The 141353-nt window shown below is 40.3% G+C and overlaps 5 protein-coding genes across 16 annotated transcripts; 2 read left to right on the top strand and 3 right to left on the bottom strand.

The window, feature by feature from the left end:
• Positions 1-3502: 3502 nt before the first annotated feature.
• LOC117777776 (casein kinase I-like) lies at positions 3503-23897 on the top strand. Of its 4 annotated transcripts, none has more exons than XM_034612732.1 (12): positions 3503-3649; positions 9466-10554; positions 10803-10872; positions 11274-11422; positions 11760-11994; positions 13708-13793; positions 14341-14425; positions 14625-14773; positions 16369-16449; positions 18048-18149; positions 18853-18959; positions 22756-23897. In XM_034612732.1, the coding sequence occupies exons 2-12, from the start codon at positions 10291-10293 to the stop codon at positions 22808-22810; spliced, it is 1383 nt and encodes a 460-aa protein (XP_034468623.1). In that variant the 5' UTR covers positions 3503-3649; positions 9466-10290; the 3' UTR covers positions 22811-23897. The 4 variants fall into 4 exon arrangements, with proteins under 4 accessions (XP_034468623.1, XP_034468624.1, XP_034468625.1 ...); XM_034612733.1 differs by having other exon boundaries at positions 14628-14773; XM_034612734.1 differs by lacking the exon at positions 18048-18149.
• A 1771-nt stretch (positions 23898-25668) lies between these two features.
• On the top strand, positions 25669-40499 carry mfsd12a (major facilitator superfamily domain containing 12a). Of its 2 annotated transcripts, XM_034612728.1 has the most exons (11): positions 25678-26323; positions 26460-26579; positions 31153-31363; positions 31443-31572; positions 34060-34290; positions 34509-34601; positions 34696-34788; positions 35961-36131; positions 36277-36371; positions 38871-39001; positions 39154-40499. In XM_034612728.1, the coding sequence occupies exons 1-11, from the start codon at positions 26176-26178 to the stop codon at positions 39210-39212; spliced, it is 1482 nt and encodes a 493-aa protein (XP_034468619.1). In that variant the 5' UTR covers positions 25678-26175; the 3' UTR covers positions 39213-40499. The 2 variants fall into 2 exon arrangements, with proteins under 2 accessions (XP_034468620.1, XP_034468619.1); XM_034612729.1 differs by lacking the exons at positions 38871-39001; positions 39154-40499 and adding an exon at positions 36438-37835 and having other exon boundaries at positions 25669-26323; positions 36277-36377.
• Positions 40500-44434: 3935 nt separating this feature from the next.
• depdc5 (DEP domain containing 5, GATOR1 subcomplex subunit) lies at positions 44435-72619 on the bottom strand. Of its 8 annotated transcripts, none has more exons than XM_034612664.1 (43): positions 72539-72619; positions 71913-71980; positions 71725-71812; positions 71575-71621; positions 71082-71167; positions 70917-71000; positions 70788-70837; positions 70262-70331; positions 69596-69674; positions 69401-69462; positions 67933-68002; positions 67770-67842; positions 67564-67667; positions 67394-67468; positions 67009-67143; positions 66841-66902; positions 66684-66757; positions 66528-66597; positions 66411-66447; positions 66202-66322; positions 65882-66105; positions 65554-65754; positions 62659-62794; positions 62470-62558; positions 62219-62278; positions 61028-61211; positions 60353-60513; positions 59407-59527; positions 59066-59233; positions 57998-58220; positions 57015-57148; positions 56830-56929; positions 56507-56569; positions 54633-54745; positions 54297-54377; positions 53114-53246; positions 52526-52625; positions 51350-51589; positions 48119-48288; positions 46761-46932; positions 46612-46672; positions 44972-45054; positions 44435-44889 (listed from the first exon to the last, which is right to left on the bottom strand). In XM_034612664.1, the coding sequence occupies exons 2-43, from the start codon at positions 71968-71970 to the stop codon at positions 44591-44593; spliced, it is 4761 nt and encodes a 1586-aa protein (XP_034468555.1). In that variant the 5' UTR covers positions 71971-71980; positions 72539-72619; the 3' UTR covers positions 44435-44590. The 8 variants fall into 8 exon arrangements, 7 of the variants coding, with proteins under 7 accessions (XP_034468555.1, XP_034468556.1, XP_034468553.1 ...); XM_034612665.1 differs by having other exon boundaries at positions 61028-61184; positions 65882-66123; XM_034612662.1 differs by having other exon boundaries at positions 65882-66123.
• A 1260-nt stretch (positions 72620-73879) lies between these two features.
• rab36 (RAB36, member RAS oncogene family) lies at positions 73880-78593 on the bottom strand. Its single transcript, XM_034612765.1, has 10 exons — positions 77803-78593; positions 76248-76339; positions 76084-76158; positions 75809-75910; positions 75646-75710; positions 75505-75556; positions 74786-74867; positions 74616-74706; positions 74393-74506; positions 73880-74297 (listed from the first exon to the last, which is right to left on the bottom strand). Exons 1-10 carry the CDS (start codon positions 77878-77880, stop codon positions 74236-74238), a joined length of 813 nt encoding a protein of 270 aa, XP_034468656.1. The 5' UTR covers positions 77881-78593; the 3' UTR covers positions 73880-74235.
• Positions 78594-80721: 2128 nt separating this feature from the next.
• slc44a5a (solute carrier family 44 member 5a) lies at positions 80722-117759 on the bottom strand. The gene is made up of 22 exons (XM_034612704.1): positions 117543-117759; positions 99805-99853; positions 97899-97972; positions 93623-93707; positions 91767-91851; positions 91414-91542; positions 91065-91125; positions 90628-90751; positions 90446-90529; positions 89904-90016; positions 89590-89721; positions 88249-88348; positions 88048-88140; positions 87794-87881; positions 86893-87161; positions 86661-86755; positions 86262-86365; positions 86057-86130; positions 84912-84982; positions 84446-84534; positions 84023-84107; positions 80722-82110 (listed from the first exon to the last, which is right to left on the bottom strand). The coding sequence occupies exons 1-22, from the start codon at positions 117622-117624 to the stop codon at positions 82013-82015; spliced, it is 2184 nt and encodes a 727-aa protein (XP_034468595.1). The 5' UTR covers positions 117625-117759; the 3' UTR covers positions 80722-82012.
• Positions 117760-141353: the final 23594 nt, after the last annotated feature.

Here is a 141353-nt window from a genome sequence, read left to right on the forward strand (position 1 = left end):
TTTTTTGAATGACCATATTAACAATGAGGGTCTCCTGTGAGAATATATGTGTCCTTAAACCTTCAGGGTTGTCTTTCAATTCTACAAAAAGATCACATTGTTAGAGGTGTTTATTTTGTAATTTTTTGGCAAGTTTCCCCTACCACTGTGCGATACATTTCTTGAGTTTTGGTGGAGTGATTTACTGAGACATTCTTCTGAATTTTGTTAATGCACTGTAACATTTAGGGACCAAAAATCATAGTAATTTGACCTGTTTTCGTCTCTGAATCTCCTGACTAAGGAGGCCACTGAGAACCCGCTTAAATTGAGTTGCACATATTGTCCTGCTTCCCTCATAGTCATGCCATGAACCAGACCATGATCTATTATCATTGCTCTAATTTCATCTGAAATTGCCGCTCTTGTTCTGGGTCTTCCTCATCCTCTTCCTCTTCCTCCTTGTCCCTCCTAGAACTTCATTGTTGAAATTACAAACCAATTCACACATGCCACTTGTATTTGACCTGGCTTATGTCCTGTTTACTGATTGGGCACACATCTCTGATTGAACATGTGTGTATTAAATTTTGAGTGTTAATGATGACAAATGGTAAATGGTCTGTATTTATATAGAGCTTTTCTAGTCTTGATGAATACTAAAAGAACTTTACAGTACAATTTTGCCATCCACACATTCATGTATGTGCATCTATGTGCAGCACTCTTTCTAATGCACATCACTCATACATGCCAGAACAGCCGTCAGGGGCCAATCGGGTTCAGTATCTTGCACAAGGATGCTTAGGCATGTTGAATAGGGGAGATGGAGATCAACCCACCGATTTCCTGGTTAGTGGACGTCCTGAGCCACAGATAATTAGCCTTTGAGGCCTATTTGTGTACCACACTGCTAAATGTATTTATTGAATGAAAATGTGTTAAGAGTTTGCAAAATGGGTGGTCTAGATTAGCAAATTGTGTCTAACCAGATCAACAGTGTTTAAAGTTTTGCCAACAGTGTGATTGATTTGTTTTGCCAACTGAAAGTTTTGTTTAGATAATATGGTTTAGTGTTTTCGCAATTCAGAAAAAATATATGATCATATAATGATAATAAATAAAAATACAGAATTCACTTTTATAAAGTATGATGTAATAATTCCTATTTTGATTATAACAGTTTAATAGGAGTTCATATTTTTCATAATTTCATAAACCTTTTTGTCTCTTTTAATTTACTGCTATTTTTGAGAGCCAGTTTATTAAGTCATAATGTTGTCATTAAATAAAGGCGGCATGTGAAATAAAACTATTATAATACCAAATAGACAGTCATAGTCATAGTCATTTATTATGTAAAGTAGTTTACACAATTTATTCACAGGACTTTTTTACTTTTCTGTAAAGTATATTGAACACTGTAATAGAAGCTTAAGTGTTTAACTTTAATTTGGCCAAGTGTTGTTCCTTAGTGGAATATGGTATGATTATATTTCGAGTTATACTTCTGCAACTACAAACACTTCATCCATAATTCATTACCATAAAACAAATGTGCAGTAAATGCTACATTTGTCTTTCACTGAAATATATTAATGCAATTGACACTTTATCAGCAAATAGGGTCAGGGTCAGGGTTAGGGGTTGGAGGTAATATTGATGAAGGACACTCCATCCTGAAGCAGCTAAATGGAATTCAGCCATCATTCATTTTACTTTTCAAACCTGTAGAAGTAGTACAAAGTAGTACAAGTAGAACCCATGTGTTTAAAACCTTTTATTTAACATATTATTGTCAGTGCTTAAAATGCATTTAAATGCTTTTTAATACTATTTATATGAATCGACTTTTATCATTATCAAATTGATTGATACTATAAATTAATACATTAATACAAATTTATAATTAAAGTACTAATATAAATAACTGTAAATATTTGCTATTAGTATATTTTAAGGTTTATGTTTTAATAGAAAATCTGAGAGGAAAAAAGAGGGTTAGTACAATATACACCGTAATGAACACATAATAACACAAAGTGTTATTACTACATACAATACTGAACATTTGTACTTTACAATGACTACAAAACTCACCTTCAGCTTGCGTCCAGTACAGCAAAGTGAGCACCAGAACCAGCACGTCGAATTATTCTCTCTTACGTTCTGTGCATCTGCCAGACTCCATATATATGACCCTGGTTGCAGTGCATTTCAGAATGGGTACTACTGCTGACACCAGCACAATAGCAATAAACCTTTGTTGTAATCCATTCAGACTTAAAAGACAACTTTATAACAGGGCTAGGCCTAGCAAGGTGATAATATTAACAATTCATTTTGACTGCGGCAATGAGTTGGTGAACATCAGAATTAAAAACATCCACAGCCAGTATCCAGCTGACGTGTTTGTCATTTAAAAATGGTGAATTTTAAGATTAATTGTGCAAAAGAAACATAATGTTAGCTGACAAAATTTCAGAATAATAAATATTAGCTTAAACGTTATAGTTGTGTTGTGGGCCAATATATATTATAATGTAGCTCATGTTGGTTCTGATTTAGATATTACTTAAAAATGTAATCCATAAACAGACATATTTTAATTGTTTTTGTCTTATTTATATCTGAAATTAAAAAGTAAAATACGAATTTACTATCTGTCATGTGTCCACAATCCCTTCCAAACAGCTGTCTCAAGTTTAGGGATGGCAGAAATAAACTGGTGTTAATATGCTGGGAGACAATCTGCTTTGTTTGTGCACCAGCAAATTGATTAAACATCAAGAATATAAACCATTAAAGCCAAATATGGAGACAAGTTTTAAAACTATAGTTGATTTTGACACAGGGTCCCTCAACAAGACAATGCCACCGGATTAGGATAATGCACGACACGTCTTAGTTGCTTTAGAGGTGCTAATTTCTCAATTGCCACATCCTCGTCTTTTGGGACACCTGGGTGTCGGAGGTCCTGGAGCAGGTCCCCGCTTTGCCTGGTTGGTAATCCAGTGCTGGTTTATTCGTATACATAATAGGTGGGGGAAGTGTTTGCCTCACCAACTTCCAAATGGGCATGTGATTCCCTTGTTGTAAACTGAGGACAAAAAGGCCCTGAGACAAGCGAAACCTGACGCCTGCATTGCAGGCGTCAGAGTATCAGCAGGGAGGATATCATGTTTCTGCTCATATCTGTGGCTCACAGGCCTCATTCAATAAAGCAATCTGAACCTAAATAGACATGTAGTGACTTTATTTAATTTTTGTAGCAACTAAGATGACATGTAAAGTATTGAATTCACAAGCATCTATAGTATGTATACTTTAATAATACACAAAATAAAAATGCACATATTTTGAATTGAACAAGTGGTAATGAAAGTAAAAACTAATTTTTCCCCAAGTGTGCGTGACCCCCTCTAACACTTTTACGCGCACAAAAGATTTCCTGTCGATATTCTTGAAAGCACTTTACGCCCGCTCTTTGCGTTTCCAAAGCCTTTCTTGTCCCCACTTACGCACATTGCGTAATGGTCACTGTCGAGGCTTCTCAGCTGGTTTGCCAAACATCCACAGAAAAAAAGAGATGAGCAGGAAAACGAGACGAAGGAAACGACAACAATTAATTTTAAGCAGAGACATAGCGACACATCTACAATCTGTTTAGGTATGTAAGCTCCTTTTTGAACTTTGCACACACCTGTTAGTTACATTAGCTGTGTTTGTGAATGACTGTATGTATGGGCATAGATTTAGCGTTAGCCAACATTGGCTAGTTAGCTGGCTGGCTAACATGCTAGCCAACGTTAGCCTCTACCAGGAGGCGTCCAGCTGCGACCACAGAGGCTCGAAAACGCTAGCGATGTAGCTAGCTGTTTAAATGACACGCTAGCTCGCCTCTTTATTGCTACCCGTTAAAATTGTCGATGTATTCTCCAACACATTACGTGGCTTCATTTGCTGCCACAGTTTCCTCACTTCAAACTTGTTTCAATGAAGCTAACGTTGTCAAGCTACATTGAGGCCAAACACTCAAACTACTGTGGCCTAAACATAACTTCCTGTGCTACCTAGCTTGATTAATAATTTGACGTACATATTACACCGTACTAGAAGATGTTCCAAAATAGAATACCAGGAAACATCAGCATCAATCGCAGACGAAGTTGTCAGAGTGAACATTAGCTACTCCTCGGCTGCGAGATCTACTGCAGTCGCACCAGAGCAGCTCACGGTTAGCTCGTTAGCTCCTGTAGCCATTCAGCTCATCACCTCAGCAGCTCTGTTCCACAATCTGAAATGGGGACAGTTTGCGAGGATCTCGAACAAAGCTGTAGTCTACAGTTCCTTAAGATGGCTGTTACGTGTTCACTTCTTACAAAAGTCATATTCTGAAACGAGTAAAAGGGGGTGCAGCCAAGTTAATCATTTGAGTGTAGGTGGTGAGTCGAGGCCATGTTGATACCGTTACATTATGCCGCATTTCCCAAATCTCATCAAGTACACACTGACTATTTAGAAAAGCTTGACTCTCTTTCTCTCCAAATTATTGGGATAAAAATTACCTTGACATAATGCCTCTGGTTCTGAATCCACTCTTTAGTTGGTTACATTGAAGGGTGTCAAAGATACACGAATAATGTACCTTTAACATCAGAGATATATAGTAATGTATATGTTGTTTATATAATATCTACCTTCAGTGTAGGACATGGTGGACTGGCAATGTAGAGAAAGCAGTGGTAGTGTCAAATGAAAACAGAGTATCACATTTAACTAGAGTAAAAATATACTGTGATCCTACATTGATATGTATTGGAAAGCCATTCTAAAGTAGGCTACTTCGATTTGGATCAGCACTGTTAAGAACATGTAAGGGTGAACATGATAATAACTGATGTGAAGCAATGCCTTTTGTTCCTGGTTCATCTGTCAGGAAATGCGCAGAGGAAGTTTTGTATTTGTAAACAGTGCCGATATATTGTTGTCAGGTGTCTGAAGGGGATGTTCAGACTTTCATGAGGCATTGATTCATCAGGTTTCACACACATGAAGCTGGTAATGGCAAACATGAATTGTCAAGTTATTTTTTATTTAGCTGTAAGTTTTATAAATGTATGTTATTGTACAGCATAAATCTGTCAATGCAAGGCTTCCATGCTGGGATATATACAATATTGCTTATTAAAGGCATTGCATTTTTTCCCTTTTTTCTTGAAAATATGGTTTCATGATCATTTTATCACTGATTTCAAATAAACAGGCTACTGATTGTAACACAATGCATATTGTGTAAGTCTCTGGACAGATGAAAAATATTAGATAATTGGTGTCTAGATAGGCATACCTAAGAATTTTGTCCTCTGTATCAGTGAACAAGCTGCTCAATCTGTTTTCTCTGATTCAGAGTAAATAAATAACTTAGAGTGAAGAGTCTGCTTCCTCCTCACTCCCCCTCTCCCCCACTTTACACTTTAACAATAAACACCATCATTGATCCCAAGTTATTAGGACACGTACAGGACTGACGTTTAGTTTCTGTTTGTTTGAGTTGCTCTAGACTAGTTTATGAGACACATGTTTAAACCTGCAACACAACACAAGATGTAACGTGACGCGCACAGTCAGGACATCAGTGTTAAAGTCACCGGAATGATCCGGAGTCATGATCGACATTGATTAATAACTAAATGCATGTGATTATCAGATCGTTGTGAATCGAATCGTTGACTGCTGTATCATAATCGTATCGTGAGGCTAGTGAAGATGCACACCTCTATGTATGAGTGAACTCAAATGTCTGAGTGAGAGCCTCCAGAGTTTCTGCAGGACCTTTTCTGTCTGAGATCCCCTTCAGAATTCACCACAAAAGGTTGGTAGTGGGGGTTGATGACGCTTCTAACATGCGACAGCCACAAAAAACTAAAAACTAAAACATATATCTTCTGATTAAAATGCGGACACACGTAGAAGACACAGATGAAGATGTCAAGAGAATTTGTGGCGATAAGAGTATTGGTGTCGAAGTGATGTAAACAAAAACACGTGATCTCTTCAGTGGTTATAATTCATTACGACCTGCCTCTGCACCTCGCCCCTCCCCTTAATCCTGGTGAGAATTTGAAGCTGCTGAGAACGCGTCTGAGCAGAGAACCTCCTGCTGTGATGTTCATGTGTGAAAGGAAAACTGCAGAGATAGTCCGGACCCACATCTCCGGATTTCCTCCGCAGGTCATGTTTGAAAACAGCTAATGACTAGTTTTGGTTGAAGAAGTAGATTTTTACCAGAGACAGCAAACTCAGTCCTGTGCTTGAGCAGATGCCTCAGTCTTTTAGATTGTACTTATGTAAGAGTTGCAAACTCTTCACTTAGCAGAGGTCAAAGACAGTGTGTGGGAGTGTATGTCCATCTCACTTTGTGTAGGCCTAACTAGGGTTGGGTATCGTTTAAATTTGATCGATTCCGGTTCTTATCGATACCCCATTTAGATTCTAAAATGGTAAAAAAAGGAGGTCAAATGTTTAGATAACAAAAATATCTTTATTGGACTGAACGATGCACAGTAGCTGTGCTTCATGTTTATCCGGGGCAGCAGTAGTAGCCTTGTGGTAGACAGGCAGCAATACAAAAGAAAACCCACACAACTCATCTCAGACCGTTATCAGACATGCTCAATGTCTTGAACCCAACTGTGTAAATTAGCAGTAACTGAGATAGAGGCAATGTTGAAACTGTTTGCCTTGAAAGTACTGGTGTTTAAATTAACCAATCAACACATTATTTGTGGATAATTAGTAGAAGAAAATGTTCTAATTGTCCCTGTAAACTAATGTTACATCAATAATTGTCAACTTTAAGATCTGTGATGAATATTAATCTCTCATATATTCCATAACAACACAGTGGAAATCAGTAGCAGTTGAACCATTTGTGGATAATAACGTTTTTGCCTGCTTTTGTGCATCCTATTTATAGGACACCTACTGACATAATTCATATGAGTCATGTTAGTCAGCTTTACCTTGAATGCCAGCGAGAACGGTGTGTCGCTGCCATCGCAGCTCGCTCTCCCTAGCTCTACTGGAGGTGATAGTGAGGTGCTACAAGCGCTAGCTGAAGATGACACACTCGGGCTCAGAGACTGCAGGACATTAAACGCTGTACAGTCTTAAAGATTGATGTTGTGTTGCCTTAAATGTTTGGTGAGCTTCCCACATGCATTACACTTTGCCCTGTCGTCGTTGTCTTTTTAAAGTGAAGCCACACTTCTGATCGTTTGTCGTGGATCATCTTAGCCCTGTTAGCCATGTATGCTAGGTGGCGTCTAAACAAATGGACAGGCTGTTGCGTAGTGCGTGACGTAGTCAGGTAGGCAGGTTCTGGCAGATACATACGACGTCCTTGCAGTTTAGGAACCGATAAGCAGAACCAAAATTCAATTTTTTTTTATGGATACCCGGTACTTGGCATTTTGGATTCGGTTCTAATTTGGAACCGAGTTTCGGTTCCCAAACCTAGATCTACAGTGACACTACGTCCTTAAGAATCCCACTTCATAGGTTGGTATTAGCATCAGGGTTTTATAACCGGCACTTATCATGTGGCACCGGTGTTATAAGTGCTCTGATTGTTTGTATGAATACAGTGATACTATGTGACATTTGTAGCACAGCAAATATAATAAAAAAAACACATTCTGAGTCCACATGTTATCCTGTCCAACAAGGTGCTTAGAGATCATGTTATTCCTTTTAATAAAAATCAGAGGATATGTCTCAACATATTCAGCATCGTCCACTATCACAGACATTTCCTTCCCCTCACTGGTATCCTTCTCCCTGTGTCCGCACACTTAACAACTGAAATGCTCGTGTAAATTAATCAGTTATTGTGAATTTTACTTTTAATTCTACAGATGTATAATATTTAAATGACCATACTGTTTTATAATTTGTATCTTAAAAAGGCACAACTTTCAGTCCAAATTATATATTTTTTAAACACATGGAAATGTGGAAGAGGATATTTAATTACAAGAATAGTCACCCATTTTTAGGCTTTACACACTAGTGTTAACATATTAAATGTGTCACACGTTCCATAGTTCTACTGCGTTTAGTTCAAATGTTCCGTCCAAGTGTAGCCTGTTAATTCTGAAAAACAGTCTAAATTAATTTTTTTTGAGAGGAGAGATGGGCCAGGAGATGCAAGTGCACCACAGGGGTGTGCATCACACACAGGTCTATGGATGCAGTGCATCCTTTGTGCACACCACACACAGAGCAGGACCTAAACCCAAATATTATTCAAAACATTTAGTCTGACTGGTCCCGATGGGTCCCGTCAGGCTCAGGTCGAGTATCCACAGATGCTCGGAAGAGGGTTAACATGCAGTGCTCTGTTTCCAGTGATGTGCTGCTCCCGCTCAGATAACTCTGTCCACCTTCCTTTACCCCCCCTTCCCTTCTCTCTCTTTGACAATATTTATTTTTACTTAAAATCTGAGATCTATTATTTGACTTCAATTATGAGACATTTTGGCTCCGTATCAGTTTTAATTCTCTTTTATACCAACACACCTGAAAACACATCATGACTCATGTACACATTTGCCTGCTGGTTTTTACAGATTGCTCAAATAAGAGCAGAATTTAACCATACAGCAGCTTTAGCAAAGACAACAGGGTCAGCACTGCTTGTAATTGATGATCCATGTTGCATTCTACACGTTATTTTCTTTTAAGGGGGTGATAGGAGCTTGAGGAATCAGAGAAGGCTACGTCGTGACCGAAAACACCCAATCAGCAAGTGGTTGTTAGTTTCTATGTCAGCTTTTCCAACCAGCTGTTTTTGTACGTCCAGATTAAAATGCTGTGCCCGACTTTTCAAACTAAAACAGGGCCAACAGTGTTTACAAACTTCTCAGTTTTAGCGGTTCTAAAACTCCGGAGTAGTGTGGAAGGCACCTCGCTATCAGCTCCAGTAGAGCTAGGGAGAGCGAGCCACGATGGCAGCGACACACCGTTCTCGCTGGCATTCAAGGGAAAGCTGACTAACAAAACCGTATTATCCACAAATGGTTAAACTGCTACTGATTTCCACTGTGTTGTTATGGAATATATGAGACATTAATATTCATCACAGATCTTAAGCTCAGCTGCAATCAACACACTGAAAATTCCTAGTTTTGACAAATATTTGTGAGAGGAAATTAATTCAAGTTTTCCGCTTCGTTCATTGTTTTTAGCGGTGTTCCTCAGCTGAATTATTGTAACCCCCGTTGCTTCAGAGAGACGCATATTTAAGGTCCGGTCATCCTGTACCGTGTCGGAGTCTCCTGTCATCTTCAAGATTGGTCAGATTGATCACAATATAAAACCGTCAGATCACCCAGTAGCTACATATTAAATGTAAAAATGGTTGAAATCTTATGAAAAGCAAATCATGTAAATGTCATTTATTTTTTTTCCTCACTCTTTCAGGTGTTCCATTTCCTGGGGGCCAACACTTGACTTGCTATTCCATTGGACCAAGCAGTTATGTGACAGATTTAGAAGCATCTATATGACAGTGGACATGTAAAGAGGTCTAGTAGCAGCTCTGAAACCAATTAGCTTACACCTATGGCAACAAATCACACAACAAAAGCATTTGGTCATAACCGAATATCAGATATACACAAGAGAAACTTCTGAAGTTCTCTGTTATAAACTAATTCCTGCTGTCAAAGTCTTCACTGAGTTTGGGTGTATGGATATTGTGCTGACAACAGGCTATTGTCATGGTGGCCTGGTATGTCTGAGCTAGTGTGGTGTCTCCGTTTCTAATAGAATGTTAGCATATGGCTAGCTACGTATGATGACAGTTGATGCCATTATTCTCTTCCTTTTGATCTCTGGCCCCTACAAGGGGGTATAAACTTGTTTGCAGTGGTACTCCCTTACCCCATCATCTTTTCATTTCTCTTTCATTCAGTCATCCATCCACCCACCCAACAATCACCAGGTTTTATTTTTGCTCCATCATTCACTCGCTTCAGTCCTCATCACTTTTGTACGGCACCAAGCACTCTAGCTCAGCCTAACTAAGCTCTGGGCCTTTATGTGATCCAATTTTATCCTTTGAATTCATCTCACATCTGTCCCATTTCATTGCCACAGCCCTGTCTTGGCCAACCCCACTCACAGTCTGGCCCAGCGAAGACCATCCTAAAGTCTCATAGTGAAGCCACTAGGCAGTTGTTTTGGTGGTTGTTTTGGTTGCATGGAATCGGCTTAACCGTGGAGAGGCCAGGCTACCACAAACTGATGGACTTTGACAAGCGAGGAGTTGGGGGAGGAGGGGGCGGTGGAGGAGGCGGCGGAGGGAAGGTGGAAACAGAGGAGGGGAAGAGGATGTCTGTGAAGACAGGGAGTCGATCAGGGCACGGTGGCCGAGGTGCTGGCTCCAACTCTGGAGTTCTGATGGTCGGCCCAAACTTCCGGGTAGGAAAGAAGATTGGCTGTGGGAACTTTGGAGAGCTTCGACTTGGAAAGAACCTATACACCAATGAATATGTGGCTATCAAACTGGTAAAAATCTTTTCTCTGTATATTGTAGAGCAGCACTTATTATTGATATGATGGTTACTAATCCATATTTCATAATATAATAACTGAATTGAACTTAAAAGTGACATCTAATTAGATATTATATATCATTATTTAGATATTTGCTCTTGACTACCCTGAATATAGCAGTGTTGTCACAAGAAAAGCTTACTATTACTAATTTTACTGCCTCCATTATGTGATTAAACATTTTGAATCCTCATTTGTAGGAACCCATCAAGTCCAGGGCGCCACAGCTGCACCTAGAATATCGCTTCTACAAACAGCTGGGAAGTTCAGGTGAGAACCACAGTCTCTTCTGTTTCCTTTTCTACTGTGAGAGTGAATCATGTTATAATTAACCAAACATTAGCATACTGCATACAAGAATGAAAGCAACAATACAAACGTATCCAAGTGATCTCTTGTGCATCTTAATGCACTTTTAACATAAATAAAGTGTTTTTGTAAAAATCTAAAAGTTGTTTCTCTCTCTCTCTCTCTCTCTCTTTCTCTTTCTCTCTCTCAATGACCAGCTGTCTTTTCCACATTTTTTGACCTAATGACGTATTTTTTATTATTTATTTGCATTAGGACCTTTATTGTTACCTACAGATTGTAACAATGAAAAATATGTAAATAAAGTGTTTTTGTAAAAATCTAAAAAATATGTATTTCCATCTCTCTATCTGTCCATCCAGAGGGTGTACCCCAGGTGTTTTACTTTGGACCATGTGGTAAATATAATGCTATGGTTCTGGAGCTACTGGGACCCAGCTTAGAGGACTTGTTTGACCTCTGTGATAGGACCTTCTCTCTGAAGACTGTACTCATGATAGCCATACAACTGGTAAGGCACATGCGCACACACACACATTGACTTCCGTTGTTTACCTGCAGACTTAGCCTAACCTTAACTATAGTTACTACTTGCCTAAACCTAACCTTAACCTAAAGTAAACCTTAAGCTTAAAACGTGTCTTATAAATGTTGTCCCCATAAGAAAGACAAGTCCCCATACTGTGCCTCTGTAAGCAGATTTAGCTCCCCACAACATGAGCAATACCCGGACCACACATACTCAAGAAAAGCTGTTTTCCCCCAAATTTCATTGGATTTACCTAGATTCGATGTTTAAAGGAACCAATTTTTGCATTGTTTTTACTGTACTCTGTCCTGTCCTTTAGATAACACGTATGGAGTTTGTCCACACCAGAAGCCTGATCTATCGAGATGTGAAGCCCGAGAACTTCCTGGTGGGCCGACCTGGCTCCAAACGGCAGCACACCATCCACATCATTGACTTTGGCCTGGCTAAAGAATACATAGACCCAGAGACCAAAAAACACATCCCATACAGAGAACACAAGAGCCTCACTGGAACTGCCAGATACATGAGCATCAATACACATCTGGGGAAAGGTGAGCTGCTCACTCAGGTCACATATGCATATACAGTATGTACCAACTAAACCAAAGATATTTAAGGTCTAGTAAGAGCTGGTTGAAACGTGTGTCTAAGAAGTGTCTCAGGAATATCATGAGACATTTAAACTAGAAATAAAAAGAAGTGAAATAGTATGCGGAATGGCTATATTATTTACATAGCACATTTCATTCAAAGAAACCCAATGTGCTTCACATTATGATAATACATTAAAACAAAATACAGATATGTACAGAAACAGATGTAAGGGTGGATCCTAAAATAAAACATACAAGAATATATCAAATTAATAAAAACTCAAACAGGCTTAATTGATATGCCATTGATATTTAGTTGGTGGATGTGGCTGAGGGGTAGAGCGGTCCTCCTTCAACCAGAAGGTTGGCAGTTTGATCCCAGTCTTCCCGATCTGCTGAACCCTGAATTGCCCCTCATATAAAAAAAAATGCTTCGAATAGATGCACTGTATGAATGTGTGGGTGAATGGCAAACTGTACTGTAAAGCGCTTTGAGTGGTCATCAAGACTAGAAAAGCCCTTTATAAATACAGACCATTTACCGTTTACCATAATACACAATTACACAGCAGCTGAACAGGAAACATGCATCACAAATGGAGAGACTAGATACAGAAAATCAGGGAAAGGCCAGAGAGAACAGAACTTTTTTTTGTTTGCTTTTGAAAGTTGACATTGTTGAGGCAGATCTCAGGTCAGCAGGCAGCTTGTTCCAGAGAACAGGGCCATAGTAACTGCATGCGCCTCTTGTTCGCAACTCTTGCTTTCTGCAATAAGTAACCATCATCTGGTTCCAGACATCTGCACTGCTGCCCACATTTTTAGGTGTGATGATGTTCTCATTAATGCTGTTTCTATCATGCCATTCAGAACTTTGTAGGCAGCATTCACAACTGCCCTGTTCTTTGAGGCATGTAATCAAAAAATAATGTGCACCAACAGCATTGTAAATCGCTTGGCATCTTCGACTGTGTCTTCTATGTTTACGTCACCGCTTTTTCACCAGGAGATACTTAATTTCTTTTTGCTTTATTCATTTTTGTGTCGTTCGTGTGTTAGAAGCATCATCAACCCCCCCACTCGCTTGCGATGAATCCAGCAGATGATCCCCTTCTGTGTTCACACATCAAATTCTCCTGAATTTCTACCGACTTTAGACTTTTAGTTCTGTGCATGTCTGAAAGAAGCTTTAGTAGATCCACACTGCATTTTGGCCATGATTTCAGTTGTTTGTCTCATGTGATACTAACAGAGCCGATACACTTGTTTTGATAAATCCAGATGTGTACACAGGCTTACAAAGTTTACCATGACATCTCCACAGCTGCTGTTTGACTGCAAACAAATTCAATAAAATCAGATCACTTCTGAACAGGACAGTGTGTAATCAGTGCATTGAAGAAGTTCCTGTAATATCTCAGTTGCCAATCAGATGCCAAAAGTATTGAAGTAAAGGTTGTCTGCATTTTACCTTTTTTAAAATATCACCATACTTGTGGTTAAGTACCACAAATGCATACGACTATAATGAATATAACGGGCCCCTTACTCGCAGCAGTAGTATTGTAAGCACCAGAATGGGTGTACAAGAGTGTGTCAGAGGTGATGCACTTTACACTTCTAATAGAGTCCAACCAGTGAAGCCTTTGGTTGTTCTTTGTGTTTTTTCAGAGCAAAGCAGGCGAGATGATCTGGAGGCTCTAGGCCATATGTTCATGTACTTCCTGCGAGGCAGTTTACCTTGGCAGGGACTCAAGGTGAGGAGATAGATGACCACATAATGTGTTCACTGTATGGCTGCACGATATATTGAAAATTTATCGTCATTGCGATATCAACATGCACGGCTTGAACTGCGATAAATGGTGTTCCATGCGCCATTGCATTCACACCCTGCATGTCAATATAGTATTTGGCTAATGATAGAGACACAGAGAGGAGCAGTAAATTACTGACAAAGCCTGTAATAACTGTGAAAAAAATAACTTTCACGGTACACACATGTATGTTAGTGGACATAGTGGAGCACTGCCCCGTACCTGAAGGCGCTGTGGCTGGACTGTGCGCCCTCCCCCTCAGGCCGTGGAGCTGTCCGTGGTCCCTGCGTCCGTAGCCAGGGACTGTTTATGTTTATTTATCGCAAGTCATATCTACATCGCAATATTCAACACGATTATTGCATATCGCATGTTTTCCTAATATCGTGCAGCCCTAGTTCACTGGTTCAATCATCTGTGACTTTCATGTGCGGACCTTTCTTTACTTTTCTTTGAATAAACTCATCCCTGTCTCTCTCCTCATTAGGCTGACACTCTGAAAGAACGTTATCAGAAGATAGGAGACACGAAGAGAGATACACCAATAGAGATCCTTTGTGAGAACTTCCCAGGTTTGTATACACGCATTTTTACAAAAAAGCTGTTTCTGTGCAGCTGTGGTATATAGGCTACAGCTTTCTGAGGCTAGCATATGTTGATCAAATTTTTGTCTGTGTGTATGAATCTGTGCATGTATGGATTGGGGTTTGGGTGCTTGTGTCTGCCTGTGTATGTGTGAATTGTGTTTGTGTCCCTGTGTTTATGTAACAGAAGAGTTGGCCACCTACCTGCGGTACGTGCGTCGGCTGGACTTCTTCGAGAAACCGGACTACGACTATCTGAGGAAACTCTTCACAGACCTCTTTGACAGAAATGGATACATCTTTGACTACCAGTATGACTGGACTGGAAAGCCACTGGTTAGTGCGGACTGGGTCTTTTGTACAGCACACACACAGCGAGCTGTTTGGGCTGAACCTACAGATGAGTTTGAGGCAGGATCCACATCTCTGTGGCGACCATTTGTGATCAGACCTCACTTTCTTGCTCTATTTGCAAATAAACATAAACATAATTTCTGTTACAGACCAAATTATGTTGATTTAAGTCAATGTGACGGTACAGCTGTGCCCATGGCCACAGCAGTGTTTACAGCTAATAAGGAGGCCTATGGGTAAGGGATGTGATATTTTTGACACATGCTCTAAGTGGTTGATAAATCACAAAATTTAGGTTTTTGGGGAGTTCAAATGGAGCATTTTAGACAAAGGGTGAAAAGAGGCACTGCAGCAGTGAAGGCTATTAGACAAATAATACAATTTTTACCTGTTCTAATGATCAGTTTAAAACTTGTGGATGTCAGTAAAAACTAGAGCTTCAACGATTCTCGACCTAAAACCGAAACCACAATCCAGACATCCACGGTTTCGGTCTGTGAAATGCAATACGGGACCGCGACACGTCTCCCTGTACAACCCTACACAGAAGTGTTGCTTCAGAGCAATGAGCGTGGAGGTCAGAGAGGATAGTAGGATTTTACCTTTAAAAAAGTATGTTGTAAAGTCTGCATGTTGTCGTTGCTCTGGAGTAGACGCCTCGTCTCAGGAGGAAATCAGGTGCCAGAGTCAGGAGGACTGTTTATTCCTTATGGAGTTTCCCTGGAACTCCCAGCCAGCTTATGCCTGACTGGCTGATCTACTTGAGTGCCCTGTACATAATGTATATAGGAATGCTGTTGTTATTTATGTAACAAGGACGTTTCTCTTTCTGTTTACTTTCCTGAGCTGTTGGTTTATGAAGATCTGCAGTAAAACCCGGAATGGATTGTTTTTGTTGGATTGTTTTTCGTTGTTTGAACTGGATTGAGCTGAGCTGTGAGGGAGACTGAAACTGACTTTATATATATATATACGGATTGAACTCTGGAAGTTGAGATTGCTGGAGAAACACACACCCTTACCTTGTTCCTGTTCTTTGGTTATTTTGTTTAGGTAGGTTCATGCAAAGTCAAGTCCAACATTTTCCCCCTCCAAAAAAGGTGGAAAAAATGAAGTATGAGCCGAACCGTGGCTCAAAAACCAAGGTCCGAACCGAACCGTGGTTTCGGTGTATTGTTACTGCCCTAGTAAAAAATCAGTGTTCATCTCTGATACTCAGTGAGGAAACATTTAAAATACCAAGAATTTGACACGTTTATTACTGGTATGGGAAGCCGGTTCAGTGAGTGGGACAATGTATTCAGAGCATCCGTCAAGTTCTCTCTAAATAGATTGACTCAGTGGTAATAAGTTGAACAGTGCACAATGCTGCACAAGTTACTGTCACATGATGCTTTCAAGTGTCTACATTTGTTGTAAATATCTTTTTTAATAACACAAGACTTAATTGTACAGGACTTCTAGTATAAAGTATAAATGTGTTATCAATAACATAAATTATAGGTTATCAAGGCCACATAAGAAATGTATATTTCCTTTCTCTGATCCCATGTTGATCTCACTTCCTGTATGTTTAGCCCACTCCTATTGGTCCAGTGGCCAGTGAGACTCCACTTCAGACGAGCAACCGAGAGAAGGCACCACAGACCAAAAACCAGGTACACAAACTCGTTCTGGACAAACATGCAAGATAATCATGTCAGCTTAGGTAGGTAGGGTCTGAATATTTGGAACAGACTGAGTTAATTGTCAAACACACACAGAGCTGGCCACATGAGGCTGTCCTGCCTTGCACTGCGGCTCCCTCAGCTTTAGTCATTTCTTGTTTGCTTCATCTGAGAGTAGAGAAAGGCAGCCTTTTTACAGGGATAGCTTGCTTGGTTTCTGTCAGTCAAAACTGAAAATAGCAGCATGGTCACAAGCATACTGAAGCAATCCAAACTAAGGCCAAATGTTAAAAACACTTGAATTCTAAAAGTAGTAGAAACCCTCATTGTTGGGGTTAGGGATTTCATTACCTCAATGCCACTATTACCTGTCAAGCTATAGTATAACCTGTGTAAAATATTTGTACTGTTTTACCAAATTGACTATCAGTGGATGGAAGATGTTTTGAGACCCTTATCAAAATATAGATTAGCTTGTGTACTCAGTACATTCTCCGTGATCTCCTGTAGGCCCAATGTTTTTGTTTGTGCCTCTCCACGGAGGATGTCAGTAGTACTTGCACTGGATCCAGGACAATGATGTACTGGGTGTATAGCCACCTCTGGGCAGGGGGAGTTATACCGCAATACCGAAAGATGTGCATCACAGCTCAGATCGTGAAACCTGAGGTCAAACCTGTTACAGTCTTAATGTGTTCTGTGGTGTAAATTGTAAACAAGAAAATTTTGTTTCCCGACTTCTCTGTTGCTTTTGACACAATGTCTCCTTTTAGATGACATATTGTAAGTATTCCCATCAATCAACAACAAAATGTTGGGAAGAATGGATGAGTGTAGGTAAAATGTCTAGCTAATTAAGCATATACTACTACAAATATGCAGCAAACACACCAAGGCCCTTTATTAAACTTTGTAAACAAATTTGATGAAAATCCCACTACTGAGAATTGCAGGCATTAGTGTTGATTAGCTTTGGAGGAAGTATTTACATCCTTTACTGCTGTATTGAAGTATTCTGTTACACAACAAGTCCCTGAACTTCTAGAGTCCACCGGACACCCACCACTGCAACACTGACACTGTCAAATAACATGAGAGGAGATAAAAATGGGGATAACACAAATCATTGTGCTCTCTTTAGACCTTAATCCAACAAAACGTGTATTAGGGAAGCGAGGTAGAGGGAACAGAAACTCTGAAAATGGATAATCTCCTGCCCCCTTTGGCATGGGGCCACCACGTGTGCACTGTCACTGCACTGCACACTGAAGTGCTCACCCTCCTTTTGCTCCTCCACCCAAAAACTGACTATAAACTCACTGTTTCTGTTTTCTTTTTCCTTTTTACCTCATTCTGTTCTCTCCTTGCGGTTCTGCTCCTTACCCCACCACTCCTCTTCTCCACCTGCTTATCTTTTAACTTCTCCCTTGGGTTTCTGCTTTCCTTTTTCTCTATTTCCTTCTGCTATTCCACCCTATCTCGTCAACTTTCCAATATAAATTTCTTCCATTTCACCTGTCCTCTCACCTTTTCCCTCCACCTCCTATCCCTTGTCGTTTCTCCTGCAATTGGCTTCCCATCTCCTCTAGTCTCCAGAGGGGAAAGGCAGTGAGTCCCAGCCCACTCCAGTGACCAATCGAGAGCTGCTGGGCTCCCATCTCACTGCTGATAGGCTGGGCGGGTCTGTCCAGGTACTGAGAGGAAGGGTTAGCTCTGCTGGCTTCCTGTCTGTCTGCCTACCTGTCTATGCGTCCGCCTGCATGACCCTCTCTGTCTCTGCAGCAGGGCTGACCTCTGTTTCTTCACAACCTCAGCTGTTCACTAACTTGGGAATATTTTATAGAAATTCCAAATTTCGTTGCCCTTGTGTGGACTTGATGGATATCTTTAAAAATTTGTCCCAATTAGGCTACGTCCATACTAACATGTTTTAGTTTTGAAAACATGGCATCCACACTGCTGGCCCCATTTTAGTATGAAAACTCACGGACACAAACGGAGACTTTTGGAAACAATGACTCACCCATTCTCTTCCTGATCAGTCATGACTTACCTACCAGTGGTAAATGCAAAGCATTAATAACACTGTCTGTAACAGTTTCACCTTGTCTCTGGTCCAAGAAAAGAAATCCCTGCTCTTATTTTTCACCATTGCTGTTTTTTTTTTATAGTATTTTCTGTAACTAAGCAACCAACTGCAGCGTAGACAATCTGCTTCCTGTTTACAACGGCACACGCATGATCAGTGTATGTGACGGGAAATGCGATATGTGTTTTTAGGTGTGTCAGCCCAGATGGAGATTGTTTTAAAAGGAAAACGTATTAGTGTGGATGTAGCCTTAGATGTCGTTTGAACACTCTATGCTCATTCTTCATTTCATGTCTCACCTTCAGGTAATGAGCTCAACCAATGGGGAGCTAAATACAGATGACCCCACTGCAGGACACTCAAACGCACCAATCACAGCCAATGCAGAGGTGGAAGTGGCTGATGATACCAAGTAAGGACACACACACACACACACACTGAAAAGCACTGCTTCATCAGATTTGTATTTGATTTCCTAAGCAGTAGGGCTGTAACAATCCTGAAACAGAGACCAAAAAACATGATACAAATGTCCACAATCTTTTGTCTGTTGAGATTCTCAGTCATCCAGGTTATGGTATATCCAAGTGCTAAAAACAGGTCAACTGGACTTGGTTGAGTTGAGTTGAGTTGACTTCAGTTCTACCTGACTGCTGCAAGGCCCAGGTATTTAACTTGTAGGGTAGTTAGGAATCAATGAGGTTACCTGAGAGGTAACTCTGGTGGGTCCAGCCTATATCCTACTATATCACTATATCCGTGATCTCTATAAGGGGGTGGGGGGGAGTAAACCCACAACTGGCCTAGCCAGTGGAAACAAATCAGGTGAAGCTTGAAATATCTCTTTCTATATCTTATCTCTCTGGGTGATAAGTTCTTGGTGGCACTCTGTCCGAATCTGCCCCAGTGTGTAGACGTCTGTGGTGTGTAGCTGTGAGATTCAGTGTAGCTTCCAGTCTTATTGGAAGTGTGGCACACAGGTCGGTGAGCTCCTGGCTGTGGAAGGATGGATCCATGTCATATGTCCCGCTTCAATCAGCTGTAAACACAATCAGCACAGTTCAATGACAAAATACACCTACAAATGTAACTGAAAAATGATTCCCTCTCTGTCAAATCCGGGCTGAACATTTCAATGCTGCTGCAAGAGCTGCAAGGATGTACTGGAAGTTCCTTCATACTGTCTCATAGTACGTCTTACATGCAGCTGGAAAACGACATGAGTAACATGAGTATATTATTAATAAATGAAAATAGCCTCGCTAATTCACCGTAAGAAGATCCACATTAAAAAACATAATTACTACAAAGTTACTTACAGACAATGGCTTCATTTTGCACACTGCAAATCCGGACTTGCAGCGAGAGCCTCGGCCAAATGTGCAGTGACTGCCTCGTTGTGAGGGGATCTCAGAATGTGAAAAGAAAATGATGAAATAGATCAGATAAAGTAAACGTAGATAACGCATTTTATATAGCACGTGTCTCTTTTTTAATCTTACCCTTGTTCGTGGCGCCCGCCATTTGCCTCAGAGGTGTGAAGACGACGGACAGTTTCCTTTAAAATATAACGGTACAAAAAAGTCAACCTAACAACAAATTCTTAAGTTTAATCAATTTGTAAATATTTAAACGTACACTAGTTCTGCTCAAGCACTCATTGCTCTCTTCTTCTTTTACCAGCTTTCTTGCTAATCCCACAGTTCTTAACACACTATTCAGACATGCCTTTTACTTAGCTTAGCAGTTAGCAATGGCTTCTCTCTATAGTTTAGCTCTTACCGCAATTTTGGGATTGTGGGCCCGTCTTTTCCGCTTCTAATCCTCCACACCTCCACGCAGTTGTCCTCTCCTCCAGGGAAAACAGTGTGGTGTTCACTTCAGCCAGTTTTTTACACCGAAAACAGAGTCATTCATTGACCCACTCTAAACAACAGCCTTGAGTTTCTTGTTTGCGGGAGACAGACGCTTCATTCACGAGGCTGTGATTGGACGTTATGACGTTGATGACTGACGTGGCATCTTCAGGATTGGACGTATTCACGTGCTGAGTGTGATGTTTTTAGAGTAAACCTTTTCATTTTTGAAGCAACGGTTACAGAAGTTTTTAAATTGTACTTTACATTTATATAGGTAGAGTATGTGACTATTGACCAGTTTATTCTTTCTGGTGTTAAGTTAATGTACTTACATGATTCTTGCTGTTCTGAGTTTGCACCCTCATAGTTGAATGCACTTATTGTAAGTTGCTTTGGATAAAAGCCTTGGCTTAATGAAATGTAAAATGGTGTTTTTCATTTGAACATTTTTAATGAAATACTGGGAAAGTTTAATAAAAGTTTTGTAGTTTTGTAGTTTTTCCTTACTCTTGTTGAGGGTTAAGGGCAGAGGATGTCACGCCTTGTTAAAGCCCTATGAGACAAATTGTGAATATGGGCTATACAAATAAAATTTGATTGTTTCATTGAATAACAACAATAGGAGAATTAAAGTCCAAATTATGAGGCAATTTCAGCAGAGTCAACAGCTTAGTATGCCATGGACATGTGAATATGGAGTTTTTTCCTGAAATTTGGGAGGACAAATGTTTGGGACTTTGTCACGCAATGATACAGCTGATATGCTTTATGTGAAGCACAGTGTTTTGGTGTCAGCAGAAAGACTTCTCTTAGAAAACTGTAGAGTGGTGCCACTGTCTCCATTCCAACAGATCTTGACAGACATGTAATGTTAACAATGTATCATCAGATGTACCCTGAAAAGGGTATCACTGATTACACTCATTATAGAATACTTACTTATATAAGGCAAATCTATTCAAGCTACAATTTATGATTCTATAATTATACTAAGCCTGATGTATTTATACGAGAGATTTTCTTAAAGGGAGTTAGTTCCTTTTAGAAAAAGGTGTAGCTCTGCATCACTGAGTCAAACTATCCTGATTTGCATTTGTAAAGATCACAGTTTTGTCATTTACATGTGAAAGCCTCCCCTAGACCTAAGAATTGAGGGGTCAACTGCCAAGCTTCTCAGGCTTGTAAAACTGCCAGAAACTGGAGCTACACGTAAATTGGCAGTTTCTGGCAGTTTTCTGTTCTGCCTGCAGATTCCTGTGAACAGTCGTGAACCTGAACTTCCACAGAAGTTTACAGTGCCCTTTACTGACGAAAATCCCACTTTTCATGCATTGCAATGCACTTGCATATTGCTCATTTAGACCATGTTAAAATAGTAATTGTGACAATGCTAAAGATAAAGAGCAGGTTTATGAAATCAATCCGCACCAAGAGTACTCAGAAGTTATTAGGGCCTGTTCAATACTTGAAGGGATTACTTTATGTCCGACATTTGGTGCACACTCAGTTCACCTACCACAAACAACATGAGACTAGACATGAAGAGACTGATTATCATTTTGTTTGTGAAGAGTTGAACACAAACACACACACACACTCTTGCAGTCAGGAGAGAATCCCCCCCACCCCCCCGCAGATTATGACACAACAGTGTTCTTTCGAACTTTATGGTTGCAGAAGAATCGATGGCCCGCTTATCCAGAAACATAAATAGTGGTTCAGAAGGTAATTATAAAGATCAGCTCTATGTGTGATTTGTTTAGAAAAGAGCAGCTGAGCAGAATCGCTTGTTGACCTTTGACGACAAATGCAGTGGTGCTGCCAAGGAGCGGCTAGCCTGATAGAGTAAAGGCTATAATGTTATGTTTTTAAAAGTAATAATTCTGAGTTTTCCCCGAGATCTCAAGGCATAGGTGCAGCACACAAGAATAAACTGACCTATTGTGAAATCAATGTGGAGAGCATCAAAATAACTGAATCACGATAGTGGTCAAAGGTCAAGTTCACGGTAGCCTCACAATACATGATATTTGGCTCTTGAACATGATATCTCAAGTCTGCATTCAGGGAATTCATTTTGATCAGTTGTCACTTGGACTCAAAGATAATCTGATTAGATTTCTGTGGTTAAAAGTCACGTTGAAAAAATGTATATAGACAAACTGGACTAGTTGACAGAGGCATAGAACCGCACGGTTGTTTTAAACTTAGTACTTAATCCATCAATATTAGAAGACACCAATAAATCCCAGAAAACTTGGTTTCTGATGTCACTGCATGAAATATTTGAGGCTTAATGTGTACAAGTCTAAGTTGGTAAAAAATAAAATAATCTTCTGTGCGTTGCAGGTGCTGCTGTTTCTTCAAGAGGAGGAAGAGGAAAGCTCTCCAGAGACACAAATGAAAACAAGAGAGGAGAGAGAAACACCTACTCTCTTTTTCACTATTTCTTTCTCTTCCTCTCGTTCTGTCATCCTCTTCATATAACCTTCTCTCTCTCTCTCTCCCCCCTGTCACTCCCCTTCTACGCCTCCTCCTCTGCTAATGGGGGTCCTATAGTCTGCCGTGAGTCATCATAGACTGGCTGGATCAGCAGGCAGCAGAAGATTCTAAGCTGACCTCCTGGTATCTGCTAATCTAAACTGACCAGACACAGTAACATGACTATGCTGTTCCACCCGGGACTTTAAATGTGGACTAAACTGAACCAGAGGTGGACTCTTCTTGTATTTATGGTCACAAACTGAACTAAAACTGGATCAACACATACTGCTGTGACCACAAATGAACAGTTGACAGACTTTGAAAGGCATGGCAATTGGCTGACAGTGAGGATTCAGCTTGTTTCCTTGGAGACTGGCTGACTAGTTTTTTGTTTTTGTTTTTTCTTCCTTGCTGACTGGTTCAGAGGAGAGAGACGTGTATTTCTGAGGAGATACAGACGAGAAGACAACAAAAGGATGTGATGCAAGTAGACTGTCAGACCACACACACACAAACAAAACACATGCACACACGTAGAAATACACTGCACACTGTATTGAGCTCATCGTGAAGAGACTCCATAGACAAAAGGTTGCAGCTCTCGCACATTGTCGATAAAAATGTTATTCCCTGGGGTAAAAGGAAGTACACAGTGTTAAATTTCCTGCAACAGATTGGGCTCAGTGTACTTGACAGATGCATTCACCCCTCAGAGGAAAACCTCACACCAACCAGAGTCAAAAGTTTAAAAGAGATGTTTATGTAAAAACTATGCTTTTTTCTGTTTTAATTTGTAACTAAAAAGTCTGTCTGCAATTTGAATCCTGTGTTTTTTCTGTCATTTTGAGTTGTTCAGAAAGTTTGTTTAGTAGCTTTTAGTGTGTTCCTCAAAATGTAATTTTTTATTGACTTGTATTTTAAATTTTCTGATGTTAATTTTTTCCTCTTTGGGTTTGAGGATGGAAAGTCAGATAACTACATTAAAAAACAACCAAACAAAATAAAAACTGATCATTATTTAAAGGAATCATTAACAATATCTTGTGTTTTAGGAGAGAGATTTTTTTGCCCATATAGGTGTGTGTGTATATATATATTGTATCTGCAGTGATAGCAAGGTGAATACATACATGTGTATTCACCTTGCTATCACTGCAGATACAGTATGGTCATACAGGCAGATCAGGACTGTGGTCTGGAAACAGCATTATTCTTAAGCATTAACATTTTCACTAAATGTGTAAATGTCTTGAGATTACAGAAAAGGACCAATCCAACAAAATATAGCGCAGACCATCTTTATGAGAAGGTGCAGTCATAAAGAAAACTACATTTTATGATGGACAAAACATTATCCTCATCAGTCATAGCCTGATTTCAAACCTGTAAATTACCACCCACAACTCCATTTTGACCAATTCGGTATTTCATGATTGATTAATCTGTGGATTATTTTCTCAGTTAATCGATTTGTCGTGTCGGAGCCCAGTGTATTGTCTTCAAATGTCTTGTTTTGCCTGATCTGTCGGAAGCCAAAAATATTCAGTCTGAAATGAGATAACACGGCTAAACATAAAATCCTCTGACTAGAGAAGCAGGATAAATAACTATTCTAAATGGCAGTTGATTTATCTCGAGATTAATTAATCAATTAGAAGAAACAGTGTATTTTTCTAGTGGTATACTCTATGGAAGAGGGTTGGAGATTAGATTTTTTTTTCTCTTAGGATTCTGACAATAATAGAATAGTTCACCCAAAAATGATAATTCACTCATTATCTACTCACCCCATGCTGATAGAGAGGTGGGTGAAGTGTTTGAATCCACAAAACACTGCTGGAGTTTCAGGAGTAAACAGTGTAGCAGCCAGGTAGCAGTTGAATCCAATACAAATGAAGATATTAGGGGCTTACCTTCAGATGTAAAAAAGCGACAGAAAAAAAACATAACATGCCTCCGTACTGCTCCTGTGGTGTCATCCAAGTCTCCACTAGCCCCGACATTCATATTCAACTCGAAGCAAGGTCATTTAAACCGTGTTTTAAAGCATTAATGTCCACTAACTTAGCCACTTCTGGTGGACTTTTAGGCATAAAACATGGTGTAAATTACCTCGTTTCGAATCAAATATGAATGTCGGGGCTAGTGGAGACTTGGATGACACCACAGGAGCAGTACGGAGGCATGTTATGTTTTTTTTCTGTTGTCTTTTTACATCTGAAGGTAAGCCCCTAATATCTTCAGTTGTATTGGATTCAACTGCTACCTGGCTGCTACACTGTTTACTCCTGAAACTCCAGCAGTGTTTTGTGGACAAACACTTCACCCACCTCTCTATCAGCATGGGGTGAGTAGACAATGAGTGAATTATCATTTTTTGGGTGAACTATTCCTTTACTGATGATACATGGCCCTAATCCCCTTGCATAGTATTTGAGAGTGTCGTCTAACTACAGTTAATATTGGGACTCGTTGACACATTGGGTGGCCTGCTTACACATGTCTGCAAATAACTACACTTCCTCCCAGCATTACTCATATGACCAAGTGCCTGAGAGTGAGGAAGCTGGTGCTTCACTTCTGGAACACACAGTGTTATCCTGCTTTATAGGCTGAATTCTGCTCTGATATATTTAATAATAATATTACTGTGTGACAGAAAGTTAACATGACATTTGTTTTTCGATCCTCTCGACTAGAAGCTTTTAATTTGTCATATATTTGTTTTATTGCGAAACAGAATTTAGTTTGACGTGTCGCCCATCTCTCTCTCACACACACGATCTTTGGCTGGTCATGTGAGGAAGTGGAGCCGGTGAGCCTTCCGCTATTGGCTGATAGGATCAACAAGAGTTGTCATTGGTCCGTGTCTCTGACTTATGCTTACATCAGCACAGGGGTGCCCATGGTTATTGTTTACGTGTGTTAATCTCAGATGTACTTTACTTGTTTTAAAAGTGGATTCTTTTCCTATCGCCCGCTGATTGTGTGTTATGATCGTACTGTGGGGGCGGTGTGAACCACTCTGTGTCCCCGCGGCTCTCAGTGACTTTGACTCTGCTTTCTGTCATCACCTGATGGCTACAGGGCAATTACAGTGATACTGAGGTGGAGGGGACATGTCTCTGTCCCCCCAGACACAAACCACGATACGTCCTCTTAGCGCTGTGAAGAAGGGGAAGTGAAACCAGGTTTCTCGCTATCCAGCTCTCTCCACCTCCTCTGTAAGAGCAAACTAGCACACAGCTCTGTTTTAGCAAATGAAGAGTGTCCTGTGGTCTGACGATGCCGGACACGGAGAGGCCCCTGTCTGCTGCCGGAAAGCTCAGCTATGCGCTGGGACACGTCCTGAACGACCTGTGTGCGTCTATGTGGTTCACTTACCTGCTGGTCTTCTACCACTCGGTGCTGGGCTTCAGGAACACTAACGCGGGTCAGTTTCCGGCATCTGTGATGCAGCGCCGCTTCTAATGGTTTTGTATTTATATCGAGACACCAGCAGAGGGGAGCTCATACACCCCCTGGTGCTCTGTGTCAACGAGACTGACGTGAATGTGTCTGTGCTGTAGGTGTGTTGCTGCTGGTGGGCCAGGTGGCTGATGCTCTCTCTACACCTCTCATCGGCTACGAGTCTGACAGAAACCCCGGCTGTGGAAACTACGGCAGGAGGAAGACATGGCACTTAGTGGGTAAGTCAGTCAGACAGATGCAGAAGATGTAAGGATGGAGGAACAGACAGACACCGAGTAGGCCGTCAACGGGCAAGCAGGGCTCCAGACTGCGACCAAATATTTTGGAGGCAGCGCGAGTAAACTTTTTTGTTAAAATTATCATTGCTCTCACATGAAATACCAGGAGCAAGCGAACCATTTTGTGTGTGTGCTCTTCTTCAGACTGAGGGCGGGGTGGAGTCTACACACCCACACACACATACAGGCCCCAGGGCCCCGCCCCCACTCACTCATACACAATGATCAGAGCAGAAGCAGCTGTCGGTTTGTACCGAGCTGGAGTTTCTGTGTCCTCCTGACCTGCTCTCACTTGAACTAATAAACACTAACACTCAACACTAGTTATTAGGACCTGATCAGTACTTCGAGTTAACGTAGTGTTTGTTTTGATTCGTTCCAGTACAACACCCCAGACTCGGTGTTAAAGTGACCGGAGCGACACTGATTCATGATCCGACACCATCGATTAATAACTAAATATATGATCATACGTTTGTCATCTCAATCATAACCATCCCATCCTGTTTACTGAGCTGGTTACATAAACCAAGAGCCAAATGTTTAATATTTATTCAAGAGCAATCTTTGTTAACAGAGCCAGAGTCCATTTTATTTATTGTTTTGGTTATGTGTGTGGTTTATTTATTGAGGATATTATAATTTTTTTAATTCTAACTCAAATGTCAGACTGAATATTCTTAAGATTGAAAGTTCATTACTCTTTGAGAAGGGTGTACCTGCAGGATTTTTCTCTAATATTATTCTTTTTTTGAGGTATGAAATTTCAAAATGGTGACAATAATATTATTCATTACAATAATTTCTGGAACAATATATCATCCAACAACATTTGTTATCATGACAGGCCTACCTTTCAATAATGCACCAAGTTAGAGGTTTGCTTTCACATTTTAAATTTTAAGTTCTCTGAGAATTTCTTTCATATCCAAACAAAATTGGTATTGCAGACTGACATATCCCTAACTAAATCGATATTGAATCGAAACCTTGTGAATCTGAATCAAATCTACTTGGGAAATTAGTGGCGATACCCAGCCCTAATCAGCATGTACTTAAAGTAACAAAAATAAAAGTGAAGAATAGCAAATTTCAGAATAATATACAGTGCCTTGCATAAGTATTCACCCCCCTTGGACTTTTTCCCATTATGTACTGTTACTAACTGGAATTCAAATAGACTTAAATAAACTTTTTCCCGTTTGATCAACAAAACATGCATAGTACTTTGGAGGTGCAAAATACATTTTATTGTGACACAAACAATAATGAGAACAAAAAAGTTGACATCTGTTGGGTGCATAAGTATTCACCCCCCTGTGTCAATACTTGGTAGAACCCCCTTTCGCTGCAATTACAGCTGCAAGTCTTTTGGGGTATGTCTCTACCAGCTTTGCACATCTAGAGATGGAAAGGTTTGTCCATTCTTCTTGGCAAAAAAGATGAAGCTCAGTCAGATTGGATGGAGACCGTCTGTGAACCGCAATCTTCAAGTCTTGCCATAGATTCTCTATTGGATTGAGGTCTGGGCTTTGACTGGGCCATTTTAAGACATTAACATTCTTTAATCCAAACCATTCCTTTGTAGCTCTGGCTGTATGTTTAGGGTCATTGTCCTGCTGGAAGATGAACCTCCGCCCCAGTCTCAAGTCTTTTGCAGACTGCATCAGATTTTCTTCAAGGATTTCCCTGTATTTGGCTCCATCCATCTTTCCCTCTATTCTGACCAGTTTCCCTGTACCTGCTGAAGAGAAGCATCCCCACAGCATGATGCTACCACCACCATATTTCACTGTTGGGATGGTGTGCTCAGGGTGATGGGCAGTGTTGGGTTTTCGCCACACATAGCGTTTTGCATTGAGGCCAAAAAGTTCAATTTTGGTCTCATCTGACCAGAGCACCTTCTTCCACATGTTTGCTGTGTCTCCCACATGGCTTCTGGCAAACTCCAAACGGGATTTTTTATGGATCCCTTTCAACAATGGCTTTCTTCTTGCCACTCTTCCATAAAGGCCAGATTTGTGGAGTAGACGACTAATAGTTGTCCTGTGGACAGATTCTCCCACCTCAGCTGTGGATCTCTGCAACTCCTCCAGAGTAACCATGGGCCTCCTGGTTGCTTCTCTGATTAATTTTCTCCTTGTCCGACTCTTCAGTTTGGGTGGACGGCCTCCTCTTGGTAGGTTTGCGGTTGTGCCATATTCTTTCCATTTTCTTATGATGGATTTTATGGTGCTCAGAGAGATGTTCAAAGCTCTGGATATTTTTTTATAACCTAACCCTGCTTCATATTTCTCCACAACTTTATCCCTGACCTGTTTGGTGAGCTCCTTGGTCTTCATGATGCTGTTTGTTCAGTAATGATCTCCAACAAACTCTGAGTCCGTCACAGAACAGGTGTATTTATACTGAGATTAAATTGCAGACAGGTGGACCCTATTTACTAATTATGTGACTTGCAAATGTGACTTGTGAATGCAATTGGTCGCACCAGATCTTTGTTAGGGGTTTCACAGTAAAGGGGGTGAATACATATGCACTCAACACTTTTCAGATTTTTATTTGTAAATAATTGTGAAATCCATGTAATATGTCCCCCCACTTCCAAATGATGCACTATTTTGTGTTGGTCCATTACATAAACTCACGATGAAATAAATTTTAATCTGTGGTTATACCATGAGAAAATGTAGAAAAGTCCAAAGGGGGTGAATACTTATGCAAGGCACTGTATGACAGGATTCTCAGCACAAAAGGGACATTTGATGTCAGAGGGGGATGTGCTCTAAAGGGAGGGGAAGGAGAGGCCTTCTGTAAGAATCAAGTTCCGTTTACTTGTTTTGTTGTGGTTGTTATTTAGTAAATTTTCTATTTATTACCAAAACATTCATCAGTAAAACAGTTAAGATGGGAAACAAGATGAATGTGTTGCGCTGCATGTCGTTGTAAGTGGTGCGCCAACATTTTGTGCTGGTGCCCCTAACACCCGTGCTACAAGTGGAAAAAGTTAGTCTGGAGCCCTGACATAATAATTTCTGTAGGTTGTCTATTTATGAGGAAAAATGTGAATAAGTGCATTGCAGGTCGATTTAAGGTGTGCCCCTAAATTTTCTGCTTGCACTTGTAAAATTTTAAGTAAGGGGCTACAGTGCTCCTAGTTAAAAAAAGTTAGTCTGGATCCCTGGCAAGGCATTTTTATTAAGAAAGCCCCTTTCATACACAGACATATATTCAAGGTGCTATACAGGGGCATTCAAAAACAGCACAGAGACAAATTTAAAAGATAAAGTATTTAAACGTGAAATTGGGTATCACCAAAAGTGTTTTCTGTTTATTTGTATTGCTATATAAAATGACATGTACGGGTTGTTTTTGTCGGTCAGCTGTTGTGCAGATGCTGCAAATCGGGGTATTGATGTTACAAGAGTCTTCTGTTTGGACTTTGCTCTCATGCTAAACGCTTCCATATTTTATTGAGTAGGTCACATGATGCTCTTCACGACTGTGTAAGTACAGCTAATAGAAGTTTATACAATGTGGTCCAGAGGTGATCCTTCCTTTAGTTGTTAAATGACTCCAGTGGTTAAAGTAGCCCAGTGACAAAAATACAGGCTCACAGGGAGAGCTAGATCGTTAAAAGTCTACAAAGTCCATATGTTGTTAGTTTTTATATACCTGTTAGTTTTACAGTGGCCAGACAGTGCTCTGTAGTATGGCTAAGTCTGTGAGCTGAGACAACTACAAAAAAGACAGAGAAGCATCCTAGTAGATCTCAGAATGTATCAGTGATATATATCATCTGTAGATTAGATACATTTGTGTTGTACCTAGGCCATAAAACCATAAATATATACCGTTGATTGTAAATCTAACTGCTAAACTAATTCCAGTGGTCTAGGTCTATTCACCATAACAAAATGAACACAATACAGCTCTACTACATCTTCAGAAATGATCATACTACATCTGAACCATCACCCCCTTCAAAATATTCTCAACAAAAACTGAACATTCTAACTGTGACTAAGGATTAATGCAGGACAATTTTATTAGACTGCATTAGTTTTAACTAAGTGATCCTAATAAACTGACTAGTTTGTGAGTATGGTGACTCTTTGCATCTTCATATAATTACACATTCAGAGGGGAAGTTCAAAATGCAGTGATTGAAGAGTGACTTCAGTGGATTTGTTAGCCAATCTAATTGAATTTTATTTGTATTGTGCCAAATCACAACATATATTATCTCAAAGGTCGATACATAGTAAACATAAATTACTACTATATTGTGCAGAAGGTTAGATGTTGTGAAACAGTTCATCATTCATTGGTGTTTTGGAGCAAACATGGTGAACTCTGCTTGATGACGTTTCTGTTTGTTACTGTCATGTGTGTGGAGATGACTCAGCTCATCTGAAACTAGTTAATTTGAGTATATATGAAAAGAATGATGTATTTGTCATCGTAGTATACCACCACACTCAAAATGTCTTTGTCTGTGTGTGTTTTCCAGGCACAGTGTGTGTGGTGCTGTCCTTTGCCTTCATCTTCAACCAGTGTCTGGGCTGCAACTCCCTTACCCCTCAGTGGGTCAGCTTGACCTACTTCATCCCGTTCATCATCGTCTTTCAGTTTGGCTGGGCGGCCACACAGATCTCCCACCTCTCTCTCATTCCAGAGCTGGTCACCTGTGAGCATGCTAAAGTAGAGCTCACTGCATACAGGTAGGTTTTTTTACCCAGCTAACCCAGCAGGGTAATCTGCTTGTCCTGACTCCACTGTCTCTCCCTGTGTGTTTTGAAGATACGCATTCACAGTGATTGCCAACATCACAGTGTACGCTGTGGCCTACCTGCTGTTCCACATGCAAGCCAGTGAGGGTGGCGACCCGCTCAGCGATGCACTTGGACCAGTAGACATCCCCATCTTTAGGGTGAGTAGCATCACCTGACATTTAATAACGTTCAATAGCAGTGGGTAGAGCTACTTAAAATTACAACTGAACTCTGACAGACATTTACAGTACTTGACTTGTTAAGTCAATTAGGTTTACAGAACTGTAAGTATGATAAGATAAGATAAAACGTTAGTGATCCACACACTGGGGAAATTCACTTGTTACAGCAGCAGACAAGTCGGAATGATGTAGACAATACAAATATAAAGAATATGTACATAATATACACCTTTCACGACAGAAATATTGTTTGTGTAGAAATGTAATTGAATAAAGTGCAGTGGCACAGGAGAGTTGCACGGGCTTGTAAATTGTATTTGTGTGAAGGGTGGGAAATCACAATAAGGGGTATAATACGGGTAATGTGCAGAGGACACTAATGTGCAAACTTTAATTTTCTGTTAGAAATAGTGCAAGTCATGATAAGTAGTGTGAAATAAGAAAAAGTGAGAATATCATTTTTTTTATTTCCCATTGAAGTGGGAATGAAGGACCTGTGGAAGCGTTCCGTCTTGCACTGTGAGTGCATCAGTGTGCTGCTAAAAGAGCTGCTCAAGGCCCCCACAGTGTCATGTAGGGGGTGAGAAGTGTTGTCTATGATAGAATTCAGCTTCGCTACCATTCTCCTCTCAACCACTTCCTCAGTGAAATCTAGAGGGCAGTCCAAGTGTTTATAATGTATATCAAAACTAAAGGCATCAGTTTGTGGCTTCAAACAACAGATGTGTTACTAACCTGCCCGGTGACATTCCAATCATTCTAACAAGATGAGTCAGCACGGTGAGATCACACACACGCGCGCGCACACACATAAGTAAGTCTAGGTACCTGCACACATAAAGTGTCTCCTGAAATATTAATGTACAGTACAAAACACATATTTGTATAACTGACCAACATATATATTACTGCTCAAAAAAATGATTTAAAACAACACCGAAAATCAAAGTAGAAAAACTGAAATCACGGAAACTCATAATGTGACTCAGTAGTGTGTGGGGCCTCCACGTGCCTGTATGCACTCCTCAGTGTGTCGGCTGATGGTGTCCAGGGTAATCTCCTCCCAGACCTGGATCAGGGCATCGGTGAGCTCCTGTACAGTCTGTGGCGGTACTTGGCGACGTCGGATACACCGATACATAAGGGGAACGTGAATGCCTTCACGTTCCCCTTATCATACAGGAACTGCTTACCCACTCTAGCCACATGAGGCCGGGCATTGTCCTGCAGGAGGAATCCAAGGCCCACTGCACCAGTTGAGGTCTGACAGTCAATCTGAGGATTTCATCCTGGTACCTAACAGCAGTGGCTATTGTTGAGGAATTTTTGACCATCCTCACACATTACTGTATATGCCACTATATATTATGTATATTGTATATTACATTTTATCTGTACAGGAGAATAGTGCCTGTCTAAATTCCACAGATACTCCATTCTCTCTTTAAGCACTAACAAAGGTCAGGTTATAGATAAAGGGCCAACCGAGTTAAGGTCTCGACCTTATTATGTTATGATTTGGCTCTTGAATTGGACTGAACGAACATCATTTATTACATCGATCGATTCTTCATCAATCGATTCTTCATTTTGCCATGGACTTTTGTGTGAAGCACTTTGTAACCTCGTTTAGATAAGTGCTATACAAATAAAGTTATTATTATTATTATTATTATTATTATTACGTTTAGGGTCTTTCATATCTAATTCAGATGCTCCAGACAGAGAGGCACCAACTTCAACTCTCACCAACTTTAACTCTTTTGCGTATTTGACCAGTGGCAAGACATAAGGACACAACGGGTGGCTGTGGCTGAGGGGTAGAGCGGTCGTCCTCCAACCTGAAAGTCGGCAGTTCGATCCCCAGTCTTCCCCATCTGCATGCCGAAGTGTCCTTGGGCAAGATGCTGAACCCTGAATTGCCCCTCATAGAACAAGAAAGTGCTGCTAATAGATGCACTGTATGAATGTGTGTTTGAATGGGTGAATGTAAAACTGTACTGTAAAGAGCTTTGAGTGGTCATCAAGACTAGAAAAGCGTTATATAAATACTAAACCATTTACCATTTACAATGTGATTTAGGAATGCTTACTTTAGACTTAACTATCCAATAGGATGCAAACACCTACATGTAACATAGAGAGTAACAGAAATTGTAGCCATTCATAGATGTTCTGTTAGAATGGGTGATGCAAGTAGAGGAAGATATATGGGGAAGCTGTGGGAGACATCTTCAGACTTGGGGGTGACAATTGCTCAATTTATATATATATTGTTCCACCTTCTGGTCTCCTTGATGCATCAAGTCTACATTAAAACCTTCTGCACAAGACATCAGCTGCTTCCTGAGTTCTCCTTTCACCAGCTTCCAGAAAACTCCATTCACACAGCTTACCACTTACATTGTACCTCTATATAACAGACTTGTACTTGAAGCACTGCTATGTTGTGTTTTTTGACAGAATTTGGCTCTGATTGTACTTGGTATCGGTGCACTCTTCTCCATCTTCTTCCACCTGGGAACCAAAGAGTCAAGGCACAGAGCCGAAGGGGAGGCGCGAGGAGAGGATGTGAGGAAGAGGATGGAGAAGGAAGAGGAGGAAAGTGAGCGCAGCCCCTTGCTTCCTCACTCCCAGACCTCCTCATCGCTGCTTCAGTGGAAGTGTTGGCTGCAGCAGCCTTCTTTCTACCAGGTAGGAAATCTTAATCACATCTGACCTAAGCTTCACTGGAAGCTACTCATCTAGTCAGCAGGGGGTACACAAGTATTTTGCAATTAGCAGTTCCTATTCCAGCAGTTTGACGGTTGCCACTTTTTGTGTTTTGTCGAACTTCATGAAGTAGAAACATAAGAGTGTAGAGTGAGCTGTCACTTGTTGAAAGTTGTGTATGTCACTGTGTGTCTCTGTAGGTGGCCTTACTCTACATGTCTACCAGGTTAATAGTGAATCTGTCTCAGACCTACATCTCAATGTATCTTATTAACACTCTGGGGCTGCATAAGGTAACACAAACTCACTCTGTTTTATTCATACATTTGTCAATTTGCATGCAATGTTCCTTTCCTGAAGATGTTTTTCTTTCACCTCCTCCAACAGAAGTTCATAGCGACGATCCCATTAGTCATGTACATGAGTGGCTTCCTGTCCTCCTTCATTATGAAGCCTCTCACTAAATTGATTGGAAAATGTGTAAGTAGAACCTCAAAATAATTCAGTCTGTCACACTGATTTCACCTTAACCCTAAACTAGTAAAAAAAGATTTAGGTCAGGTTCATTATTAGTCTATAGCTGATCATTTCAAATCCAGATCAATTTGAAATGTGGGACGTAGAGCTACCTCATAAAATAAATGTTTGAACTGTGTATGATGTTATTTCCTGTGTTCATTGTAACTTCTTAATGACATCATTTATCATATGATGTCATATGATGGGGAATAATTTTGTGAATAGTATAAGCTTTCGAATGTCTATTATTTCAGATTATCTCGGAAAGTGTGATTTTCGGGCCTTGTTTTGTTAATCATCACCTTTGACCAATCATCTCCAAATGTTAATCATCTACCTTAAAGCTTGCTGCAGTCACCCCCATACTTAAAAAACCTGGACTTGACCCCGACTCCCCCAATAACTACTGGCCCATTTCCAACCTGCCCTTCCTGTCAAAAGTACTGGAGAGAATCGTTGCAAATCAGATCAAATCCCACCTTGACTCCAACTTTTCTGATATTTAATAGACCAAACAATTAATCAGTTATTTGAGATATAATCTGCAGATTGACTGATCATGAAAGTTATTCTTTGTGATTTATTAATTACCTAAGACAGATGTATAGGAGCTGTGTCAAAACCCTGTAAAGCTCCTGAAAACAAAGGATGGACTTGTGTATGAACACAAGTTTCATCTTTGACTTTTACTGTATGTTTTTATTCTCGCTGGTTTGAAGTGGGAGGGAAAGGTGTTATGTCACATATGGTCGTGCCGTGCACCAATCTGAATTTAGTGACATTCAAATGAAGATCTAATGTCATGTACACAGTCCTGATGGTGCACATTAAATTGACTCTTAAAGAATAATATTTAATATTTTAACTTTCACTGCTGCTCATTAAGTCATGATTTCTTTATAGAATAAAGAACTGATTAAAAAGTAAGTAATTTTCAGAAAGGTCTGGAGACAAGAGAAGTTGTGAACAGCTAAAGCTCTTATCACCATTTACATTCACCAAGTACAAATATCAAAAAAACTTATCAGTATGTTGATACCTTCTCAGTTGATTTACTTCTCTGTTGTAGTCAAAGCCAGAGCGTACTTTTATATTTGACCTGATCTGGATTTGTGTGTTTCTATCTGGTCCAGCTCACCTATTTTGTGGGCCTGCTGCTGATCATGGCCTTCTCCTACTGGGTGCTGCTGGAGGACAGGATGGGTCAGCAGGTGTACGGGGCAGCTGTGCTGCTGGGCGCAGGCTCAGCCACCATCCTGGTCATATCGCTTGCCATGACTGCTGAGCTCATTTCCGATCAGACTGTAAGAGGCTCTTGTCCATACTGTGTCTGTGTGCGATATATATATATATATATATATATATATATATATATAAGATATATATCTTCACTCATAATGTCCCTGTAAACTGTACACTGTCTTCATCTCTCTGTTGTTCTCTCTGCAGCAAAGTGGAGCATTTGTTTATGGAGCCATGAGTTTCACTGATAAGTTGGCTAATGGAGTGGCAGTGATGATCATTCAGGCACTACATCCTTGCCAGTTAGTGTACACACACACACACACACACACACACACACACACACACACACACACACACACACACACACACACACACACACACACACACAAACACAGGAGTAATGTATTAGACTACATCTATTTGGTGTTCATCATAACTTGGTAAATGATGTCTGCAGAGATGGTGTCCGAGGTGCCTCTCTTAGGGAGGTAGGTGTACTGCAAGGGGTCCAGCGTCTCAGCTATACTGCTCTGAATGTGGGCCAGCACCACTCTAAACACTTAATGATGATTGGAGTTGTGCAACTGGCCTTCAGTCATTCAGACAAGTCATTGGGCTCCTTATGGGAGCTGGGATGATGGTTTTGAAACAGGTGGGCACCATGGCCTTTGAGGGCGACAGGTTGAAGATGGAGGTGAGAACAACAGCCAGCTCTGTAGCGCCCATGGAGGTTATCTAGGCCTGCTGTATTGTGGGGCTTAATTCAGCTGGTGAGACGGGAATGTTTGATCTGGAGGTCTTGAAGTGGGTGTAGAATTGGTTGAGCTGTTCAGGCAGGGTGATGGTGGAGCTTGTGATTTCTGTGGTGGTGCCCATATAATCGGTGATGTTTTGCAGGCCCAACCACAGCCGCCCTGCATCAGCAGTAGAGTAGAAGCCGTCCAGTTTCTCTCTGTACTGCTTTTTAGCCTCCTTGACGTGTTTCCACAGTCTGTACTTTGCTGTTTTGTACTCTATCTCGTTCCCTGATCAAAATGCTGTTCATCCAGGGCTTCTGGTGTGGAAAGTTCCTGACTTGTGTGGTGGGTACAATGTTGTCAACACAGGTGCTAATGTACCCAGTCACACATTCAGCGTACTCCTGTATGTTGATGGAAGAATCCTCCAGTGTGGCTGCAGCTTTAAACACATCCCAGTCTGTCTGTGAGACACGGTCTTGCACGATGCTCTTAGTTTCTGAAGACCATAGTTTAACTTGTTTAATCACTGGGTTTGTTTGGTTGAGTCTTTGTCTTTAGGCTGGTTACAGGAACAGGGAGATGTGGTCTGAGAGTCCAAAGTGGGGGCGGGGAGCAGCTTTGTATGCATCACGAATGTTACTTTAAACATGATCCAGCATATTCTGATCCCGTGTGGGAACGTTTACATGCTGGAAGTTTTTCGGGAGCACAGTCCATAGATTGAAGTGGTTGAAGTCTCCCGCAACAATGATTGCAGCATCAGGGTTAGCCATTTCCAGCGCGCTGATGAATTAGATGTAAACAGCGGCCAGACACACAGCTTCAAATTCCCTTGGGAGATAGTAGGGTCGGCTTTTAAACAACAGCAGCTCCACATCTGGTGAACAATGTTTGTGGACAGATTCTACGTCTCCACACCAAAAGTTGTTGACAACATGTAACAATAATAATGTAATAATAATAATAATAAAAAACTTAATTTCTGTAGTACCTTTCATACAAGAAATGCACCGCAAAGTGCTTTACATACTATATAGATAAAGTATCAACATGTTAAAAATGTAATTCATATAAGAGAAGATATTTTAAGTAACATATGAACATGTTAAAATGACATTTAAAGGTTCAGTGTATAGAATTTAGTGACATCTAGTGGTGAAGTTGAATGTTGCAGCTGAATAACCCTCATCTCACCCTCCCTTTCCAAACATAAAAGAGAACCTGTGGTATCCTTAAGTTGTCATAAAAACTCAAAGGTTTTCAGTTTGTCCGGTTTGAACTGATGGAAAAAACATGGCAACCTCCGTAAAGAGGACTCGCTCCCGATGTTAATATAAAGTGTTTAAATATAAAGGGCTAATTCTAAGGTAAAGAAAACAACAATTCATACAATTTAGATGAAACACACTAGTGAAAACATCACTAGGATTATTTTATATTCAATTTCTGCCAATAGATCCCTTTCACCTAAATCGTACACACTGGAACTTTTAATAGTTATAAAAAATATTTTTTTAGAATTATATAAAAAAATGCAGAAAAGAAAGAAAGTGATAAAAATTATAAAAGCGCAAGAATGTGGGCTGAAGTACAGAGACATATTTAAAGTTTCCTTTTCGAGACGTTTACTAAACTAGTTTCTCTGATATCAAGCGGCAGTCTGTTCCACAACTTTGGACCGTAGTTTACAAAAGCTTCATCTCAGATTTTAACTATCCAAACAAACATTGTGCACTCTGATGATGTCATCCATTGAGAATAATAAAGGTCCAAGGCAGCTCCAAAACAGCTGTCATGTTTGTCAGACACCTGATCTCCAATGCTGACATAGAACATCCTCCTTTTAATGTATGTTTTTAACCACAACAGTATGAACATTATACAAAACACACTGAGCTAAACAAGATTCCTAAACTAAATATTGTACAATAATAAAAGATAAACATTGTCCAGACAAAATAAGAATATGTATGCAAAGTTGTTCAGAGGGATAACGTCCCCAAAAAATTGTCACGCTGTGAAATGTTACCAACATATTGTGTTGTCGCTCTTTCTCAGCACTGTGGTGTGTTGTCCGGCCTGTGTCTGGTTCTATCATTACATCATGGTCATTGTAACAGGAGGCGTTGCTGTCGTCGCAGCTTTGGCTCTCTGCTCCATCCTCATCTGGCCAATAAGCATCAGACCACGTGAGTTGTACAACCACACAAATACACAGTTTGTGTGTTTTCTTTAGTGAAGTAGACTCATTGTAGCTGCTCCTTTTAAATGTGTGTTTACCAGTTAGTCCTGTTTCACAGCTTTACTGTGTGTGTCTGTGTCTCTCTCTCTCTCTATGCAGGTGGTTTGCCTGTCATCTCTGATGATGTCATCACTGAATATGCAGCCAGTGTCAACTAATACCACTGAAACTGACTCATCTCAGTGCAACTGAAAGGTGCAAGCTCTGGACAGATTCATGTTAGTTTGCTCGGTAACTTCCTGAGTAGCTGCTCTACTTCATATCGTAGAAGATTTTAAGCTTCGGGGCTGAGCAAGAAAACAGGCAGAATCTTCAACCTTTCAGTAACGGACCATTCCAACAATGTACAAACTTTTCCCAAAAACTATATTGACCCATCCCAGACTGTTTTTTTTACAAAAATCTGGAGAATATAGGTTCATTTCATTGAAGTAAAGGTATGAGTGCCTGCTTAATACTTTACTATATTGTAATAATGTTTGTCTTTACGTTACTGAATGTAGAGACACAGTCACACTTTAAGGGATAGTTCACCCCGAAATGAAAATTCACGCATTATCAACGCATTATCCACTATGCTCATGGAGGGGTGGGTGAAGTGTTTGAGTCCACAATACACTTCTGGAGTCTCAGGGGTAAACAGTGTTCGACATACTGCTCGTGTGGTGTCATCCAAGTGTCCGCAAGCCACGACATTCATATTCGACTCTAAATGAGGTCATTTACATCCAGATGAAAGTTATATAATAAATATATAACTTTGGAAAATTGTGAAAAAACTGTCTCCAGAGGTAAGACTGGGAACACTCACAAAACCTTCTTGGCAAAACCTTTTTCACGAGTGTAGAAGCAGCTCACCTCAACTGGACCACTACCCAGACAATGGGATCTGTGATCCTGATCACCTGTTCATTTGATGAGGGACGTCAGCCAAACAAAAGGGAACTGGATACAGTGTGTGAAGTAGAAGAAGACCATTTAAAATCCTGTCGTCTTGTCAGGTATGGTGATGTAACAGAAAACGCTTTATTGCTTCAATAACAGGTTGTTGCACTACATCTTCCCCCATAGATAAACCACTACGTTTACAGACTGTCAGTGGTCACATGGAGAGTCACCCTGAACTCCACCGACTGGCATGATGAATGCACAGATGACACTTAAAAAACAAATGAATCTTAAACTTTGAAGGTGACTTTGGGAGCAAACACAGGCAGGGAAATTGAGCTTTTCTCTGCTGACTAAGAGACTCTCACTTCACTGGCTGTTGAGTCACTTAGCTTCATGCACTTGGTTATTTGGACACATGCCTTAATACCAGTAGAGAATTGTTCACTAGAGCGCTGCAGTTTTAAGAGATGCTGACGTTCATTTCAAGCTGTTCTGCTGCACGGAAGAATTGAGGCATGCTGGGATATCTTGGGATTTTTGTGGGTCATCTTATTTAAGTTTTTTGTGGTAATGTTTCTATTTTAATAAATTTTACTTTGTTTTACCTCTTTATAATCATACCAAATGTAAGATGACTAAAATTACTTTTATAATCAAAAGACACACGAACAACAGAATGGCATTTGCTATAACCAGACTTTAAAGGGATCAATAGTGTGATTTGTGAATTTATATAATATATAATTATGAATATAAGGGAATCATGCAGGTAAATGATCAGATCAGGTCCTGATGTGTGACTGGTCGCTGTGTGAAAGCGTCCGTCTGAAGTCATGTTCTGACAAAGCTTCTCATCATTTTTCATATAATTTACAATGACTTTGTTTGTTTGCCTTTTTTGTGTCTTTGCTGCTCTGATGACATCTTTCATAAAGGGACATTAAATATGCGTCATGTGTCTGTGTTTGATTTAAATTCTCAACTGTTACTCATCTACATGTGAAGCACATACTCTTCATCATGAGAAGAAAAGATGAACTACTAAACTTTAAGCAAATACTGTAGTTTCAACATCACCTCAACTGGGATCTAATCAAATTATTTTATACTTCCTAACTTTATCCTAGTTTTTCCAGCCATATTTCTTGCATATCCACCCAAACACTACACACCAAACCAGATAGAATATTGTTTCATCAATATTAATCACATTAATGGATCAGCTCAACACAACTGATGTTTCATTTTAATATCTATAGTCTTTGTATTTGCATTGTCTTTTCATTTTTGTCGTATTGCACCAATTACAAAAAACTTTTGGACTTCAGCATTAGAAAATCAACTATATGCCAGTTTCTATAGACCTGTTTTAAGTTTTAAATAAACACTCATTTAATTAAAATGTAAAAAATGTTGATTCAAGTTATTTTGGCAGACATATGTACCTACTGACCAGCTTGGTTTAACACAACAAAGTAAAAGTCAGCTGCCTTCACAGAGAACCATCACAGATTGGCTCAGGGGGAAGAGCGGCCTGGAGGTCGTTAGTTCGATCCTATCTTCCGCTTCTGCATGCCATGTCTTTGGGCAACATACTGAACCCCAAAATTGCCTCTGATGGCCATGCCATTCCTATGGAAAAACTGTCTGTGCACAGTTGCACTGTGTAAATGGAAAAAACTGTTGTGTAAAGCACTTTAAGGGGTCATCAAGACTGGAAAACTGCTACACAAACACAGACCATTTCTCTTACAGTCACAATTCATCAGTGTATGCAAATATCTGGATCCTCATATCAACCTGGCCTGTCTGGCAGTTACATGTTGTAAAAAGCTTCTCGTTCATTTGGGAATTCTCTGATTGTGTGTAACATGTTCCATACAAACCAAAATAATATTCTTTGAATTGTTATGGTAATACCAGTACACATCAATCAATCTAATTTTATTTCTATAGCCCATATTCACAAATCAGTTTGTCTCATAGGGCTTTAACAAGGTGTGACATCCTCTGTCCTTAACCCTGTCCTTAAGTCAGGCAACATCAAAAAAAGAGGACAGGGGAAAAAATATAGAAACCTCAGAGATAGCCACTTGTGACGGATCGCTCTCCCAGAACGGACAGTTACTAAGAACATCAGACAAATAACAGTATTTACAACATTGATTAGAAGAAACAGTTTGTAACAAAATGGAAAGTAAATGAATTTATTTGTCAGTAATGGTATGTGAGTAGGCATATTGTATATCAAGCAGTCTTGTTGAAAATAATAGTCCACAATCAGCTGTCACCACAATAAGGATCCACCAGCACAATCAGATGCAATCCATCATCATGATCCACCATCAGCTGTCACCTCTATCATGGTCCACCACCATTATCCGCGATCAGCTGCCAACACGATCCACGATCCGCCATCATGATCTCTGATTCGTGATCCACCATCATGATCTCTGATTCGTGATCCACCATCATGATCTCTGATTTGTGATCCACCATCATGATCTCTGATTCGTGATCCACCATCATGATCTCTGATTCGTGATCCACCATCATGATCTCTGATTCATGATCCACCATCATGATCTCTGATTCGTGATCCACCATCATGATCTCTGATTCGTGATCCACCATCATGATCTCTGATTCGTGATCCACCATCATGATCTCTGATTTGTGATCCACCATCATGATCTCTGATTTGTGATCCACCATCATGATCCACGATGTGGCCGCAGCTGCGGTCCTGAATCTAAAACCAGTATCTTTATTTTTTTAGTCAGTTTAAAGACTTGAAATGTAACTATACCTTTTGGATAAACAAGTGTTTTTCTGCTGGACCTGTTCATTTTCATTCAATAGGCCTCAGTCTTGAGGAAATCTATCTCATATCTATTACTGATAGATATTTAATGTAAGGGCCTCGGAGTTGACTTCCTCTGGCTGATTATCCTGGTGTGTTACCCAGTTCAGGGTCACGGACGGTCACATGAACGGACACTTTCCCCCTGCATCTCATTTTGTTTGGTTTGGCAATAACAAAACTATCAATGACACAAAGTAGAGATTATCAGCTGACAATTGCTGTATGGTCCAGTCACATGATTCAGTGACAGATCTGTTAGGTCACATGACACTGCCTGTGACTGAAACATGTGTCATGTGAGTGTGATACAATGAAACAGGAGGAAGTACTAAACTATCTGGTTCACAGGCAGGTAGAGTGTTCCCTGTTGGACTGGTTGGCCTTGTATTAAAAGCAGCAGTGACAAACTTCACATCTCAATATTTATATTGTGAGGATAGACATACAATTAAATTACATTTTATTTGTATAGTGCCACATCAAAACATACATTATCTTAACATAGTAAGGTCAAGACCTGGAACACAATCTCTGCTCCTAGGCGGCTGGGGCAGCTGTGACTGAGGGGGTAGAGTGTTCATCCTCTCACCAATAGATCAGTGGTTCGATCCCAGTCTTCCCCATCTGCATGCCAAAGTGTCCTTGGTCAAGATACTGAACCCTGAATTGCCCCTCATAGAAAAAGTGCTGCGCATAGATGCAATGTATAAATCTGTGTGTAAATAGGTGACTGGCAATAAAATTGTACTGTAAAGCTGAATGGTCGTCAAGACTATGAAAGTGCTATATAAATCGAACCATTTACCATTTTTATAATACTGGGGTCAGCTGAACCAAGTGTATCGATGTCAAAGAAAGTACAATGTGGAGCCCTTAAACTGACCAAATGTAGTAAAGGGTTATCAAATGAGCAAAGACAAAAGTACTGAATGTGGCATGTACACAATCTCCAAGCAACTGCTTGATTAACTGAATTCATGTGATTAAATGAAAATACAGGATACCAATGTGCATAGAGTACAGCTTAAAGGAATGCGCTGTATTTTATTTATAAATTTATATATTACTGTTGCATAGTAAACATGTGTTGCCAAACTCAAAATTAGCAAGTCTGAAATCTGAATTTAGTGCTCACTACAGTGTAATCTGTTGAGACTATGTTCACTGACTGAACAAACGCTTTTGTTTTCATTATCGTTTTTCTAAGCGAAAATGAATGACATGAGAGTATATGGATAATCAATCTGCTGTGGTGTATTTCAGAGAAGAGACTGATGTTCTGTTTGATAAAGTGTGGACAGGAAAAATAAATGTTCATAAAATGTAGTAGAGCAGATAGTTGGGAAAACTAAATAGCATAAAAATAAAGTGAGCTAGAGAAACACAGTGAAGTAAATAAAGTAGTTATTTATTTAATCATCTAAAAGAAGGTCTAAAGTTAAGTATGAAGTTTTAAATACAGCTTTTATTTTAAACTCCATTTTGCATATTTAAATAAGATTATTCCCTAATGCGATCTGTTATATTGCTAAATCGTCGGATTTACAGCCTTTTGTCAGTTTTGACTCATATATATATCAAACAGCAGCAACAATACATTTGAATAATATTCTTCTCCAACAGTCATCAGCAAAGTGTTTAATTCCTTCTTGTTGCTTTGTCAAGTGTGTATTCATGAAAACTGCTGAAACATAAAAGTCGAAAAATTGTTCTTTTAATCTTTCACAGTCCTTTTATTGCCCTCTACATATTTTTTTCCTCCAGTCATCTCTCGTCCTATCAGGGAGCGCTGGTGTTCATTTTCTCCTGGCAGCTGTCCCAGAAGTTGAGCAGTCTATTGTCCTTGTTGCTGCAGAAGTCAGTGAAGTCCCTGAGCAGGCGGTCAGACAGCCTCTCGTCACCCAGCACACCTGTCCTCCAGGCTTTGGTCAGCATGGTGTTGTAGGCCCAGTAGTAACCGACCTGCTCCTCGCTGCCGAACGGCCCGTGGCTGTTGGAGGTGGTGGAGTTCCGGCGGCGGCGCTGCTGTCCACTCGAGTACTTCCTCTTGGAGTATGGGAGCTGTAGGAACAAGGTTCCTGACAGGAACAAGTGGGATTTAAGCTTCATGATGTCTAGTGACCAAAAAGCAGTAAATGTGACTTAATAAAAGTAATAAACCTGTAACGTGAATGTACTGGGGTTTGTTCTCAGAGGGGAAATTAAAAGCAGAAGCAGAAAACTTGTCGTGCACGAAGCCAAATCTGGAAGAAAGAGAAACATTTATACATTCCTGCATCATGTGACTGAGACATTTTGAAAAACAATTGCCTTGAAGTTATATTTGTGCCTCATTCCTGAGCCTGTAGAGATATTCTAGGAACAGAATGTTTAGTAAGATGTCAGTTACATTTTGTAATTGAAGCTACATTTTTTAAAGGTTTAAACAGCTACTGTGAATACAAATGTATTTAAATCTAAGATACAATTTTATTTTACACACGTGGCTCAGGGTTTACAGTGGTGGTCCTCTAACCAAAAGGTCAGTGGTTCCATCCCAGTCTTCCCTAGTCCGTATGCCGACGTTTCCTTTGGCAAGATACTGAACCCCACATTGCCCCTTCTCATAGAGGAAGTGCTGCACATAGATGCACTGTGTGAATGTGTGTGTGAGTGGGTGAACGTAAAACTGTACTGCAAAGTTCTTTGAGTGGTCATCAAGACTAGAAAAGGGCTATGTAAAAATAAACCATTTACCATTTATCTTTTTTTTTAAAGTTCGATTCAATTATTCAATTAAATTGTATTTGTATAGTGCCAAATCATTATCTCAAGGAACTTTACAGAGGAGGGTCAAGACCTTAAGAAGGACGCTACGGGATGAATAACAGCAACTAGTATGATCAAATATATAAACTACATAAAAAACTAATGCACTATTGTCAAAAAAAATAAAGGCAAAGTTCTTTTAAAAAAAGAGAGATTAGGAAGGAAACCTATAAAATAACGACCTCCAGGCACCAAAATCCAATTAGTTCATCTTTGAGCTCAACGTTTGTATCGAATTTGAAGACATTCCCTCAAGATGATCTTAAGATATCCCACTCAAGAAAAACATACTTTGGTAAGCCACTGTGACCTTGCCCTTTGATCTTTGGCTACCAAAATGAAATCCAAATTCAAGTGAATGTTTGCGCCAAATGTGAAAGGATTCCCTCAAGGCATCCCATAGATATTGCATTCACAAGTCAAACAATGCGCTTTGAGAGGTCGTCGTGACCTTGATGTTTGACCACCAAAATCTAATCGGATCATCTTTGATCCCAAGTGAAAATTGTTACCAAATTTGGGGAAATTCCCTCAAGGCATTCTTGAGATATCGCGTTCACAAGAGTGGTTATCGCCCGCGCAGAGGCATAAAAACTAAATTGACTAAATTCCAGAATTTCGATTTGAAGTTTTATCGAACCAGGTGTTTATAACCAAAACTAAATAAATAATTACGTTCCAAAAGTGCTTATATGTGATATCTTTTATTTTATTTCAAATTGAATATACTGAGGCTCAGAGCCAGAAAAAGATTATGTGTAATTGTCCAAAATACTTCAGTCTACATATGGATAAAAGCAAACATGCAAATAACTTAATCAAGGAGAGGGAAGACTATGTTTTTCTCAAGTTAAATTATTCTTTGAATTATAATAATTTCTCTACCAAAAATAACCAAAGTTATTCTGAGGATATCCCATTTCTGAGGAGGAAAGCACAAATATAATGTCCAAGTTAACTTTAAGTGTTGAAAACCACAGAACAGCAACAACCTGTACAGTATGGCCTCCTGAAAGAGCTGCATCCTTTCCCAGTAGGTCTCTGGTTCAAAACCTGTTGACCAGAGATGTGACAACACACAGATAATAAACTACTATCACACACATCACACACACAGCATTCAATCTAAGGGCTTCTATACCTTCAAATAGCTTGTCACTGCCGTTCTTCAGCAGACACTGGATGTTGAGAGAGATGAAGAGCTGGGCTCTCAGTGGGTCTCCATACAGGTAGGAGGTCAGAGCGAAAGGAACCTCCAGCACCGGAACCAACAGGAAGCCGCACGAGGCTGCTTTCCTATGCCACCCTTGAACCTAACAGACAATAGTTAATTCAAAACTGGCAGTTGAGTAGGAGACTTTTAGTCTCTGTAGAGTTGTTGTAAATTTCACAAAGTGAAACTACAGCCGAATTTCAGAATCCGCCAGCTTTATGACAAGGTAAATTGTTCGTGACGCAGACTAACACATTCAACTTAAACAAGTATTTTATATTATTATTTATCTCTAATTCTCTGTATGGCTCTGTAAAGTGCGCTGCAAATAAATTGGATATTAAATTACAAGGTTCTATCTGGAATCAGTGGTTTTAAGATATTGAGCTTCAGTTTTCACATTCTGGTCAGCAAAACTGATCTACAGGAAAATTCTATTCAATTTATGAGGTACCCAATGTAATATACATTATATAGTATTGCAATCCTATCACTGTTTTAATTGGTTTCAAGATCAGGTCCCTTTCACAGCTATTAAGAGATTATTGAAGGAAGGACATACAAAATTCTGATCAATCAAATAAAATAAATGGAACTTCTAAAACACTGATGACTCTAAATGTTCATATAATATAGATAGTGGTTAATTTTTCATCAACACTGATGAACTTGACAAAGAAAGTTATAATATATTAATAAGTACTTTGCTCTCATAAACAAACCCAACAGTTCCCACAATGGGCAAGCGCTTTGGCGACTGTCGATGATAGAGTTCTGTGCCCGTGACGTCACTGAATGTCTACAGTGAGGGGAAATAAACATATTGAAATGATGTGGCTGCCACTTCGACCCGCAGCTTGACCCAGTTGCCGACCAGTGCGGTAGTTTACCAGAAGATGTAGGAGAGGACATGTTCAACTTAGTCCACAGAGTGAAAGCACACTGCCCCGCCCCCACTGATTATTACAGAGGGTAGCCTTTATATTCAATTTCTATAAATATTGAAAGTATCACCTATCCAAATTGCACCAAAATCAACACTTCACTTCCATGGTCAATTAAGAATACATATAGTGTGAAGTGTGAAGATAACCTGTACACAGATGGTCCAAATATATTTTAACAGGCCTAGGCTACATTGGGTTAAGTGTTTTCTTTCAAGGGTTTGTACTATCTACTATGTCAACTCTATTGATCTTTGTATGGGTAGTATCTAAGTACTGCTGCAAAATTCAGCCACAAGATCTATGTTGATGAGAAAGGAAATCATAATTTTATCAAGTTACCATCTCAAAGAGCACTGCAGCAGTGACAGCCATCCAGTGCAGTTTGATCTCAAAGGCAGCGGTGAGGGAGAAGTTTCCATGGTAATAACAGCTGCACCATTCAGTCCGGTCGCTGCGGTTGTTAACATCCACATCCAGCGTGACTGTCTTCTGCTCCGGGACTGTAGCAGCTGGAGGAAAGAAGGAGCCAGAGACAGAGAGATGGACAGACAGGAAGACCGGAAGCAAAAGAATGAGAAGTGGATGGCATGATAGGCAGGCAGATGGAGGAATGAAAAGAGGCTCAAGTCTGTCAACACTGAGTTAAAGAATGTTATGGATACATATTTATTGATCCACTAAAGCACTTTAAATCCGATCTATTCTCATCTTGATTTATTCAAAAGAAAAAATGTTTTGAATGTTTTGTCACCACACATAACAGGAAAGTGCAGAGCTGCCAGAGTCATGAAAAGTTAAAGGGATAGTTGAAAATTCCCTCATTATATAATAACCCCTATGGCGATAGGGGGGTAGGTAAAGTGTTTCAGGGGTAAACAGTGTAGCTGATTAGTGACCTATCTTCAGACGTAAAAAAACCAGACAGACAGACAGACAGACATAAAATGCCTCCATACTGCTCGTCTGGTGTTATCCAAGTGTCTGGAAGCCCGAGATTCATAATCGACGCGAAAGAAGGTCATTTACACCAAGTTTTAACTCTAAAAGTTCACCAGAAGTGGCTAAACTAGCAGACGTTAGCATTTCTGACGGTCCCATAATGCACCTTGTCTGAAGATATCAGCAGAGATTTACACTAAAACCACGGTGTAAATGAGACCACAGGAGCAGTATGGAGGTATTTTATGTTTTTTCTGTTGTTTTGTTACGTCTGAAGAAGGACTCACCATTGACTTCAATTTTATTGAATTCTGCTATAAAAAGGTTTACCTCTGAGACTCTAGAAGTGTTTCGTGTACTAAACACTTCACCCACCCCCCCACCTATAGTTATAACAAACAATGCCATCTGTTAACCCAGTTTAATTCACAAGTCTGGCATCTTATCATGGTTGAAGTGAAATGAATCCAGAAAGATATATAAGGTTATAGTAGAGACATATTGTTCTCAGAGCTCTCAGATTTCCAAATGGAAAATAAAGACATGAAAGTCATGCAGATGCTTCAATTAATTTCATAAATCAAGGTAAGTAAGATATTGTTCTTTTTATTGTTGTTATTATTGTGGAAATTAACTACTTTTTCTCCTAGCTGTGTGTGTATATGTGTGTGCTGCAAAAGCAATTCAAACAGAGGTTTCCTGCTATAATAAATAACACCTTGAACAAATAAGCGGTGAATACAGTCATTAGACACTGACAGTAAGCATTACAGCTGTTGCTTTAAAATGTGCAAGCATTTTCAAAGAAGCTGAGGTGACAAATGAAGCTTGTAGTATGTTAAAGCAGTTGTATGAGGGAAGAACGGAGCCAGAGCAGAACACAGTCACAACGTGCTGCGTTGTGATGGTGCTCTCTGTTGAAAAGCCAGCTGGAGAGTGACAAGCGAGGACATTCCACACCACAGCACTACTGAACCACAGCCACTAACACCACAGCATGCACACTAGCTTCTACTGCTCCTGGATCAGCAACACACTAACCACACAGCATGCACTGATTGGATGGGGGGGCTGGAAAATTTGTGGCCACATCAGACAGATGCCACTGTGGGCAGATCACTACAACTACTACTACAGACATGCTCTACACATCTGGAAACACAACCAGAGTCCAGTATCTGTATCACAGAACAGGAAAGATGAAATGTTACATAGAATCAACTCTGTAGTGAGGGTAAGACTCCCACAGTGTGAGCAGGATGACAAACGACCGTGGTGAGTGTTAATGTCTGTGGTAGTTATGCACATGTAGGGCTCATTGTTCTTGGTTTGTTTTTTGCAGTAAACACAGTGTCATACAACTGTAACCATTGATTTTTTATAAACTTTGGAGGGATTCAAGCAACTGATCTCCATTTTTTTCTCTACAGATCATATTAATGGAAGCATTATGAGCTGTTAAATTCTTGTGGTGCTCTCTGTTGAAAACATAACATAACAGTAAAGTAAAGAGAAAAAGGGGCAGAGTGGGTCTAATTTTCAGCCTGGGAGATAACACCACAGGTTGGGGCCTACCTCAATCATTAAAATGTTACTGAGAAGGCATTGGGTAAACCCCTGATCTGACATGGCTCCAAACCAACAGAAACACATGACACAAATTAATTATAGTTTAAGAAAAAAACTATTTAAACTCCTGCAAAGATTATGGGATTGTCATCTGTATAAAGACCATTTTGACAAATGTCCTTGACAGTTTATTATGAAGCCCACAGATTGACCTCCATCCAATAGAACTATCTCTCTGACAACTGCCACAACAATAAAGTAAACTCAGTGTTATGTTGTGCTGACTCAGCTGTCTCTCTCATTATTAAAACTAATTATGTCTACTGGCTATTTGTTAAAGCCGTTTTCACTTCATCTCATCTTAACAATTTATTGGAAAGTTTCCAGGCTATCAAGGACAGCTAATAATGAAAATCAGACAGACTATTTTAATTATAACTGAATCCAGTAATTAAGCATTTTGACAACTTAACCTTTGCAGTTGCATTGCCAACCTGCTCGTACGATATTTAGCTGCACTTCATTCTGTTTTTCTTTTGTTTCTCAATACTTTTCTTTTCCTTTAAATGTATGTTCTCCTTCCTGTGTAATGTACAGTTGCAGTACTGTAAGTCGATAGTACTGGCCCAAAAAAGGTCCTGACACTCACCATTCTAAAAAAGATCCAGCTATTTTTCTGGTGAATACTGAGACAAACTGAAAAAAATGAGCCTTGGCTAGATGAAGATAATTGTTATATGGAAGGCTGAGAGCTCACTCGAGCATGGCCCATATCCTTCCAAATGAGGTGATGTGTGGATATGGGCCAGAGCAGATTGTACTGCCATAATATACTCAGAAATAATCATCAGCGGCAGTAGAACAACCAATTAGGATTTCTATTGTAGTTTTTGGATGACCAAGATGCCTTAAAAAAACACTCTCTCTGCTCTGTGTTACATGCTAATACTGGACCCACACAGTCCTTCGAAATAGACTTGAGTGTGATTTGCATCAGACTGGATGAGGGAGGTGACCATGTTTCATCTGTGGTGTGGGCTGGGAGGATCAGGCTGAGTGTACCTAGCAGTGCAGCGGCCTGGCTGCGTCCTCCAAAGCTGCGGCTGAAGGAGCTGTGCCTACTTGCGTAGGATGCTGGCCGGCTGGGCAGCCAGGGCAGGAGGAAAGTCGGGAGGTCACAGGGTTGCTGCTCCTCTAATACAAAAGCCACTTCGAACCACTTTCTCTGGAACAGGGTGAAGTCCTCCAGGGCTGCAGTGGACCAAACTCCAGGAGCTGTGGGGGGGAGCTGGGAGATTGGCCCTGCAGAGGACAGAGACTGCCATGACAACACCCTCTCAAAACTTCTACATGGGAACAATCACATTATTTTTTCTAACTAACTCGTATCAATTACAGATATATACAAGGCAAAGTGTGGATATACTATTTGAGATAAAAGTGAGACTAAAATGGTAAGTCCTGCAGCCTTCATGAGCCTTTGTAGCCAAGTGTAGAGCGCACCATGCACAAAGAGGAGAGGCACAAACAGGTGGGAGGTTCATTTAAATGAGGCAGTGCAGTGAGTTGTTGGCATTTCAGTGGAAAATGTGTTAGACCACTTTGACCAAAACACATTTTATGGTGAATGTCAAACACTTTGGTGATTAAACAAAATACTCAGCTATGCTTTAAATGTAAATAAATAATTTAACCTAATCACTCTGCAGCTAGAAGGATAATTTCTAACTGGCAACAAAAGTATTTATTGAATTGTCCACAGCTGTTCACATACAGCTTCTCCTTCAGGTCAGTAAATCCCTGCAGCCATGTGAAGAAGCAGTTCACATGTTGATGAATCTGCACATGGGAGGTGTCAATCTATAGCGACACATAAATCCTGTATCAATGCCTCTGTAGCAGCAGAGTTTAATATTTAGTTTTTGAGATGCATTATGGTACAAATGTTTCTGTGTAACATTTTAGAGTGAAAAACTGAAAAGAGCGTTGATTCATGTCGTCACACAGCCTGGATGCAGATTTGAGGAAGTGTGTGTTCAGATCATGCTGCTCTGCATCATCCAGGCAGCACCCTAATTTTGGAGTCTTTCAATGCGTTGAACTGTATAATACACGCCATTATTGTGACTAGCACAGCAGTTTTGAAACAAGGAGTACAGTGATGTCACCGGTCCACTTTTTACTTGTTGCACTTATGCAGATAACATCAGGGCCTGAGGGCGTTTTAAATCCATTTACCATCCTTCTCTCCAACAATCCTGTAGAAGTAGAAACCGTAGACGAAGGTGCGCATTGCTTCTCCAGAAGCATGGGCCACCAAACCTTCATCCAGCATTTTCTACACAAACCAAACAGAGAATTACTAAACATTATGTTTATTATACTTAACTTAATTTTTACTACAGTGAAATAAGCTCACACACAATCTTTTTAAAACAACATTTCCAAAGGGCAAGTTTTTTTCCTTTCTGATGGAGTGCAACCATGTAATGACAAACGGTTACTCTTAATTTAAGTCAGTATTCAGTATTGAGATATTCAGACCCTTCTCAGTACTGAGATAAAGCATGGCAACGATTACATTTTGACAGCCTGAGAACCTCAGTGACTTTGGGACATACAAACTACTTGCCTTTGTTTATTACTACAAATACTGTAAATCTGGCTACACTTTCTGATCATCTTCAAGCGATGTTGCTGCATTTCAATTGTGTTCAACAATTAATCTGGCAAACAGAAATTACACTTTTACTCTTTTTGAAATCTGCAAATCTTTCCTTGATGTTACGACATTTTTCATTCAGTGCAAGGAAAATTTGGACTCACCTGCATTTTATCCACAGCCATTGCCTGTGTATCCACTCCATCGACATTATTGACCAGCCAATGAACAACCTCAGCGCTGATAAAGCAGTTGAGTGGGAGACCTTTCTGCTCTGGGAGCAGCTGTACACCTGTCCTGTGATACCAGAAAGCACAGACACACTGCTATCTGAAAAAAAATTACTGGGTAAACAGGTCACCAATCCTTATTTGTGATATTCATGGTCAAGATTTCAAGGTGCAGCCGGGGTGAGGAGGGCATCCAGTTTGTCAACCTCGGGATTGCGTTCCTTCTTCATTGGATGGTGTGATTCTGAAGGCCTCATCAGAAAGGGATCTCCGGTGCACACTGGGGCAGTGTTAAGTGGTCAGGATGAGAATCAGAACCTCAAAGTCCATGGTTGGGGGTGGGATGCTGCCCCAAGGGAGGAGTTTAATTAACTTGGAGTCTTGTTCATGAGTTTGGGGAAGATGGAGCAGGTGAGAAATGGTGCGGTGTCAGCAGTATTGAGCGCATTGTCCCAGACCATTGTGGTAAAGGAAAGATGAGACAGTTGCACCCCAGAAATTATAAAATAAGGTTGAGGCCCCTGAAAGTCTTGGGGTGGCACACCAAAGTGAAAAGCCACTGAATTTCATGTATGAATTCTATATTATAGCAAATAGAACAGTTGAAAACTATGTCAATGTGGCCCACAATCATTGCAGCAACATAAGAAACGTTGTACTTTTACACAAATTGCAAAAGGGTATGTGATTTTATGAATGTTGTTGCCATGACAGACATCTGCACCTACAGTATGACACCTCTTAATTTCTCTCATTTCGAACAAAAATAATCAGTTGTGGACTACTGTTGTAGAATTCAAACGAAGAATCCACTTTGTCTATAATGACCGTATCAGAAAGTATGGATAACAGGATACGGTAGTTCACTATGTCAATGCTTGCTGGAACGTCCTGCGAGATAAGAATGCCAATATGGAACGATAACATAACTACTCACGGATTACAGCAACCATGTGGAAATTAAAAATACCTGATATAACTGGTTTTCTTTACAGGTGTCAAATCAATTAAAGAATAACTGGACTTTTTGTGACCTGATGTAACCACAACTAACAGTACTTGACAAACAGTTCACATGTCACATGTATGTCAGGACACAAACAACATAAAATATTACGTGGGATGTTTGATTGCTTCCAGGATCTCCAAGGGAGGTGAGGAGGAGGACAGAGAGACGACTCCCGTTGCAGACTGGCCACTGTGAACAGATCAGCGCAAAAGGATAGAGGGAAAATCATCTATTAGCAAGTTTTCAGCCAACTTATCAGCTACTCTAACTGAGGACAAATGATAGTACTGGTGTAAGAATCCATGAAGTACAGCTTAAATGTATTTACTGATATATCATAATTGAGTTTTGGAGCATAAAATACAAATATGTATGATAATGTATGCGAGACATGTTTTGTGCAAGTTGTTAGGAGTCCCTACAGTACATTAAGTGAACAGTTACCTGGTATCTATGCTGCTGCTGGCTGCAGTCTCTCCTGCCGGCTGTGCTGCTGCTCCACCTGTCGCTCCAGGCTGGACTCCCTTGTCTGCAGCCTCGCTAACTTCAGCAGGCAACTACACAATTAAAATACTTCATTAAATGAGCTGTTTCAGTTTATATGTTTTAATGATTTCCCTCTCATTTTATTCGTCAGTCTTTCATGTTTCTGAAAGTTACATTTTCTAGGAATTGTACTTAAGTTAAGTACTTGAATAAGTGAACTTAGCAAAACACCTTCAAAAAACAAGATTACATTCGCCTTCATTGTATTGGGGTGGAGGCAGAAACCTCAGACAGATATTTTTGAAAGCTGAAAAAATAAATCTAAATTATCAGCATAGATACCACTAGAGCTAAGTGAGAAAATATGCTTATTTAACAGCTCAGTCCTGATATCATGTATGGAATGATAAGTGAGCCTCAAAAGTTTATCTGAGTGAATGAGTCCTGATACAGTGCATGTTAGTTACATCAGGATCACACTTTATGTGCATGATTAATTACTCTCCAGAACTGGAGAACATTGAGTTTCCAGGGTTTCTGCATGGTTAACTAAGTTATTCAATCATTTAAAAATTGTTCATGATCTAACCAACCAAACTTTGAGCACTTTGTCATGATGTGTAGTTATAATTCCGAATGAAGACTAACCTATCATGAATGGGTGAGCTCCCTAGCTGCTGTTGCTAGCAACAGTGAAGGTGTTTTCGATCATATTGGACAAAACATTCTTCTGCAGCATTACAATCCCATTTGTCTCAACTATTCAACTTTAGTATGTAAGACATAATTTCTGCCACTAGGGGTATCTGAAACAATAACCACAGAGAGTTGGCTTGTATTAAAGTGGTGTAGGATCATGGGAGTTTTTGCCATCATTGCAGTCAGCTACACCTTGTTATGATTATTTCAGTGTTAATGGTTCAGGAGCTGATTTATCCTCACAGGTAAAAAAAAAAAAGTAAAAAGTAAAAACACTATAAAGAACAGCCTCATATTAAAAATAAGTTTCTCAGACGCTGTTTGTCAGACACAGGGCGTCTCTAAAGGGCTGTGAGTCAAGCTGCCGCTATCCAGACATCCAAAATTAGTCCATCTTGACTCTTCCGGCAGACAACACTGACACATGCTCTAAAAGGATATGGTGCCACTGACTAGCTACCTGTCAGTGGCAATTAAACGCACACTGCTGACTTAATACAAATTATAGATTTCTGTTTGAAAATTACTGGAGACATTTGTGATGATGTAGAGACACAGCTCAAAAATATATATGACATAGTTGTTTTAAGATATTTTAAAGTGGAAAAGATTTATTGTACCTTTCCAAGACCTGCAGATTCCATGTTTTAGATTTAAGGCTATTCAATGTTCAAATTTCAAAGCTGGATGTTGCTAACTTGCTATTGAAGCTGCAGCTATGAATGATAGCAAAAATGCCTCCTCAATCCTATTGGCTAAACTAGGACTGATCACTACACATTTTTGCCTCTATAAACTATTCAAAGTTAACATCTTGCAGCAATGTTACACAGCTGTGGGGTTTTACACAGCTTGAATCATCACAAATACATTATGAATTACACATGATCCTGGTATCACAGCGAACAGCGTTAATCTAAACCTGCAGACAGCACAATACTGGAAACAAACTACACACTCAACAAAAACAGGATGGGAAGGAGCACTACAGGTGGAAGTGATTGTCTCTCGCATTGCGTGTTTCTGCACAGCATGCTCATGCAGTAATACAGAGTAGTTAGGGGAGCTGCAGCAAAAAGACACATACAGCAAAACACTTAACTTCATTGTTGCCCAAGGACCTCATAACTGACCTGAGAGTGATAGATGTAGGAGGAGCGTGGGCTACGTATAAAATCCAAAATAAAGGCAGCGTCCTGTCAGCATACACAAAGAACACAACCCAGGATCAAACACCCCAAGCCCAGTAAGAAAAAGAGACAACAGAAAAGGGGCATGGAAAAAAAAATTGCAAATGAAAGGAGAAAAACAACAGCAAAAGCCCAACAGTGAAGCACCAGCAAAGAAAAATCAACAGTGCCTGTTGCTGATAACAATAAATCTAGATGTCTCAGCAAAAGCTAAATGGCAGAAGCAGAAAAAAGTTTTCTGCTCCACTCATTGAAAAGACGCTTACCTTGCGGGGACTGTCTATATGTGTGGGAGCTGTCGCAACAGTGGTGGGGTCACTGACAGCTGCTGAGGGCTTCATCTGCTGCTGCTGCTCCTCCAGCGTCCTGACAGGATGCAGAAAAAACATAGTGACCGAGATTCATGGCTCTATTGCAAACATGTTGGCCTGCGGTTCCTAGGGACACTCACTTCTGATTCTGATCCATCTCCAGCAGGGCCGACAAAGCCGATGTGCCTTTCTTGCCTTGTGGGGCAACAGGCTCAGGAGGATATGGAGGGAGAGGACTCGTGATTTGCAGTCCTTTCATTGGTGTGCCTTTTGGCTATGAGAAAATGTGAGAAAAACAAGGGAAATGTCCATCAGCATCTAAAAATACTGTTTACCACTGAAGCTCCTAAAGTGTTTTGTGGACTCAAACACTTCACCCACCCCTCAATCGGCATAGCGGTGAGTAGATAATGTGTGAATTTTCATTTTTGGGTGAACTATCCCTTTAAATTAGTAAATAATATTGTTTGATAGAGAACTTTTATAAAACAGTACAGACATAATCCGAAGAGAACAAAAGTATCAATGATGTAAGAATACAAATATTAGTCAAAATAAAGTACTGCAGTATTATCAGCATAATGTCCTCAAAGAAAGTGTCTCTTGTTATGTGTTTTATAATTGTACCGTAGAAATAAAACGTCTGAGACCAGGTGAAAGTGCTTTGATTAGTGTTGCATTCAAAGGTCGATTTTCAAGGCAGAGTCAACTTTAGTTTAGTTTTTTGGGGGGGGTTGTTGTTGTTGTTGAATTTAATTTATGCAATTATATATTTCATAACTGGTGACTATAGCTGTCAGATGAATGTAGTTAAGTCAAACGTACAGTATTCCTCTTTTAAAAGTAGTGGACAACAAGTACAGAGACGGAAACACAGAAACATTTTTTATCTTCACAAACTGTATTTGTGTTCAGTTGGTAAATGTTACTATAAACCACTGGAAGATGTTGATCTTTCTGCCACTCTCAATTCAAAACAATGCGACAGACAATTGTGAGACTAAAATGTGTTATATTATAAAAATGTATAATCACAGATTATTTATGTGTGGTCAGGTATAGATCAAAGCACAAACAGTTGGGAGACAACTGCACAGCTTAATATAAACTAAGAGAGCCTCACCCTGATTATCCTGTCAGAGCGGTGGCGTCGGCGAATGCGATTGAGACCCTCCAGGAAGCGGACGAAACCATCCAGCAGTAGCCAGTCCCCGCTACCACCAACCCTAGCACTTGCTCCCTCCCCATAAATATCCCAGTGGCCCTCCCCATCTGCCACTCGGCGTGCACCTCCAGCTGGCAGCAGTAGGAAGCGAGTCCTCCAGAACTTCAGTGAGTCGATCAAACTGGGGAGGCAGAAGAAAAGAATACCATGGTATTTGACAAAAATTTTAAATTATTTTCAAGAATTACTTTAAAACTAGAAATGTTGTACTGCAGTTGCATGCCTCCACCAATCAGTGCAGTTTCTGTCTACATACATTTTTTCCCCAAATTCATATAAGGTCACCTTGACCTTCACCTTTGACCAATGAAATCTTGAGGTATCACCTTCAAGAGGTCAAATACATGTTTTGTGAGGCCACATTTACTTTTCCCTCTGATCGCCAAAATCAAATCAGTTAATCTGTGGGTTTAAGTGAACATGTGGGCCGAATTTGAAAGAATTCACTCTAGATGTTCCTGTGGTATCACATTCACAAGGCAAAACAAATGTTTTTTGAGGTCAAAGTGACCTTGACAAAATTCTAATCAGTTTATCCATGTGTCCAAGTCAATGTTTGTGTCAGATGTAATGAAATTCCCTTTGGGCACTCCTGATATATTGCATTCACAACCACGGGAGGTCACGTGACCTTAACCTTTTGACCTTCGACCACTAAACTCTAATCAGTTCATCTTTGAGTCCAAGTTAATGTTTGTATCAAATTTGAAGACATTTCTTCAAGCTGATCTTAAGATATCACATTCACAAGAATGGGACAGATGGATAGTAGACAGACAACCCGAAAAGATAATGCCTCCGGGCACTGGCTGTCACCAGCGTTGAGGCATAAAAATTAAGCAAATTATATCCAGTTTATAAAGGAGCAAAAATCCAGAATCGCAGTAGTATAGTATTCCACATATATAACTAAAACAGTATGTAGTGTGTAAATGCATGCATGCGTGTGTGTGTGTGTGTGTGTACCTGAAGTCCTCTGAGCCAGCAGAGCAAATGTACTGGTCTAGGTAGTTCCATTTGTATTCCTCCAGTCTCTCGTGGCCAAACTCCACCCAGCAGGAGACAAACTGAGCATCAGAGTGTGGAGGACACAGGCTGTAACTGTACTGGATCTGAGCTGACTCGTATGGGTACCTAAAACGCACACATGGACGTACATAAGTATGCATGCATGCAGACACGCACACATTATGAAACTCTTTTGGACACTCAGATCTCATTGACTCATTATCCACATGAGGTTGCACATGGCATAAATGCAGATTTGTGTTTGTGAATGTGTGTAAGACATTATCAGGTGCCCTCACTTTGGCAGGTAGCGAGTAACAGTGATTATTTTGTCTTTGAGACAAACTTTATGGAAGGTCCGGCCCATACTGAGCCAGTACACTGTCTCCTCCTCCTCCGCCCGACGCAGAGACACCAGCCCTGAAAACAAAAGAAGAACTGGTAGTTTCTCTTTCACTTATCACGAATATCCATGTCATCTGAATAGTTGGGCTTGTTGTTAAAGTTGGGAAAGTATTTTTACAGGAGTTGTACAATTATACATATGCAACTGAATTTTCTTGTGTTACTTGAAGATGTTTCATCCTCTAATCCAAGAGGCCTCTTCAGTTCCAACTGACTTTTGGGAGCTTTCATCCCCAGGTATTTAACCTCTGTGGGTCTGTATCTATCCTGACTAAGTTGTTACACATTTCTTAGCTTTTTTTGACAAATAATTGTAAAACAATTTGACTTGTTTGCACCTGAGGTAGTTATATAAATAATGAGAGGTTTAGAGGGGAAATGTGAACAAATCTTAATATGAAAATGAAAAAATTGCAGATTTATTCTTAATATATCATGTGTTTTTTAAAGTAAAATCTATCAAGTAACTACAGCTGTGAGATTAAAGTTGTGAAATATAAGTACAAGATAGCATAAAATCTAAATGCTCAAGTAAAGGACAAGTACATCACAATAATACTGTACTTGAGTAAATAAACAAGGAAATAAATAATAAATAAGGACACAACCTGAGGCAGAAGCAGACAAAGAAAATGAATCCTAAGGGCATACAAATAACCAGTCTTCTAATAGTAGACCTCATTTAAAATTTCCTCGGGATTTGATATCAAGCAAAGACAATAAATAAAAAAGGTACTTATTGCATTGGTGATGGTATTTAAACATTCTCAAGCAATGGACACAGCATATAATGGAAGGGATTTAAATAAATATGTAGTATAGTATGTACAGAAACTTTACCTCTGGAGTAAAGAGGGCTGCTGCCAAGAGGCGTGGCTACAGCAGGCTGTGGCTTTCTGTTATTGGGCTGGACAATGATCTGGTAGCCCTGCATCAACCTCTGACAGATAAACTCCTCAAATACCTGAGACGCACTCATCACTGGAGATTCATCCTCCCGCCTGGGGTAGAGACAGAAATATGAAAACACAGGGGATTTGTTTGATGTTGGTCAAGAGAGACTCATATTTGCATGATGTGATGTTTGGATGAGCAGTAATTAGGTTTCTGTAACACTCATGTTATTTTTCCAATGTCCAGAAAATGCATTATAATATTAGGAACAGCCTTTTACTGATCCTCAATTCACGTGTCATCTTGTGTGACTAAATCATTTTTTGTACCCAAATAATGCAGAAAATGTAACACTGCTTATTTCAGTTGTGAGGAGGACCTGTGATCTTAAAATTCATGCTGCATATGGACCCCACTAATTTTTGTCTGTATGTTGCCTAGGAGGAAATACCCAGGGCCAAAGAAAGCTCTCTCCACCACTTACTGCTGCTCCCAAGAAAAAAAACGTGAGGGGGGCCTTGAATGGAAACTACTCCCTGGATCATGTGCATTTCTAAAAGATATTGAATGTACTAGCCAGTTGTACAAACTGTTTTACTTAGATGACAGGATGATGTCTACCTCTCCAGGTCACTGTGCGGCAGAAGGTCGTAGCAGCCCTCGGTGTAGTCGTTCTGTAGTGCCTGGCGGTCTGGGAAGTAATCGGTGGTGAGGGGCAGGCAGGCCGGTGTGGTCAGAGACTTCCAGTCTACCCCCACTGTGCAGCAGAAGCTGGGCACTGTCGGGGGTGCAGACAGCAGCAGGGCTTCAGGAGCACCCACGCCATGCATACGCACAAACAAAAAATCCCCACAGCGAAGACAAAAACATGTACCCAGAGTGGAGCGGTACATGTGTGTGGGGGGAGGGGGTGGGGCAGGGAAGCACAGTAGAGTGATGAGAAGAAAGGAATAGAAAGGATGAAGACATGAGGATGGAAAGGAGTGAAAATAAGGATACAAACATGACATAAAAAGAAAGTAAAAGAGAGGGGAAGAAAAAACAAGTATAGGGTTATTTTTACTGGCCTCATCTCCCTTGCTGATGATTCCTGAGGAGCCTGTAGTTGTGGAGCAGTGATCAAACATGCAGATTGTGGCCTTGTGACAGTCAGTCTGTGATCACTTAGAAGCAGTGGAAAATGTGTCCTGAGCTCAAGAGAAGTGTGAACTGTAATGTGACTAGAGTGACTTTAAGCAGAGATATTACATGCAAACATTCAAATCACGAGCAAACTCTCAATTCAACATACTGTGAGAAAGAGAGATTTGTTTTACAGAAGCACCCAGTTACAGTCAAATCAAGCAAAATATGCACTACACACACCACCATGCAGGAGAGAGATTTACACACAAGGCTTCTTGAATGCAGACAGGTCTTGGTGTAGGTCAGTTAATTAGGGGATTTGAAGACCAGGTAAAATTGTATCTGATGAATCAAGTAACAGATCAACAGGAAGAGGCCCGGAAAAAAGAGAGAAAATATTCCAGTAGACAGAGAGGATACAGAGGGAGAAGAGGAGGGTAACCCCAAATCACACGACCTGTTAGGGCTGGTTATACCTACGACCCCTGGAGACAGACACCCACTGGAGAAACCTGCCTGCTGAAGCTGAATAAGCCCTCACAGGTAAAAGACACCTCTGAAGGTTTATTTCCATCATGCATTTGGTGATGAAGAATATCAGCCCGATCCTGATGTACAGCTACATGACAATGTTTGCCACTTATCAATTGACATGTCTTTGTTTTTGTGAAGGCAACATGGACTCACTTGGATCGGCACTGATGAGGGAAAAGTCTTCAAAGGAGGAGCCATGGTTAGCCAAAGTTCCTGTACAGAGATCAGAATTAAAGCAAGAGCCGTGAAGTTACAATTTTTATAACAATGATTATTTTCATTGTTTATTCATTATCATTGATGCACTGTATAAAAAAAAAAGAAGGAACGACCACTGATCCAAATTCCCAAGCATATGTGTTAAATTGTTTGAGGAGGACACTGTTTTAGACAAGATGTATCACCACTGTTATTGCTCCCTGGGCTTCCAGTGAACTCATCCATCCCTCCACCAATGTAAAGGCCCTCTCCTGCTTGTCGAGATGTTGTTCGCCTAAAATTAAGATACAAATAACAAGCATTCACATTACTATGTGTTGCTGCTAACAATGTTTAGAAGGGAAACATTATTCCGTGTGGTAGGTGTGTGTCACCTTCCAGTGGCCTCGTGATAAGCCAGCTCCAGCAGCTCGGCGGAGGTGTGGGCAGGATCTCTCTGCTGGCTGCCCTGCAGTTCAGCCATGTTTTGTCTGGTCTGGTGATGGATCTGGATGGCCTCTCCAGAAGGACCTGAAGAGAAAAATTGGCACATACAATCAGCTGCTTAGATGGATGTCACTAATAAAGCTTTTATTTCTTCACACTTCTATGTCAACATCCAATTTTTTAAAACATTATACACATTTATAAAGCTAGATGCACCAAAAAGTATATATATATATATATTAGGGCTGTCAAACGATTAACATTCTAATCAGATTAATCACAGGGTAGCTGTGATTAATCACTATTAATCACTATTTCTAAATGCCTGAACAATCCCCATTTTCTATGTATATTGTTGTGGGAATGGAAAGATAAATGACAGAAGGCGGATATATACATTTAACATTTGTTTTTTTATTGACGACAAGCCCAAATGATGGCGTTATTAAGATTGAAAAATAACTAAAACATACCACACCACAATTAAATGTGGCTGTCTCTTTGCTATGCCTCTGAGCAAACATAGGATGATGTTATTTAGAACATAAAAAAAAAAAAATCTAACTCAAAGCCTTTGCTCTTTTTTTAGCAAATATAGGATGGTTGAATAAAACTTTTTTCTTTTCTTTTTTGAATCAAACAAACAACCAAACCTTTACAAAATTAAATGTGAAACTCCAGCTCGGTACAAACCAACTGCAGCTTCTGCTCTGATCATGACGCAGCGGCGCTGATCACTGAGCAGCTGTGACCAGAGAGAAACTCTGTATTTCACTGTTCTTCTACAAAGTCACTGATGAAGCATGAGCAATTAAGGGTAGATTGGACAATGTACAGTCGAGTAACAACGTCATTTTCACGCTGATCAGTAGGTGGGGCTGTGACGTTGAGTAAATATTGACATATGGAGCAGTTCAGCCCTGGACTGTGATCATAGGTTTAAATGTTGGTGCCGATTGGACAGTGCACAGTGGAATTTAAAATAACTTCCTGTTTCAAAGTGAATCCTTAGGTGGCGCTATGACTTATAATATTAATATTATAATGTTAATATTGATCATGTGACCACATTTTGGGGCTGGTTGGACAATGCACAGTGGGGTTGCAAACACTTTTCAAACTGATCAGTATGTGGCGCTATCACTATCCCTACATACAGACTAATAGATCTGTTCAGGCCGGGACTCGGACCATGTGACCAAATTTTGGGGCTGATTGGACAATGCACAGTGGAGTAAAAAAAAAAAACGTCCTTTTCACAGTGAATCAGTAGGTGGCGCTATGACCCCGAGTTAATATTGACACGTGGACGTACACAAAAAAATCGAGATCGTTTTAATCTCCATGGATTTGAGATGACCCTCACCAAATTTAATGTTCATCTGATGAAAGCTCTAGGTTTAGCTCTAATGTGTAAATGGTAAAAAATGGCAACTTAATTCAAAATAGCCGACTTTCTGTTTGGTCTAGCATATCGACCCAAGAGAGTATGTTGTTTGATATAAAAAGACACATGTCCCTACCGATTTTTGTACATGTCGGTCGATCGTGGTGCCGGGGCTGCACTTTAGGGGGCACTATTCAGCCATATGAATGCCTCCATTCGTTTTTTGGCTGGCTGTTGTTACACAAATGTAGTTTGAGGGAGATTGAACAATGTACACTGAAGTTACAGTAATTTTGTGTGTCATTGCGACATGTTGAAATTTGTCTCCACGCCACTAACATGGTGTTCAACGAAAACTCACAGTTTCCATATGACTTAATTGTCAATGTCTTGAGGCACTTCTGACAAAGTTTGACATGGTTGCGGTCAATAGACAAGGAGGAATGATTTCTGTGTATACGTCATCAGGCCGGGATTGTTGTCATACATATCCAGTTTGGAGTAGATTGGGCCATGTATGTCCGAGATACAATAACCTTGTGTTTGGATGGCGAATCATCAAATTTTGACGCCACGCCGCAGTCACACCGTGTGACGAAAACTCAAAAATGTAGGTAGTTTTAATCTCCATCTTGTTAAGATGACCCTCACCGAATTTCAAGTTGATCTGATGGAAGCTCTAGGAGTAGTAGTTAAAATGCACAAAGTGTAAAATGGCCAAATTTGCCACTAAATCCAAAATGGCCGACTTCCTGAGAATTTTTTGTTCATCTGATCATGATACACGTGTATACCAATTTTCGTAAAAATCTGTGAAAGCTAACTCAGGGAGTGCGTTTTTGGTGGCGCTGTTGAGTCATTTTGACACGCCCATTTAAATTACTTCAGAATACGTCAATTTTCGACACTTTTTAATTTTCTGTGCAGTTTCATGAGTTTTCAAAAATGTTTAGGCCCTCAAAAAGGCAATTCAATTGCCTGAAAAATAAAAATAATCATTTCAATTTCAATAGGGCCTTCGCAAATAACATCTATGCTAATACAGGTGAATCAATGACATTTGAAATTGAAAAGCTTGGATGCTCTGCATTATTTCACGTATGAATCAAAAGCACACAGGATGGTAGCAGTGGTCTATAGTCAACCCTGCCAGGATGCTTTGTTATTAGAGGAGCAGTTAAGTTCAGTCACATCGCTGCTATATGCTTGTTAAATTAAGTGCATCGTGTATCTTCAAAGAGGGGGGGGGGGGTGCAATATGAAATTATGTGAAAATACGGGATTATCCTGCAAAAAAAGATTGCTATCATTCTAATGCTAGTATGCTAACGCTAGCACACTCGTGATCTTTTTTTAAAGGTTGTCATTTAAACGATATTAAACTTAGTTTACGAATACTAATACTAATACTAATACTAATACTAATACTAATAGGTAGGACTCTGTGTCACCTCACCGACAGGGAAAGTGTGCATCCAGCGCCGGCGGTTAGAGGTGAGCTTCATGGGCATCCTGGATGGTGTGAAGGGGTTTATCAGAGCCCTTTGTGGGGTGTAACCTCCTGGACGGATGTGCAGCGTCGACTCCGCACTTCCCACTGTGAACCTGCCCGGGGCACTGGAGTCTCGCTGAGAGTCCATCATCTTCTCCAACAACTCTGAACAACCGAATAACAAGACAGCACAACACGACTGGGATTAAGGGCAGTAAAAGATGGAGCTCACTATAACAAATGATAATCAGTAACAAGGCTTTAGGGTTAGACTAAACCCTGGAATTGTTACCCCTGGTGCTTGTGTATCCGAGAGAACTGCTGACTTCATATTGGGCAGGAGGCATGCGAGGTATCAGCAGCATGTTGGACACTGGGCCTAGACTATCATCAGAGGCCAGGCTACGCTTTTCCTCAGGACCCCCAGAGCGTATGGGAGGGGATGCCCCTATGCCTGCGCTGACGTCCACGGAGCCCCAGCTCTTCCTCCCACTCATCTCTTTGTCTCGACCCATCCTGAAAGACACATTGTCACTACTATTAGATAGGACTCAAAGCTCAATAGAAAATCTTACTCTCTCCACTTTGTCTAATGGAAGGAAATTTTGCCACCTGAAGTTGGTGCTTCTCTGAATTCGCGAAGGAGCAGGAAGTCTGAACACCTGAGCGTCATAGGCATCATAGTCCACCTGTATAGGCAGGCTGTTATCAGAGTCCTTTGGAGCACAGAGAGCTAAAAGAGCAAGGTTAGGCAGAAGATGAAATCATTATCAAATCCATGCTGTCAAAGGATGTCAGAGAGATAAATAATCACAACTCACTGTGGTCTTTGCTGCTCTTGAATTTTTCCGCATGAATCTAGAAATTGTTATAATTTGAATGAGATTAAAACATGCAGAAAACCTTTTCTGAACTTTTTAACCTTAACGTGGAGGTACCTTGTGACCAGCCAGTTTGATTCGAGGGGTGAAGGAGCTACAAGAGTTCAGACTTTTGGAGGTGTAGAAGCTGGGGGCAGGTCAAAATAAAAACAAAAGATAAGTTGATCTGACCTTTGCATAACATGGGCATTGGTGTGTATTTTCATGTCTTGCCTGTGGTTGATCCAGTGGGGCAGGTTATAGTCATCTCCCACACGAGAGTCTCCAGAGGTCAACCTATTGTGCAGCTACAGAGAAAATGACAGTGTACAGTGAAAAAACAGGTACAGTATTAGTCCTGATGCAAACACTGAGACTGTCGATATGTTACCTTGAACAATGGTACTGCGTGCAATGGCTGCTCCCCCATACACACCAAGTCTACCCCAATACCTAAAGAGGGAAAAGTCTGTGTCACCAGCACAATTTAAATTCATACGATGGTCCGTTAGTGCTCTTTGCCTATGTGTTGGAAGAGTGTTTGAATCATCAAACTCACCGTTGTCAATCATTCTCTGTTTGGTGAGAATCATCAGTAGACGGTCCACTTCAAACACTCCTACCCCAGGTGTAATAACAACTGACATTTGTCCAGTGCGGTCAAAGTTTCGGTTGATGTAGTGCTTGTCAAATACTGTTGGATACATGAAGACACTCAGCTTTTGAACCAGTGTGGTCAGAGATGAAACAATAGTGTTACAGATAGTGACATACAACAAGTTACATCTAAATATGTTAATTGTTCAGTTTTTTTGTGCTCCATATATTTGCTAAATGATTACAACAAATTTTTAAAGTCATAAATATGATATCAACTAATCTTTACTTAATAAGTTTCCGGAATACACTTGATCACAGTTCTACTTTGGGATTAGAGGACGTACCGTTGAAGGACAAGTTAATGGCCTCCAGGTAGTTTCCCTGAGCAGCAGTTGAGTTATAACCCACAGGAAAACCATCTGGCACGAGAGTCAAAAAAACACAAGGTTTCAGGTGAAACAGGCACCTTATTCAAAAATCCATTATTCAGCCACATGCTGGACTCACACACTACCTGCTTCTTTCAGTCGCACCAGGACAGAATACTGGATGAAAAGCTTCTTAATAGTGACCAGTAAAGATGTCCACTCATCCCGCCTCTCATTCTGAGCCACAACCCTGACCACAAAACAGTTATGAGTCATCATAAGATACATTGTACGGTCTGTAATTCTGTTGAGCTCTAATCAATGGCTTGTTTTACTGTGGCAGTATGCTTACCTATAGAAGTCTTCATAAAATCGTCCCTCATGATCTTGCCTGATGGAGCCTCTCAAAATCTCTGGAAATTCATCTGAGGAACATGATATCTCAAATGAATTAACATCCCCACATCATCTGTGCCACGCCTCATTGTGGTGATAAAGAAAGAAAGAAGACTCACCTATACTTTTAGCATTGTAGAATGTACGTGAGAAAAGAACGACTGTCACCTCATGACTACAGTTCTTCTCCTGTATTAAAATAAACATTGCTTTGTTATTAATAATTATTCAAGCAATTCTGGTTACAAAAATTGTTTAAAGGTTCAGTGTGTAGTATCTAGTGGTGAAGTTGCATGTTGCAGCTGAACACCCCTCACCTCACCCTCCCCTTCCAAACATGAAAGAGAACCTGTGGTCGCCTTCAGTTGTCATAAACCAGTGGTGTCAAACTCAATCACAGAGGGGGCCAAAATTAAAAACTGAGACTATGTCGAGGGCCAAACAGGGTTTTTTATTTATTAAACAGGATAGACCGGAAATTGGATAAAGTGAAAAAAGAAAACATGAGTTAGGCTACATCCTTCTTTTATGGTCATGTGCCAGAGCCAGATGTTTGGCATCTTCTCTTGGCTGCCAGTTCATTAATGTTTAGGGTTAGGCTCTGTGCTGTGGAAACCCTACAGATGGATTGAAGGTGTGCATCAGTGAGATAACTCCTGTGTGGGTTTTTGTTTATCTTCATCACAGAGAAAAGCTGCTCACACAGGTATGCAGTGTTGTGCCAGTTCACACTTAAAATGAACTAGTTCACGTTTATAGTAAATTTATTAGAATTTTGAACTAAGTTCACGGTTAAAAATTTAATGAATGATTATGATGACAAACGTACAGTCATGTGTTTGGTTCTGAATCGATGGTGTCGGATCATGTCTGCGTGTCGCTCCGCTCACTTTAACACTGAGTCCTGACTGTGAGCGTCACGCCTCGTGTTGTACTGAGCACAAAATGATGACGAGTCATTTTTCATGATGTTTAAATGCAGCCTCATAAACTCTGGAGCGAATCAAACAAACACTAAGTTACTTCATGTACTGATCAGGTCCTGATAACTAGTGACGAGTGTTTATTAGTTCAAGTGAGAGCAGAGTGGAGGAGGACACAGAAACTCCAGCTCGGTACAAACCAACTGCAGCTTCTGCTCAGATCACTGAGAAGCTGTGACCAGAGAAACTCTGTGTTTTCACTGTTTCCACTGTTCTTCAACAAAGTCACTTAGCGGCCGCTTCACGTGAATGAGCTCTTAATACGATGATGACGTGAACGTCAAACTTGAGTTTGACATGTCTGTCATAAACATGTCATAAACATTCAAAAGGTGTTTAGTTTGTCCAGGCTGGACTACTGAAGAAAACATGGCAGCCTCCGTAAAGAGGACCCGCTACTGATGTTAATACAAAGTGTGTAAATATAAAGGGCCCATTCTAGGGTAAAGAAAACAACAATTCGTACAATTTATATGATTACACACTAGTGAAAACATCACTAGGATTATTTTATATTCAATTTCTGCCAATAGATCCTTTTCACCTAAATCTTACAAACTGAACCGTTAAGAGTTACAAAGACAAATAAAAGGAGATCACAAACCTTCCACTTGGCAAAAAGGTCAGACAGGAAACCATTTACAGCCTTCTCAAAGTAGAGATCACCTGAGACAGACACATTCAAATAAGACCCTCTCCTTCAGATCTACATGAGAACCTGTTTCTCAATGAAAACAAATATATTCAGACAATGTCAGCTCAGAAAGTGTGAAAGACCAATCAGAGAGGTTTTACTAACCATAGATGTCAAAGTCCCACATCTCACAGCTCATCTGGATGAAGATGTACACCATTGCAGATGTGGATCTGAACACCACCTGTGTCATAGGATCACATGAGAATTCAGGGAAATTAATGATTGTAGCAGAAATAAAAATTTAAGCATATAGAGCTCTGCTTGTGCGATAACTTCACATCCATTTCCCAGAGACTAAGTCTACCTTTTATTATTAGTAAACAGTGGTGCTAATTTAAGTCATTTATCTTCCAATCTTTGACTGATTCCAGCTCGTTGAACATGAGAATTGTATATCTGTTTTTATTTATCATCATGTTTAAATCTCTTGCCGACCTTAGTTTTGAAATATTAGTGTTTTAGTATTAAGTTATAATTGTTTAATTAATGGCAAAGACTGTACACACCCTCAAGTGCACCGCAAGAGTGAGTGTAAAGAGTGTAAAATGTCCAGTGTAATTTTTAACACCACCGTTGTTACAGTTTTATTACTGATTGGGAATAATTCCTCACTGTGGAAGCCCTAATACTGTGTCAGTAAGTTCCAACTTATTGTTGTATGAAAGGGCCAAATCAATACATTTTGAATGCTCAGTATTAGTGATCAATTATGTATAATCAATAACATCAGCATCTGCCTTCCAAACTGTTTATTATTGAGACCCTTACCCTGGTGTCTTCACTGATGTAACCACAGGTCACTTTCTCTCCTTTTACCCAGAGTTCACTGGCCTGGGCTCTAAAGAATCAAAAACATGCATGTTACATAAAAAAGGTTAAATGGAAGGTTAAGATGGAACACCTTAAGTGTCTTATCTGCATACATTTCCATTCTTTTTGTTTTTATGTTTGTTTTAAGATTTTTTTTGTGAATGTCTGCCATTATTTGTTTGAAAGCGGAGAGAGTGACAGGAAAAGAATGAGACAGAATTGGAAAGACATGCATCAGACCTGGACTGCTGTGGTAAGGCCTCAGGCTTGATAAACAGTACACAATTAAGAACGTTACCTAACAGCATGTCATCCACTTTTCCTCCTGAACCGTAACTGCCCCCTTTGTCTTATCTTGTACACTACATAAGTTGGGTGCTTATAATTTGGGGAAAATGTTGTACACCCATATTTATCCCAAATTCAATTCATACTGAACGTATCTATGCAAAAGGAGTATGTATGAGACACTTGTGTTTAGTACCTGATTCCTGCAAACTCCACTTTCTGTGTCACATAAGCACATGTGGTGACCTGTCGTAAAGATGGAAACAGTTATATCCTCATATGCTATCCCACATTAGCCAGATATATAAACTTTCACATAGCCTACCAGGCTCTTCTTTAGTCTCCACATATCTCCTCTGCCAATGTACTGGTCCTTGAAAGTCAGCTCCACCAAGTCTAGTGTTACATCCTTCACAGACACAACTATTTTAGATTTTCTTTACAGTAAATGACATGTGGAGGAACTGCAGAGTTCTCAGAGTGAACCTACCTTTGGGTCAACAATGTTAACAATGACATCCTGGTATGCACGGAGTTTAAAGGCTTGTGCTACAGTCTGGTCCACACTGATTGTCTCTGAGTAAAAACAAAATATCCATCATAGGTACTGAACAGGTAAGGCAACAATCAAGAACCTTTACATTTTACAGTAAGCAAAATATCAAAACAGTTATAGTAATTGTATGTTTATCTAGTTACTGTATTTTGTAGTGGGGGTGAACAAAATAACAAAAACACACTCCTATTTAATGCGACGAAAACAGTAACAAAACCAACTACAGTTTAAAAATGACCACAGGGTTGAATGCACTATCCACAACGAAACACTGTACATCAGTGTCACAAAGGCAGGATGAGCTGTAGGGCTGTTGTACTGGACTGCTTTTTCTGCAGATCTATTGATGCAGGAACAACCAGTTATCTGTGGGGACCCAGGGATCCTTACAGTTTAACTTGAAATAGCCTAGAGTTAGATAAGTTACCTTTCTGTAAATCCTCTTTAAGGCTCTTCACTTGCAGCAGGAGAGGACTGGAAGATAATAAAAAAAAAAAGTACTCAGCGATGGAAGCATAAGTAGGCTGAAACATGCCTGTTGTGTGTATACACAATCCAATACATTATGCAAGCTCACCTGTATTCATCTGTGGGGTGCGCAATCTCAATTATGTCCCCAAGACTGACTTGAGGGAAAACTTTTGGGTTGACAACCAACTCATCATCTTTTCAGAGAGACAGAATATGAGAAGAATAAATACAATCCTCCTGGAAATCTTTCACAAAGAAAACAATTATTTAGTAGAATAACAAATTACCACTTACCACTTCCAGCAAAACCTTTCTTGTGCAGCACAAGCTTATATGACTTGTTGGTCTTCATGATAAAGCTCCTGAAGAACACAAACATGTCTGACTTTTCAAACTAACACGAGCCATGGTATGTACTGTATATACCTACTAAACTCAGTTACTACATGTAGAGTTGTAACTCCATGGTAAACAGTTCATTTGATTTTCTTTTAGTCTTACAGGAGAGTGGGTAACGTTAATAAAGACGCTTTGTCACCGGAAAGCATTGCTTTGTCTCAACTAAAGTTGCTGACTCCAAAATACCCATGATACAATAAATCAGAACAGGGATGAGCTGACAGACTGTAGCTCAAATAAACTCAAGTGTCAATATTATATGAATTATTTGTAAGTATTTAATGAACGAAGACAGACTGGGCAGAGCCAGTGAACACATATACAACTCAACTATACCTGAACAGTCTCTAGTCAACAGCTCGACCTGCCACTGGATGTTGACGTTTGCGAGCCTAGCATGTGGCTTATCTGAGACAACTTGTAGCCCGGGAACCAAATCAACCAAAAATAGCGACAAATAGCAACAACAATAAATGCTTGCATTGAAAATACACCAACATGGCGAAATAAATTTGAACTACCGTGTATAGTATGGGAATACACGGCGGTGTACTGGCTAACAGTAGCCAAGTGTTATTACTTCCTCCTAAACATGGAAGCGTGACGTGATTGGTTCGCGTCTGTTCAAAGAGTATATTGGCGAAGCAAGAGGATTCACTCCTCTCATTTCCACCCTTGCTTCTTTTTGAAGATTAAATTGCATGTTTTGTTTTTGTTCTGTATAACCCAACATACACAGAAATTCCCCTATATTACATATATATATGTAAACATATGTCAACATATTAAACGCATTTTACTTGTATACAATATCTAAATAAATGCTTAATGTTAATCTTGAGTTGAAATTACTTATTATTTGTGTGAAATTCATCCTGGTTTAGATGTCTGGACCAATGCATCATGTAAAACCAAGCCTGAGTCCTTATATTTTTGCATATTCATTCCTAATAATCTAGGACAGAGGTCTTCAACAGGGGGTCCGCGACCCCTAGGGGGTCTGCGGAGGTACTGCAGGGGGGGTCGCGACATTTTTTGGTTGATTAGACAATTTTGTATCTTTTTTTAATAAAATTTTATTTTCCACAAATTTGAATTTGAATCTGTGAATTATTTTAATAGCTCAGTGTTGTATGCAAAATGTATGTTTATAAATGGCAGTGGCACGGCCACCCTGTACCTTGCACATGTTTAAAATAAAAACATGAATATATGAACCTGTGTATTATTTGAATAGCTTAGTATTGAATGCACAATAACAGGGTAGCTATGTTTATACATTGCACTAGGCCCAGTTTAATATAAAACACAATTTTATACAATATATATAGTAGGGGGTCCCTGCTCCATCTCTCCATCAGTTTGGGGGTCCTAGAAGACCCCTGATCTAGAATATTATTAAGACAGAAGAGTTCAGTCAGCTTATAAACTGCTTTATTAAATAATGGTGGGCTTTGACAAAATACTGGTCTTATAAATGCACTGTTGCTTACATCAGTTATTGTTCCACTGTATCAAGATGTGTTAGTAGCAGACTAATTTACACTTTTATTACTTGAGAGGAAACATAAACATTTGGTTTAGCTGCTCTCGAATTCCACACTCTAAACTTATCAGGGTACAACCCATAATAGTGGATGGGACGATATTCCACAACACTGTATGAAGAAACCAACACTATAATAGTCATAAAGACAATCCTATAGGTGTCCATTAAACGGTTTCACCAGGGATGATGTTGACCTTATGGCCATCATGCTATCTGTCTAGGCACTACTGTCTACATCTTAAATGATGTACGCAATAGAATTTGTTGTAGACATTGCAGAACTGAACAATACTACATGATCAGAATCAAATATTAGTTATAACAATGGTATGATAAGCTTCTCAAGGTCTAAACATTTTGTTCCACTGAACGTATTTTGGACTTTTATGCTATGAAAATAATCAAATTCATAATATTTAGTATCAACAAAAATAATCCATTATTGACGGCTTCAGTCCAATGGCAACTGACTTCTAAGAATGCACACTGATCAAACCCTCCGCAAACGTCCGAGTACATGACTGTTTTGTTTAGTTCTGTTTTGAAAACAGAACTAAGGGACATTTCAGTCCAATCGATGGTTAGTCATTTTGACGACTGCAGCTGAAAATCAGAACACAGCTCCTGTCTGGTTCTGCTCTCTTTAACAGTTTTCAGTCCCTCTTTTCATCAGCAGCAGCCTATTTTAGGGTCTTGGGATGTGGCTTCGTTCAGATTGGCATAATCTGACTCTGTCAAAACACAAAAAAAATTAAATTGATATACCCTCAAGACAGCCATTAATATATTAATCTCTGCTTGTTGGGAGTTAAGAGTCATTACTTACTGATACTGTCTCCTCGTCCGATGCTAGCAGGGATCCCAGTTTCCATGTCCTTCAATATGCACTTCTCAAGAGACAAAGCTGCCACCCTGAAGAAAAAACCCTGTACGTTCTCCCCTAAGTGTCAGAAAAGAGTACAGGTTCTTACGGTGGCTTTCTGCTGTTCTTGGATGCACTTTAATGTACCATACTCCAACAATTTACAAGTGTCAGCTCTTGGTTTTACCTGTTTTAGCCGAAACAGCCCAAAACTCTGCATGCATTTCTGTTGCTAGTCTAATGGCATCTTTCTCTGTTCTCTCTCTTTCTTCTGGGGGCTGAAACACATTAGAGTTGCTTACTAGAAAGAAAAATGTAGAATCTGCAAAATATAAATGTAATATAAAATATACTCACCAGCAGGTCATTCTTAGTGCCAACCAAGAAGATAAAACATGAGTCAGGCTCATTTTCTCCCATGGCCTCCTGTAACCATTGGCTAAAAAACAACTTAACATTATCTTACAGTGAAACAAGCTCTTGCTGTTGATGTTACTCAGTTTTGCTATTTGTATGAGTTTCCTACAGATACATCAACAAAATGAGTTGCTATTTCTTTAAATCCCATTTACTGCAGACAGTGATCAACAAAAACTGTGCAAAATCTTTTGGCAAGCTACTGACACTTTTTGATTCTTTCCAGTTTGTTCTGCAGTTTTAATGACTGATGGTTGAATTAAGTGAAATGTAACATTAGCCTGATTATCAGCCTCTTGACCTATACAAGAAATTGTAACTGGATATTTACAATTCTTTATTGTGGAAAAGTACACTTGGATACATTGGACCAAAAGCTACAGCAGATTCAGTGTGAAATAAAATAAAGTCTCAGCCATTCAAATAAAAAGATGAGACTTGGAGGCTTCGGAACATTAACTAATATTCATTAAGATATTTCAAACTGAATGTGCTACAGCTCAGAACCTGAAGGACGAAAATGTGTACCTGTCCAAATATTTACTAGGTTCATCACTTCTGGTGGCCAATTTTATATTCAAGTTGTCAACTAATCAACTGTAACAACTTAAAATGATTATAGACCTAATACACTAGTAGAAAGCTATAATCATACCTACCGTGTGTGATCTAGCGATTTAATGTCTGCCATGTCAAAGACTGTGATAATGACTGGAAAAGATTAACAATGCAAAGCAAAGAATTATTAGTTTCTCAGACATACAACATTTTTAAAATAACTTAATTCAGCAACAACTTACCATTAGCGCCTCTGTAGTATGCAGACGCTATACATTTGAATTTCTCCTGCCCAGCGGTATCCCAGCTTTAAAAAAATTAATAAACGTTAAACACGGATGTCGAAAAAAAAAAAAAGCACTCTAAAGTTACATACTCTATAAAAAGGGAATTCAAACTACTTACATCTGAAGGGAGACAGGTATTCCGGATATTTCAAACCTCTCAATTTCAAAGTCTACTCCTATAGTGGCCTTGTAGTCTCTTTCAAATACATTTTTGCAAAACCTGAAAACATCAAAACCAAGTCAAATATATATATATGTTTTGCCCATGGTGTCCACCACATTTAACATGGAGTTTTATTATGATTTAAGTGATATTATATGTTCTGTGATTCTCATATTGTGATCTCAGATATAGCTATGTCGGTCTTAACAGGCTAAATATCTATTTGGCACCTATTAATGAGGCAGGTCTTCCCCACATTGAGGTCTCCAACAACCACCACTTTTGACATCTTCTGTCGGTCCCACCTTTTAGGAATACAAGAGACGCATGATTTTGAAATACGATGTTTGAGAAAAAGTAAGAATGATGCATCAAAGCAAAACAGTAGACTCACAGCTGATGCCCTGCAGCTCTGTCTTTACAGGTTACTTTAGCCTTAATGTCCCAGTCTTTTTTCAGCTGCAGAGAGGCCTCAGGTGTGTAGCACTGAAAAGAACAGGATCATATACCACTGACGTTTACTGATCACAAAGCCATTAAATGCATGTTATAAAAACACTAACTAGCACTGCTATGCAAGCAACTCAGTGATGCTACACTAATAATATGCACAACAGTGCTTTGAGCTAAATGCTAACATCAATTCAATTCAATTTTATTTGTATAGCGCCAAATCATAATATACATTGTCTCAAGGCACATTACATAGTAAGGTCAAGACCTTAAAAATTATAAAGAAACCCAACAGTTCCCACAATGAGCAAGTTTGGCGAGAGAAAAAACTCCCTCATTAACTGGACGAAATCTCAAGAACCAGACTCAATGTGGGTAGCCATCTGCTCCGAGACAATTTCATTTAAATCAAAGAATTGGTGAAACTAAAAGTTTGACCTGATGATGGCGCTTGATGAAAACCATCTGTCTTGAGGAGACATGTTTGTACCAAATTTCTTGGCAATCAAACTAATGAATATCTGTACAGAAGTGAAAAGTTAAATAACAGTCAGGGATTCTACAGAAATCATCCTTTGTGCAACACAGGTATCTGTAGTAAATCTATTGGTGATCCATGCAATCGCTGACATTTCCTTTTGAGACCAAGAATGTGAACCTCAAGGTGGTGCTAGAAGAACAGTTGAGAAATCACCACAGTCTGGAAGATTCATTTTCTATGGACCAAGAATGTCTGTTTAAATTTCATGGCAATTCATCAAATAGTTGTTGAGATATTTCAGTTTGGACCGAATTTATGAACCAACTGCTTTACTTATGGTTCTCAAACTCAGGACCACAACACTGTGGGTGAATTTTTATGTAACCCAAAAAAGTTAATTTGACCTGTATACTCTATGCAAAATAAAGCATCTACAATTTTAGACTTTTATATGTCAGTTACAATGGAAGACAATATAATTTTTTCAATTAAAAAACTTGAAAAAAGGAAACTGATTGATTTTATTAAATTATTAAATTAAGGAACAGCCAAACAACAATTCACACTTTTAAAGACTCCTTTATTTAACAACATTCATAATGTTTAACTGACTTAATTATTGTGCCTTTCTGGTTCTGACATATATATATATATTTTACGACAATTGTTATAGGGTATATTGGCAGGGTTCTCAGGAGAATAACAGTTCCTCTGAGAACCAACATTACCAAACACCATAGATTCCTACCAAACTAAACTGCTATAATTGATCATTTAATGAAGACAGAGAGCAGAATTACATGCTGACTTTGATTGGGTAGCTGATTGTAACAGCAAGCACAGTAATTACCCTGAGTGCTGTGATCTTATTTAAAGATCTTAGAAAATTAGTTAGTGTAGGTAGAAGTCACACTTTCCAAATACACTAACATCCTCCAGACTGGAGCTCCTACTGTTTTAACTTCAGCGATCATTGATAGACAGGATGTGGAGGAAACCGGAGCAAAGATTCTACCTTTGGGAATTCCCAGATGGCCCTGTCTCTCCGGATGGGTGGTGGGCAGGACATTATCCCATTTCTGTTCTCCTGCATGGCGACCTGAGAGCGAATATGAAACAGTTAGCTGGACTGAAATTTGTGTCATACCAAGGCCTCTCAAAATGACTCTGTGCCTTTATATATACATTTATTTATATGCAGTTAGTTGCTGGTTCGTCCTTTTCGCTGTATAGTCTGTTGAACGCTGGAACACAGCTCGGTCTTATACAGTTTTTAAAGACGCTGTTCCAGCCGAGCATCATGACGTTATCAAGTACAGGGCTATGGTACAAGGCTAAAAATTTAGATCACTTCCTCTAAAATAAAAGGTGAATAAAAAATGATATGTATAAATAAAATCACCCTTTAGCAATTTTGTTTATCTATTATATATTGTCCTTTTAACAACCGACCACCTCACCCTCCCTCGGACAAAAATGTGCATGATCTTACATATTCAGCGATGTGAAGCTTAATTTTAATATGAAAATCCTGAACGGAAGTCCTGCCATATTTTGTTTACAGTGACAGTGGCAATGATGAGGCCGATAACACAACCAACTCCAGCAGCTATTATTCTTATTGTTTTTGCAGAAATGTCTCTTTGTCTCGGCGAGGTTCAAATCACTCACACCGTGAATCTCTTTACTCACCGCAGATGAAACTATGTACAATAAATCCTGGGCTCCTCGGGCCCAGTCGCTTTTGCTAGAGTCGCGAGCCCGGACGTTGTCAGACGAGCAGCGCGTTTCCATGACGACCGTACTATCGTGCCTTTGTCACGTGATAATTGTGCTTTTATTGCAGGGGGGTCCATAGGGTCCCATAAAACACACACACACACACACACACACACACACACACACACACACACACACACACACACACACCAGACATGCATGTTGTAGCCATAGTGGTCACGTTTAGTTGGTTCATATCTACCACCATAATGATAGTGATTTGGGGTTAAACAAACAGAGCGGCATTTTCGTATTGGACAATTAATAGTGACAAAAAAAAAGTGATTTAAAATAAATGAGCAGACAGTCATAAGTAATACGTTATATTAGGGCTGAGGGAAATATACAAAATCAACAAATCACTATCACCACCTACAACTAAATACCTCAATATTAAAGCCACTGGTTAAAAAATAGCCACTGAAACCAGGAATGGGCACTTGGGCTTTATCCCAGCATGATAATATTCAAACTAGAAAGCAAATACCCCCCTGCCCTAAATCTATGTATGTAATGTCTTCAGAGTGCGCACCTTGTTAAGATCTATAAAGCAAATTGTGATTTGTGAAAATGGGCTATGCAAGTACAATTTTAATGATCGTTGGTTAAATACTCATGAAAGCAATCGTGTCCTCCTTCCCAACTAGTGATTAAATGGTCAAAAGTTACCAGCAGATGTCCCCCTTGTTACCAAATTCCTTAGTCTAAAAACATGACCAATTATGACTTTTAATAGCCATTTCCTCCTTGGCTGTGACAATAGGCCTACAAAGTGGATAAATCAATGTGCCATTGCAGAATTGATCATTATATTTGCAACAGGTTTTTTAGGCTATTTATCATTAACAGCTAAAAATATCATAATGAAATATTAGCCTCCTGGGCAGAGTCTACAGGAGCTTATTACAGTTTTTCTCGATTGCTTAAGCACGATTTTTAAAACAGGGCCCGGTTTTTCAAAACACTACACACAATTAGCACAACCACACACCCAATTAGCAAAACACCTCAGATCCTTTGCAAAATGAAACACTCTTGTAAAAACTATACACTAATTTATCAAAACCATATTTTGTTACCATATGAAACACACACGTTTCATATGACTTAATTCTGTTTGAACCAGTTACACACTGGTACTGGTAACCTAAAACACGTTTAGCAATTCTACTTCTCAGTGATTAGAGTACTGTAAGTGCAGTACACAGAGAAAGTGCAAATATACAATAAATTCACCAACACTACACAAGACCAATGCAACATGGAGAATCACAACAAAACATGTCCCAGTTTTCATGCTACTACAGTAGTGTGTTAACACTGTAAGCTCAGCAAATATCAGACAAACAGAAACTGCTGTATCCAGTACAGGTTACAATGACAGATTTCACTGTATATCTGCTAAGATTTGGCTGAACTCTTAGTCCAGCCTCCCTCAGCGTCAATCCGTGGTTCACGACATGGTCAACTAGTGTTGCACGAATTTCATTTGATAAATTTGGTCCTCTTCTTCTTTGAGCACGTTCTCCTCCTGCTTCAGGTCTTTCTCTACCTCTTCCTCTTCCTCTACCTCCACCTCGACCTCTACCTCTGGCACGGCCTCCGCCTCTTCCTCTTCCTCCTTCTCCTCCTCCGTGGATTCCCCCTCTCACCCTCACTCTTCTTCTTCTTCTGACTCTTTACATTTTGGTTGAAGACAGGTGAACTCACCTGCTGCATTTGTATAGTGCTTAAACCTGATTGGTGTGTCTACAATTAAGCAATCATGTGTTTGCACACCTGATGGCTGTGTTGAACCAATTGGCTCATAGGGGGGGTCATTTGGAATTGCAAGGAAGTGACATCATGATATACTTCTGTGTCTAATGTATACAAGTGTGTTTAGTGTTTTGCAAATCACTGTGTGTATTGTTTTGCAAAAAGTGTGAAGCTGACATTGTGCTTATAGTGGTGCAGATCTGGGCCGATGTTTTGCTCCTTGAGTGTAAGGTTTTGATAATTGTGTAATACTTTTGATTTTAGTGTTTATGCAATCGAAAAAAACTGTAACAGCCTCCATTTCCAAAAATAACATGTAACATCATTCATTTTGTTAAATTTATAATGTTTATTTATGTAAACATGGTACTTTTTTTCAAATCATACAAACTGAGTGTGAAAAAAGCCATGGGAGGAAACACATACAAATGTAAACTTTCTGAAGCATTGGTTTTACGGATATTTTTCCCATGAGGCAATAGACACACATTGTCATATAAAAAGTTTATCCAATATAACATTGTACTGTTTTATTTTTAATAATTATTATTTTATGGACCATGTGTAGGTGTTATTGCCATTACTACCCCACCCCACCCCTTACATTACATTCTGGAGCTTCTAATACATTTTTGGTCAGTGGTTGCTTTTTGTATCATACATATAATTCAAGTTCTCAAGAAAAATTAGTGACATTAGTGATATTTTTAAATTAAGAAATGACAACTTTTTTTTCATCAGTTTCACTTATAACAAAAAACTTGCATTACAAATACAAAAATGATTCAATCTTACAAAATAAACAGGGAGTATATAATGAGAAATTCAGTACATTAACCTTGGTTTACATAGAAGAAAAAAAAAACATCTTTACCCATAGGGAAACTGAATATTATTTTCATCTTATTCCTTTTGCTGTGAAATGTGGACAATTAATACTCAAAATATGACTTTTCTTGGTTTCTCTTTTATATCAAAATATTGCGGAATACAAATGAATAAGATATAGTTTGTGAGTGTGTGGTTATTGTTTGGAAACAGAACTGCATTTACAGTATGTTTGTCTTCAGTGCAGATGGGCATGAAAATGCCCACTTTGAATTTTACTATCTAAATGTGACGGACAAAACTTTTTCAGCTCTGGAGTTTGATGTCAGATGAAACTATTTGTACAGACCACACTCTTTTCCATCTAAACAGATTTTCACACACTTTAGTTTTTAAAAAACAGTTAAAAACATTCATTCATAGCACATGAAGGTATAATTAAGAATTCTTCAAACACCCACACAGAGTCTTAATACAAAAAACCTTCTCATTTAAGGGATAACATATTCCAATGAAGAACCCTATCAGACCAATAATGGCACAATGTCATAAAATTTTTTCATTTTAGTAACTGCACTGCAGTGGTGCAGCAGAGACACTTCAGAAGCCTCGAGTAGAGATAAAATGCTACCTCAAAAAAAAAAGGCATCTCACCTTTATAATATTTTTTTAGTATTGATTAGGTTTTTTAAATTCTTCAGACTCTGATTTTACTATTGGGTCCCTATTGTTCTGATATGGAAACACGTTGCTACTTTACATCTCATGAAATATCCCCCTGTGTCTTGACATATGTAGGGACCAGCCAACCAAAGCTGAGCAGACTGGCTGCTGTTGGAGTGGATATAGAGGAAAGTATATCAGCAAAACGGACTGGGTTTCCCCAGGATTCTGTGCAGCTCTGGAGACATGAGGAAAGGTTTTTCTGCACTACCATCATTCCTCTCCAAGTCATCACCTGGTTGGCCCGATAAATGGGTGGATGGATCGAGAGAGAGCAGGGATGAATGAAGGAAAAGATGGACGGAATTGGGGATAATCAATGGTTGAGATTGAGGTCCAATGTCACGTGAAGATATATGGAGGGGAGGAAGAAGAGCAGGACAGCAGGGTGATTATAAATGAAGAGGAGACAAGAAGAGAAGCAGAGGTTAGTGCTGTTAAACAGCTTTGTGTAAAAGAGATGAAAAAAGACTAAGATTCGGTCAAATCAGAGCAGTTGTAGAATATGTGACTTGTTAAAACAAAGGCTGAGACATCCAGGCAAAGCATAAGAGGAAAACATGTATCAGTAATATTTAGGAATGAAAATTCAATGCATTTTAACGAATTAACCATTCAAACCCAGTGTTATTTTCCTGATAAATTAGGCTACTGATAAGTCCCCGGTTAAATTTAGAATAGAATTTAAAATTCTCCTCCTCACCTTCAAGGCCCTTAATAATATGGCACCATTATACCTCAAAGAGCTGATAGTACCTTATCAACCCACTAGAGCACTGCGCTCCCAGAATTCAGACTTACTTGTCGTCCCTAAAGTCTCTAAAAGTAGAGTAGGAGCCAGAGCTTTCAGCTATCAAGCTCCTCTCCTGTGGAATCATCTCCCACTTTCAGTTCAGGAGGCAGACACCATCTGTACGTTTAAGAGTAGGCTTAAAACCTTCCTTTACGATAAAGCTTATAGTTAGAGCCAGTCCAGGTTTGTCTTAGACCTGCTCTTAGTTAGGCTGCTATAGGTCTAGAATGTCGGGGGACACATGACACACGGAGCTTCTCTTCCCAGCTTCTCCTTCCTCTTCTCCCTCCTTATCACATCAAAGAAATGAATATCTCATCAATACATGTTACTGACTTGACTTCTTCCCCGGAGTCCCTTTGCCTTATCGTCCGCAGATCCAGGGCCGCAGCTGCGTCCACATCGGGGATTATGATGGTGGATCGCGAATCAGAGATCGTGATCCTAATGGCGGATTCTGTATCGTGCTGGCTGATCGTGATAATAATGGCGGATCCTGTATCGTGTTGGCATCTGATAGTGGTGGTGGACCATGATCGAGGGGGCAGCTGATGGTGGATCCTGATGGCGGCAGTGGACAATGACTGTGGACTATAGTGGCATCCGATCTTGATGGTGGATCATGATCGTGGTGGCTGCTGACCATGGACTATGATTACAACAAGACTGCTTGATATATAATATTTCTCCTCAGATACTCGACCATTACTGACAATAATCCATCAATTCATTGACCTTCAGTTATGCTATAAAGCCTTTATTCTTATCAATGCTGCAAATACCCTTATCTTTCTGATGTTCTCCTTTACACTTGACATCTATTGCACTTCTGTCCGTCCTGGGAGAGGGATCCCTCACATGTGGCTCTCTCTGAGGTTTCTACCTTCTTTTTACCCTGTTAAAAGGGTTTTTCAAAGTAGTTTTTCCTTACTCTTGTTGAGGGTTAAGGGCAGAGGATGTCACACCTTGTTAAAGCCCTATGAGACAAATTGTGATTTGTGAATATGGGCTATACAAATAAAATGTGATTGATTGATTATCTATGACTGCTCTGATCATGTTGATCTCGTCATCTACCTGCATAATCTTGTCGGTATTAGTATGTTGTAGTATTTTGTAGTATGTTGTTCCAAATTGTATTCCTCTGAAAACGTAGATGTAGAAGACGTAGGTGTGAATTTGACCCTCAAAGGATAAAGTGGTATAGAAACTGGTACTATTGGTTTTATTAATATTGTGCCAATATAACCATAGGAACATGTTAAACCAGTTTGTTTTCATTTCACAGTAGCCCAATATGAATAATTACAGTTATGTTCTGTAGTAGGAAACATAATGACAGTTTTGTACTTACAGAAGCAGAGGAAGAGTGTGTCCACACACATGGCATAGACGCTGAAGAATCCATGAGCAATCAGGTAGGCACCCATGACCACAGTCTGATGTGAGAGATATACTTTAGAGAAGCTACAAAGGGGCTGAGGGGCTGCTCTGATGGCAGATCAAATCATATTAAGATACCTAAAACATAATCTTTATGAATTATTATGAGTTTTGGATTAACATACTCCAAAAACACAAAATCTAACCCAGACGTTGTTTTTACACACATCCTAACACTGACCTAGTAGGTTCCTTTATGTGGCTCAAAACCATTGTTCTGAACTTGTGAGGACCAACCAAAATGTCTTCACAAGTTCAAATGGCTGAAAAGGATTAAGACTTGGTTTTAGGGTTCATCTAGGAATTAGCTTGAGGTTAGGGTTTAAACACTGACCAGCAGGGGGACCCAATAGTAGTTGAGATGGGGTACGTCTTCCTGGATAACAGGGATCTTCATAGTGAAGAAGAAGAAGGCAATGACACCTGTAAAACACACACACACACACACACACACACACACACACACACACACACACACACACACACACACACACACACACACACACACACACACACACACACACACACGTGTTGCAGGTATAACACATCATCACTGGCAACTGACTGTTGAAAATGAATCGACAGGAACAGGTTGTTACAGTAATGTTGGCAGTAAGGGAGAGTTGACTGTCGAGTGTCACACCCAGGTTCCTAGCAGTCTGGGTGAGGGCTAACACGGAGTTGTCAAAGGTAATAGTCAGGTTGTGGGTGGGAGAGGCTTTCCCTGGAAGGAAAAGTAGTTCAGTCTTGTCAAGGTTAATTTTCAGGTGGTGGTGTGGACAATGTAAGACTTTACGTACCAACTCCTCCTGCTATCAGCAATTTGCCCAGAAACAACAGGAAGTCTGCCACTCTGTCTAGAACTGCAACCCTGTAGGGGGAGTGAGATATTTCAGCATGACCACTCGTCTAACACATGATCCACACAGTGAAAATCAGCACAGACATGACCCTGCTTATAGTCTGAAATAAAGGGCCCATATTCTGGGCTTTTACTGTCCGTAATTACTTGAAGGGGTCAGTAGGGACCCTCAAATTATGAAAACAGTCACTCCGCTGACTTTTTCACTCAGTCCATTCCAAGAAATATGTTATTGAAACGTCACATTTCGTACTTCCTCTTCGTATGATGTCATCATGGAATCGCACTCTTCTCTCAGCCCCACCCAGCCGGTACCAGTCCAGCCTCCGAACCCACCACCCCCGCTCCCCACCACCACCACCACCCCTCTTCCCCTCCACACCGAACGCGACACCAAGCAGACTTGTTGCTGAGCTAGCAGCTTGTTAGATACCACAGGCTAACCACAACAAACAACACTGAAGAAACACTGCAGTGTAGAGGGATGCAAGGAAGAGAATGCAGAAGAGAGGACATGGAAATACACATTGCAGCAGTTTATTCAACTTCAAACCACTGATATATCATCTTAGGGGTACCAATACCTCAAATTAAGTCCCAAAAATATGGGCCCTTTAAGCTTAAATTAGAATAAAATATCCTGGATACAGAAACGTAATTTGGAGCCAGGGTCTGCACAGTAGTGGACGTGGTGTGGAGCCGTGGTGTCGAGGTCCCACCGAAACACACGTTCAACCAATTGCAAGTCAGTTTTAGCTGTCAATCATTACTCTTCACCCTGTTTTTATAGTGTCAAATAACTAATTCAAACCAAACTTATCAAAAACCGACAGAAATCGTTTTTGGGAAAACTTTATTCGCCATGTTCTTTCATGTCCCATCTGCTAACTAGTACTGCATCCAATCAAGATGATTTGGCTTCCCTATTGGGGAGTTGTCATGTCCATCCATCTCTATATACAGTCTATAGTTGGAAGCCACTGCTTGTTTTAATGATCTCAGTTACACAAAGAAGGATCACTTATACTTAACAGCAAAATGTATCCACACCAATAACTGAGACAAGTGATCTGATCTCCTTACCTGACCACATTTCTCATCAATAGGAAGAAGGCCTCTTCGGCTGAGGTACAGAAATTTTTACCATAGATCGCCACCTGGTGGAAAAGAAAGAGGAGACAGTTGTCTCAACAACAAAAGAATGTTGATATTGTTGTTGACAAAATGGACAGTGCATTGGTGCTGTTCATATTACTCATGCCTCAAAATGTTACTTTAACCAGCTCACCATGATATAAGCATTATGGTTCAAGTAGCGAATGAATTTCTCCAGACACCAGAAACAGCATTTCAGACAGCACATTATGAACCGGGACAGGCTGTTGTCAATACCTGCAAGGATAAAAGCACAGCATCAGTCCAGTGATTGTGGTAGCAGTTATAGAAGTAAGGAAGTAAGGAGAAACAGTGTCGGAGTCTACATGTCTACATTTTGGTTCAAAACCATCCTTGAGAGGATATTTTGATCGGTCCTCATGATTTTTAAGGGCTGTTTGAGAGTTAAGACTTGATTTTAGTGTCAAAGTCAGAAGGAGGGAAAGCTAGGGAAATCATTAGTTCACCATAGAGACCTATACATATGTGTGTGTGGTTGTGTGTGTTTATATGTGTCTGTGTGATTGTAAACCTTTTAGTTTCTGCTCTAGGTATTCCAGGATGATCCGCAGAAGTTGGACAACGGAAAGAATTAAAGAGCCAAATGCCAGAGACCCTGTGTGATACCTGCAGATAGATAGAGGAAGATATTAGTTCATTGTTAGACACAACACTGTTATTTCCAGCTTTGGATAAAATATTAGATACATTTTACATGTTTCCATAAAGTCCGAAAGACGATGGTCCTGAGAGAATGTCCTGACCTGACAGCCCTAATGAATGACAGCAAGAGTGGACATGCTGGGATATCCTGAGGCTTCCTCTTGGCCCAATAGTAGTTGGCAAATGTCCCTGCCAGGGTGCACTGCTCCAGGGCCAGACTGAAGTTGACCAGCCAGAGGAAGACAAGTAGGTTGAACAGCTGCAAAAGGAAGAGGTAGCGGTGGTAGGACGTCTCCCCACCATAGAAGGCAAACTGACACTGAGTACCCAGACACAACGCTGATGTGGAGATGTTGGTTCTGTTGAAGGTCTGGCAGAGACGTGAGGGGAGAACACAGGGTAGTCTCTCAGTGAGTGTATGCAATACACATCTCAACCATTAATATATTATTAATTTAGTGTGGAGGTTGTGTGTTATCTTAATGTGAACGGTTGCAAAAGACACAGCATATACCTTTCCAGAATGTGCAAATATGAATGTTTTAAAATATAAATGATATCTTTCTTATAGTTTGTTGCAACTTCTTGTCTGATAGACTGACTGACAGAGACAGAGCTTTACTGGATACACATTACTTATTAATTATTGTGCAGGAGGTCAATTATATTCACTAAAGAACAATGTAATACATTTTGCCTCCTGTCCTCAGGACATCTGTTGAGCAAACTTATTGTGGAGCTTTACAAAGCTTTACCAAATTTCACCAAGTTTGTGTTGCAAGTTTTCAAAGGTGAAAAGTCTAATATATACAGCATGAGCCAAGAAACAAAATTTCTAGCTGCCTTTCTGACATTTTATCAGTCTTAATAGGCTCTAGATATCTTGGAAATATGGGAAAATGTAGTTTGACTGTTCAGTTTCCCAAATGGTCCTAACACCTTTGTCAATCCGCTCACTTCTAAATAGGTATATGACTATACGTTTTACACAATATGTTGTACCTCAGGATTGCATGTGCTGTTGGTGTAGGGGCAGCTGACATCAGGAGACCTCACTTTGTAGATGGGTTCACCTGAGGATGCAAGATAACTGGTTTCACAGTGCTGGTTAAAGACCCATCTGACAGGCTGGTTGGAGAGGTAACGATAAAAAAAATCCATATATACTGCACATAATTTAAATTGGTGCGAGTCCTACAAATAAATCACTAGGCTCTTAACAAGAAATGACGTAATGTGAACGCAGTGAAGGATACACGGCAGTAACTGCCCAGTAGGAGATGCACACAGTCAACAAGAGGAAGGTGACAACTGGAAAGAATAGTGTGGACATGATGTGACCGATAGCTCTGCAACATCAAACCAAGAAAACAACCATCACTAAAGTGCAGATTAAAAACTATGAATAATTTGTCATTTTTGTAATGATTTTTCTTTGCTGTCTTCACAGGTCATACTTGCTGGCCTCTCTGAGTAGGGCAATGGCCACTCGGACTCGTCTCCTTAAGAAGATCAACAGCGCCAAGATGGAAGCTTCGGTCACTCCCAGAGACACCACTGACAAACACAAACAATAGGAAATTCACTTTTGTAGTGGACACGTGATAGACAGTATTCACCAAAGACTGTATTTAATGTGGTTTGCACTTTTACTTACTACTATAAGGAGCTGCGGGGTTACCATGGTAACAAGCGGATGTTTTGATGACAACTGGTAGTTCTCTGTAGCCGTAAAAAAGTTTGTAAATAAACGCACACCGAGAGGTGCAGAAAACGAGAAATCTCACGACTACGTCATCCTATCGACTCCTACACCTTCTTCATATTTTCAGGGTCAAGGGTGATTCTCCCAGTTTACTGTTCTGAAATATATTTGCATCAAATTATTTGATTCACATTACAAACTTTTTATGATCTTCTTCTGAATAACCACAGCTCCTTTCTAAAGTTAGACAGCAGAGACAAATTAAGGCCCATGCAAATCATTATACTATATGTATTTTTTATATCATTGGACATTGAAAATGTGGATAAGACTAGAAAATAATTTGTTAATTAAGTCACAGGCATTGTTTCAAATAAATCGTTTTTTATATATATTAAGTAATAAAGTTACAACTTCTTGTAGTGTTGTTGCAAATGAAACATGATTCAAGAGTAAAGCAGACTGGTTTAATCACAAGTGCTGCTTCACAGTCTTTTGAAGAGTGTTTGTTGGTGTTAAATGATACTTCAGTCCCATCAAAATTAAAAAGTGATTTTTATGATGAACACTAAAAAATCACGTTGAAAACAAAAAAATAAAAAATCCGTTTTTTGTACCTCTGAGCAGTCCCTATCTGTATTTTGTTTCATTCAACAGGTTTGAATTTGAACTTCGCAAGAAGGAAGATACCATCAACATTTGATTTCTTGTTTAACAGTATCAGGTGATTAGACTGATCCAAATGTGCTGCTCAGTCCCCAAAGTGAAAGAGAGAGAGCACATGCTTTCAAGAAAAGGGATCTTTAAGAACACTGGAACTACAAAAACGTTTTCTAATGAGCAAAAGTTTCTGTTGTTAATTCTTGTTTTTTGTATGTATTTTTGGGGCTTTTTATCGCCATTAATGGATAGGACAGAGTAAGCTTGTGAAAGGGGGATAGAGAGAGAGAGTGGGGGAGACATGCATACATGACTCAAACAGAATCAAACCCGGGCATCTGCGGGTTGAGGCCTTGCCTCATTTAAGCTGCAGCTCTACCAGGTGAGCTATACGCCGCCCCCTGTTGTTAATTCTGACTGAACACAGACTCACATAATACGATCCATGTCTGTCTAAGTTGTAAGTAGACCTGTACGTCAGTCTGCAGGCCGACCTCTGTAATGGCAACATCAGAGCCCGGTGTGTGTTTGAGCTGGGACCAGACCACCGAGCAGTACCACATACCTGTAAACACACACACACACACACACACACACACACACACACACACACACACACACACACACACACACACACATTCAATTCATTTTTAAAGATGCTAAGCCCATGTTATCCCAGCATGATTGGATAACAGCTAGATTCAGGTAGAAATTGCTCTAAGACTATGTGATGGCCATAGTACACACCATATGCCAGCAGTAGTATGAAAGTGATGATAGTAGCCCACAGCAGCAACCCAGCTGTGAACCTCAGCAGCAGGATGAAGATCAGACTAACAGCCATGGATATCAGCAGACCTCTGTCAGCAGGTTTTAAAGTACAGGGGGAAAATCATATGGTTTAATAAAGGCCTATGTAACCTCTGCTCAACTGCAACTACTGCAGCCACAAGCAGTTACAAGCAGGATAATGGTGAATCCGAATAAGTAGTGAACGCTATTGTGCTATCATCTGTCCTTCTATTTAAACAGCAACATGAGGTTGTTTTGCTCAATTGTCGATTGCCTATAGAATCAAATCACAGTCATCATGACACTGGCATCAAGAAACTAAATCAAACCAAACTCAGGAGGAGTCTTTTCCCAAGCTTTGTCTCAGGGGAGGACCACAGTCTCTGCGTTACATTCATTGACCATCAGGCTAAATATTGAATGTGGCCAAAATATCTATGAGACCCGAGTAGATGCTGGGGTTTTACACAAATGTTGTATATTGTTTTTGTAGTTACATGAGTATCCATGCCCAGGACTGAGAATAATCCTCCATTATCTTCATGCCCATCTCCTTAGTGTCCACAAGTCCTGTTATAGTCCTGTTCAGAGGAGAGATAAATTACTTAATCTGTGGATATGAACTCTGTATGAGTTCATAAAAATGAATGAATGAGTGTTAAAGAAGAAGTTGCAGTACTTGGTTGCACGTTGGAGTTCACTGACACTGTGTGGAATTTCCAGAGCATCCTTAAACCTAGTTCTGTCCACTACAGTCACAGTCCCATTCAGAGTGGTGAAGTCTGGTAGACATCTCTGGAGAACTGACACACAAACACAAACACACAAAGATGAGAGTGACACTAATACACCGTGAGCACATTGATGCTGTCTAACCTCCTACTGTCTAACTCTGATCAGTCCTCCTCTGAAACTGCTTTTACAGCAGGGGGTAAGAGATATTAAGCTGATAAGCAAATCCATCCATTATGTAAATACATTTTATAATAGTGAAGATTTATTTGAGTCAGTAGATGGTTTTTTGACTTGTGGACTTCTCTTACCTACCTTTCAATGTAAATACTGAGTAATTAGTTGAAATGTTGCATGAGTTGTGGGAGAAAGTCTAATCCTTACATGGTCTACTGGGTATGATCATGGAGGGGCAGTCCTCATCTCTTAGAACCTGAGATACTGGCTGGAAAACACAGGACAGACAGGAAAGTGAGAATAACAACCTGTGCATGCGTGTGCGTACTTGTTTGTGCATGTGTCTGAATGCGTGTGTTGTGTATTCTTCTGGTCTTTGTGAATGAATGTGTTCTGTGTGTTTTGCACAAACACAAAGAAGAAAAACAAAAAATTCCAAGAGAGAGCTGCTGGTCTGAACCTACAGTCACAGGTCATCACCTGCAAAGATGCTTTTTTAAACAGTTTATCATGTGTGTCTAAATGATAAATGCTTGTCATATATCAACATCAGTACCTTTTCAGGGTTATTAAATCCAGGCTTACAGAACTGTTTATAGTATTCCCAGTAACCCTTGTTGAGTTTGTGTTGCAGCTGCATCTCACTGTAGGTTGCAAACTTGTCAGGGCACTGTGACACACACATCTGGAATAAAATGAACACAGACAGTAAGTTTGCTGATGTATTCAGGAAGATATCGAGCTATTGTTGTGGACATGTCATAAACATCAAGCTACTTTAGCTCAGCCTCAAGTTTGTGGATTAGGTGAAGAGTCCTCTCTGTGTCTGAGTCCTCTCCTAGGTTAATTCTCTTCATGTTTAACTGATATGATATATCAGGAGCCATGTGTGTTATTATGGGAACATACCTGCGTTGTGGGGCACTGCAGGTTGATGAGTATAGCTGGGTTGGCACATTTTAAGATGTTGAAGTAAAATAGGATGGGTTTCTTCCTGCAAAAAAAGTGTTTAATGCCATATGTGATCATTCTGTTACGTTTGACAAGTCCAGAGTTATTTAGCCTATTTCTAACAATGCTGTTTCACTTTTCTATATTTGCAAGCAATAGCAGAGCAGAAAGAAGAAATTGTTGTTTAGCAGGTTAAGTACATATAAACATGGTGATCTGACCTGCTTCGTAAGAATCTAACCAACTAGTTTGGTTGCCTAAACTTATAAATGGCAACTGAAAATAATAAACCAACAAAGTCTGAAAATGATCAAACGCCATCTTTTGATTTCTCACGGAACTCAAACCTTTGTCTCCTGAATGGATGTCCTGTACTTGACCCATTGACCCATCATGTCTGCTACCCACTCTTCATACAACCTCATCTGACCGCCTATAGGCTTTCTGCAAAAATGCAGGCATTTAAAAAGCACCTGGTGGCAGCAGATGTCACCCACGTCCGTATGGTGCTTATTAAATGGCGCACTGGATAATTTTCTCTTTTCTCTCTGTTTTTAATGAAAATGCACCTGGAAATTGCAAAAAAAAGGAGCCATTGATCGTTCTATACAGATGTATATAGCTTTATAGCTGCTGTGTGACTACTCGCAGCTGGGTGTAAACAGACACATTTAATTATATCGTTTTTTGTTCTCTTAAGCATCGGAACAAGCAGGCCTGTTTTTTCTTCATTACACAAAACTTACTACGAAGAAATTTAAAGGCAAAAAATATGTCAAAAATATTTTGTGGCTAAACTGCAGTGTGACCCAGTTGTGAGAGTAAAAACTGGAATCTCCAAAGGAGAAAAACATTCATTGTAGATGTGTGTAAAAGGAAAAGCTGTAGAGCTGCTGGTGTCATCCAAGTGTCCGCAAGCCCTGCCATTCATATAAGACTCAAATCATTTACACCGTGTCCAAGTCCGCTAGCATCGCCATCCGGAGGATGACTGGGTGACTTTGCGGAATTGAATTTGATAATCTGGACAGGTAATTTGGTAATCTGGGACCCTTGTATTAAAATAGAAAAATAAATACTAAATCAACTTGCTTAATGAAAAAATTACTGAGAAAATGTGAAAGAACATGTATATTATTAATAGAAATGTCATTAATTCACATTACCATGTAAAAGTTGTTTTTTTTTCACAAAGAACCCTAGCCTAAATAAAGAAAATGTAATATTAATTCAAAACTTTCTATTAAAGCTGTATCCCATTAAAACAATCAATTAAAATGCAATCAACAGCAAGCAACAATAACAATAACAGATCATTCATTAACTATTGGGGCTATTCAGGGAATAAAACGATCACACCATGGTCTTCTCCACATGTTTCGCGAAACCAATGGATGCAGACCACAGGACAGACACTCTTCTGTGCTTTTGGATCATTATTGTCCTGGGGAGCTAACTGATTGGAGGATTGAAGGCCTCTTGACTAGATTTTGTTAGAACAGGAAATAAAAGTTAAGGTGTCCCACATAACCCGAATTCACCTTGCACACTACAATTCTGCCAACACAGAATAAAATTACATGAAATGAAATCACATTTCAGTTTGTCCAGGAAAGTATGGAATCAAACTAATTCCTTAACCCTTATGTGTTGAATAACTTCATGTATGGAAAACTATGGAAAACTATGGAAAACTATTTTTAAAAAAAGTCCAGTTATAATGATAGTGACATTCTGTGAGCTCCTGCACAGCTGTTTAAATGACTTTGGAAACAAACAGCGACAAAGGGTTAAGTGTTAAAACAGTGACTTACGCATTGGAAGTCCCCTTCTGCCCACAGAACTGGCCATAGCTGTCTGTCGGATGGAGAACCTTCCTGGGGTCCCCATGTAACCAGGCTGGACAGATGGACAGAGGAGATTATTTGCAGGAGACAATCAGTCTGCATCAAATAAGCACTTAAACAGTCTGGTTATTGCGAACTATCTGATATCTTGATATTTATATATTTAATTACACATTTATGTTGTTATTGAAAATGTTTATGATATTAAAATGTCAAGAGAAAAGTAAAAGTAAAAGAGTAGCTTCTTACTGTTTGTTGAATTTGCAGAATACAACAGAGAAGGATTTGTGTGTTGGTGCGTGTGAGTATGCGTGCATGAGTGTGTATGTGTGCGTGTGTGTGTCAATGATGATTTGTCTATCCTTCAGTGCCAAAAATATAATCAGTCAAAACAAATCTTCTTCTTAAAGTGTTCATGACCTGCCCATCCAGCATCATTACACACAACGACCTTTCATCAATGAAAGCTCCAAGTGCAGTAAAACGGCTGATGTTATTAATGGCAGTGGAATGGAGAGGACGAGAGGAGAGATTGTGCAGTGCTGATGGAAGGAAGGAGGAATGAGGAATAAGAGAGATGGGGTATATGGACAAAGTACAGTCAGGGGCTATGCATGAGAGAGTGAGGGTGATGTCATCAGGAATGATGTCATCCATGTCTGGTAGTAGCAAAGCTGGGTTTTGGAAACTGTCATTGTTTTAGTGTGTGTGCACCTCTTAGTGTGATTATGTGTGTTTCTGTGTGCTTGCACTCTATTAAGACACGTGCAAATGTGTGTTAGTGTGTGTTTGTCTGTGTACAAAGTAGGATTAGCTAGGATTAGATCAGGATCATATCCTATTTATGGGATGATGTCACCAGTAACCCCCCCCCCCCCCCCCCCCCCCCACACACACACACACACGCACGCATGCACACACACACACACACACACACACACACACACGCACACACACACGCACACACTAATGGACGACTGCTTTGTAACTGCATCTGCCCTGTACTAACAAAGGAATGATGTCATACTTGTATATGAGGCAACCCACACACACAGATACACGCATATGAAAATAGGAACACTTAAGGTAGAAGGGATAGGAGTAGTCGGGATCACACCTGCTGTCTTGCAGTGGTCGTCATAAAATTGTGAGGTACATATGTCCTCCGTTCTATTTGCGACAGTTTCAATCAGCTGCTTCAGATATTTTCCCACTGACAACATTAAGGAAAAGCACGCGATTCCAGTATAAGGCTTGGCTTAGGTGGAACATAAAGAAATACAGCTGATAAAGGTTGATACATGCACAGATTTGAGTTTTTGGATTTCTCATTCAGACTGACAGGATTCAACATTTAGGAGAAACACTGACTAGTTTGGACAATTCTGTACCTTTCACATAAAGAAAGAAATGAAAACACTGTTGGAAAGCCCTCTAGGTATCTAACTCCACCTTGATATCGTACTAGAAAATGAGATTTAATGCTTGGCTATTGAGACAGGGATGATCTCCTCCTTATACTAGTGGAATATGGAAGTGCAACCCCAATGTCTTAAATGCAGCTCTATGAGCTCAAATTGTTCAAATATAGATCATAGTGTGTGAGCTCTTTTTGTGTCTCAAGGCAAAACATAGAAAAGCCTTGCAGTGATGTGCGTCCTCTCACTTCCTTACTTCCTCTCTTGCTTTCTCTCCTTTCCTTTTTTCTCTCTCCTAACAAGCAACTATCTACCAATACGATCAATGTGATTGAGGCACAAAAAAGAAGGAAAGAAAGCTGGGAAACCAGCTCCCACAATAAAACGACAGTGGTAGAAAGAGAGACAGAGAGAGAGAGAGAGAGAGAGAGAGAGAGAGAGAGAGAGAGAGGAAGGACTGAACAAAAGAGTAATTCTACATAATCTGTTCAATATGAAGACACATGATCAGTAATTACATTAAAATAAATATTTTTTTCTCTGCTCTGATACTGATTTAGCACAGTCAGAATGCTCAGTGGCAATTACCCTGGATGGTTCTTCTAGTGATGTGCATAACAAGCAACATTCTTGTTTTCAGGTCTCAACACTTGAAGCTGCATTAATGAATATCATTTGGGGACGGCATAGCTGTAACCTTACACACAGCATCTGATAAATTATTATCACCTGGGCTGTAAAAAGTGGGTGAGGGGAATCTCTTGCGTTTGTCTCTGAGTTTCATGTCCTACAAACCGAGATCAGATCAGATCACAAGCTGATTGTGAAGAGAAAACATGACACATAATACATTTGTTGCTACACTATCAAGAAACAATCTTTAAATACTTCTGCCAGAAAAATGCCTGTAATGCATACATTTTTTTAATTTTTGTTAAAAATGTATAATGTAAGCATGTGTCTCTAAGGTCCCCAAATATAGAAAGTACAAGAGCATTTATTTTTTGGACTGGACAGGACCATGACCTCTGTGTTGGTCTGAAATTAGCAAAGACACTTGGTTGACGTTGCTTTGCGCCACTTTGCTTTGATAATAATTATTATGATAATAATAACTTACATTTTTATAGCGCCTTTCAAGGGACCCAAGGACGCTTTACATGGACAGATTGTATCAAATCCTGTCATATGCTTTTTTAAAAAGTTTTTGGGATGTCCAGAGGGATGTGGACTTGCAAATCTCTGTTGGCAGAGCATTCCAGCAGGTGGGGACCACCACGCTGAAAGCTCTGTCCTCCACAGTCTGTAGACTCTGGTCAAAGTATCATAGATTCTTGGACAGGAAGTAGGTTGGATATGTATTATTACTTTGGTTTTCATTTATTTTGTAAATGGACAGCTTAATGTATATTTATATATTCCTTTTACTTTAATGGACCAAGCTCTTTCACTAATTTTATTTTGGAGAGATATGGGACTGTAAAAGGCAGATTAGCAGTTCAGACTGGGCAATTTTTTGTTCTGGAATAATGCCTTGCAGTGCATATTTTGTCAGATTTGTTTGTATTTAAGAGAAGATTATTAAATAAATATAAATGACACAAGTTTTTTTATTTTATTTTGGATAAATTCATTATTATATTAATCAAGTAATACAAAATAATCGTTAGATTAATCGATAAATCGAAAAAATAATATCATATCAATCGATTAATCGAAAAATAATCGTTATATTAATCGATAAAAAATAATCGATAGGTGCAGCCCTAATTACAGTGAAGTTATTGAATATTTTTTTAATATTACTTTTCGGTGTTGCACTTTGTAGACAGTCCCTGTGCACTCGTCCATCGAGACCAATGTTATGTGTTCTGCTCGGAGGACGGCTCATATTGATGAAAACTGGCTTGTAGCCTGTTGTCTACCTTACTACGGTGGGAAAGAGGTGGAGTTTGTGTTTTAACAACGTTTTCGATTATGATTTATTGATCCGAGTAATCTGACTTCCGGGTCACAGAAATCATACAAATTAAATATCAAAATCAAGAACGGCCCGTGACCCTGTTTTTATTTCCTGTGTTAGATCTGAGCAAAATATCCAAACTACGAAAAACAAACCGTTATTCGTTTTTTGGACTCAGATTCAAAAATGAATAACGAAATATTGACTTGTTTTTTAATTTTCCGATTTTGGTTTTATGATTGAATATGAAAAGAAAGAATGATACGCGGATTATACACAGATTTGTATTATCTGTTTGAGTTGATCTGCTGTCCAGCACTGTATTATTGCAAATTGTATGTCTGCTAAATAATCAATGAGGGAACTAAGCTGAATAAAATGTTAGTGTGATATCTTACTGACTCATTCCTCCAACTTCTGTTTTTGCTCTACTGCTGATTGGCAGACAGCCATACACAAATGCTTCATCCAATCACCTGCCAAGAACTTAACCCCTCACTCTTTTTCCAATAAAGTTCTAATAAAGTTTCCAATGAAATGTGCAGTGTTGGTAGAATAATATTTATGTGTAGATTAGGTTTGTAACCTTGGAAATGGCAGTTGACAAAAAAAAATTCCACCAACAGAGGTCAGTGCCAACATATTCTCTTGGCAACAAGGCTTAACAAAGTGTTGCTCTTGAAGTGTATACAAACACACTTGTGGTATTATGTTGTGTGTGAGTGAGATCAAGAAGAAACAACTACGACCATACGTGTGTATTACGATAATACACTGCAAGAACAGTCAGAGCAAAGAGTTTTTTTCCTTGTGTGTGTGTGTGTGTGTGTGTGTGTGTGTGTGTGTGTGTGTATACACTCACCCACTAGCCCCAGGGACAGATATGAAAGGATGACAACAATGAAGATCAAACAACACAATGCATCAGTGCAGCTCCTAAAGAGACAGAGAAGAAACAAGTTATAAACCACAACAGAAAATATATCTCTATATGTCCATGATAACTGTTCAGCCAAGTGAGTGTTCGCATACTGACTCGAGTTGACAATCATCACAAGCTGATTGTGAAGAGAAAACATGACACATAATACATTTGTTGCTACACTATCAAGAAACAATCTTTAAATACTTCTGCCAGAAAAATGCCTGTAATGCATACATTTTTTTAATTTTTGTTAAAAATGTATAATGTGAGCATGTGTCTCTAAGGTCCCCAAATATAGAAAGTACAAGAGCATTTATTTTTTGGACTGGACAGGACCATGACCTCTGTGTTGGTCTGAAACTAGCAAAGACACTTGGTTGACGTTGCTTTGCGCCACTTTGCTTTGATAATAATTATTATGATAATAATAACTTACATTTTTATAGCGCCTTTCAAGGGACCCAAGGACGCTTTGGCCAGAACATCAGACCACACTTGCTGTTTGTATGAATCAGTTTCACAGTGGCGATTTCAAGAGACTTAAAATCTCACACTTGTGTAATTGTATGTGACTTCAGAAGAAACACAAACATGCAGGAGGAACGACGTCGTGTGAAAAAGGACAAAAAAAACTATGGATGTAGTCATGGCTGAGAGGGCGTATACATTTTGCAGCGCAGCCTGGAGGTGAGTTGGAAATGTACTTTTGTTTTTTGTCGAAGCTTTACAAGTACGCAGAACATGTCATGTTGGTGACATTTCCCAGAATGCTCGCTCTCTCTTTCTTGCTCTTTCTTGCTCACTAATGCAGGTTTCTGTCGGAGCTGATTCGGGGAGGCTCCGACTCAATCTTTAAGCATTAAGATTATTTTGTAAAACCCCCCAGACTTCAGGATTATTTGGGCAGATAATCGGCACAGTAACCTCCAGTCAGGAACGGACCTGCGATTGTCGGAAGGGGCAAATCTGGTTTAAAATCGTCCCCATTATCCTCTAGTAAACAGCAGCCTTAACGGATATATGCATTAGTATTGGATTTTGTTTTCGATCAGGGTAATAAAGCTCTGATATTTATTTACATATACAAAAAAATAATACCTTCAGATACTGCAGTAGAACATCCACTTGTAGAGATCATCATTATTAGACTCTTTAATGCTTCTGTTTAGACTCTCAAAGTACATTTGAGGTTAGGGAGAGATCCTTTTTTCTACTTTAATAAATAAACGGTTTACTGACTTCAGATACAATGTGTTTATTTACATTTAACCAACAATACTATCTTTCCCTAAGACTGCAAATTATAACTATAATAAAACTAAAAGCTGTAGAAATAGTTTCATCCATTTACCATGAGAAGACATCATTAGACATTAGTGGAGATCAGTAGAGATCCTTCAAGTTTTTGAGTGTTTACCATTTTGAGATAGTAAAACTAATACCTGCACAGGATACAATGTCAAAGCTGATAAAAAAAAAAAAATACAAATTCAGATAAATCAATAATTTCATTAATTTATTCTTCATTGGCTGATGAACTGATGGGTGTTAATTAGCTGAGACTCAGCAGACGACAGATTGTGTGAATCACTGCAGACCAGATGTCAGCTGTATTGCACAATTTAGTTTTTTCCTGACTGAGAAGATGACCAGGGAGAAGAGATTTAGTTGTTTTCCCATTAAGTAGACGATAACGAGTGAGCTTTGTAAAAATATTCTGGCAATACTAGTGAAGACAATATTTTATAAATGAGCTAGGCAAAATATCAAGTTATTTAGGACAGAATCCATAGACTCTATTATCTCTGCTGCTTTATGTAAAGAGAAGGGGTTATGTAGTTACCTTCTGCAGACTGGACCTCGGAAGGAAGGATCAAACCTGTGTGGTTCTCCTAGAAGACATAACATAAGTAAAATTGTTAACAAAATCCAAAAGACACCTGAAGAGAGGGGAGGAAAATAGCTGAAAGTTCCTGAGGTGTGTAGCAGATGGTTTCGTCAAAGTTGACTGGTCCTAGTCAGGCAGCAGATTTTGGAAAGTTAAAGTGCTGTCTGCTCTGTTTGCCAGGCATCAAAGATTGATGAGATATTAATTTCTTTGATGTGATAAGGAGGGAGAAGAGGAAAGTGGAAGATGATTCCACAGGAGAGGAGCTTGATAGCTGAAAGCTCTGGCTCCTACTCTACTTTTAGAAACTTTAGGGACGACAAGTAAGCCTGAATTCTGGGAGCGCAGTGCTCTAGTGGGTTGATATGGTACTATCAGCTAATACAGGAGAAATGTGGTCTCTTTTCCTGGTTCTTGTCGGGACACGTGCTGCAGCATTTTGGACAAGCTGCAGAGTCTTTAACGACTTACTGCTGGAGCCTGATAATAACGAATTACAATAATCAAGTCTGCATGTAACAAAGGCGTGGACTAGTTTTTCTGCATCTTTTTGAGAAAGGACATGTCTGATTTTTGAGATGTTATGCAAGTATAAGAAGGCGGTCATAGAAATTAGTTTTAAGTGAGAATTAAAGGACAAATCAGGATCGAAGATCACTCCCAAGTTCCTGACTGTTTAATTGGAAGCAAGGGCAATGTCGTCTAGCGCAGCTATATCATCAGATAATGTATTTCTAAGGTGTTTAGGGCCAAGTATTAGAACCTCTGTTTTATCTGAGTTTAATAAGAGAAAATTGCAGGTTATCCAGGTTTTTATGTCCTTGAGACATGCTTGGAGTTTAGTTAATTGATTACACTGTTCTGGTTTTATTGACAAGTATAACTGGGTGTCATCTTCATAGCAGTGGAAATTTACAGAGTGTGTCCTGATAATGTTTCCTAGTGGAAGCATATATAATGAGAATAACATTGGGCCGAGCACAGAGCCCTGTGGAACACTGAAGTTAACTTTGGTGCGCGCAGATGACTCATCAATAATTTGCACAAATTGGAACCGATTTGAAAAATAGGATTTAAACCAAATTTGGGCGGTTCCTTTAATGCTAATTAACTGTTCTAGTCTCTGTAATAAAACGTGATGATCAATAGTGTTGAATGCTGCACTAAGATCTAACAGAACGAGGACAGACACAAATCCCTGATCTGAAGCTATTAGAAGGTCATTAGTGACTTTAGGCAAGGCTGTCTCCGTGCTGTGATTGGCTCTAAACCCCGACTGAAAGTCTTCATATACATTACTTTCCTGGAGAAACTCACACAGCTGTTCAGAGGCATTTCTTCCACTGGCCCGCCACCTTTTTGAGAAGGGGTTTGATTACAGCTAGTTTAAAGGACTGTGGTACATATCCTGATGATATCGACAGATTGATTGTGTTCAGTAACATACTATCCATTAGGGGCAGAATTTCTTGAAGTAATTTTGTGGGAATGGGATCTAAGATACAAGTTGTTGGTTTAGAACATGAGATTATTTTGGTTAGCTGATCAAGGGTGATCAGAGAGAAGCTGTCTAAATAATTGGTAAGATTCTCAGCAGTTTCTGAGATTTCTATTCTTGATAGGGTATTAGTGCCAACTGAGATGGTTGATTTTATTTCTAATAGTTAGAATTTTATCATTAAAGAAGTTCATAAAGATATTGTTATTCAGGGTTCGAGGAATACTGGGTTCGGTGGAGGTGTGACTCTCTGTCAGCCTGGCTACAGTGCTGAAGAGAAACCTGGGGTTGTTTTTATTTTCTTCAATTAATGTGGAGTAGTAGGCAGCTCTTGCTTTGTGGAGGGCCTTCTTATATGCATTAACAGCATTTCTTACATGTACCACTACTGTTAAAGGAGGCAGAGGAGTAAGTGAACATTAGATACTCGGAGCAGGAGAGAGCAGTGGAGCAAGAGGGAGGGAGAGAAGCCATCGCTAATATATTAGCCTGGTAGCAAGGGTGAGCTCAAACAGAAATATCCGGTGACACGCAGATGGAAAGACACCGAGTCGCTGAAGCACCAGAGAGTAGGGGTTGGTATATGTGGATGTTTAACTTTAGACCGGCGATTTAGCCGTAGTAATATGGAGAAATATCGGTGTTAGCAGAAGAGCTAGTTCAGAGAGAGTGACCACCACCAGTGGCAGGAAAACAGGAAATGATGCAATTCGCTTACTGTCGTACGTCAGTGCGTAGTACGTCGGTACCAAGACACCTCGGTGAAGTTTCAACCAGAGTTAAAACTGGTTCAACTTCAACCAGTTAAACAGTAGTCCGTTTCAACCAGATGGACTACTTGCAGTTTCCAGTAGGTGGCAAATATTGTCCTTGTCGTGAACCTCATTGTACATGTGCATTTTGAGGCAGATTGGAGCATACCTGTTTGTTGGCGTTCCATTAAAATGCACGCCATCGCCATTCCATGTAGAGGCTTAATTTCCACAACATGGCATCACCAGCGTCTCAATGTTTCCCTGACCAATTTTGAGGTGGATCACGTGAAAAAGCTAGACGTAGAATGTCTAAAGTATAAAGTATAAAACATGGTACTTCCTGTCACAACTAAGGGGCGCTGTGACTAGTATATTTGCATATATAACTTTTGGGGGCGGATTCATTATCACACATTTACAGTTTGACAGTAATTGGAGCAAAAACATGGAAGTTACAGCTACTTGAAGGGTCTTGGCGAGACATCGAGATTCGCCGCCATGCAGGGACATGCTCCCTGATGAAAACTCACAAGTTTAATTCTGTGGCATCACCAACTCCTTTAGGCTCTCCTGACCAAATTTCACATAAATAGGGCGAATGGGCTAGCTGCAGGACACTTAAATGTAAAACATGACATTTCCTGTTACAGCTAGAAGGCGCTATGCCTAATATTGAATATTATCATATGGCGCTGTTCAGGACGGGACCTTTGTTGTACATATGTGGCTTTAGGCAGATTGAACAATATACATGGAATTTATGAGCACTTATTGTTTTCTGGCGAATCATCAAAAATTCGCCGCCACACCACGGCCACGCCCCCTGACGAAAACTCATAGTTTATATAACTTTAGATATTTTCTTTGTGTATAGTTTACCTAATAAGATATCCAGCAGTGTATGGCACCTCCTTTTATTTTGTCTTAATAGTGTTTGTTAATAGTACTGTATATGTTTCAGGAATGTGTACTTAGTAAACACTAGTAACCAGACTCAGTCTGTAGCCTAATAATGCATTCTATACTTACTATCTGAGCACAACGGCAACAACTAATAATAATTTATCAATCGGCTGATTATTATTATTTTTGTATATATATTATTTTGATTTAGTTTTTTAACTTTAGTTTTTTAAAGTTAGATTGTGCAGTATGCAGTTTACTGTTAGCTATCTGTTTTTGAGTAAAAATGACTGACATGTTTATTATTGGAATTAAATAATTACCTACTATTTCACAAAGAACTGGTATCCTTCAATTTTTGTTAAATCGTAGTGGGATGGTTACTGAAAACTGAGTATGGCACAGTACAGCCCCACCAAGAATATTTGTCACCAGCCGCCACTGGGTTTAGTGTTTGGCGTCTAGGCTCCAGCTTAATCACTCCCCCATATGATTACACAGATAGGATGGGAGTGATGAGCAAATACTTGTAACCCGCCGTCGGAGCCTACAGGTGGATGTAGGCTGAAGCAACTGGTAGCAATACTGCAGCAGCAGTGCGAGCAAAGGGGGTGATGGGAAATTTCTCTCTGCTTAAATAGGGTGTGTATTATAGATGGTTGTGGAAAGTGAGGTATGTCACATGATGTATCTCACATGATTGGAGCAGCGCAGCTCGAGTTGGCTGCCTGAACTAGCTTGCGGGGTTCGATTCATGTGTGCCGATTTTCATTATTCTAGGTGAAAGTAAAGGGGTAGGAAGACCCTTGTTGAAAATTTGCAGGGGGTGCTATCGAGCCATTTTTGGACTTTAGAGTATGTTGCGTTTCCCCAAAAAGCATTTAAATATGCAGGAAAAGAAAATAATAATCAGAGCGAAAACAATAGGTCTTTGCACTGTTGTGCACGGGACCTAAAAATAAATCCTGGTGTGAGTTTCACAGTCCTTTTTCCTGGGGCATATCTGACACCTCTTTCTCTTACTCGCCCCGAGCGGGGCTGCTGCTGGGGCTATGGAGTAGGCCGGACGCTCGGGTCGAGCGTCGTAGTCAAGAGCTCTCTGTGCGGCGGCGGCGGCGGCGGCTTTTACAGCCTTCACAACCGCGACAGACGCTTCCGTGCGGGGGATGCGCTCCCTTCGTGCGATGAACGGAGTCACGAGAGCCTTTCCCAGCTGCTCTAGGAACACCCTCCGCTTGTTCCGCTTGCCCGGCATCCAGTCTGGGTTGATCTCTCTCCATATCACGAAGGCGTTGTAGGCAGAGATGTCGAGAATGTTGTGAAAGACGACCAGGGGCCATCGCGCGGTCATCCTCCTGCAGCTGTACGTTCCGATCACCTTGTCTAGGTTGTCCACGCCACCTTTGTTGCGGTTGTAGTCCAGGACGATGACCGGTTTCCCGTCCTCGCGGTTGCTGATGTCGGCCTCGGCGTGCCGTGTGCTCAGGAGCACCACATTCCTGTTTTTCTTTGGGATGTAGGACCCAAGAGTGGCAGTGGGCGTGAATGCGAACTTGGATGAGAACACCTCTCTTCCCTTGACCGTGAGCAGCCCGGTCGGGAGCTCGGGCTTGTTCTTCCGAACTGTGCCGACCACGGTGAGCTTCCTCTCCAGGAGCTGCCGCGCGAGTTCGTAGGAGGTGAAGTAATTGTCGCACGTGACGTTATGACCGTGCAGTCCCTCCGTTACATCGAGCACTACCCGCAACCCCTGGTTCCGTTCTGGGCGTCTGCCGCTCGGCTTTCCGGTGTACACTTGCATCTTCCAAGTGTAGCTTGATTTCGCATCGCAGGCCACCCACAACTTGATCCCGTATTTCGCTGGCTTGCTGGGCATGTACTGACGGAATGGACACCGGCCTAGGGAGAAAAACAGGAGGAGATGAGATGAGGACGAGGACTAGCAGCCGCTATCCACATAACATAATAACATAACATAACATAACATAACATAACATAACATAATAATATATTTTTTTTAAACGAAAAAAAAGACTAACCTCTGAACGGAACCAGTTGCTCGTCCACGGTCTCGTGCATCTCGTCGAAGCGGTCGTCGAAGTGCAGCAGTCTGGAGTACGTGTGGAAGAGTTTTAGGGATGACGAATCTGCAGAAGCATCACCCACTGGGTCGTAGTCTTCGTCGCCGTCGTCGCCTTCGTAGTCACCGTCATCGTCGTCGTCTTCGTCGCCGCCGCCGTCATCGTCGCCGCCGTCGTCGCCATCGTCGTCGCTGTCGTCGTCGCCGTCGCTGCCGTCCTCTCTGTCTGCTTCTCGGTCTGCTTCTCCATCTCCTTGTCCGTCCGCTTCTCGGTCTGCTTCTCCATCTCCTTGTCCGTCCGCTTCTCGGTCTGGCTCTTTCGCGTCCTCTTCGGGTTCAGAGGATGGTTGCTGGGAGAATAGCTGTTGGAGAACCTGTTCTCTGGTGAAACGCTCCTGACATGACATTGTGCCATGGTCCGTGAGAGAGTGGCACACTGAGACTTATATGTGGGTCTAATGTACCCCCCTAGATTGTAATTGGAATCAGGTGTGGGTCTAAATGACCCCACAGAGCACCACAGCGCCCTCTCTGGGGGTCTAAATGACCCCCCAGGAGAATCGAGAATGACAAACCATTGGTCTCAATTACCCCAGGAGAATTGGGTAATGACAATCCTTGGGTCACCCTAACCCTAACCCTGACTGGCCAGGGCTTGCGTATGATCACACGCACGCACTCACGCACGCACGCATACACACATACACACACAGACACACACACACTCTGGGTCAATCCGACCCAGGAACAACACAAGGGTTAAAAAATACACTTTTTGTTAAAACTCTGCATCCTGGGTCCATCTGCCTCACCATCCCTGACACAAGGAGAAGCAAATTCTCTGTTTGGGAAGTGGAACTTAAAAGAATAGTTCACCCAAAAATGATAATTCACTCATTATCTACTCACCCCTATGCCAATGGTGGGGTGGGTGAAGTGATTGAGTCCGGAAAACAGTTCTGGAGTTTCAGGGGTAAACAGTGTAGCTGCCAGGTAGCGGCCGAATCCAATACAATTGAAGATATTAGTGAACTATCTTCAGCATATATATATAAAATCGGCCTCCATACTGCTCCTGTGGTGTATTCCAAGTGTCCACATGCCCCAACAATCATATTTGACTCTAAACGAGGTCATTTACACCGTGTTTTACATTACATTTCATTTAGCTGATGCTTTTATCCAAAGCGATTTACAATAAGTGCATTCAACCATGAGGGTACAAACACAGAACAACAAGAATCAAGAAAGTACAATTTCTTCAAGAAAGCCAAACTACAAAGTGCTATAAGTAAGTGCCATTTAAGTGCTACTAGATTGTTAGTTTAAACTTTTATTCAAGGTATAGTCGGAAGAGGTGTGTTTTTAGTTTGCGGCGGAAGATGTGTAAACTTTCTGCTGTCCTGATGTCAATGGGGGGCTCATTCCACCATTTAGGAGCCAGGACAGCAAACAGTCGTGATTTTGTGTTTAGCTCGCAGTGAGGGAGCAACAAGCCGATTGGCAGATGCAGAGCGGAGTGAACGGGCTGGGGTGTAACGTTTGACCATGTCCTGGATGTAGAATGGACCCGATCCGTTCGCAGCACGGTACGCAAGTACTAATGTTTTGAAATGGATGCGGGCAGCCACTGGTAACCAGTGAAGGGAGCGGAGGAGCAGAGTAGTGTGAGTGAACTTAGGTAGGTTGAAGACCAGTCGAGCTGCTGCATTCAGGATGAGCTGCAGAGGTCGGATGGCACTAGCAGGTAGACCAGCCAGGAGCGAGTTACAATAGTCTAGGCGTGAGATGACCAGGGCCTGGACCAGAACCTGCGCTGCCTTCTGAGTGAGAAGGGGGCGTATTCTCCTGATGTTGTACAGCATGTATCTACAGGAACGTGTTGTTCTTGCACTTTTAGGTGTAAAACCATAGACTGTATATAAAGATGGACGTAGTGTCCGTGACATCACCCGTTGGTTTCTGAAGAGTGAAAATTAGGCTCTCAGTGAGCGATTCACCCGGCGCCATCTTGCTGGTGCTGACTCCTCCTAGTTCCTGGCTAACCAATAAATGGGCAAAGAGGAGGAGCGCGAGTGGAGCTGAGGTGGGCTTAGGGACGACTGACAACAGAGCTCAACGTTATCTGGTTAGCTCATGCTAAGGACTTGATGTGGACCGTTATCAACAGCACTGTGAGAGATTATCACCTTGAATATTACAGATGAGGTAGAAAGACATTGTATATATTTGTACAATATGTTTATTTCTTTCAGTACATCAGTTCTGGCTAAGATGATCTGTGGTGCTTCCACCTGCTGAACACAGAATAAACTGTACGTACCAGTCTTGGCTGCTTAACACAGCTGATATTACACGTGTCAAAAGTACAAAAGTATTGTAATTATTATTAATTGTATTGTATCGTTTCTGTAAAAAGTATTTACAGACTGTCTTTAATCTGAGGTGTTGCTCCTTTGTTACATGTTATCCTACAGATGTGACAGTGATTTCAGCATAAAACATCCTTTTATAGTGAGTTTCTTCTTTTCATTACATGAAGCACTGCAGCACCTGATGCCCTCAGCATCCACTGTGGCAGCAGCAACATGGTGGAGATCGGCAGCTTCAGGCTGGTCAAAATGAGAATTAGTGTTCATCAAACCAATGTTCATCTTTAACTGTCTGAAATTATACACTTTAGATATAAACCCAGTTTTTTGTTTTTCTTCTTTGCCATGAGACAGAACACAGTCAGCACAGCTGTGTCCTTCAGGCTCGTTCGTACCATCGCTTGACGGTTTGTTTTTTGTAGTTTGGATTTTTTGCTCAGATCGAAAATAAGTCATGAAAAAACGGGTCACGGGCCGAACTTGATTTTGATATTTAATTTGTATGATTTCTGTGACCCGGAAGTCAGATTACTCGGATCAATAAGTCATAAGCGAAACGTTGTTAAAACACAAACGCTGTCTCTTTCCCACCGTAGTAAGGTAGACAACAGGCTACAAGCCCATTTTCATCAATATGAGCCGTCCTCCGAGCTGGATACAGAACATTGTTCTCTATGTACAGAGTGTGCAGGGACCGTCTACAAAGTGCTCCAGAAATGAAGAGGCTCAGTGAACTCGACCATGCAGTGTCTACAGTTTGTGCTGTGACTCAAGCAATGACTGCTGCCCTGACTGATAATGACTGATGTAACAGTTTTGGGCATGGATGTGGTTTCCCCCCCGCAGGTCACACATGCAGCTCATGTCCACTATGCCACTAATCATCTCCAGCAGTAGAACCATGGCCATCCCTCCCTGTTGCCAGTTTATACAGTATGTTTACACAGTGTTCACCTGCCTGCCAGCGAGCCCTGCCTGCCTGTTACCTGCCTAGACCACGTCTGTCAGTGAGACATCGCTGCATTCTCTTCCCAACACCTGCTTCCTGGCTTTTTTTATGTTGCATCATGTTGATCTCTCATCCACACACTTAATATCTGTGTGAAAATTTACTTGAATTTTAAAATGAATGGCACACTGCAACTATACGAACCATGAAGCATAACTGCTGGCACTGACAGCTTTCAAGGATGAGCAAATGTACTAATGCACAATGTGATATGTTGACTGTGTATTCAGAGGGCTCAGGTATACAGCTCAACTTGCAAATGAGTCATTTATCGTCTCTCTTCTCTTTCACTCTTTCTGTATCTTTTCCTCCCTCCTTCACAGAGACACTGATCGTTGAAGAAGGTGAAGATGTGAAAATGAGACTGTCAAGATTCCAATATCAGCTGCATCGAACTTAAAATTCATACCACACACACACACACACAGTGCCTGAAGTTTACATCTCAGGGAAACAGGAAATATTTGGATGGAGAACACTCCATACTCTTTCATTCTTTCATCCTTTTGCTTGCTGTCAGCCATCACAGTCATGGGTTGTTGCAAGATCCAATCAAAAGCCCATCCTGTCTTCCTCAGCAAAGCTAACTTCCTGTTTGGCAGAGCAGTAGTAGTCTCACTGAGAGTGTATTCTGAGAGAAATGTTATATTTTTGTTGTTGTCTGTTCTCATTGTATAAACGAATCATGAGTTCTTTACTAGTTTTTTAATATATCACATGTATATTCTGCTTTCTTTTCTGAATTCTTGTAGCTTAGCTTGGTTGTGTATTGTCTTACTCAGTACTAAACCAAGACAACCCTCTTTCCTTAACTTTAACCAAAACCTTTATCTGTAAAGCATTAATAAAGGTCTATTGAGGTTGTCACACCACAAAAAAATGTTATTATAAAAAAAAATCAACAAGTTCATACAATTTAAAAATGTCAATGTCATAAATGAAAAGCAGTACAACTGAGAAGGTGAGGTGTCTCTCAGTCTATTTGCTATAACATACAATCTACTTGGGTGCCTGGGCGGCTGTGGCTGAGTGGTAGAGCGTTTGTCCTCCAACCAGCAGGACAGCAGTTCAATCCCCAGTCTTCCCCATCTCCATGTCAAAGTGTCGTTTGGCAAGATGCTGAACCCTGAATTGTCACTCATAGAACAAAAAAGTGCTACTAATGGGTGTGAATGGGTGAATGGCAAACTGTAGTCATCAAGACTAGAAAAGTGCTATTCAAATACAAACCATTTACTTATGTCAGGCTATGTTGTGCTAATCTCCACTGCATCATCAAGTCATTGTTTCTGACCCTCTCTAATATGCTGAACACTAAATTTATGAAAAACAGTTAAATGGTCAACAAATTCACTTAATTTTGTTAATTAAATGGTTTCAGGAACTAATTCAAGAAATCTCTCTCCGTCTATCTGTGTGTGGCAAGCATACCCTGAAAAAATGCTCATCTGATGAGGTTCACACTTGGCATGCATATTGTTGACGTCCAAATTTAGTGCAATTCGGACACACAATAGGTTTAAACAGGCGACCAGAGTTCTGCAGTAGTGGCAGCTGAAAATCGTCAATGGAAGTGATGGGCAACTATGTTACAACTAACCCCATTTGGGGTCCTGTAAACTGAGTCCAGCTTCACTGAACTTTGAGTAGGTGAACAGGTTTTAGGTAACCTTTTTCCTCAAATTTCTCAAGTACACTCTACTTATCCAGGCTTAGTGCAGTTCATCTATTTAACCTTGAATTAACACTGAACATTAACATTGTTGTTAGTTGTTGCTTGCTATTAGCATGTTAGCAAATGCTAGCATGATTTCTTATTGTGGTGACCTATCATTAAATGTATAACATGGTCAGTCTTTGAGTTAAACCCTCAGAGGATTTCCACCAAACCTGCAACCCTATAGCCTTTTTAGTTCACTGGTCATTCTTAGAGCAAATGTACCGCCTACATAAGTAAAGCTGTCCTGATAAAAAAAGATGTACATGACTTGCACAGCATCAAACAGCAGACAGACTAAGCGACAACAGTAAGGAGGCTGCTGAACATAGTTATAGTCTTAGAACCTTTATAGGCTAGAGAACCACATATTTTCAGGAGTTGGTGTAGAAAAAAACTAAGTGCAAATCCTGCAAAAAGCTGTGTGTAATGGTGTGGTTTGATATTCCAGCCAACTTTAAGCCCCTATACATTGATTTGTTTTTGTCTGAGGTGGGATGTTCCATTTGCCTATAAGAGGAGGGTGAAGTATGGATTTCCTGTACCTGTATAAATGTATTTCATATTCAATGGTTATGTTAAATACGTTCTAATAATGTTAGGAGATAGTCTTTACTGACAAATGTATTCATATTTAAATATCTTTATTTTTATATGAATATTTTGAGTATTTACATTTTTTAATCCAGACTTCGTTTTTCACCTTCTTCTTTCACCTTCGTCTTGAGTGATTTCTACTCACTGCATTGGGCCTTTTCCTTAATCTGTAGGCCTACAGTAGTAGTACATTATCATAAGACACATACACACACTACCAGAGTGTGTACTTTTCTACAAGCACAAGAGACGGAAGCTGAAATGTACAGAGCTCCTGAGGTTGCCTGTCAGACAGTCCTTCAACTTCAACAGAGGACTTTTGTGTGTTTGTGTTTGTTTCTGTGTGTGTGTGTGAGTGTGTGTGTGTGTGTGTGTGTGCTTGCCAGCTTGCCAGCATGCCAGCGTGTGTGTGTGTGAGTGAGAGAGAGAGAGACACAATTGATGAGAATACAAAGAAGAGGGAAGAAATTAGATGGAAATATATTCAGATTATTCAGCAGTAAAAGAAGAAGTTTGAAGGAGCAGTAAAGAGTTGAGAGATAAGAAGAGGGATGGTATGATGGAGAGAGAGAAAGAAATAGACACATGGAGAGCAGGATATTATAAAATGTGTCTGATTGCCATCGCACCTCTCAATGTACAAACCATTGACACACACAGGCCACAAACACAAGCAAAATCTATTTTCTCAAACATGTTGTTTGTATGTGCTTGTGTGTGTTTAGATCAGTGGTCGTCAACCCATCGATCGCGATCAACTGGTTATTCTCTAAAGTCTTCACTGTCAATCTACTGCATTTCCTTGGAAACAAGTCGGATAATGTACTAAACTAAATGCCAGGAAACTACGGTGTGAAGTAGAGCGTTCAGCTACCAGGCTCCTCTCCTGTGGAACCAGCTCCCACTCCGGGTTCAGGAGGCAGACACCATCTCTACATTCAAGGTTAAACTTGAAACGTTCCTTTTTGATAAAGCTTATTGTTAGGGCTGGATCAGGTGAGTCCTGAACCATCCCTTAGTTATGCTGCTCTAGGTCTAGACTGCCGGGGGAACTCCCATCATGCACTGAGCACGTTTCCCCTTCTCTCTGTTTTCTGCCCCCACATTCATTCATCACCAACTATGTGTCTTTTTCCTCCCATAGTCTCTCTCTCTTTCTCTCTCTCTTTGCAGGTATCACTGACTCCAGTGCTGCAGGATAACAACTATTATGATTATTATTATTATTATTATTAACAATAATATTTATTATAAATTATTTATTATATGAATTGTTGCTGCTATCATTAATAATCAATAACATCTTTACACTGTTATTGTTTTAATTATAACTAGTCAGAGCTGATACCTGATGGTGCACAAGTTTTCCTGGTCTCTCTCTCTCCTCTCTGGCCCCATTAGAACAAATGAATGGATGAATGAATTCAGAAAGTGAAACTCTGGAGTGCTTTTACTTTGAAAGGGGTTCGGGAAGTGTTGGAAATACATATGTTTGTGACATAGACAGGTAATCATTGTGGTTCACAGATGAATAAACACAGTTTTAATGTTTATCCGTCAAATTTACTTGAATAATACACTTCCTGTATGGGTTTCAAAATAAATCTGTTAATTTGTGTAAAAAAGTTTTTTTTTATTGTGAAACGTTTGCAAGAGCAGAAGATGAATGGCTTCATACTGTATAGTACTTGTATTTATTTGAGTATACAGGACTACTTTTATACAAGGAAATATTTATAGCCATATTTCAGGCAAAGCCTATGTAAAAACATTGTGCTGCATTAGCAGCTCCTTTGCAGAACATATTGTTTAACTGAGAAGCTACATATTGTGCATTTAACAGATGCTGTAAATAGGAATTGATATTAATGTGAATATTGTGCATTAAAACAAATTGATCTTGGGCATAAAAAGGTTAGTGACTACAGGTTTAGATTGTTAGTACATGTTCTTCTGTATTGCTGTAAGCATGAAAGGTACACAAAGCATCAGGGAGGCTGGTAAAAATCAGCTGACAGGGCCCCCCCCCCCCCCCCCCCCCCCCCCCCCCCCCTCAAAACAATGGTGACAGTGGAAACACTACTGCTTTTGTCCACAGAGGTGTCAAAATCAACAAAAATGAAAAGTTCCTTTTCGGAGCTTTAAGGATAGTTCAAAGAAAAAGAAAAATTCACTCATTATCCACTCACCACTATGCCGATGGAGTCCACAAAACACTTTGAGTCTCAGGGGTAAACAGTGCTTTCTGTTGTTTTATTACGTCTGATGAAGGGTTCACTTTGGCTGCATCGCTGTTTACTCTTGAAACTCCTTAACTGTTTTGTGGACTAAAACACCACCCATCTCTCCAACAGCATAGTGGTGAGTAGATAATGATAGAATTTTAATTTTTCTGTGAACCGTCCCTTTAAGTGTTTTTACTTCATGTGGGTTTTCTTCTATAATGTTGTAGTGGAGAACTTGCTATAACAAGGTATATGATGTTGTTACCATAACTTATTATCTGTGGGTCCTGACCTAGTGTGCATAGTGTCATTGTATGTATGTATCTTTGTCTCTTGTCTGAATTAAAGTGATGTTGTAAGTAGACCTGCTGTGATGCAAGAAAAATCCAATTCTCTCTGCTCTCACAGCTCTGAAAATCCACTCCATACAACCTAAAACCAAGCAGTAGATAGATACACTGAATATGATGTCACAGTAAATCAAATGTTAAGGGTTAAGTTGGACTAATACAATTCTATGACTCATCTCAGGTATAATCAAAAAGCACAAATGGAGCGAAGCTTGCGAGCTAGTTCAGGCAGGCAACTCAAGCTGCGCTGCACCAATCATGTCACATACATTATGTGACATACATCACTCACCACAATCATCTATAATATACACCCACCTTAGTAGGAGGTCTATTTAAGCAGAGACATTTTCCCATCACTCCCTTTTGCTTTCCCCGCACAGAGCTAACATGTTCTGGGCATCTGTGGCTGAGCGGTAGAGTGGTCTTCCCAGTCTTCCCAATCTGCATGTGTCCTTGGGCAAAATGCTGAACCCCAAATTGCCCCTCATAGAAAAAAAAGTGCTGACAGGGAGTTCACAAAATTGTATATGATTCAAGCAGTGTATTTGTTCAAAATAGTTGGAGAATGGGTACATCAGCAGTGCATTGAAAGTTTGGATGAGTGAGGCATGTGTGCATGTAGTCAAAAGATCTGGGTGCCAGTCATATGGAGAGTAGGAGAGAGACTGGCCAGGTTTGCTCCATATATGAGCTTCACTCCAGTCCTCCAGGCAGCATTAATGCATAAAACTATACAACAACAATGTTGTTATATAAATGGAGCAACTTCACAACAACAGTAAATCTGAAAGAAATTCATAATGTGGTAATTCATATCTCACACACACACACAATGTAATTTTTAAAAAGTAAAGAAAATCTATAAAAAAGACAATGTTGAGTATGAAAACTCGTTGAGTTGAGTATGTTGAGTATGAAAACCTGCATTTTACTTGGGACTTCTTAATACTGCATTTGATTCACTGAAGTTTATAAAAAACTTGTTCTGAATAGTTATCTTACTATTGTGATCAAAAACTTGATGTGAAGCTCACTTCTTAGGCTGTTCTGTAAATAGTTTTCTAATAAACGATAAATATAGCAACTTCTGATCAACCCATATCCATGTCAGGCTTAAAATATCAACTTCCGCTCACTTCCGGTTAAAGTCCGAGTACGGATATGGATAATTTAGTTGGTTGAACAGATACAGATAATGGTGTACTCGCTCATCCCTAGTGGACATGTTAGTCCCAACAAATGATGTCACTCCAGAATCACTTGTATCACAGAATCAGTGTCCAGTCTGTCCTGAACGAGTAACCAGGGGGTGGGTGGGGGGTGGCGTGTTGTGCCAGTTCACACTTCAAAAGAACGAGTTCCAAGTTCAGTTCATGCAGATGAAAATGAACTAGTTCACGTTCATAGTTCATTTTTTATTGGGCTGATTTAGGTGACAAACGTCCGGTCATGTGTTTGGTTCTGAATCGATGGTGTCGGATCATGTCTGCGTGTCGCTCCGCTCACTTTAACACTGAGTCCTGACTGTGAGCGTCACGTCTCGTGTTGTACTGAGCACAAAATGATGACGAGTCATTGGACGAGTCTGGAGCGAATCAAACAAACACTAAGTTACTTCATGTGCTGATCAGGTCCTGATAACTAGTGACGAGTGTTTATTAGTTCAAGTGAGAGCAGAGTGGAGGAGGACACAGAAACTCCAGCTCGGTACAAACCACCTGCAGCTTCTGCTCTGATCATCATGATCATGAGAAGCTGTGACCAGAGAAACTCTGTGTTTTCACTGTTTCCACCATTCTACAAAGTCACTGACCGGCTGCTTCACGGTAACGAGCTCTGGTCTCACTGCGTGTGTCGCTCTGAGCGTTGGAGTGGGGTTAGGGTTAACTGTGTGTGTGTGCGCACGCCCCCCGCATTTACATTTGAGAATGGAAATAAAAGTCCCATGAAAAAATAAAACGTGTCATTATGAAATAAAAGTACTGTGAAATAAATAAATGTTGTCTGTTTAAAAACATCATTTAGAAATAAGTAATTGTATTTATTTATTTATTTAAGTAAATGGATTCAGTTATATATTTATATTATGCTATATTTATATATTTATTGCCATATATTTTTATTTCAGGGTTTATTTTATAGCCATATTTATTTATTTATCTACCTATTTACCTATTTATTTATTTAATTTTGACTCAAACGGCATTCCATAATGTGAGGCTAAATCTAAATCTTTTGTCAAAGAACCCCAAAGTAGCTCAGAAAAAACTCCCATGGGGGCCCTTTTTTTTATTAAAAACAAAAGTAAAATGTACCAACACAGAATATTCATTCATTAAATATCAGTGCTGTTCTGCTTCTTGTCTTTTATATGAATCCGAATACAGGGACACTATGATACTCATATATTCAAAGTGGTGCTCCCATTGGCAATGTACTGATCTTACTTTGATATAAACTCTGCGTGAGTGAATGTATCGATTGTCTCATGACAGGAGACTTTTACATGACTGAAAGTCTGCCTTTTTTTTTTTTACATTAATCAGATCAGACTTTTTTTAGATCACAGCTGGTTGAATTCTGTATCATCCCTGCTGTGACTCTAACATCATTAAACTACTGAGTTCACCTGTTTAGAGCAGCAAATACTGTAGCTGTTTCCTGAATGGACGGGCACAATAACATGTGCAATGACACAAATTAACTTTTAAATCAACACACTCTATTATAACTTGCTAAACACTAAGTTTAGTAGGGTTCATTCAATGTATTTTCAAGGAAGGTGCACTTTTCAATAAATGGTGTAATATTGACCAAATATTCCTGTTTTCCACTGCATATAACAAGCATTATTTCTTTCATTATATTTTTGATTTTATCATGAACTCCAATGATAACCTACTATTAAAATCATCTTAGAAGATCTGAAAAAGTATTTATTTCTCCAAATACAATTGGTAACCATGGTGATGTATGGTTACCATGCATCACCATGCATTTACAGTCTTCCTTTGATAATAACAGTCAAAAGCAATTACAACGATGGTGCCCTGCCCCTTCATGTTGCAGTACAAGTCATCTTCCTTAGTCTCATTATGCATAACATGTAGTCAATTTACAGTCTAATACAGTCTCTTTCCATCCATCAACTATACCAGCTATTCTATCAGGGTCGCCAGATTGCTGGTACCCACTGACCAAGTTTCCTTCTCTGAAATTGGATTCAACACAGGATTTCATGTAGTGCTGATGATGTGGAAAACCTCCACCCAAACTGTCCTCTCAGGGAACTACCTGCTGGTCCATGACACTCCCCATTTTCCTGTTTCTCTTGGTTTATATGTATCAGTGTTAACATGGAATAGACCAAAACTAAAAGGCAACAATGTCTGGACCACTTAAACCAAGCTTAAGGTCTGAAAGTGACACAAAATATCAGCAGCCTGAAACCTGTGACGATAGTCTATTAAACAGTTAGTTTAGTTTTTTTAGAGGGAGTGAAGTAAAATATTATCACTAATAATAGAAGTTGGTTGGTTTGATAAGCCAAAAATCTTCTCTCTTTATTCAAAATGTTATATTTGATACAGTGGGCATGCAGTGAGTGGAAACGAAGGCAGGCTAAGTGAGTAGCAGCTTGTTGAGGTAAACAGACCTGAGGTCAGCTGATGGCATTAGTGAACAGTAATACTCAGCTAATCTTATCTTGCTGCTGACCAAAAATAGCCTCAGTCTGCTCGTTACAATGTATACATGTATACAGTCTTCTTTGTTTTTTTATTCTCAAATGCTACAAAACTTGAACTCTGAAAAACAAAACAATACAGTAGAAATGTATACTATACACACACGCACACACACACACACACACGCCTGCTTTTATTTTTTGTTATTTTTACATTTCAAGAGGGAAGTCAAGAACCATTCTCACATGATGTCAGCGCTCACTGAGACAGTGTGATGGTCAAGGTATTAAAGTCCTGTTTTAACTCATGTGTTGTATAATGAAAGTTATTAATTAAAGTGACTTGTAGACCGATGTCGATTACGAAGCGTCAGCTCTTTTGAACTAATGGTAAACACGCAGTGCAGTAAAATATTGCATGTATCACCTAATGTCCTAACACTTGACTCAAAGTGTCGCTGTGAGAACCTGTCAGCCGTCACACTGCTCCGCTACTCACCATAGTAGCGTCCCGGTGCCGCAGCCGCTCTCTCGCTGTGAACCGCGGCTGATCTGCCCGGTGTGTACCGGTGTGGCGCCATGACGCGCGGTGCGGTGCTGTCCGTGCACAAAGGAAAGATGAATGAAGCGGCAGCAGACCGTGCTGCTCCTCCCCTTTCCTTCTCTCCTCCTGTCTTCTCTCCTTCTCACTCATCTCCTCTCTCCTTCTCCAGCCTCATCTCCTTTTGTCCCCCATCCTTTCTCATCTTGTCTCCTCCTACCTCCTCTCCTCCTGACTCCTCTCCTTCTCTACTTCGGTCTCCTCTCCTCTCTCATCCTCTTCTCATGTCTCCTCTCCTTATTTCCTCTTGTCTCTATCTTCCTGACTACTCTCCTTCTCTTCTTCTGTCTCTTCTCCTCCAGACTCAGCAGCAGTTTGACCCCCTTATCCCCCATTTACCCATGAGTGAGAGGTGGTGGTGGACCTGTGAGCGGAGCACAGATTGAAACTGGTTTTCTCTTCCTGTTCTCAGATCCTAGCATGGTTTGAGACTGAACCAAGATATCTGTATTGTGGTTTCTGAATGAATGGCATCCTCCATCAGTTTGGCATGGAGTGAGGATGGTCTGGCCGGATAATCACATCATTGTTGTTGTGCCTTTGGGAATTTACAGTATATGTTCAAAATAAATGTGGCTATCAGAAAATATTTAATATTCACATTACAATAATTATAAACATTTACTTGATATCAAAGTTTCCTTGGGGCACTATACCTTTCAAAGGATGGGATACGATTACCGAGTTACTGATTCAGTCCCATAAAATCATGGAACTTTGATTAATAATAAGCATAGTAACAGTAACCAAAATCGCCACATCAGTAGATAGCAAAGTCAAAGGATTTTGATTTCTTGGCAGTGTAGAAGTTGGCTAATTCACAATTAAAGAGGCATAAACAGGCAGCATGTACATTAAGAAACATTTATAGAAAGATTACAAATTGAAATTGAAAATAGGATAAGGGTGCCAGGTTTGAAGAGAGGATAGTTGCAAGACCTTGTACTGGGTGTTGGTAGAATATACCAACATCAACCAGCAAATGACTCAAAAACCCATAGATGTGTTATTTTTGCAAAGACACACATACCAATTCTACAGATAAAGTAGACTGGGGTATATGGTGGGAGGGTCCTTATGCTGTTAGACATGGCTCTAACGTAAGTGCATGGGTAGCTGCCCTGTTTAGAACAACCACAATTGCAACTGTTATATCTTGTACAGAAGTAGTGAAGGGTCAATTGTAAGTTGTTAGGGCAGTAAAGGAATGCAGTGTTCTTTTTTGTGGACATATATGCACCAAATCAAGGTGCAGAGAGAGTTAACTTTTTCACTGAATTAAAAAAATAATTGAAAAATTGATTTCAACGATTTCAACACTGATTTTACTGGACCAGTGAGGAACACCATCCACAGTCTTGCCAGAGCCTTCTTAGTCTTTTAACACAACTGGATCTGCTCCACACATGGAGGACTAAATATTCACAATCGAGACAGTTCTCATGGGTGAGGGTCAGGAGTAACAGGGTAGCCAGACAGGACATGATTTTCATCCCTCAAAGTCTTGATTCCAGACTAATTCACAACATAAGTCCTGTTGGCTTCACTGATTGCTATCTGGTTAGTATAGATCTAGTCATTTCACCAGAAGGGTTTAAGTCCTGCTGGTATTTTAACAATAAACAACAAACAATAATAAACTTAGCTCTACTTTGTTTCAGTCCTTTGAGCTCCTTTGGAAGGAAAATAAAAAAGTGGACTTTAGTTCATTGAAGCTGTGGTGGGAGGTAGGCAAGCATGTGAAGTTGGAAATGGGAGCATTCAAATAGTGCAGGCAAGAATCAAAGACATTACTTTTGTGTTTATATATGTTTATCCCCATGATTCTAAAACAATAATAGTGTTTCAATAATTCCATAGTTTCAATAGTGTTAGGATGTGACTGGAACTGCACTACACACCTGCCTGTTGACAGAAATACACTCAGCAAAAGGCCTAACTGATGTTTGGGGGAAACTTCACCCATCAGCCAAACATTACATATATAGATGCTCCAACACGTTTTTCTTTAAAATTGGAGAGAAAAGTCAGGGATTTCAATCAGATTTTGCACCTAAAGCTTCCAAATAGGTCTGTAACAGCTGACCCATCTGAGATGAGGAAGCTAGCAATAGATATTTAAACAGTGACCTGTTCAGTGCTGGCAGCTGTGACACTGAAAGTGTGGTTGAGATAGTGGAGGGGCTGCCTCGCCTGGGTAACGCAGAGTCTGCTTCACTGGAGTCCAACATCACATTTGAACAGATGTCTACAGCGGTCCAGCAGCTCAGCTGTGATCGGTGCTCTGGAATTTATAGATATGGATAATTTGTAAGGTTCTGGACCCTACTGGGAAGAGACATCTATGAAGATTTTAAAACCCTGGGACACTACCAGTGAAGTGCACAATTGCAGTACAGACATTGCTACCAAAAAAAGGAGATCTCGGTCACTTGAAAAACTGGAGACTGGTTTCATTATTATATAGACTATACAATAATTACTCTTTCAAATAGACTAAAGGATTACATGGATATGATTTCACAAATTCAGCCAAACATACTGTATGACATTATGTATTTCTCCAGTCTTATGTGTTTGAAAATTAAATTGTTGTATTCAGGAGCCACTGTTCCACTGAAGGTGGGAGGAGTCAGCCGACCAGTCCCTGTTCAGGGAGGCATCAGGCAGGCATATCCCTTGTCTGGGATGTTGTATGCTTTGGATATTGAGCCTCTCTAGTCTTTCTGGGGAACAATGACTTTAAGATTAGGAACTGGGAGGGTTTAGCTGAAAAAAACTGTGCCCGATTGTCTCAATGGGCGTGGGTCCAGCCCCAGTTATCTAACAGGGGGAGGGCCTTGGTATAAGCAACTTACCTGCCTCCATGCTTTTGCTCTGGCACCAATTAAATGTTGTACAACTTCCTGATACCATTGAGAGAGAAACATAAATATATCAACATATCCTAAGCTACAGCTCAGGGGTCTCATTTATAACCGTTGCGTACGCACAAAACGGGGCCTGAAACGTGCGTACCCCACTTCTCACTCAAACGTTGGGATTTATAAAAACAAACTTGACGGGAAAATTTGTGTATTTCCACGCAAACTCTGACCAATGCGTACGAACGTTTTGGAGACGGGAAAGTGGCGACGCAGACGTGAGGTGGTGAACTGAAGCAGATTATTGATCCACTTCATCATTTACATTAAACAACAGGGTTAGTTGTGCTCCCGCAACATATCTGTTCCACACGAACCTTTTAATTGAAAAATATATAAAACAACTTACAGCAAATTACGTTCAGATTCCATTAAACAGCGGAGTTACAGAGCCGAGTCATTAACAGTTTTAATAATATCTTCTAACACTGTGTGTGTATCATCAAATCGCTGCAGTGAACGTGACTGTGCCATCAGGCGCACAGAGGCACAGAGCGCACAGAGCGCACTGGAGATCACTTACAAGAAATGAAGAAACTTTCCAAATAATATCCCAGAGTGGAGGTTAGGATCCACTGATGTGAGGGAATCGGTACCATGCTCTAAATAAATAAATACTGCCGTGACACTGGTGCGTGATTCTGCGTGATGGATGCACGCGAATGGAAGGATGAGGAGGAAACGAGGGTTCAGCGATGTCTGATCAGCTGATATAGATTCTATTGATCTGTGTTCTGTGATCTTTGTGCTGAATTGAGTCCAGTATCACACAGATCGACCGACGGAACCGAACCATCCCAGTACAAACACAACCATATAATAATAATTCTGTTAAATTCTATAGATTGAGGACATCACAGCTGTCTCTGAATTTAATAATCCTGTAGTTTTGGATGATTAAAATACGAACAGACAATACAACAAGTTCCCTCACATTCTGAGAGTTTTTTTTTTTTTTTGCCTCCACCTTTGAATTGGATCTTTTTTTATTTCATGCTCCGTTCTTTCTATCGTCTTCACTCTCACACATTGTATTATCCACAGCAGCAGCAGAGTATCAGTGTATTCTCTTTATTAGTGACATCACTGCTGTCCCATAAAATCTCTCTTCACCTCCACCTCACTAACAAACACCTCGATGTCAGTGTCAGAAAGTTTCGCTTCCTCTTCTCATCGCTTGATGCCGTGACTCTGTCAGGACTCACGTTGGAAACCCATTGGTCAGCAGCATAATTTAATATTCATGACGGGCTATGCATTGATCATTTATGGTTGAAAGTGGGCGTGTGGAGGGGGGACTTGAAGGCAGATCCACGTACAAACGTTTCCAGGTGGACTGATTTATAAAGTGAACATTGCGTGCAGGTGTGCCTGCGCACGGTTTTATAAATCTGAATTTTCTTTTTGCGTGCGCCATTTCCGGCTTTTGTGCGCACGTACCCTTTTAGTATGAATCCCACGCACCGTTTTATAAATGAGTCCCCAGAACTGATACTACATCTGTGCTGCTTCATAGAGCGAAGAATCTGTCCTTTGATAAGCACCTTTTTCTCCTGGATCTAGATTTGATGGACATTTCACAAACTTTAACCAGTCTGTCCTTCGAGCCTTCATGAAAAGTAGAATGCTCAGCTCTATTGATGTGTGGAGATAAGTTTGCACCAGGGTCATCCCCATTAGGCAGCTGGAAGTCCTTGTACAAACCTCCCTTGGAGAAATGCAGTCCAAGTCTCCACTGGAGGGTGGTGCATGAGGCCATGGCTACAAACAGACATGTGGCACATATGGACCATAGAGTAGAAAGTCATTGTGTTTTTTGCCAACGTGAGGAGACCTGATAATATTTGTGGCTAGGATGTCCCAGACTGGCTCTTCTCTTCTTTTTGCTGAGGCAGTGCCTTGCTGGTCTATGTTTAAGAGGACAAGTTGCTGTTGTTGTTGTGCTTCTTGTGTTGGACTTCTCCGACATATTGACAGTATTTTTGTTTCGGGGATGGCGCTTCTAATCGTAAGAAAAAGCTGATATTGGATTATAGACATTGGACTATACTCAGATAGATATAAACAGCTTTGACCATTGCCTCTTTGTGGCGACAATTTTGGAACACAGACATGACAGATAAAGCCAGTAAGCATGCTAGCTAATGGGTTAAGTCAAAGAGCTGAAAGTAAAAAATTCTGAAAAGGACATCGTTTCCCTCAGAGGAACAAATCTGACAAACCAGCTATAATGTGTTTTGTGAACAGAAAACAGGTGAAAACTGAAAGGGACAAACTTGTACGTTAACAAACATGAAAAATCCGGATATTACCAGGCAGGCTCGCTTCCTGAAGAAACAAAACATAACTCAACATAGATCATAAACCAACATAGATAATGAACTGCAAAGTGTTCTTTAAGCTAAAGGTCTCACCAGAGGCAGCTAAGGTACTGGGTATTCATGAACTGCAGCGAGGTGCAGGAATACCTGTTTGATTAAGTTCTGTAGATGCTAAGCTCATCTTCAAGAGTTTGGTAGCTGTATGTCTTAAGATAGAGTTCACATTTTATAAAATTATGTCAGACCTGGAGGATACTGTTTCCATTTAGGGGGTTGGAGATGTCTTATGCAGTGTGGCTGAAGAATCAAGAGTTCTCAACTTTTAAGGGGGGAAAATGTTGTTTTGTGTATGTAGGTGGAATGGATGGAATTAATATACATGGTGCTAGTATGTATTTTTCTACCCAAACTTACTTGCTTGTGTTTTTTTCATATTGTAAACGGGAAAAAAGACCAATAAAGGGATGGTTAAAGGTCATCAAATCAAATCAAATCAAAATGTATTTCTATAGCCCATATTCACAAATCACAATTTGTCTCATTGGGCTTTAACACGGTGTGACATCCTCTGCCCTTAACCCTCAACAAAGGTAAGGTAAAACTACAACAACAACAAAAAAACCTTAACAGCGGAAAGGAACGTAGAAACCTCAGAGAGAGCCACATGTGAGGGATCCCTCTCCCAGGACAGACAGAAGTGCAATAGATGCCACATGTAATGGAGAACATCAGAAAAATAAGAGTTTTTACAGCATTGATTAGAAGAAACAGTTTGTAGCATAATGGAAGGTAAATTAATTGATAGATTATTTTCAGAAATGGTAAAGTATCTGAGTAGACATATTGTATATCAAGCAGTCTTGTTCTAATCATAGTCCAGGGTCAGCAAACACCACAATCAGGATCAACCATCACGATCGAATGCCACCAAAGTCCACAATCATGATCCATTGCCGCCATCAGGATCCATCATCAGCTGCCACCTCGATCGTGGTCCACCACCATTATCAGATGCCAACACGATACAGGATCCGCCATTATTATCACGATCAGCCAGCAAGATACACGATCCGCCATTACGATCACGATCTCTGATTCGCGATCCACCATCATAATCCACGATGTGGCCTTGGATCTGCGAACGATAAGGCAGAGGGACTCCGGGGGAGAAGTCAACTCAGTAACATGTACTGATGAAGAGGAAAGAGAAGCTAGGAAGAGAAGCTCCATGTGTCATGTGTCCCCCGACATTCTAGACCTATAGCAGCATAACTAAGAGCAGGTCTAAGACAATTCTGTACCAGCTCTAACTATAAGCTTTATCGTAAAGGAAGGTTTTAAGCCTCCTCTTAAACGTACAGATGGTGTCTGCCTCCTGAACTGAAAGTGGGAGATGATTCCACAGAAGAGGAGCTTGATAGCTGAAAGCTCTGGCTCCTACTCTACTTTTAGAGACTTTGTTTCTTTGGTTCTTGTCAGGACACATGCTGCAGCATTTTGGACAAGCTGCAGAGTCTTTAACGACTTACTGCTGGAGCCTGATAATAAGGAATTACAATAATCAAGTCTGGATGTAACAAAGGCGTGGACTAGTTATTCTGCATCTTTTTGAGACAGGACATGTCCGATTTTTTTGATGTTACGTAAGTGAAAGAAGGCGGTCCTAGAAATTTGTTTTAAGTGAGAATTAAAGGACAAATCGGGATCGAAGATCACTCCCAAGTTCCTGACTGTTTCATTGGAAGCAAGGGCAATGTCGGCTAGCGCAGCTATATCATTAGATAATGTATCAAGGCCATGTAGGGAGACTTCCAGTACCTTGTTACGACACAAAACCCAGGAAGCTCAATCGAGTCGCTCAAGCATGACGTTTCTGACTTAGAGGAACTATAACTATTTCCCCAGAGTTTTTGGGTTGGTAGACATGCCAGATACCCACATTAACCTGTAGAAGCACTAACAAAGTGGAATTTGCATGCTATGTCCCCTTTAATTGATTACACTGTTCTGGTTTTATTGACAAGTATAACTGGGTGTCATCCACATAGCTGTGGAAATTTAAAAAGTGTGTCCTGATAATGTTTCCTAGTGGATTTAAACCAGGTTAGGGCGGTTCCTTTAATGCCAATTAACTGTTCTAGTCTCTGTGTAGTGGTTTGGGGTGACAGTTGAATGCCAATCGGGTTCACCACATATATCCAGAATAAACGGGACGGGAGGCTGATGATTCCAGAAATAGTCAATTTATTCAAGTCGGACAAATGATTTAAAAAGACTGATCAAACAGCACAGGATCATGTGCAAAGTATTGAATACTGGCATGTACCTGATATAAATAACAGATTAAAGAGAGAAGTTAAAGGCTCAAGATCCAATTTAACAAAGCTAAATTATCATGCATAAAACAAGCACAGCACACTTTAAGAATCCTAACACTGGTGTGATTGCACCAGTGGATTATCACTGCAAGCGATATTATACAATGAAATAACAGAAGAGGGCCTCTAGTTTACGGAGCCAATAACCAATATTCAAGCCATTACACCAGGATTGCACAGTACCCGTCAACCATATTGCACATTGCCCATAGAACAAAGAACACGTATTTTTTGTGAGCTCCTGGCGATTTTCGATTAAACTCCTGGACATTATCCTTTAAGAGCACGGACACGAACACCAATCGTTTGTAATACCACTGCAGTGTACATAATCGTTAATATGCCGACGAAAAAGGCAAAGAATGCCGCTAAAGCGAACTTTTTCCCAATCGAGGAGGATGACGAGTTGGATGCTAGCAGCCAAGCTAGCAGCCCTGCTGGCTCAACATGTAACGCTAGCTCTAATGTTACCCTCCAGTCAGAAGTGGCGGTTGCTGAAACGGTTCATAACTTGGATGTCATTCAAAAGCTTGACTTGATCAGAAATGACATTGCCACAAAGATTGATGGAAACCTTAAGGCAAGTCAAGATGTCCAGAGGGATGTGCAGGACTTCTCCGGTTGCATGGATGAGGCAGAGAAACGTATTAGCGAGGTCGAGGACACAGTTAACTCAGAGAAAGGCGAGACTGAAGCGCTGGTTAAACAAGTGGCTCTCCTCACACACAAGCTTGACGAGCTCGAAAACAGCTCGCAGAGATCCAACCTCAGGCTGGTTAACTTGCCCGAAAAAGTGGAAAATAATGACGCAGTTGCTTTCCTCGAGAAATGGCTACCTGAAGCACTGGGACCTGCAGCCTTTCCTACACCACCTGTCATCGAGAGAGCACACAGACTCCCCGGTCGGACACAGTCTGATCGAACCTCCTCACCGAGAGTCCTTATTATGAAGTTTTTGAACTTTCAAGATAAAGTCCGAGTAATGCGAGCAGCCAGGGCCAAGGGCAAAGTTCTGTGCGGAGGACAAGAAGTCATGTTCTTCCCGGACTTATCGGTGGAGCTGCACCGGCAGAGGAGGCGTTTCGACGGGGTAAAGCAACAACTGAGATCCCTGAACATTCGCTATGGAATAATGTACCCAGCCAAGCTTCGTCTGACGATTAATGGACAAACATGTGAGTTCGACTCCCCAGCAGACGCTGAGGACTTTGTTCAGGGCATACAACGCACAGAAGACGCACAGAGGAGCTAAAAATGGAACTATGGAGATTTTCCTTAATGACAAGCGCCATTTATTATGATGTTAGCTTTTCTCACGAGGGCTGATATTTTTCATGTATGTCGGTGTTTTTTTTACAATACAACTTTCTACAATGGCACACTGTAATTCCCACAACGAAGTAACAGGTTTGGTACAATATAGAGCAGACAATATCTGGACAATCTGGTTTATCATTAGTTTAAGATTACTACAAACAAAAATCTAAAATTCACTTCTTGGAATGTAAGGGGGATGGTTAAAATGACTAAGTTGAAACAGGTTATTACTAGGCTTAAGCAGCTTGATTCATCTATTGCTTTTATCCAAGAGACTCATCTACTGAGGGAGGACTCACTGAAGGTGCGAAGGAGATGGCCAGGCCAGGTACTGGCATCATGTTTCTCCTCTCACACTAGAGGGGTTACGGTGTTAATTCACAAGTCTGTGCCATTTCAAGTGAATAATACTATCTTTGATACAGCTGGTAGATATTTGGTGGTACAGGGCACTCTTTTGAGAGAAGACATAAATTTGGTTAATATCTATGGACCAAATGATGACAATCCCTCATTTTTTGAGAATTTATTTTTACTGATTGCCTCCCTTTCAGGTAAAGTATTGATGACAGGCAATTTTAACTGCACTCTTGACCCAAGGCTTGATCGTTCATCTGGGTTGGACACCTCTCATTCTCATAGTAGAAAGAAAATACAACAGTTCATAAAAGATCTGAACCTCTGCGACCCTTGGAGGATTCAAAACCCCAATAAAATGGAATTTTGATAGGGAGCCAGTTGTTGGAGGACAGGGGTGATGTGTTCGATGGATGGAGTTCTGGCGATGATCCGGGCAACTGTGTTTTGGACCAGTTCGAATTTATGGAGGAGTTTGAGTGGGAGACCGGAGAGGAGAGAGTTGCAATAATCAATACGGGAGGTGACGTGTGCGTTGACAAGTATAGCTGTGCTGTCAGGTGAGAGAGACTGGACGGAGTCTGTTTATATTGCGTAGGTGGAAATATGCAGACCGACTGATGTTATTGATGTGAGATTCGAAAGATAGAGTGCTGTCAAAGACGACACCCAGACTCTTGACTTGGGGAGATGGAGAAACTGTGGAGTTGTCAACTGTAAGTCAAAAACTGTTACATTCGGCCAGAGTGGACTTGGTGCCAACAAGGAGAAGTTCAGTTTTATTGCAGTTAAGTTTGAGGACATTTTGAGTGAACCAGGATTGGATTTTTAAGAGGCAGTCAGAGAGTGAAGATGGTGGGAGGGGAACGTGGGCTTGGTGGAAAGATAGGTGTCATCCGCATAGCAGTGGAAATGAATACCAAATTTCCTGAAGATGTGACCGAGTGGAAGGAGATAGATGGTAAAGAAGAGAGGACCTAGAACAGAACCTTGGGGAACACCGGTGGTAACTGGGGAAAGCTGTGAATTAAAGTTTTTGAGTTGAACAAACTTGTAGCAGCTAAAGAGATATTATTTGAACCAGGTAAGCAAAGTGCTGTGGAGGGGACGGAAACCAGACTGGAGTTCTTCAAACTGATTATTGTCAGAGAGGTGAGTGTGGACCTGAGCTGCAACTGTTTTTTCAAGGATTTTAGAGAGAAAAGGTAAGTTAAAAATTGGTCAAAAGTTATGGAGGTTGTTAGGGTCTGCAGCGGGTTTCTTTTGAGAATAGGGCTTATTTCAGCTGTTTTGAGAGATGATGGAACAAGACCACAGAAAGGTGAACAGATTTTGACCAGGTGAGTAGGAAGTGGATCAAGCTTAGAGGTAGATGGAAGTTGAAAGCTGGAGAAAGCAGACAAGGAAGGATCATAGGAGGATGGATGAAGTTGACCAGAAGAGGTGTGTTTCACAGAGGACAGCTGCTGATAGATTGTTTCAATTTTAGTATTGAAAGAGTACATTAAGTTGTTGCAGTAATCGGTGGAGTACACGTGAGGTGCATGAGTGTCTGGAGGCTGCAAGATGGTATTAACAGTAGAAAAAAGTGTTCTTCTGTTCCCATCGCCAGACCTAATTAGGTTGGCATAATAGTCTGATTTGGCTATGGAGAGAGCATCATTTTTAATGTGATCATTGTACATGTTTTTATGGATAGTGAGACCAGTTTTTCTGTGAAGGCGTTCCAGGCAACAACTTTTGGTTTTGAGGTGACGAAGTTCAGGGGCAGAGTGAGAGAAGCGAACTGTGAAGTTCATTGTCGTAGTGAGAAGCAGACAAGATATAAAGATATAGAGTACGGCTTTTGGTATGAGTAGGAAAGTCAATGAATTGTTGTAGTCCAAAACTGTCAAGACATGATGTAAAATCCCTTGTGAGTGTGTTTATAGTGTTGTCCATATGCACATTAAAACCACCCAACAGAATTACATTGGGGGACTTGGAACATAGGAGGGTTAAAAAGGCAGAAAATGTACTTTAAAATAGCCTTTGCTGACAGTGATCTTATGTTTAAAAGAATAGTTCACCCAAAAAAAGAATTCACTCATTATCTACTCACTTCTATGCTGATAGAGAGGTGGGTGAAGTGTTTGTCCACAAAACACTGCTGGAGTTTCAGGGGTAAACAGTCTAGCAGCCAGGTAGCAGCCGAATCCAATACAACTGAAGATATTAGGGGCTTACCTTCAGATGTAAAAAAACAACAGAAAAAAAACATAACATGCCTCCGTACTGCTCCTGTGGTGTCATCCAAGTGTCCACTAGCCCCGACATTCATATTCAACTCGAAACAAGGTCATGTTTCGGCGGCAATTAAAAAAATAATGAAGCCTAGAACCAGGCATGGACAGGCCTCTGACACAGGAGTTGATCCCTGGGCCTCAGGATGCTCTGACTATGTACAAGTATGAATGAACTGCATGACGATGCCTGAACGACCGCACACACAGGCACAGCCTGGACTCATTTCACATTCATCATCACTTACTCTTAAATATAAACTACATCCTGCTGAAAAGCAAGACAAGACAAATTCAAATGGAATAAATCACGTGTTCACGTCAGTTCTAAAAAATATACACTACCGTTCAAAAGTTTGGGGTCACTTAGAAATTTCCTTATTTTTCAAAGAAAAGCACTGTTTTTTTCAATGAAGATAACATTAAATTAATCAGAAATTTAACTCTATACATTGTTAATGTGGTAAATGACTATTCTAGGTGGAAACGTCTGGTTTTTAATGAAATATCTACATAGGTGTATAGAGGCCCATTTCCAGCAACTATCACTCCAGTGTTCTAATGGTACATTGTGTTTGCTAATCGCCTTAGAAGACTAATGGATGATTAGAAAACCCTTGAAAACCCTTGTGCAATTATGTTAGCACAGCTGAAAACTGTTTTGCTGGTGAGAGAAGCTATAAAAGAGAATAAAAACAACCCCAGGTTTCTCTTCAGCACTGTAGCCAGGCTGACTGAGAGTCACACCTCCACCGAACCCAGTATTCCTCGATCCCTAAATAGCAATATCTTTATGAATTTCTTTAATGATAAAATTCTAACCATTAGAAATCAAATCAACCATCTCCTGCCCTCAATTGGCACTAATACCCCATCAAGAATAGAAAACTCAGAAACGGCCAAGAATCTTACCAATTATTTAGACAGCTTCTCTCTGATCAGCCTCGATCAGCTGACCAAAATAATCTCATCTTCTAAACCAACAACTTGTATCTCAGACCCCATTCCTACAAAATTACTTAAAGAAATTCTGCCCCTAATTGACAGTTCATTACTGAACACAATACATCTGTCATTATCATCAGGATATGTACCACAGTCTTTTAAAATAGCTGTAATCAAACCCCTCCTCAAAAAACCCACCTTAGACCCAGAGGTTTTAGCCAATTATCGTCCGATATCTAATCTCCCCTTCCTGTCTAAAATCCTAGAAAAAGTTGTAGCCAATCAGCTGTGTGAGTTTCTCCAGGAAAATAATATATATGAAGACTTTCAGTCAGGGTTTAGAGCCAATCACAGCACAGAGACAGCCTTGGCAAAAGTCACTAATGATCTTCTAATAGCTTCAGATCAGGGGTTTGTGTCTGTCCTCGTTCTGTTAGATCTTAGTGCAGCGTTTGACACAATTGACCATAATATTTTATTACAGAGACTAGAACAGTTAATTAGCATTAAAGGAACCGCCCTAAAATGGTTTAAATCCTATTTTTCAGACCGCTCCCAATTCGTGCAAATTAATGATGAGTCATCTGTGCGCACCAAAGTTAACCATGGTGTTCCACAAGGCTCTGTGCTCGGCCCAATTTTATTCTCATTATATATGCTTCCACTTGGAAACATTATCAGGACACACTCGGTAAATTTCCACTGCTATGCGGATGACACCCAGTTATACTTGTCAATAAAACCTGAACAAAGTAATCAAATAACTAAACTCCAAGCATGTCTCAAGGACATAAAAACCTGGATGACCCGCAATTTTCTCTTATTAAACTCAGATAAAACAGAGGTTCTAATACTTGGCCCTAAACACCTTAGAGATACATTATCTAACGATATAGCTGCGCTAGACGACATTGCCCTTGCTTCCAATGAAACAGTCAGGAACTTGGGAGTGATCTTCGATCCTGATTTATCCTTTATCCTTTCCTCTAGGACAGCCTTTTTTCACTTGCGTAATATCTCCAAAATCAGACATGTCCTTTCTCAAAAGGATGCAGAAAAACTAATCCACGCCTTTGTTACATCCAGACTGGATTATTGTAATTCCTTATTATCAGGCTCCAGCAGTAAATCGTTAAAGACTCTGCAGCTTGTCCAAAATGCTGCAGCACGTGTCCTGACAAGAACCAAGAAAAGAGAGCACATTTCTCCAGTATTAGCTTCGCTACACTGGCTTCCGGTTAAATCTAGAATAGAATTTAAAATTCTCCTCCTCACCTTCAAGGCCCTTAACAATATGGCACCATTATATCTTAAAGAGCTGTTAGTACCTTATCAACCCACTAGAGCACTGCGCTCCCAGAATTCAGGCTTACTTGTCGTCCCTAAAGTCTCTAAAAGTAGAGTAGGAGCCAGAGCTTTCAGCTATCAAGCTCCTCTCCTGTGGAATCATCTCCCACTTTCAGTTCGGGAGGCAGACACCATCTGTACGTTTAAGAGTAGGCTTAAAACCTTCCTTTTTGATAAAGCTTATAGTTAGAGCTGGTCCAGGCTTGTCCTAGACCTGCTCTTAGTTAGGCTGCTATAGGTTTAGAAGGTCGGGGGACACATGACACACGGAGCTTCTCTTTCCAGCTTCTCCTTCCTCTTCTCAATCTTTATCACATCAAAGTAATTCATATCCCATCAATACATGTTACTGACTTGACTTCTTCCCCGGAGTCCCTTTGCCTTATTGTCCGCAGACCCAGGGCCGCGGCTGTGGCCACATCATGGATTAGGATCTGTGGATCACGTATCAGAGATCGTAATGGTGGATCCAGTATGGCGGATTCTGCATCGTGCTGGCTGATCGTGATAACAAAGGCAGATCCTTTATCGTGTTGGCATCAGATACTGGTAGTGGACCACGACCGAGGTGGCAGCTGATGATGGATCCTAATGGCGGCAGTGGACAATGACTGTGGACTATAGTGGCATCCGATCTTGATGGTGGATCATGATCTTGCTGGCTGCTGACCATAGACTATGATTGCAGCAGGACTGCTCGATACATAGTATTTCTCCTCAGACACTTGACCATTAATGACATTAATCCACCAATTCACTGACCTTCAGTTATACTTCAAAATGTTTACCCTAATCAATGCTGCTAAAACCTTTATCTTGATGTTCTCCTTTACACTTGACATCCATTGCACTTCTGTCCGTCCTGGGAGAGGGATCCCTCACATGTGGCTCTCTCTGAGGTTTCTACGTTCTTTTTTCCCTGTTAAAAGGGTTTTTAAGTAGTTTTTCCTTACTCTTGTTGAGGGTTAAGGGCAGAGGATGTCACACCATGTTAAAGCCCTATGAGACAAATTGTGATTTGTGAATATGGGCTATACAAATAAAATTTGATTGATTGATTGATAAAACTGGCCTTCCTTTGAGCTAGTTGAGTATCTGGAGCATCACATTTGTGGGTTCGATTATACTCTCAAAATGGCCAGAAAAAGAGAACTTTCATGTGAAACTCGCCAGTCTATTCTTGTTCTTAGAAATGAAGGCTATTCCATGCGAGAAATTGCGAAGAAACTGAAAATGTCCTACAACGGTGTGTACTACTCCCTTCAGAGAACAGCACAAACGGGCTCTAACCAGAGTAGAAAGAGAAGTGGGAGGCCCCGGTGCACAACTCAGCAAGAAGACAAGTATATTAGAGTCTCTAGTTTGAGAAATAGATGCCTCACAGGTCCTCAACTGGCAGCTTCTTTAAATGGTACCCGCAAAACACCAGTGTCAACGTCTACAGTGAAGAGGCGACTCCGGGATGCTGGCCTTCTAGGCAGAGTGGCAAAGAAAAAGCCATATCTGAGACTGGCCAATAAAAAGAAAAGATTGATATGGGCAAAAGAACACAGACATTGGACAGAGGAAGATTGGAAAAAAGTGTTATGGACAGACGAATCAAAGTTTGAGGTGTTTGGATCACACAGAAGAACATTTGTGAGACGCAGAACAGGTGAAAAGATGCTGGAAGAGTGCCTGACGCCATCTGTCAAGCATGGTGGAGGTAATGTGATGGTCTGGGGCTGCTTTGGTGCTGGTAAAGTGGGAGATTTGTACAAGGTAAAAGGGATTTTAAATAAGGAAGGCTATCACTCCATTTTGCAACGCCATGCCATACCCTGTGGACAGCGCTTGATTGGAGCCAATTTCCTCCTACAACAGGACAATGACCCAAAGCACACCTCCAAATTATGCAAGAACTATTTAGGGAAGAAGCAGGCAGCTGGTATGCTGTCTGTAATGGAGTGGCCAGCGCAGTCACCAGATCTCAACCCCATTGAGCTGTTGTGGGAGCAGCTTGACCGTATGGTACGCAAGAAGTGCCCATCAAGCCAATCCAACTTGTGGGAGGTGCTTCAGGAAGCGTGGGGTGAAATTTCTACAGATTACCTCAACAAATTAACAGCTAGAATGCCAAAGGTCTGCAATGCTGTAATTGCTGCAAATGGAGCATTCTTTGACGAAAGCAAAGTTTGAAGAACAAAATTAATATTTCAAATAAAAATCATTATTTCTAACCTTGTCAATGTCTTGACTATATTTTCTATTCATTTTGCAACTCATTTGATAAATAAAAGTGTGAGTTTTCATGGAAAACACGAAATTGTCTGGGTGACCCCAAACCTTTGAACGGTAGTGTATCTACTTACTGCTATTCTAACATGGCCACAGAGTGTGAGGGGGATGTGCAGGTGGACATGTAAAATTAATATTTTACATATTTATTTATGTTTTAAACATTAGTAAAGGCGCAGAAAACTGTTTATTTTAATCACAGAGTACTCAACAAAAAATTGTGATGGTAAAACAATACTAAAGTGCTGGTTTTTAAGTGCTTGAAAAACTTAAATAAATAGATAAACCAAACAAAGATAACTCAAGAAATTCGACCAAGGGACCTTCCGCTGCAATGTGTTTTCCCACCTTGTCCAGGCTCCTTGCTGAAACTCGAATTTCTTGCGGGCTGGTGTACGCCCCATTCGTTTTCTGGTCCAAGCTGTCTATGACACCTTATCAAGTCCGGCAAACCTTCACACCTGAGGCAAGACTGAGAAACCTTCCTGTGCCCTGTGTGCTGGGAGAGCATCCCTTCAACATCTCCTCAGCAGCTGCCCCAAAGCCTTGGCCGATGGTCGTTACCGCCGGCGCCACGACCAGGTGCTCAAACCAGTTGCAGAAACAGTCACCACAGCCATTCAGTCAAGTAAACATCACCCCACAAAAAAAACAATCACTTTTGTCAAGGCTGGATAAAAGCCCCATTCCCGACAACAAACAACACCATGCCGACTGTCCACAGCCCCAGATTGGCAGCTGAGAGTGGATCTTGGAAAACAACTAAAGGTCCCGGATAACATCATTCAAACGAGACTCCGCCCAGACTTGATCATCTTCTCAGAATCCACCAAGCAGGTGATCATGTGGGATAAAATGCCAAGAGCTGGTGGAGCAGTGCAGAAGCCGAGGCTGGCGGGCTCTCTGCGAGCCGATTGAAGTAGGCTGCCGGGGGTTTGCTGGGCGCTCAACCTGCAAAGCTCTGGCAGGGCTTGGAGTGACTGGAGCTGCAAAGAGGAGGGCCATACGTACCATCCCTGAAGCTGCAAAGAAAGCCACTCTTTGGATAAAAAGGGCGAGCCCGTGAATTGTTGCTGCTGGGATGCAATCCGGGACTTGATCACCTGGGTGAGGGGGTCTGATGTTGAAAGACCCAAAACCCCCAAAGGCCCCAGGAACATCACTGATGATGCATCCCAGCGCATCCTAGAGATGTATCTTGCAACCTCTTTTGGGAAGAGAATCCCCTTTCACATACTGCAGAAGACACTTGGAGGACCAGCATTATGTGGACCAGGTGCAGGATGTTCTAAAGGAAACAAAAACATATTTAAACTTGAATTTGAACTTAACATTTTTAGTAGTATGGCTGGCCGACAGGCTCATGCAACTCTTATCTTTAAACATCCTTGGGATGAGCATTTTTAAGGCCACACTTGGAGCAGAGCTGGTTGTAAAGTCTTGCTGCTGCAGGAAGGAATGACCTGCGATACCTCTCCTTCAAACACTTAGGGTGGATCAGTCTGTTGCTGAAGGAGCTGCCCAGTGCTGTGATGGTGTCCTGCAGTGGACCTTATTGTGGCCTCTATTGTGCTCTGATGTTTAGTGGCCCTCTTGCTAATAGCTTTATCTTCTGCCATATATGAAATTCCATCTTTGAGGGTGACTGTCTGTGTGTACAGTATATAAAAAAAGTATGAGATTATGACAGTATATGTTTCATTTCATTCAAGACAAAAATTACCGAGCAAAAATACGAATTTTACCTGAAACTTGTAATTTGGCATTTCAACCTGCTCTTCCTGCTGTCTCTTCTGCTGCTTAAGAGCTGCCTGGAGCTGTGACAATCTGCCTCCAGGCTTGGGCCTTGCTGCCATAGCCTCTGTGGTCACCAGCAGATTTTGAAGCCCACAAACTACCTATTTAAACAGACATATTACATTTTACATATAGGACTTAGCCAAACACTGAATTAAGTTGAAAATCATATTTATTTTCATGTCTCACTTACTTGAGGTAAAATGATCTCATTTTTCTAAACAAGTAAACTGACCTTTCTGGCTCGCTCTGCAACATCTGCATCGGCAGAAGACCAAGCCAAGTGGTCCATATGGCAGTAGACTGCAGGGAACTGCCCATGTGTGTGTGTGTGGGGGGGGTGTTGGCGTGGTATGCGTGGTCGTACGTGGTTAGGTCTCAAGGAGGCACACACACAACAGACAAATCTCTTTCTCTTCTGTCTCTTTTTTCCTCTCCTTCATGTGTCGCTCCTAATTTTCTCTCCGTCACACACTGCTCGTACTCCCCTCGTTGCGCTCCTCTCCTTAATGTGCATTCCCGCCACAGGTGTGCAGCCCGTGCTGCCGCTCTTTACGCACCCTCACGATCTGGGTGCTGCTGATAAGACAGTCTTTGTACATGTGCTCTCATGACTCATGATATGGATCCGCAAAATGCATATTGCGTCATGCATACTTTAATACTGTTGGAACTTTGAGCACACTAGCGTTGCACTAGCACTTTATGTGTACGGCATATTGGCGTTTGTTTGTTGTTGCTGGTATTGTACGTTGCAAAAAGAGGGGCGGCAAAAAACAAACAACAACAACAGGCACCGCAGCATTTTTGTTGACGAAAAAAGAATGACATTTTCCCTTAATTGTGAATATATAGCCTTTGTTTACATTTGTCCTTCCGTTTCTTGTGTTCTGTTTGCCTACAAGGGATGTGGGTGTAGTCGACACAGCGTGTTGTCAACCCTTTAGTAACGCACATTGCGCATGTGCTCACATTAAGCGTGCAATGCCTGTCTGTGAGTGTGCACATAAATTCCTCACTAAACTCTGACAAAATAATCATTATTAATCATCACTTTAATGTTTGTCAAAGGCAAATGTCCATACACCCAGTTGTTTTTATAAAAAACATTTTTGGGGGACTTGATAAATTTCAGGGGCACTGGTGCAACCAATTAAAATATTTAGTTGCCCTCCTCAGATTTTTGTGACACTGTGCCACTAAAATGGTTGCACTCTGGAGCCCTGAGCAGACATTTAGGCTTTAAAACACCATGTAAATGACCTTGTTTCGAGTCGAATATGAATGTCGGGGCTTGCAGACACTTGGATGACACCACAGGAGCAGTATGGACACATGTTATGTTTTTTTACATCTGAAGGTAAGCCCCTAATATCTTCAGTTGTATTGGATTCGGCTGCTACCTGGCTGCTACACTGTTTACCCCTGAAACTCCAGCAGTGTTTTGTGGATTCAAACACTTCACCCACCTCTCTATTAGCATAGGGGTGAGTAGATAATGAGTGAATTATCATTTTTGGGTAAACTATTCCTTTAAGATTCTACATTTAATTGTCTTTGTTTGTTGTGTTGTTGCAGAGGTTGTGTTAATTTTTATTAGTTTTTTGTGTGGAATTCTCCCTCTGTTGTTTGATTTAAATAATTTAGTGGGACGGTGGCCAGACACAGTCTCAATGGGGTTGTGGTTGTGTGACTGATCCAAAGGGAGCGCAGACTGCAGCTCTGTGTCCTGGTCCCAACTCTGGGTTGTCATTTTGTTGGTTTATAGACTGAGTTATGTTCCTAGATAAGAAAAATGCTCCATCCCAAGTGGGATGGACGCCGTCTCTCCTAACAAGACCAGGTTTCCTCCAAAAAGTTTGCCGGTTGTCTGAAAAGCCCACACCGTTTACAGGACACCACCTAGCCAGCGGTTAAAAGACAACATGCGGCTAAACATGTCTTCACAAGTCGTATTAGGAAGAGGTTCAGAGAAAACTACAGAGTCCAACATCGTTTTTGCAAAAGCACAAACAGACTCCACATTAACTTTAGTGACTTCCGACATTTGTTGCTGACGACGTGAATTATGATCTTACTATATTTACGCGTAGCTTTAGCCAGCAGCTTTAGTTTTGATTCAATGTTGCCTGTTCTGGCCCCTGGCATGCAATTAACACTAGAGTATCAGAGAGTAGGGTGTGATATGTGTGGATGTTTAACTATAGATCGGTCATTTAGCCGTAGTAATATAGAGAAATATCGGTGTTAGCAGAGGAGCTAGTTCATAGAAGGTGACCACCACCAGTGGCAGGAAAACAGGAAATACACAATACGCTTACCGTAGCACGTCAGGTCAAATGTCTCCTCCTGTTTCCTCTCCACTTGTTTCCTCTCTCTCTTTCCTTCAGACATGCTCATGCTCTATGTGGTCACCTCAAGTCAAACAGGGGAGTACAAACTGCATGAGGCAATGTTCATTCAGACTCCACCTGCTGCCTAGAACTCGAACTGGGATTTATTAAACCCCAAATAAGGACTGTTCATTACAGCTCTTAGTATTTTACATGCTCTGTTTTCAGTAACATCAATTATTGCAGAAACAACATCTGCACTGTCATTAGTTCACATTTGAAAACCTGACATTAATCATAATTAACGACACGAATAGATTGTTTGAGCACTACTCTGTGTATGTGGGATGGATCATACCAGCATGTCGATCTGGAGTAGCTGTTCTACACCTCAATGACGTCAACCTGAAGCCTAATACCACCTGAACACAGTACTGAATCTTCTGACTCTTTGTAGTCAGCTCACTCAGTGAGCCCCACTAGCTGTGCAGCATTGCCCCCTGTAGGTGGAAGAGAGTAAACACACTCAGTTATGTTAGTGGAGATGTTGAAATTAGGTCAGAGGCTGCTTGGTTCACTGTAGCTGACTGATGATAAGGTTGGAGTCATGGAGTCGTGGGTATTATTATATTATTTATTATAATTATTACAACATTTGTTGTAATAATTATAAAATCTGCTCCCTAGACTGTGTAGATTATACATCTAATGTAAATTTAATTTGATTGTACATAAAACAGCAGTGGCGGTCTTATAGATAAATGTATGGTGCAAACCACTACTGTGTGTCATTCCACTATTCTCTCACCCTGTCTCTGTCAAAAATAGGGTTCAAAAACACCCTATTTTTAAGAAATTTCTTTTTAGTTGCTACTCTTGAACTATTTGTTCTATTTTATATGGGTATCACAATTCCTGCATATAGACATCAGAGAGGGCCATTGTGACACAAGGGAGCTGTATGAGCTTACAGCAAAAGGTGGCGTGGAGAGAGAGAGACATAACAGCCTGAGGAAGGCACGCTACTTGTGAAGACATCACACCCTGTATTTCATTTTGATATATGAGATGTAAAATGTATAGACTGAACTTTTCAGCTGTTTTTACACATTTCTTTTGACTGACCTATAACTCGCAACATCCCAAATGAGCTAATAAAACCAGAACACATCATTCACACGTCAGGCTAGTCAAAGAAAACACATCCACAGGGTGGCAGTAGCAGCTCACTAAGAGACCAACTCTGAAGCTCTGAGTCTGTTCACCTGTCCTCAGTCAGCAGGGATCACAGCATGGCTTTATATTTTAAGGGGACAGGGGTTACTAGGTTTATCTGCAAAATAACCAATAGGATAATGATGATATAAAACTAAACTTCCCACCAATGTAATTTATTCTTGCATGTGTGGTTCAGCACCACTAAATTTCTGGTATTGCCAGACCTAATGTCAATAATCTGCATTGTAAACATTACACAATGTGATGCCATATCCCTCTGCTTTGACAGTAACTTTACTATAATTTGAATTTACCCTCTGTATGAAATGTGTTATGCAAATAAAGTTGCCTTGCCTCGAATGCAATCCATGCAACACTTAACATTAGACAACCTTTTATTGGCACAATAAAAAACAGGTATAGCCTAATGAACAAACAAGGCTTATTTACTTGTAAACAATAACACAATAAAAAATTGTAAACAAGACAACAGCCCTGAAATATGATATAACAATAACAATCTATTTTTCTTTATAGAAAAACGTTTGATTTGTAAAGTATAAACTGTATTCACTTTTGAACCATATGTCACTTTAATGCTAGGTCAACATTGATGATGACCAAGAATGATAACAGGTGCAAACATGGTAGAGGCAGTTACTGGTTTCCGCCATGGAGCATTACGGAGAGCAGAGTGACTGCAAGTGCAAAGCGAAATCTAATGCCACTGAAATGGAGGTGTTAGTGGAAGAGGCAAACAAGCATGTTGTTGAGCGACAGCAAAGAAATATTAATATAACTCAGAGAAACGCGACATGGGAGAGTTTCTGCGAGAAAGCAAATGCTGTGGGTAAAACAAAAAGAACAGCCGATTAAAATAAGAGAAGATGGCAGGACGTAAGAAGAAGAACAAAAGAAAAAATAGCTCATAATTAAACCTCGGCAAATAAAACAGGTGGGAGTCGGTGGAAAAGATGCCTCTGAACAATACTGAGCAGCAGGTGAGATTTGTGTCTTCTGTGGCACGAGCACTCAGGTGCGACACTCGAGCCACTGTAGAGCACACGGAGCGCACAGCAGGCAGCTGGTCGGCGCTGTACCTGGTGTGATGATGGCCATCAGTGCCCTGGCAAGAGAGGGATTCTTTTAGCTTCTGTCAATCCAGACATGTTAACACGAGCAGAAACAAACTGTTCTCTCCGTCTTCATGCCGTCTCCTCCTCACAACAATAACTGCAGCCATCTGTGCGCAACGCTGTGCCGATTAGCATCTACCTTCCAAACGTATTAAATATATGCGCAGTCAGAACCACCGCAATTATTTTCAGGCTTTGTAAATCACAATGCGTGTGCTAAATTAAAGTATTTGCATCTACTCCTCCCAATATTTTGCGCAGTCGGGAAGAAACGCCCGATATTGCATATTCATTAAGACAAACGTACTAAATGGAAAGCGCATGTTATTCTGCACGCAATCCTCAGTGCATACTGTTAGTAGATCAGCTTGCATGTTTTTTTGCAGGTGAAATTAAGTTTGCACAAGTTTTACACGCGCAAACCTTCAGTAGATCAGCTCTGTGACTGGTTGCCCAAAGCACATCGTCAATGCAGCTGCACAGCAGCCAGTGAAATGCTGTGGGACAATTTATGTCTTCATCCCAACCAATAGCCACGCTCGAGGTTGCCAACTTGTGTGATGTATTCTTGGTGATGGCCATGGTAGTTGTTTAGATGTAAAGCATTTGGATGTTTTTCAGACTTTATATTACTACTACTACTACTACTACTACTACTACTAATAATAATAATAATGATATACATTCCTTATAAACCTTTCAAAACACAGTTACAAATTGCTTTGGATGATTGCCTCAGCTATTTAATGTTTTAATCCAGTTTCAAAGAGGATCGGGGAATCAAATAATAGCGAATTAAAACATTGAAAAACAGCATTAAACATTAACAATAACAATATCAATAATAAAATGGAAAAGATACGTTGGTAATCAAATGGTGTACTAGGATTAATAAAAGGCTTTTTTAAAGCTATGTTTTAGGAAGATGTCAGAGACTCTGCTGCCTCAGATCCTCAGGCAGGGACTTCCAAAGCTGAGGACTCTAGAGACCTGCTCACCTTTAGTCTTGAGTTTGGACTAAGGAAGAGCCAGCGGAGCCCTGTCAAAGGATCTGAGGCTCTGCTCTTGCTCACATGG

The sequence above is a fragment of the Hippoglossus hippoglossus genome, chromosome 17 (assembly GCF_009819705.1).
Source record: "Hippoglossus hippoglossus isolate fHipHip1 chromosome 17, fHipHip1.pri, whole genome shotgun sequence".
Lineage (NCBI taxonomy): Eukaryota > Metazoa > Chordata > Actinopteri > Pleuronectiformes > Pleuronectidae > Hippoglossus > Hippoglossus hippoglossus.

Bases quoted from the DNA above. Each gene is read 5' to 3' on its own strand.
- LOC117777776 (XM_034612732.1), top strand. From the start codon at position 10,291: ATGGACTTTGACAAGCGAGGAGTTGGGGGAGGAGGGGGCGGTGGAGGA. The intron at 18,150-18,852 runs GTACTGAGAGGA...TCTCACCTTCAG, and splicing joins GGCTGGGCGGGTCTGTCCAG to GTAATGAGCTCAACCAATGG. The intron at 18,960-22,755 runs GTAAGGACACAC...TGTGCGTTGCAG, and splicing joins GAAGTGGCTGATGATACCAA to GTGCTGCTGTTTCTTCAAGA.
- depdc5 (XM_034612662.1), bottom strand. From the start codon at position 71,970: ATGAAGACCAACAAGTCATATAAGCTTGTGCTGCACAAGAAAGGTTTT. The intron at 71,813-71,912 runs GTAAGTGGTAAT...CTCTCTGAAAAG, and splicing joins GAAAGGTTTTGCTGGAAGTG to ATGATGAGTTGGTTGTCAAC. The intron at 70,838-70,916 runs GTAGGCTATGTG...TCTTTACGACAG, and splicing joins GGAGACTAAAGAAGAGCCTG to GTCACCACATGTGCTTATGT.
- rab36 (XM_034612765.1), bottom strand. From the start codon at position 77,880: ATGCAGGAGAACAGAAATGGGATAATGTCCTGCCCACCACCCATCCGG. The intron at 76,159-76,247 runs GTGAGTCTACTG...TATTCCTAAAAG, and splicing joins AGAGCTGCAGGGCATCAGCT to GTGGGACCGACAGAAGATGT. The intron at 74,707-74,785 runs GTGAGTATATTT...AATGTGTTTCAG, and splicing joins GCACTAAGAATGACCTGCTG to CCCCCAGAAGAAAGAGAGAG.
- slc44a5a (XM_034612704.1), bottom strand. From the start codon at position 117,624: ATGGCGCCACACCGGTACACACCGGGCAGATCAGCCGCGGTTCACAGC. The intron at 90,752-91,064 runs GTAAGGATTAGA...TTTGTGTGTCAG, and splicing joins GATCATACCCAGTAGACCAT to TTCTCCAGAGATGTCTACCA. The intron at 86,131-86,261 runs GTGAGCTGGTTA...CTTTTCCACCAG, and splicing joins ACCATAATGCTTATATCATG to GTGGCGATCTATGGTAAAAA.
- mfsd12a (XM_034612728.1), top strand. From the start codon at position 26,176: ATGCCGGACACGGAGAGGCCCCTGTCTGCTGCCGGAAAGCTCAGCTAT. The intron at 34,602-34,695 runs GTAACACAAACT...CTCCTCCAACAG, and splicing joins ACACTCTGGGGCTGCATAAG to AAGTTCATAGCGACGATCCC. The intron at 34,789-35,960 runs GTAAGTAGAACC...TATCTGGTCCAG, and splicing joins CTAAATTGATTGGAAAATGT to CTCACCTATTTTGTGGGCCT.